General features: G+C 33.3%; 11 protein-coding genes and 1 pseudogene across 14 annotated transcripts; 6 read left to right on the forward strand and 6 right to left on the reverse strand.

Moving 5' to 3' along the window:
* Positions 1–308: 308 nt before the first annotated feature.
* On the reverse strand, positions 309–17,140 carry LOC144838440 (uncharacterized). Of its 2 annotated transcripts, XM_078693798.1 has the most exons (10): positions 17,007–17,140; positions 11,947–12,051; positions 5,481–5,534; positions 5,182–5,358; positions 3,275–5,040; positions 3,003–3,076; positions 2,614–2,869; positions 2,247–2,411; positions 1,855–2,000; positions 309–1,538 (listed from the first exon to the last, which is right to left on the reverse strand). In XM_078693798.1, the coding sequence occupies exons 3-10, from the start codon at positions 5,515–5,517 to the stop codon at positions 1,277–1,279; spliced, it is 2,883 nt and encodes a 960-aa protein (XP_078549924.1). In that variant the 5' UTR covers positions 5,518–5,534; positions 11,947–12,051; positions 17,007–17,140; the 3' UTR covers positions 309–1,276. The 2 variants fall into 2 exon arrangements, with proteins under 2 accessions (XP_078549924.1, XP_078549925.1); XM_078693799.1 differs by lacking the exons at positions 11,947–12,051; positions 17,007–17,140 and adding an exon at positions 5,974–6,067.
* Positions 7,229–16,580, forward strand: LOC144838403 (DNA polymerase nu-like). The gene is made up of 23 exons (XM_078693741.1): positions 7,229–7,367; positions 7,457–8,495; positions 8,585–8,696; positions 8,787–8,963; positions 9,298–9,425; positions 9,598–9,707; positions 9,892–10,016; positions 10,238–10,370; positions 11,252–11,316; positions 11,500–11,583; positions 11,771–11,875; positions 11,992–12,048; positions 12,375–12,428; positions 12,605–12,670; positions 13,399–13,453; positions 13,749–13,826; positions 13,989–14,103; positions 14,376–14,458; positions 14,660–14,731; positions 14,979–15,149; positions 15,625–15,771; positions 16,117–16,178; positions 16,494–16,580. Exons 1-23 carry the CDS (start codon positions 7,229–7,231, stop codon positions 16,569–16,571), a joined length of 3,255 nt encoding a protein of 1,084 aa, XP_078549867.1. The 3' UTR covers positions 16,572–16,580.
* Positions 17,141–17,825: 685 nt separating the features above from the next.
* Positions 17,826–21,773, forward strand: LOC144837952 (uncharacterized). Its single transcript, XM_078693274.1, has 7 exons — positions 17,826–17,929; positions 18,662–18,755; positions 19,276–19,404; positions 19,666–19,968; positions 20,286–20,571; positions 20,720–21,030; positions 21,417–21,773. The coding sequence occupies exons 1-7, from the start codon at positions 17,898–17,900 to the stop codon at positions 21,699–21,701; spliced, it is 1,440 nt and encodes a 479-aa protein (XP_078549400.1). The 5' UTR covers positions 17,826–17,897; the 3' UTR covers positions 21,702–21,773.
* A 206-nt stretch (positions 21,774–21,979) lies between these two features.
* Positions 21,980–33,122, reverse strand: LOC144838442 (transcription elongation regulator 1-like). The gene is made up of 18 exons (XM_078693803.1): positions 32,941–33,122; positions 32,345–32,534; positions 31,696–31,902; positions 31,215–31,401; positions 30,616–30,873; positions 29,996–30,220; positions 29,682–29,815; positions 29,424–29,515; positions 28,856–29,010; positions 28,535–28,740; positions 27,915–28,123; positions 27,486–27,636; positions 25,478–25,645; positions 24,678–24,848; positions 24,338–24,517; positions 23,813–23,896; positions 23,439–23,539; positions 21,980–23,178 (listed from the first exon to the last, which is right to left on the reverse strand). Exons 1-18 carry the CDS (start codon positions 33,075–33,077, stop codon positions 22,974–22,976), a joined length of 3,060 nt encoding a protein of 1,019 aa, XP_078549929.1. The 5' UTR covers positions 33,078–33,122; the 3' UTR covers positions 21,980–22,973.
* Positions 33,103–46,751, forward strand: LOC144838443 (exocyst complex component 4-like). Its single transcript, XM_078693804.1, has 22 exons — positions 33,103–33,255; positions 35,087–35,133; positions 35,250–35,338; positions 35,482–35,683; positions 35,921–36,009; positions 36,134–36,210; positions 36,491–36,689; positions 36,896–37,056; positions 37,427–37,497; positions 38,898–39,036; positions 39,301–39,363; positions 39,697–39,779; positions 40,054–40,192; positions 40,637–40,776; positions 40,940–41,256; positions 41,827–42,008; positions 42,142–42,249; positions 42,450–42,542; positions 42,714–42,860; positions 43,262–43,476; positions 43,842–43,953; positions 46,434–46,751. The coding sequence occupies exons 1-22, from the start codon at positions 33,202–33,204 to the stop codon at positions 46,590–46,592; spliced, it is 2,886 nt and encodes a 961-aa protein (XP_078549930.1). The 5' UTR covers positions 33,103–33,201; the 3' UTR covers positions 46,593–46,751.
* Positions 46,752–49,776: 3,025 nt separating this feature from the next.
* LOC144838404 (uncharacterized) lies at positions 49,777–65,190 on the reverse strand. The gene is made up of 9 exons (XM_078693743.1): positions 65,079–65,190; positions 63,982–64,037; positions 62,989–63,539; positions 62,657–62,704; positions 62,428–62,475; positions 57,713–57,757; positions 57,525–57,569; positions 54,223–55,929; positions 49,777–53,637 (listed from the first exon to the last, which is right to left on the reverse strand). The coding sequence occupies exons 3-9, from the start codon at positions 63,509–63,511 to the stop codon at positions 51,203–51,205; spliced, it is 4,851 nt and encodes a 1,616-aa protein (XP_078549869.1). The 5' UTR covers positions 63,512–63,539; positions 63,982–64,037; positions 65,079–65,190; the 3' UTR covers positions 49,777–51,202.
* A 2,101-nt stretch (positions 65,191–67,291) lies between these two features.
* LOC144838447 (protein SFI1 homolog) lies at positions 67,292–79,321 on the reverse strand. 3 transcript variants are annotated; one of them, XM_078693812.1, is made up of 27 exons: positions 79,247–79,321; positions 78,439–78,648; positions 77,965–78,210; positions 77,780–77,851; positions 77,584–77,694; positions 77,315–77,409; positions 76,661–76,881; positions 76,377–76,536; positions 75,879–76,040; positions 75,620–75,690; positions 75,050–75,142; positions 74,836–74,933; positions 74,641–74,707; positions 74,409–74,539; positions 74,051–74,132; positions 73,107–73,285; positions 72,429–72,600; positions 72,087–72,266; positions 71,770–71,866; positions 71,404–71,564; positions 71,219–71,293; positions 70,667–70,918; positions 69,994–70,190; positions 69,779–69,892; positions 68,631–69,302; positions 68,135–68,243; positions 67,292–67,903 (listed from the first exon to the last, which is right to left on the reverse strand). In XM_078693812.1, the coding sequence occupies exons 2-27, from the start codon at positions 78,597–78,599 to the stop codon at positions 67,799–67,801; spliced, it is 4,083 nt and encodes a 1,360-aa protein (XP_078549938.1). In that variant the 5' UTR covers positions 78,600–78,648; positions 79,247–79,321; the 3' UTR covers positions 67,292–67,798. The 3 variants fall into 3 exon arrangements, with proteins under 3 accessions (XP_078549938.1, XP_078549939.1, XP_078549940.1); XM_078693813.1 differs by lacking the exon at positions 79,247–79,321 and adding an exon at positions 79,154–79,227; XM_078693814.1 differs by lacking the exon at positions 67,292–67,903 and adding an exon at positions 67,939–68,094 and having other exon boundaries at positions 68,128–68,243.
* Positions 79,322–79,430: 109 nt separating this feature from the next.
* Positions 79,431–83,460, forward strand: LOC144836990 (sperm flagellar protein 1-like). Its single transcript, XM_078691956.1, has 7 exons — positions 79,431–79,706; positions 80,081–80,192; positions 80,271–80,424; positions 80,585–80,630; positions 80,969–81,032; positions 81,468–81,594; positions 82,034–83,460. The coding sequence occupies exons 1-7, from the start codon at positions 79,568–79,570 to the stop codon at positions 82,136–82,138; spliced, it is 747 nt and encodes a 248-aa protein (XP_078548082.1). The 5' UTR covers positions 79,431–79,567; the 3' UTR covers positions 82,139–83,460.
* Positions 83,461–85,676: 2,216 nt separating this feature from the next.
* LOC144838448 (putative G-protein coupled receptor No18) lies at positions 85,677–88,207 on the reverse strand. The gene has a single exon (XM_078693815.1). It carries the CDS (start codon positions 87,940–87,942, stop codon positions 86,752–86,754), a length of 1,191 nt encoding a protein of 396 aa, XP_078549941.1. The 5' UTR covers positions 87,943–88,207; the 3' UTR covers positions 85,677–86,751.
* Positions 88,208–91,560: 3,353 nt separating this feature from the next.
* LOC144838405 (DNA oxidative demethylase ALKBH2 pseudogene) lies at positions 91,561–91,971 on the forward strand (annotated as a pseudogene).
* A 14,743-nt stretch (positions 91,972–106,714) lies between these two features.
* LOC144838406 (putative G-protein coupled receptor No18) lies at positions 106,715–107,980 on the forward strand. The gene has a single exon (XM_078693744.1). It carries the CDS (start codon positions 106,715–106,717, stop codon positions 107,978–107,980), a length of 1,266 nt encoding a protein of 421 aa, XP_078549870.1.
* Positions 107,981–109,490: 1,510 nt separating this feature from the next.
* Positions 109,491–120,447, reverse strand: LOC144838449 (uncharacterized). The gene is made up of 2 exons (XM_078693816.1): positions 118,791–120,447; positions 109,491–111,361 (listed from the first exon to the last, which is right to left on the reverse strand). Exons 1-2 carry the CDS (start codon positions 119,526–119,528, stop codon positions 111,350–111,352), a joined length of 750 nt encoding a protein of 249 aa, XP_078549942.1. The 5' UTR covers positions 119,529–120,447; the 3' UTR covers positions 109,491–111,349.
* Positions 120,448–126,868: the final 6,421 nt, after the last annotated feature.

Genomic DNA, 126,868 nt, shown 5'->3' on the forward strand with positions numbered 1-126,868 from the left:
TATAAGGTAAAAGATGAAAATATATCTAAATTCCATCTTCCACCAAACAACATTTTTTGTTAACTGCATTCCAATTTGGACGTGGAGAAGAACAATTATAACTTACGCACATTAGGTTGATTGAACCCGCACACTGTGTAACAAAAATGAATGCGCAAAATAAAATTGCAGTACATCACACAATCCTTCAATCAAATGACATGAATCTACTAAGGTGTGTTATAATATCATTAAAATCAATTAAAATTTTAATCATGTATTTCTATTGTATTTTTTTTGTGTGTGAAAGAAATGGAAAACAAATATTAATTGATAACTAAGTATTTGTATTTATTTTAAAAATTTAAATACCAAGGCCTTTTAATTAGTACAGTAGGTGTATTTGAAGAAAAAGAAGAAATTAAGAAGGTTATTGCAACTTCCCAGTTATTCACAAAAGTTAGGCTAAACTAAATCAAAACAATACATTATTTAAATATAGCAAAAAGAGGGTCAAACTCATTTGTGTGTTGGGTTTACCACCAAAACCTGACCAATTTCTTAAATCTATCTATTAATAATAATAGCATATTAATTAAAACTATTTTAAAAAGTTTATTTCTTCTTCTTTTACTTTTGAAATAATTCCACAATTTGTTTTAATTTTAATACTTTATTAAAAAGTATACATTTACTATTTAATTCTATTAACATATTTGTTATCTATTGAAAAAATAAAACAGTACCTCTTATTTGTTATTGATTGGCTCTAAAAACAAAAAATACACACACTCTTGGAGTGATTTACAGAAAGTTCTTTTTGGGTCATGTGAAATGTTTAACGCAAGTATATTATTCTGGTATGGAGAGCACTAAGCACAATAGGCAGAAACTATTCTAGCTATTATAAATAAATGCTTTAGTAAAATAGTACACTTTATAAGGCAAATTAACTTTTTTAACCTTCAAAATCGGTTACTAATAATTTCACACCAATTCTAGGTGGTTTCCAGGACACCCAGTGTGAAATTTAGCAAAACGCTCTATGACAAAAATGGGTATACTTGAAATAGAATTTTAACCCATGTCTTAAAATAAAAGAGTACCTCAATATCTCATCAAATGTTTTAGGTACTGTATTACTGTATGGTCTAAATGTTGTACTTGAAATGGAAACCCGGGTCTTAAAATAAAAGAGTACCTCAATATCTCATTGAATGCTGTAGATACTGCATTACTGTATGGTCTAAATGGTGTACTTGAAATGGAAACTCGGGTCTTAAAATAAAAGAGTACCTCAATATCTCATTGAATGTTGTGTTGTAGGTACTGTATTACTGCATGGTTTAAATGGTGTACTTGAAATCGGCCTTGAATTTTTCAATCTTTCTTTTTCTGCTTTTTTCCTTTTGTCAAGGTTGTCCTGCCATTTTTCATATGAACTACTTGCTTCTTTTTCTCTCTTAATTGTATGACTGAATTCTTCTTTTTTCTTTTCCTTTTCTTGCTTTTTCTTTTCTTTCTTTTCTGTGTGTATCTTCTCATCCTTCACAGATTTCCTAAATTGATTAATTGAAAATTATAAATGAAAATAATTGCACACAGAATGAACAAATTCCAAATTTACTACACATACAGGTGCGGATCTAACATTATAGATTAGGAGGGATAAATAATAATAATAATAAAACGATCCATCAGGTTGCAGAAAAATAAAAATTTTATTTTAAAATGTCATGGCTGTTAAATTTTAGGGGCCTAAGGCCTGTTTAGCCTCAGCCTAAATCTATACCTGACATAGCTAAATAACATGAATGCAAGTAATACAATTACAGGTAGTGTTGTCCCTTTTCATACTAAATCTTTCAAAATTACCATTTTTTAAAAGCACTTGCAGCTTCCTTTTTCTTTTCATCTTTAGTTTCAACAGTTTTGTGCAACTCCTTCTTTTCATCTTTCAGTTTCTTTTGATGTTGTTCTTTCAGTACATCATCTTTTGTGCCCTTCCATGCTTGAAATGTCTAGAAGTGATGAAACAAGAACAAAATAAATATTTGGCAAAGATGTATTGTAATAAAACAACAAAAAGCAAAAGCAATAAATAAATTAATATTTCTACATACATTTTGCATAACCTGGCAATTACAAAATGAGAACAGAGCCCATTTTGTCTTGTAATGATATGAACTAAAATTACATCAATATATGGTTACTTTTCTCCTGCCTCAAAATGAATTATAACAAATACATTTAGCAGATAAAATTACCTTTTCTGCCATTTTTCTTTTTTCTGCCAACTCTTCTGTTTCTTTCTCTCTTTTTTCCTTTCTTTCAGCATCCTTTTTCTTTTTTTCTTTCCGCAGCTGTTCTTGTTTTTTCTCATTCCAAGCTCTAAATGTTGCCATGGCCTCTAACTTTCTATCCTTCTCTTCCTAACAAATAGTTCAAATTTTCAGAAATGTAATTTTGACCATCTCAAATGCACTAATAAACAAAACACCTGCCAAGGGAACTTTATACACTACTTTTATCTATCATGTTTGAATGCCTATGTAAGATCCCGTACAAATATTGTAAATAAAATTCACTATTTCAAAAACATCAGATTGTGATTCTTCATATACAATTCCTTACCTCAAGTTTCTTTTTCTTCGCCTCATTTTCTTCCTTCTTCTTTTCTTTCATTTTTTCTTGTAATTCTGCATCTTTTCGAACTCTCCATTCACCATAGATGGCGTTACGTATAGAGCTTGCATCATTAAGTGAGTCTCCTAATCCTGATCCAAAACTAGAGTTCAAACTTGAATTCAAACTAAGTGTGTTTGCTCCTTTTGGTGGTCGTTGAGCCTTTGGCTTAGCAATGTTTTCACCGGATGCTGATCGTACACGTCTAATTATAATTGGAAACAAGTTTTAGATACACTATGTATTTTGTTCCACCAATTCTAGACAGGATATTTCTATTTTTGGGGGTCTTTTGCTTTCTATAATGTGCAAATGTATATATTGTATTCAAAACCTACCTATTCCCAGATGCGGGATCAATAAACTTTTTGGGTTTGTTTCCACCATCAGAGTCAGCACTATGATATCCATTCTGAACAGAAAAAAAAACCAATTATAATATTTGTTATATTAACAAAATACATGAAAACCAAATGTAGTGGATAGAGACTCTTCCATGGTTTAAGCTTAAAATGATTGCATACTGGCTATACACCAGTCAATGCCTAACTCACCTCAACCCTGTTGAAATAAAATACTATTTCAAAACAGAAAACAATATTATTCTTACCTTTGGTCTTCTGTCTTTTGGGTAACTATCATTGTGATCTCCATCACTGTCACTTAGAAGACCTTTCTTTTTTGTCTTTTTCTTCTTTTTATTATCAGAGTCTTCCAGCGCTTCAAGTAAAGACAAGGATTGCTTCTTATTTTTCTTTTTTGATGATTTCTCTTCTTCTGATGACGTCTCTGAAGAATCAAGGATTGATTGTTTCTCCTTTTTTTTCTTAGCTTGTATATTGAATGGAGAGTTTTCATCTAAATCTGAATCAGAACTTCTTTTTTTATTTGATGAATTCTTCGATTTTTTTCTTCTTGACTTACTATTGTCATCAGAATCCGTTTCAGAATGATCCTTTCCACTAACGTTGTTTTTTCCTGGAGACTTTGATCTTGTTTTAGCCGATGTAATTCTTGGTTTTGGAGTTGGTCTTTTAGAATCTGGTGAAGATGATCTAGATTTCTGTTTTTGAGTTTTCCTATTTCGTGAACGCTTTTCTTCTTCTTCATCACTAGAATCAAATACGCTTGTTTTTTTGGTTTCTTTCTGTACAGGAGAACTGCATCTTGTTGACTTTCTTCTATCATTCCCAGATTTTCCTTTCTTATCTTTTAGGTCAGTAGTTTCCTCGTCACTGCTGGAATCAAGTAATCCTTTTGTTTTTCTTTTTGATTTGATATTGGATGGTGATTCCCTTCCCTTATTACTAGACTCCTTCTTTGATTTAGAGTTTATTTTACGTTCTTCGTCATCACTACTGGAATCCAATAAACCCTTTCTCTTGGAAGATGGAGATGATTTTTTGCTGTTTTTTCCTGAAACCTTTGATTTAGATTTGTCTTTACTATCATCATCGCTGCTTGAATCAAATAACCCTTTTATTTTGGATGATTTTTCACTTGTTGGTGATGATCTTCCACTCTCCTTTTTACCCTTCTTTGATTTCGACTTCTCACTGTCATCCTCACTGCTTGAACCTAGTATACTTTTTATTCTAGATGATTTTTTATTGGATGGTGATGATTTTCCACTACTTTTTTTATCCGTTCTCTTTTTAGATTTAGACTTATTTCCCTGGTCACTTTCATCAGAATCCAAAATTGTTTTTTTCTTTTTGGATTCAGTCTCCACAAACGAAAATGGGGAATCTGATTGTCTACTCGGAGAAACCTTACGAGAGGCTGCTTTTGGAGTTGGAGAATTTCGATTTCCTTTCACTTTATCAGACTCTTTATGTTTGACTTCTTTATGAGTTGGAGAGTTGGCCCTTGATTTTGGTTTAATCCCCAAGAGCATATCCAACTCTGACTGTTTTTCCTCATTTTTAACTGGTGAGCTACTCCGAGATTTAGGTTTTGCTCCTAGTAGTTCATCAACACTAGGACTCTTTCTTCCATTTTTTGATTTGGTATTCAACTCTTTATTTGGCGAATGCCTTCCTTTAATTGGTTGATGCTGACCTGTTGTTGACCTAGGAGAGTCATCATCTGTAGAGTCAAGGGTTTTTTTTCTTGGTTTTGGTACTGGGCTTGAAGCAGACCTTTTTTTGTCTTCTTTTTTAAGCAGGCTGAGTAGTGGATCTGGAGATGAAGACCTGTTTGATATAGGAGATTTGGATCTCAACTTTGAGCGAGGAGATGGTGTTGGGGACGAATCACTTAGTTTGCTTCTTGGTGAAGGAACAGGAGAGGGTTTCTTTGCTGATTGTGATACCGGTGGCTTCCATCCTCCTTTAGCATTAGTTTTTGCAGGTGTTGTGAATTGCGAAAGAAAATCTGTCAAAAATTAAAATGTGAAAAAATCAGTGAGTAAAGACTAATTAAAAGAGGTTTGTTTAGGTCAAAGATAATTTCATAATCAATATTTTATAATTGGAATAAAAAATCTATGATTGGCAACAAATATACAATAACTACCATCAGTGCTGTTTCCAAAATCGTCATCACTGTCATCGTCTTCATCTTCTTTGTTGGCATCCTCATCATCATCTTCTGTAAGACTAAAATCACTCAACCCTGCACCAAGGCCACGCCTTCTACGATCACGCAGTTTGGACTCAAGCTCACTTTGGAAACCAGATTTAGTTTTTTTGCCTAAACAGTACAGAAGTGTAAATACAAACAAAAAAATGTACACAACATGTCAAAAAGGGCTAACAACATACGTAGACCAAATTAGACAATTAATAGAACATCATACCACAATTGTTACTAACCTGAAGATTCATGACCTGATCTCTGAGTTGCTAACATTTTTAATCATTTAATTCCTGAAAAATAAATGCAATTTTTTTAAAAATCAGTGTTAAACAGTCAGTGGAAGCTGGTCGACATCTCGGTCCTAAACCTACCAGTTACTTTACCTAGCCTAGCTAATAAGGAGGGCCTAGCTAGGCCCTAGCTAGTGTAGTAGGCTCAGCCTACCTAGCTAGGCCTAGGCATTAGTAATACTAGCCTAGGCCTAAGCTAGTAGTATAGTGGACCCTAGGCCTGCCACAGGCCTTGCTTGCCTGCCCAGCCAGGCTACAACACAAGCACAAGCTAGCCTAGCTAGAGGGCCAGGCCTAGCCTACTTAACTTTCTACTAGCTAGGCCTACTAGTAGTAGGCCTAGGTGTGGGCCTAGAGTCCTGCTTAGCTAAATATTTAAGCATTTATTTATTCAACTCAAAATGTATATAGGCCTATTGTACTATTTAAAATAACTCACACCTAAAAACAGCAACAGCAGTTCGAATCTTGTGTTTATAATTTATTAAGCAGTCAGCTAGGCCTAGCACTGCAGTCATTCATTATTGTTTTGTGTTGCCCACAGTTATTGACGACTCATAGATTATACAACACAATACGTGATTGGTCAAAATTGTGACCATTTTAGATTATTTGTCTATATTATCCAATTGAGTTCACCTATAATGAAAAAGGCTTCTCTCTGAAATAAATTATTGATTTGGCCTAGATATGCAATACTATAATTACAATATTACTGTGTTTCTATCAAACTTATAATTATGTATTTTGAAAATGTTAATATTATTTGGTTTTTGATGCATAATGATTATAAAATATTAGTTTAAAGTCAAAAGAACAGTACACTATTTATATAGGGGTGTTACTATTTTGGTTTAATGTACATCAGTCATCATTGCCATATTGAACGAAAATAATTAGGCTCTAGAAAAAAACTAAAATGTTTAAATATGTTTTTCATTATTTTGGTATGTATTAATCTAGTTATCACTTATATTATACACACTTTTATTAAATCTTGTCAGGCCTAGGCTATCTACTTAATGGAACATGCTGTATAATTAATTTGCATATTGAAAACTTTACGGGAATCAGAATTACGTCGTGTTGCTAGAGCTGTTAACTATTATTTAATATTAAGACGTAATTTTTTTTATTAGTAAGTTAATTATTTAAATTATATGTCGTATCTGTGGTCTAAAGCTACACCCACCAAATTAGATTAATAGCATGGGCAGGTCTAGCCTAAAATATTAATCATTTATTCATTAGAAACCTTCTCTACTTAACTTGGTATGATGGCTAATTTAATTGAGTGAGGCAGGCAGGAGGAGGAAAAAGTGGGAGCTGGTAAACTGAGCATACCACAAGCTGTTAAATAGCCTAGGCCTAGCCTAGTTGGATACATCCTACCTAGCTTAGTAGGCCCGTACGAATGTTTTTAATGAGGATGTGATTGATTCAGACTGCGAAGAAGAATTATTTAATTTTCTTTTGAGGCAGGATGATATATTTCATATTTTAGTAATAGTAGGGCTAGGCCTAGACTACTTCTAAGGTAATAACTAATACTAATATTAATAAATGCCATTGGTTATAATTAGATTAGTGTACATATTTATTTTTGCGGTATAATTATATGAAAAAATGTTAAAAATTACAATAGCAATAGGCTATATACGCATATTTGAAAAATTTAATTTACAGATTTAACCATGTCACCAGTGTGGACACCAGCTAAACGACCTCCTGATTGCTCTGTGGTGTTTTGGCCGTCTCATGATGCTCTGACTGTTTTAAGAGCTCTTAGGGAAGCACGCAAGAAAAGAGAAGCTACAATCAAGCTGAAGAAAGGTATAAAATTTAGAGTACCAAATAATGATTGAATCTAAAATTATACTTGTTATATCATGATTTGATTTTCCTTCTTTTCTTTATTACAGAATCAACCACAGCAAACAACTATTATTCATCACTTTATAACAGAAAATTCAAGAATGTAAAGGGTTCTTACTCTTCAGAGCTATTGAAAAAGGATGATGCACTTGAACTAAAAATAAAAAAAGAACCTATTGATTACATAGATGCTGATCAAAATGCCGCGGGCACCCTACAACGAGGGAATAACATTCTGGCAATAAACCAAACAGCATGCGTAAATAGAAATTGTGTAACTTCAAATGTTTCTGCTTCAACAAGTAAATCTTCACTGAACTATCCTTGTATGACATTTCTCGATGACTCTGCTACATCAGAAATGGGTTTGTCGACTGTACCCATTAGTGGTGATCGTTTCACAATGGATTCATTCGTGCAATCAACCACTGCAGAAAATACTCTACGTAGAGCTGATTTTTCTAGTAATATCTCTGAGAGCATTTCTTGTAATCCAACTTCTTCAGTGCCACATACCCCAGACACTCTCTTCTATAACAAAGACTGGAATGATAGCAAATCAAGCAATAACCAAGATAGTCCACCTCTCTCATTTTCTGATGATTCAGATACAGAGTTTAACAATCCGTTCAATGTCAACAAAACAAATTGTGATGTCACTAATACAAATTGTGATGTCAAGAAAACAGATCGTAATAATAATTTAACGTCCAAAGATTTTAAAACAAATACAAATAATTGGTATTCTTTTACGTCAGCTGGACTTTCATGTACAGAAAAGCACTCAAATATTGTTCTGACCGACAGCAGGTGTAATCATGATCAAGAAGAACAACCAGTCTGCATTAGGACACAATCATCCCAACCAGAGATAAAAGAGGAGCATTTAGAAAAAAAAATTAAAGCGAAAAATTCAAAATTAAGTGGAGGCAGGAAAGAAATTTCAAGTATCTGTACAAAAGCAGTTATAACAAAAACGGCAAGGCCTATGAACATGTTCCATAGTTCTTCTACTCATACCAGTCAGAATGTTTATGGTTCAATTAGTACCAAGGAGCCTTCACTTCCAGTTACAAAATATTCCAGGTGTGATATTAGTTTTATTTTTATCACCTAAACATGTTTTACCAAACATTATTTTAATACTAATTATTACCATTTTTATTCTTATGTAGAGATATGAGAAACACAATGAACAAGAAACAAAGGGAAAGTAATTATAAAAGAGGATTTCAACCTCCAGTAAAGAGACCATTTACTCAGGATAGACAACTCAAGATTAACCAGGTACATAAACTAAGTACAGTACAATCTCAATTTAAACTTCACAGAAATACTGCAAAAAATAACATCAATTTATTATTTGTTCATTTAAAGGTATTTTCTCAAAAACCAACCACATCTAGATCAAAAGAATTGATAAATGTAGCAAGGATAAATGAAAAAGAAAGGCAGATAGTATTAAGCAGTATCAGCACAGCAGATGTCGTGGCCCTAACACTTGTCTATGCTGACAGTTCTACACAATTGAGTGGAGGAGGATTACAAACAAAGGTGATTGTGTACATTTGAACATTTATTTTATTTATTTATTCTCACCGTACAGTATTGTTATATTACAACACATAGAAATCAAATAAAACACAGAACAAAAACAAGTGTAAGTGTTTACAACAACAAAATGATATGAATAGCATAAATAGTCATAGTCCAGACTCCATAGAATAATTGCGTCATGAATGAATCTGGTTGTGGGCAACATGACGTTGTATTCAATGGAACTGATTATGCTTACAAAGTTTAGATTGTATAATCTTATCCTAAATTATTTACATGTGTAGGAATGGTTTTAGTGGTCATTGAATGCTTGGTAACTTTTTTTTTATAGAAAAGCAAATTGGCAAAATTGCAGTGTGATGATCAACCTGTTGGTATAACCCTGGTTGCCATGAAAATGCAAGAGAAAAAGTTTGTTCACATACCTCTGGACATTAGTGATATGGACAAATACATACGGTATGAGAAATATTGCATTTTGACATTTTTATGTCAACTAATTACTTATATTTTTCGAATTGACACACATTGGTACTTCATTGCTATTACTACATTATTATTTTATTAATAGTTTTGTCATAATTTGTATGCTAACTTACTAATATATCTATCTCTTTGATTTCTTTTACAGTGTAATGTTTCAAAATCTGATGTCAAATGTATCTATTACTAAAGTATGCTTTGGAGCTAAAGAATTGTTTTGTGCTTTAATTGAACACTATTCATTTAACCTGAAAGTTGGTATGTGTTGTCATTTCTATGATTTATCATAACAAATGATGATGGTTTGCCTCTCTCCAGGTGTACAAATGTTTTCATTCAAACATGACCGGGGTGACAATGTGAGGCTCTTAGATCGATGTATTATTGTTATAATAATCAAGGGATGGCTAATAATTTTTTAGTATAATATTTGTTGTTTCAGTTGCCAGCGATTGGAGAGTAGACGATCCAAAGATAGCAGCTTGGTTGCTAGATGCTGACCATTGCCCAAACACCTTCACTGAATTGACCGATATGGTAGACAAACAAACACCAAGACATTCTCAGGTATCTATGATATTTATTATTACTATTAATAAAAGTACACGTGGTGTACCGCAAACTTTATATCAATATTATTATTATTGTTATGATGATTATGATTGTGAAGTTAATACTGTTGTTGACATTGTGGCGCTATTAATTTAGCAAAAATACATTGACAGCATTGCTTATTTACAGCAGTCACTATTGTTTTTTTATATACATATTCCAATTGTGTGATGTAGGGAAGGCATATGGTTTGTGATGATCTGTTGTACATGATAGAAATGATGTCAAGTTTAAAAAAGAAACTTGATGATGCAAAGTTATTGCAGCTTTATGAGCTTGTAGAAGTAAACATATGCCCAATATTAGCAGGTAAGAATTACATACTCTTAAAGACCCCTTCCCTGCAATTTTGGACGTTTTTTGGAAAATAATACATATATATCACTTTAAAAACATTAAACCATGTCATTCCTTGTCTTAAATGTACGTTTTATGGTAAATTATGATAAAAAGTGAGAAACAATGCACTACCTAAGTAGCTCGCGGCGATCGACCTCTCGTGGACGGTCTTAGGCCTAGCCTAGCTAGGCTTAGTTTTGTAGGCCTAGCTGGTAAACATCGGTAACGTACGAACATCGTACGCTAGCTATATACCTAGCCTGACGTTGTATAGTTGCTGCATTAATTGTCTTTCTATTTTTGCCAGACTCCGTTGATACAAGTTGGGGAAAACCCGGTATTTTCACTGAAAAGTTAGGAGTCTTCCATTTGTTTTTGCCTCACGATCGATCGAAAAGTGGGCGAATTACAGGTGAAAAACAAAAATATCAATCCGCGCGCAATGCATTTTGGGATTTATAGCGGGCTGCTATAATTATTAGAATCGACTTATTTTTCACATTTTTAACCGTTTAAAGACGAAAAAAATTATCGCAATAGGACCATATAGTATTATTTTTACATTAAATATAGTTTGTGATGTTAAATTAGATCTAAAAAACGTAGGGAAGGGGGCTTTAAGCTCTGTCTACACTATCAAACTTTATGTGACAACAAAATGTGATGTGTCCATATATGGATTTAATGATGTTATATCACTACCATATTTGGCCATATCACTACCATATTTGGGCACATCCCTAACTCCTACATTATGCAAAAAAATAGAACACTTGTATGACATAATTGAGCATGGTTTTCATCACTTAATTACTTGTGTGTCATTATTTAAATTTATTTTTTACATGAAGTGATCGAGATGCTTGGTATTTTGGTTGATGCAAAAGTTTTGTTGCAATATGGACCAATTCTACAAGTAGGTGGATAACATTCTCTTTAGACCAGTTTTTTTAAATAATGATTTTATGAAATTCTGATTTGAAATCTAAATAAATGGATTGAATCAAAGTTAACCAATGACTGTGCTGTATATTTAATGTTTTAAAATACTGTAATATACACTTTCTATAGCCTATATGATTATTTTGGTTTTTCACAGAAAAGAATTCATGCAGTTGAAAAAGAAGCATTGGACCTTGTGGGTTATTCATTCAACATTAACAGTAACCCTCAGTTAAGACAGGTATTAGCAAAATACATTATGCTATTGATTTTTTATATATAATCAACCGAATAGAACCTTACTATAATATCACATGGCATGGAATCAAGAATGGCGTTTACTATATATAAAAAGCAATGGACAAAAAATGGGTAAATGGAAGAATTACTGTATTTATCTTTCTTTTAATTTATACGTTTATTTTGAGGTATTGTTTGACGAGTTAAAACTAGATGAAAAGTACAGGCAGGATAATAGCAAAGGACTAGCAAAAACTACAGTCTTGCAATCAAAATCAACGTCTGAATCAGTTGTAAGTAACTACACAAAATACTGCTAAACTATGGCATACTTTTATACCAACTACGTTTACGTTCATCTTACCTTTCTTTGTAGGGCCTAATGATTCCTGCATCTTTTATCTTCTAGCTGTTAAAATTGAAACCATATCACAAACTTCCAGGCTTGATATTGGAGCATAGACAGGTACTACAAAAAATGCAATAATTATTATTTTATTATAATAATCGCTACGATATTTAAAAAAAATTATTTATAATGTAGGCATTTGATAATTCCACATTTCTGGCTAAACATTTTATAGTTTATTTCTTTTTATATATGTATACATTTGTTTGGCTAACCCCTATATATTTCATATACAGTATGTATTTTTTTGTAGATAATTTTGTAGACAGTTTGTAAAGATAAATGTACACTGCAACAAATAGAAAAGCATGGTTTGACAATTGTTTTATGAGGTTTTGAGTGAATTTTTGCATTAAAGTTTAATATTTGTATCATTATTTTAGTTACTCAAAGTGAAATCAACTTACATTGATGGGATACTAGAAAAAGTTGATGATGTAAGTACTATTGATATCAATATAATATTTTGATTTATTATTAATTAATCTCTTTCAAAATATATTTACTTGTTACAGAATTAAAATACTACTTTACAAAATATTTGTACATGAATCGCCAAATTGATACAACAATAGTGTAATGCATTTTCTTATGATATTTTATTTCTTATCAGGGTAAACTTCATACAAGTTGGGATCAGATTGCGGCATCTAGTGGTCGTCTAACATCTACTAATCCAGTAAGTATCCTCAGAAAATGTAGTTAAGTAATTCCTTTTGGTGGTATATTTTAATGATCTATAATTAAAGCCCCCTTCCCTACGTTTTTTAGATCTAATTTAAGATCACAAACTATATTTAATGTAAAAATAATACTATATGGTCCTATTGCGATAAGTTTTTTCGTCTTTAAGCGGTTAACAATGTGAAAAATAAGTCGATTCTAATAATTATAGCGGCCCGCTATAAATCCCAAAATGCATTGCGCGCGGATTGATATTTTTGTTTTTCACCTGTAATTCGCCCACTTTTCGATCGATCGTGAGGCCAAAACAAATGGAAGACTCCTAACTTTTCAGCGAAAATACCGGGTTTTCCCCAATTTGTATCAACGGAATGTGGCAAAAATAGAAAGACAATTAATGCATCAACTATACAACGTCAGGCTAGGTATATAGCTAGCGTACGATGTTCGTACGTTACCGATGTTTACCAGCTAGGCCTACAAAACTAAGCCTAGCTAGGCTAGGCCTAAGACCGTCCATGAGAGGTCGATCGCCTCGAGCTACTTAGGTAGTGCATTGTTTCTCACTTTTTATCATAATTTACCATAAAACGTACATTTAAGACAAGGAATGACATGGTTTAATGTTTTTAAAGTGATATATATGTATTATTTTACAAAAAACGTTCAAAATTGCAGGGAAGGGGTCTTTAACTTATTTAATTTTTATTTACTGTACTCTAGAACATACAGAATATCCCTAAGCAAGTTATAATGAATGCAATACAGCAAAACACTGGTAAGTGGCAATATATATTATAAGATTCAAGATTCAAGACATTTTATTGGTTCACTTAATTAAGACAATAAAACTACAAGAACAATACATAAAATTGCACAAACGCTATAGGCCAATAATATGGTTAATAGGCTAATGTTAAAATACTGTTGACGATTAAAATTCAAAACAAAAATTACAGTATAGAGTTATCGTCGAACATTTCAATTATACATTTTATAAACATTTACAATAACTTTTAATATAGTAAGATTATAGTACAGTTGATATTTGTTGTTAATAATATTAATTACAGGTACAGATAGTGAAGTAATTGTTATCAAACCAAGAGATGGGTTTAAAGCATCAGAGGGTAAAACATTGATTGCCGCAGGTAAAAGTTTTATAAAACCAACTAAAATGAATCTTCTGTTTAATTTATATTAAAGGGACATCCACATTAAAAGGACACCCACATTAAAGGGACACTCCTATAAAGGTTACTTTTTAATAGGGTATTATTGTTACATCTAAAAAGATTCTTTTTTTCCTTCAGATTTTCAATCAATTGAATTGCGTTTACTGGCTCATTTATCCCAGGATGCTTCACTTTGTGCGGTGTTTAATAATCCTGGTGTTGACGATATATTTGTTGAGTTGACAAAACATTGGTAAGCATTTTTTAGTTTTCAATAACACCAAAGCTCTGTCTACACTATCAACCTTTATGTGACAAAAAAATATGATGTGCCCATGGACATGATTATGTCATATCACTACCATATTTGAGCATATCACTACCATGTTTGGGCACATCACACTTTTTTTTCACAAACTAGTTTGATAGTGTAGACAGATCTTTAGTAACATTTTTTTATATAATTGTAAATTTAGGTGAAAGTAGATACTGTATATTCTATATAATCACATTTTTATATCTTAGGCTTGGTGTCCAAAAGAAGGTTGTAAGTGCTACAGACCGTGATCGTACAAAGCGAATTGTCTATTCTCTCATCTATGGAGCTGGTAAGTGGTATTTTAATAATTATTCAAAGTGTATAATAAGACATGATAGCTAAATTGAATTACATTGAATTGAATAACATCATACATGCAAGAAATAAATTAGTCCATTTTAAGAGTCAGATTGGCATGGACATAATTTCTTGTACTGTATTCAAAATGTATACACATTAAAGTAATGTTATTATTTCTTGCCAACAACAGGTACTGAGAGACTTTCAGAAACATTGTCTGTATCTACCAATAAGGCTAAAGAACTCCGCTCAAGTTTTCTAGGTTAGGACTAACTACATTCTGTATTTGGGTTAAAGCTCTGTCTACACTATCAAATTAGTTTGACAAAAAAGTGTGATGTGCCTAAATATGGTACTGATATTCCCAAATATGGTAGTTTATGATAGTTTAGACAGAGCTTAAGTTACTTTTGTTGTGTTAAAAAATGTTACAATCTATATTTCATGTCACTAATATGCCTATATTTAAAAAGATTATATTATTTTTTAAAATTTAAATCTGTTGACAGCTAAGTTCTGTCGAGTAAAGCAGTTTACATCAGACTGTATTGAAAGGTGTCGAAAACAAGGCTTTGTGGAGACAATATTTCATAGACGTAGATTGCTTCCAAACATCAAATCATTCAATTTTCAAGAAAGATCATTTGCCGAAAGACAAGCCGTCAACTTTGTCATTCAAGGTGTTCAGTTATAATATCTGTTATAATACAATAATTGTATAGTAGATAATATTGAATTTTTATTAATTAATCAATTTTTATTTAATTAAATTAATTAATATTATAAATATATAAATAATTGAATGAGTAATATGTGTCCAATAATGTGCCCAAATATGGTAGTGATATGACATCATCTAGTATTGGGCACATAAAATGTCACATAAAGTTTGATCTACACTAAGTTTGACAAAAAATGTGTGGTGTGCCCAAATATGGTAGTGATATGATGTCATCGTCACATCACATTTGATAATGTAGACAGATACCTTGTCTTCACTATCAAACTTCTGTGACAAAAAAATGTGATGTGCCCATAATTATATGGACATGATTATGTCATATCGCCACCGTATTTGGGGATACAACTACCATATTTGGGCACTTTTTTTGTCAAATTAGTTTAATAAACAAACTTTTTAAATGTTGACTGCAGGTTCAGCAGCTGATCTGTGCAAAAGTGCTATGATTCAAGTTGTAAACAAACTGAACTCAAGAGCAGACTTAGACGCACACTTGCTATTACAAATACATGACGAATTACTGCTTGAGAGTTCTGATAAAGATGTTAGCAGTGTTACAGGTACTTAATGTAACCAAGGCAATCTAACAACAGGATGATGAGCTCTGGAGATTAAAGGGTTTATCTGTGGCTGTGACACGATCAGTTCCACACCCTTTAACAGACACTACATGCCGCAGAGAATATGTACTTAATACAGTACTGCTGGTATTTGTCGCAGCCAGACATAAGATCAAAGGACTGTTTCGTTTATATCTTGGTTGGCAAGGCGAGCTCAGTGTCCTGTTGTTAGATTGCCTTGCTGTGACAGTAGTTGGTGCATAGAAAAATTTATTTAGTTTATTTTGATTCATTTAAGAATGTCAATACTAAATGTGGATTCATTAACCATGTGCTTTATTTCAGAAATGTTAAAATCTGTGATGGAATCTACTCCTAGTTTGTGTGGTTCCTTCACACATCTTACAGTAAGATGAATCTCATTTGTCTCATTTTAAACAGCTTCAGAACCAAAGTCAGGCTATTAAAGCTCTGTCTACACTAAAACAAAGTGTGATGTGCCCAAATATGGTAGTGATATGCTTAAATATGGTAGTGATATGACATCATCATGTCTATATATGGGCACATCATATTTTTTTGTCACAAAGTTTGATAGTGTAGACAAGGCTTAACAGACATGCATTTTCACTACTGTAGCAGCACATGTACATCTAGGTGTTATTTGTTTATTATTAAAAAAACAGTACATTTGTATCATTATTATTCATTATTTGTTACAGGTTCCAATTCCAGTGTCTATTAATGTTGGGAAGACATGGGGTGGCATGGTACCATACACTACCAAGAAATCGTGTTAGAAAGAAGAGAAAGAAAACAAGATGATGCAGTCAGCATGTCTACACAGAGATTTGGCTAACCAACCAATAAAGCACAAATATATCAATAAAACTAAACGTATACATTATGGGTTGTCACAGTGGAAATACCAATTCTGAACAAAGGGGGTTTTCCCAAGTCACATAGGCGGATTTACCCATCTGACCATCCACCTTCCTTAAATTGTATAGACAAATATCGCCCTCACCCCACCACCCTCTCCTTTATTTCTTGGATCCGCCACTGCTTCATTCTTGGTTTATTTATTTACAGTCAATAGATAGTATGTGGAGATACAGCACTAGGAATCAGGTGCTATTTACAGTCATTTGTCTTTATCATCATTATTGTATGCATTGTGTTGTATTATTTGTTGAAATGAGTTATACATAAGGGTCACAAATCAAGAAACTTACTTTTTATTTTGTTGCTTGTTCGTTCAAAATCCAGTAGTAAGTTCAAACCAACACAATACAAGTATTAATCCAATATATAAAATACAGCATTTCTACGCTACCAGGCGTGGCCACGCCGCAAGCATACTAACATATAAAACACGAACAAAGTACACCACCTGTGTATTCAAATGACTGCTGAATATAGCTGATTCGCACTTGTGACCAGTGCAAAGACGTACATGCAATTTGACCAATCACAGCGACGGATATCATCCAAACCTCTCCTTGCGATACGTCCTTGTGGGACGATGGTTATAGAATAAACGAAAACAGTAAAAATCTAGTATTTTTGATATAAATACTATGAAATAAAGTCAACATCAACATCATTGGTTTTTAATGGAGTTTTTTTAATGGTTTTTGCACATCTGTGAACCTTTCTTGTAAAATCGGTACATATACTATTCAGTGTATAAGATACATGTTATTAAATTTTGTATTTAAAATATTGTTTCTTTTTTTTTTTATGTCTATGACACATTGTTTTCGAAACTTTCCATAATAAATACACAAGGAATTACGGAATAAAATAATCAAGACCTAAAGTTTTGTTTTGAGCGATAGTAATAGTTGAGGTCACGAAATGTGGTAGTTTATTATATATTTTTTATGTTAATAAAAATACACAGGGGCACATGCTCCGCGCTTCTTCAGCGCACAACGCGTATCGGAAACGCGTACACGTTCAACCATGGAAACAAAACGCAACTTACAGAAACCACAGCAACGAATGCAACACACAAACGCCTACAATAACCGAGCAGTGAACAGTCATTGAAAAACGCTGGATATACAAAGTATTAAAAGCATTATTTATATTTATTGGTGAACATACCTTATACGTACAAGATGAACTGTATTTGCCAAATTTGCAACTGTGGGTAAGTACCTTTACTAGGCCTAGCTAGGTCTGCCAGTTTTGTGGTTAGACGAACAAACGGATTGATACTTTTGTACCAACATTATATGTTTCGTAATATTAAGCAGTGGTTATAAACACTAACTTAAGTTCAGGTGGAAAGCAAGACCCAAGCAGAGTTAGGTATATTAGCGATAATAACGGGCGGTTATTAATTATTAATTAACAAGTGTGTTCATACAGTTTAATAACATAAATATAGCCTGTGTTATCAAATATATCTCCATTGATGAAAGGTTAGTTAGGCTATGTGACGTGTGTGATTATTAAAACAACGAAAAATAAACCGTAGGCCTAGTGCCTAAAGTTAATTTGTAGTAAAGAACAAATAAAGTTTATGAAGAGACCATGTAGGTGGTCTATCCTAAAAAATAGTAGGCATAGTTTCTTTGGCATTTTCACTCACAATTTGTTATAGGGTGGCGTTTATTATCTCATTTCCTTTTAATATTTCTATAAACTTAGACATCATCGTAACATATTATTGTTATTAATATTGTTCATTGTTATATAGCATGGACATGTATAGGTCTATGGTTATAGTAGGCCTAGGCCTACTAATACTATCCACATATACAACAAAACATAATAAAGACTTAAACATGTTTAAACCTTCTGATTTGTTTTGTTACATTAAAAACATTATTAATGCTGTCTAATGTCATAGTATCTTAATTATAAAATGTTCTTGCAGGCGTCATCGTTGTCCTCATGAAAAGAGATCAAACAAAGTTTTCAACCAACAACCAATGGTGAAAGACATGTGTAGTCTGTCCGAGTACCAAAAGGTTGGCATTTAACATTTTATTTTTCGAATACAAGTTGTGTTTGATAATCGAATTGTATGTGTAATTTCTGGAGACCATTTTTATAGTACTCCAACGATTTTAATACTGATATTTGACAATGAAACATAATCGGTGTACATGCTGAAATTTATTTATTAATGATTACGATAATGAGGTGATATGAATGATCAATGAATGGACGAAAGAATGAAAAGATGGGTGAATTATTGATTGATTAAATAAATGAATGAATACAATAATAGGTAGATGAAGTATTATTATAGATAGTTAACTTATTGTAAATGTGTGTGTACTAATGTAAATTACTGTGTTAGTTGTCTTTGAATTGTATATTATGTTGTTAATATTCTCTTCTGAACCACTTTGGATATCAATGCTTTAGCACTGAAAGTGTCATTCAGTATAAAGACAGAATAAATAATAATAATAATAATGAATAAATAAAATATATCAATGAAATAAATGCAATCAAAAAGGGTTATTGTCCTTCATTTTGTAGGCGTACTCAAGTTTGCCATGGCAACCTCCTCGAGAGAGTATGCGCAAGGCAGATAATAGAAGTACAACCGTGCCCTTTGTTGATGCAGAGCTTACGACCACGTACCAGAAGACGTATGTGCCACATCAGGTAAAAAGGCTAACCACCAATTATAGAATTCTTTGGGTTTTTTAAAAGCTTTAACATTTTAGTTCAATTGCATTTCTCTCGTTCAATACGTATGCACCACAATCCAATTAGTACGCAACGCAATTAAAAACATTTTTAAAGACCTCTTCATTTAATACATCATTTAGGCCTAGTAAATTTAATAAATTCGATCAATCAATCAATCGATAAATAAATTATTTGAACAACTAAATAAATAAGCGTTATCTTTCATTTTTATAGGCTCAATCGCGTGTTAAGAAACCACCGGTCAAATATCAACCACCGGCCACTAAACTATCCGTAGCGTCCACTTACGATATAGAATTCACGGAGAAGAAAGGCCTGCCTGCCCAATCTTATAAACCGAAGGAGAAAAAAGTTACGTTCCGGAAGCCGTTTGAACATACGTCAGTTACGCAAGCTACGTATACACCCTTTAATCATGAAGAGCTTGAGCATTGTAAAAGGGTTCCTAGCAAACCCGAAGAGAACCTTAAAACGACGGGATCTGGTGAAAAGTTCACGTCAAAAACAACTGTACAGGTAAGAATATACAATAATGTACACAAATGCATTTTGGTTGAAAAAAATAAATAGTCCAGTACAAACTTTATATAATTCGATAATTATAAAGTCCATTGTATGTCCTATATTTTGGATTTAATTGATAATAGCAGTTTACCGCAACCTAAAATGTAGCTTAATGTTTTCCACCATACATTCTATATTCACTTAGCAATAATGATGTTTTTAACTGGGCACTGTGGGAGAACAGTAGTTTACTACTGACCAGGCTCCCTAATAACGAAATAAGATAAACAATAAAGCGTTATTATATAACTAATTGTTTGTTTTGGTAGGATGATTTCAAACATCACGAAAATGCAACTCCAGCTAAATCAATGCGACCAGACGAGAAGGTAGTGGCTTCAATAGAACCCTTCACATCCAAGACCATCCACCAAGCTGAATACACTCCGAAAACTGTCGAACCAGTATTGATGGTGAAACCACAAGAGCAGTTGCAGAAGGGCAGTAAATCATTCACTTTCGATGGACAGACTACATTTCGACGAGACTTTCCCGAGCACACAAACCATAAGAGACAACAGAGCTATAAACCTAGGGCGGAATATGTTGAAAATGGTATGTCATAATAAACCAGACCCATGCGGGGAACGAGGTTCCTATTTGGAAGACATTTATAATATCTGAAAAAACAGCTCCAATTAATTTTAAAAATGATTAATTATTATTAAATTATATTTCTTTATAATTTATTATTTCGTTTTAGACACAAAATTTGACGGCAGAACAACACAGCGAATTGCGTATAAAGCTTGGGAGGTGCAGCCAAAAGCATATATTCCATGGGCAGAGAAAAACAAACGCGCTCCATATGTGAAGAGCAAGTTTATGAGCGTGTCGTCATACCAAGCTGACTACAAAGACCCAGGAATGCTGCTTAAGTTGAGTGAATGTCGTGGAGAACCTTGCAAGTACGACAACAACCTAGCAGCTGCTGGCGAACCATTTGAAGAAAACACTCAGTACAAGTCGGCTTATGTGACGTGGGAGAACGTGAAACCTGCTGCCTCTTACAAGGTATAGTAACTGCTGCTGCTTCAGTGGTAGCATTATTCTTAAGCTTTGTCTACACTATCAAACTTTATCTGACAAAAAATTTGATGTGCCCAAATATGGTAGTTATATTCTTAAATATATGGTAGTGATCATCATGTCCATATATGGGCACATCACATAAATTTTGATAGTGTAGACAGAGCTTTATGTTACACGTTTAATAATATTGCCAAGGATTTTCAAAGAAATATATGACTTTCACAATAACCAAGATATTTTATATAAACTAAATCTCGTAAGGTGTAGACAGGATCGTCACAAGTAACACCCAGGCAGGATTTGAACCCAGGATCTTGGAACTGGAAGGAGATCAGTAGCAATTTACTGTTTTCTTCACTTTTTTGCAGGTTGTTCAGGAATACAAAGCACCAACTACTCCACTGATAGGAAAATCCATCTTCCAATCCCACTTCCTTGGAAAACCAGCTCCACCAGCAAAGAGTTGTCGACCAGAATTACGCCCTCACACATCTACCGGTATGATATCCATGAAGACAACTTACAATACGACATACCAAGGAAAGCGCCCCTTAAGCTGTCCTGCGCAACGACTTGGAAATGATGCAAAATATGAACATGTGAAAGATTCTGCCACAGGCCACAAGTTCTTCACTGAAACTGCCAAAGTGTAGATTGAGAGACATACATTTATAATTAAAGTGCAATATATTATTTATAATCAACTATCGTATATTATCATTAAAGTATCCATATAATATAATTTGTACGAGTCATTATTATTATATATCCACCTTTAATACTCACCAACAGCGTCTGTTATAGGATCTAAGTCTTGCTACACGACTTAAGTAATAACACTGACATCCTGGTATTTAAGCAAGAGGCAGGATTTGAACTTAAGACACCAGAATTGGTATGTAAGCATGTTAACAAACAAACAAGCGTCAACATTAAACCACTACGTTACTATGTCAATAATTTCATAAAAGACAAATTTATTTCGCAATACAAAAAATAAGAAAGAATTTGATTAAAATTACAAATTATATTTAAAGAATATTTACCACTATCTTAATTCATGGGATCTTGTTTGACACCGAGTTAAAAACAAAGCGTAGTTACATATAATAATTAAAAAAACATTCAGAATCATTTAGGAAGGTAGCTGAATAAAAAAAAAGTGTGTACATATTGTTTCCTTTATATTAAACTGTTTGATGTGTCTAGAATACTGTAAATAATTAATTTGCATTAATTTAGTCATATGTGCAGAAAATGTAGAAAAAATGTAATTAAAAAACATCAGGACACAAAACATTGATTTTCAGATAGCATTCAACAAAAGATTACATCTATTATTTGAAACAAATTTTACAGTTCTAAAATGATATTCATCAAAATACACAAATTCTTATATTAGCATTATTTAATTAATAATAAATTACCCCCATTCACTAATTGACATAAAAAAAAAAAAAATTACTAACCCGTTAGCTCCAACCAGAGAGGTTAATTTAAAAAAAAATTATGGGGTATAACATCGGAACTGATGCAACTGACATTGAATCCGTGAAAAATGGGGGTGGCCCTTACAGATTTCATCAGAATCTATTACTTCATGACAGGTTTACGGGTAGGTTCTGATGCCGTTGGGGGAGGGGGAGAGGGGGGGGGGGACGGCGCCCTTACAGATTTCATCAGAATCTATTACTTCATGACAGGTTTATGGGTAGGTTCTGATGCCATTGGGGGAGGGGGGCCCCTTACAGATTTCATCAGAATCTATTACTTCATGACAGGTTTACGGGTAGGTTCTGATGCCGTTGGGGGAGGGGGTGGCCCTTACAGATTTCATCAGAATCTATTACTTCATGACATGTTTACGTGTAGGTTCTGATGCCGTTGGGGGAGGGGGTGGCCCTTACAGATGTCATCAGAATCTGTTACTTCATGACAGGTTTACGGGTAGGTTCTGATGCCGTTGGGGGAGGGGGTGGCCCTTTCCGATACAATTCGTTGATATAATCAATCAAGATATCCTTGCGTTCATCCTCGATACATTCTAAGCATGTGTAGCGTTTGTCCTTTGATAAAACTTTTTCAATATCATAGAGATGCTGGTCTGATTCTTCCAGCAACTTTTTAGATCTGAAAAAAAGTGATAACCAAATTCCAATGATCATACTCATGTCAGTACAAAAGTGAGTGAGATTGAGGTTTGAGTAGTGACTTGAATCTGTTGTCTAGAGCATAAGTCCCACGGTAAGTTTTCTCCTTGGAATATTCAGGAGCATTTGGTTGCTAGATCTCTTTAACAATACAGAACTCAGGTGAGAAAGAGGCCACAGTAAGCACCGCTGTTCTGGTGCATCTAAAGTATACTAAGTACTTGTATATTCTCAACTTACTTGTGAGTGATTGATTTTGTTTCCTTCATTAAAACTTTAAAATCTGCCTTAGCTGTGTTATATCTCTCCTTTAGATAATCATAGAACTCATGTTCTTTCATCTAAATACAAAACATAATATTGATTTTGTAAAGGACTTGCATACATGTGTAGTGTACAGATGGGTCTTGAATTACTATCAAACAAGTAGCATTGACTAGAAGCTCCAACAGCCCTTATTATGCCATCTGTTTAAATTATTATTTAAACATCCAGCATATTTATTCAAGGCATATTAATTGATTTATTCAACAATTAAAATCATACATGGTAGCCAGAGGCTAAAATGTGTACAATTTTTACAGAGAAAAAAAAAACCATGATGTTTGACTTACTCGATCACTAACATAAAACTTGGTATAGCGCTTATCTTCTTTGATTTTTCGTTTTACTTCTTTCCAGGATGAGGTTAATGTAACCTATAAACAAAATAAATAAAATATAAATAAAGAAAATGCATAAAAAAGTTGGTTATTTTAATTTTTGTGGCCATGACCATCTTATCAATTCTACCACCATCACCACGGCTATTGACAATTTCACCACCACTATCACTTTACCGCTATCAACTTTGACAATTTTTTCAGCACTACACTTTACCACTTCACCACTATCAATGTTGACACCGAGTCACTCTCACGGACAGACGTAATGGCGCCGTAGTTGGCTGCCGATGAGATGACGGTACTCTTAGGGGAGAAGAATGTTGTTGAAAAGGTGTAACAGTCCTCAGCACTCTGATCTTCACGAAATATCGCTATATAAATGTTGCATTATATATATTATATCACAACTGTCATTTCATGCAACCACTGTTGATTTCAACCTCAATGACCTGAATGACCTCATTGGTGACCTACCCCTGATGTTTCATCAAGCAGACGACGGAACTTGTCACGTCTTCTCTGTAGTAAACTGTTAACATGCTCGTTGAACAACTTCTCTTTCTCATCTCTTTCCAGTAATCGTGCCAACTCGTATCGGTGATCTTTCTTTAGCTGCTTTCTGGTCTCGCGCCAAGAAGCATCTGCATCCCGCACCTGAAAAATGTAACATCTCCAGTTTATGTATCTATTTATATAGTATACTATGCAAATTCTTGATTTAGTATATTTTGGTCTTTTTTTTGTTACTGTTATACGGAAAAAAGTTACAAAATAATACCAGTTTGATAGTATAGACAGAGGTTTACACACTTACCAGATCTGCCAGTAGAGCTTTAAAATGCTGTATAGCCTCATCTTTCTTGTACTGGTCCCTTTCTCGATCAAGCTCCTTCAGTTGTTCACTACGAGCCATCTGTACTTCCTTTTCACGTTGGCGGATGCTAGCCTCGGCACGTTTTTGTTTCTCATGCGCTTTGTTTGCTTGCTGTAAAAAGTGAAACATTTTTAAGACAATGTGTTCATTGATGTAATGCAATCTTGACAGCTATACTAAACTGTATGAATACTCTTGGTCAATATTATAATTTGTTAGATTAGACTCATAACTGATACAAATTGATGAAGCATGAAGCTTGTGGCAATTTTGTAATTAATTATTGAACAATTTAAAGTGACCTATAAATAAATTTACAACATTGAAAGAAGATCAATTATTAATCAGCCACAGGTGATAGTGATTAGAGGTTTTAATCTCCACAACCAACTTAATTAAAACAAATAATAGAGTGATGTATTATAATAATAATACAATAGTAATAGGATCTTATTAGGTTCAAGTAAAAATATTTGTTCCAATTAATATATTACAATGAAATTGGGAAAATAATGATTTTAAAACAATTTCATACTACTATTATTAAAAATTAGATTGGAAAAAAATAATTTTAATATGCAAATTCTTAAATTGGTTGACAGCTGTCAATGTTATCTTGTGTTAATTTGTGTGTTAATTAGTTTGTCTTCCATTTGAATGTCATTAATTAGTCACTTATGTTAATTCAAATTGTCATTCAAGTCAAACAGAAAAATAATAGACTACCGAAAATAGTTTACCTTATCCATCGTATCTTGATACTGTTTAAACCAGACCTCCCGTTGTGAACTGCTGTCAACTGCCTTGTAACGGGGGTCAGAGTTCAAATACTCTTTAATTTTGCTCCAGCGTGACTTGTTTGTGATGTCATCTTGCTCCTCAAGAAGCGCAACAAAATCAGCTTTTAGCTGGAAAGAAAATGGGGGAAAAAAAAGAGTAAATAATAGTGCAGATATGTTTTTATTTTCAATAGCTACATTAACTAGTGATCTTAAACTAGAAATAAAATGTTGAAAGGCTGTTCCATTTATGTACAGGGGTGTCTTGAAGAAATATAAAGTATGATACTTACCTAAATGTACTTCACACACCTAACTATGTTTTTATGCTTTGATTTAGTTTGATACCAAGGAGTTAATTAAATTTTTATTATAGGTTTTATATAAACCATTAAGATCCAGTGGTAGCCCTGTCATCTATTTTATATTATGTTTTTTTTAATTAGAAGGTGTTTGAAAAACCTGTTTCTACATCTACATACTAAATAACACACACACACCACATCCAAAGCCACCCAATCGTATGGAATAATTCCAACGTACTATCGCACGTCATTCCTGGTATTACTCACTACTAAGAGATCCATGAAGAAAACAAACTTATTTTCTGGATACAAAGAGGTCATTCAGAGGTCATTCAGCTCCAATAGAAAGTGTTAAGTATGAAAAATATTCACAAGCCTCGTTCTAATTTTTATGCTGAATAAAGAACTGATTTTCTTTTCAATTGAAATTGAATACTTAATTGAGTAGGACTTAAATTTGAAGAGGCATGTGAATTTGTTTTCTTACTTAAGCAGAAAGGAACTCTGTTGACAGACCCAAGCCTAAGTAACTCATACACACCTTCTAAAAAACTAGAAAAGAGCTAAACTCTCTGTCTGTGTTTAACCACAACATCACCTGCTCAAAATGATAGATATAGAACATTTTTGTACCAGAGTTGTCTGGCCAATGAGGCTGTAGAAGATTTATATCACCCACAATGCTTTGCTCCTTTCCTTTTCTCTTAATGCACCTTGCAAGGGGTTCTCAAGATTTGAGCTCTGGTCTGCTTAGAACTCCTGAGGCGCACTGTAAACACTACATTCTTAGTATTAAAAAGAACAAGGCCGGTTAGCTTATTAAACATAAATTTGTTTACACCAGATTATATCCGTGGTAAAGTCCATGAATAACAAAAAAATAAATGTGTCCTCCAGAATTATTATCACTATAAATTTGTTATATTATGTTTCTCTGGTCCAGCGCTAAATCACAGATGGAGTTGAGTGAATTTTATATAGAATTATTGAAAAAGATAAACACAATTTCATGCCTGTATACAGTGGAAACTAATATATAGATCATTATGGGGAAAATAATTGAAATTGATCAAAATTCTACAAGATGATACTGAATTAAGCACTGTATCTTTATTAACAACAAATAAGTATTGAACAGTTATGTTCTTTGGGATGTTTTTAAAGGTGGTCCAAATTTCCACTGTATATTAAAATAAATTTCAGTAAAATGATTCCTTTCTCGCCATACGTAGGTTGTCAGAAATGAAGGTATGTTGTATTGCATGCAGTATCTCTGATACTGAAAATAGCTTAGTCAAATATTCTAATGACTAAGCCGTTATACAGCCATTTCTGCTTGTTTCCCAAAATGTTTATCAAACAAAATATTTTATTAAAATTTTAGTATGAATTTCTTTCTACATCAGAAATAATTTATAATCTTTTTTTTCTCGACAATTTTTAAATGTTATCAAAATTCTTAAAAAGTAATAGGTAACATGTTCATAGCAAATGTTAGTTTTTAATTGGTTATACATTTTAGTTCAGTAGCTTACAGTGCCAGAACAAGCTAAGATAACACCAACATTGTTGGTTGTAAATTTGTCGAGTACTATTTTGAGAAACAGTCAACCTCTCTTACAGACACTTTCACTCCTCACACCCTGGTAATAAATTTGGTCTACCTTCTCCAACTTTGTCTGGCTTTGCTGTTTAACTTGTTTGCGGACTTCAATCATGTACTCGTTAAAGACGCCCTCACGTTCACGCATCTTCTCAATGTTCTTAAACCTTTGGTCCTTTCCAAATTTCTGAGCAAAATCGCTAAATGTTGACCTTAAAAATAATAATTTGATAATACCAACTTTTATATTTATATGTTGATATAAGTTTGCGGTACACTACGTATGTTTAGTTTTGTAAAGAATTGTTGAGTTTCTTGATGTTTTGATCAATATGATTTGATATCACTAATATTGATTTCACCATGTAAACTTTCTAAGAATATATATTTACCAAGACAATCAAAAGACACATTGGGAGATGTTTTTTTTGGGGGGAGGGGGGGGGGGACAATATAAGTAGAAGAAAAGTAGACATAGAAACAAACATACTTGGGGACAAGTTTAGCTTCCTCCATCAATGCCCTGTACTCATCTTTGTGTTGCTTTACTTTTTGTGCTTTCTCCTTCCTTTCTTCATCTGCTCTAGACTTGACATACTTTTCAAAAACTTGTTTTCTTTCTTTTGGGCTTAGAAGAAGGTAGCGTGGGTCGAACACTATCTTATGAAGCTCCTTTTCCCAGGTAGAAAATGCAGAAACCTGTAAAAACATAAGACAATTGAGTGAAAATGCAAGACAAATTTGTATTTGTTTTATGTTGAGTATTATGTTATCACAGTAATTCAATGAACGAGCCATACAGTTATAATTTTAATAACAAAACGATTATTTTTTAGCACAAAGGTTCCTAAGCTAAGCCAAATGGATATCCCCGAAAAAAAACAGTTAACAATTTTTCTCTCTATTCAAGTCAATAGCCTAGTATAAATAGGTTTTTGTCAAGTTTTGGTAGTTGTTTGTTTTAGGTTTATGAATTGGTTTCGTTTGGTTTTTCCACAAGCGCCTTAAAATTCCAAGCAAGTAAAAAATTTCTGGCTAGATAAATGAAATATTGATTAGTAAAGTCCACAGTGAATTATCTCAGTGCTCAAGAAGTATCAATAAATTTACCGATCGTTCCAAAAGCATATCCTTGAACTGTTTCATGCGTATGTCTAGCGGCACAATAGCACGTTCTCTTGCAGCTTTTACTTCAGCTTCAATCGAAGCCTCCTTCTCAACATTTGATTCTTTTTCTGGTTTTTCTTTCTTCTTTTTTTTTGCTTTTGGCTGTTCCTCAACATTTGTATCTTCTTCCATTTTCTTTTTCTGAGCAGCTACGTTTTTAAAAATGACAAAATATGAGTGCAATCAACCGACATATTCTGATTAAAGGTTAAACAACTTTATTATTTAAAAAGACAATTCTTTTAATAAAATTGGATAACTTACTATTTTCTGTTTCCTTTTCTTGGTCTGGGGGAGGAGCTAAGACCATTCTATCGACATCAGCACGTCCAACCAATTCATCTGGTCGATCCCAAAGAGAAAGTCTTGTACTTGGGTTGAAAAAGAATACCTTCCCATCGCCTGTCCAAACAATACACCTAAAAAAAACCAAAGATTTCAAGTAAGGTTAATATCGGTACAATGTTTATTTCATTTTGTTATTTAGTATTTTGACCTATTTGATATTAAAAAATATTAGAAAATTAGTTTAAAGTTTAGAGGCAGAAAAACGAAAGAACAGTTTTGTTACCATGGACAGGTTTAGTGGCAATTGGTTTAGCTTACCTTGGGAGTACCAAGGACAGGTTTAGTGGCGATTGGTTTAGCTTACCATGGAGTACCAGGGACAGGTTTAGTGGCGATTGGTTTAGCTTACCATGGAGTACCAGGGACAGGTTTAGTGGCGATTGGTTTAGCTTACCATGGAGTACCAGGGACAGGTTTAGTGGCGATTGGTTTAGCTTACCATGGAGTACCAGGGACAGGTTTAGTGGCGATTGGTTTAGCTTACCATGGAGTACCAGGGACAGGTTTAGTGGCGATTGGTTTAGCTTTCTCAGCTGCCTTTTCTTCTTCGGTCATCTCTTCCTCTTTATCCTCAGCCTATAATTAGAAATATTATATTTCATCACAAAATCATATCAAAATGCATTGAAATAATTATATTTGGAAGTTGCAACATTTTATTACACAAAATAAATTGAAAATCAGATTATGATATTTATGGACAGAAAAAGATTTAAAAATTAGATTATTGACAGATTTATACCTCTTTTTCCTCTTCTTTTTTATCTTCTTTATCCTTCTTTTCTGCCTCATCATTTTTATCAACTTCCATTCTCTCTTCATTTTGTTTCTCCATATTGTTTTCTTTAGCCATTACATCGTTCTCCTCTTTGTTGTCTGTTGAAATATTAAATAAATTTAGACATTACATTCTTGTCTTCTATTATATCATAGATCCATATTTAGCGAAACATGACTTCTTCAAACCAAAACCGTTTTCATAAATCTAATGTGAGCCCTACAAAATTGATCATGTTTTTAAAAGTACATTCTTAAAGCTAATGTAAGCCTAATTACCTGACTTATTTTCTTGATCTATCAATTCTTTGGGTTTTTCCCAAGTTGATTCCATAGTTCGTTTGTTGTAATAATAAACTCTGCCATCTCTAGCATGATGTTCAGACCAGTCACTCATATTTGGTAATCCGCCTGTTCCTGGTGGCCCCATTGATATCATGTTAGGAGGTACCATTGGAAGACCGGGTGGGAACATGTGTCCTGGCATCCGCATTGGCATCATACCTGCAAGAGGTTAAGTATTTTAAAATAATAATTAAAATTTAATCATTTACTATAACCATACATAAATATAGGGTAGTCAAGTCGTTAGGACACTTGACTGTCATACAGAGAGACCTGGGTTCAATTGCAGACAACTTCCAGTCTACTCAGCTGTAAATTAGTACCTGGTTGAAAATACTATATAAACCGCTGTCTTATTACTCAATCTACTAATTAAAAGCATATGCTGGCTTCTACAATATACATATGTATGTTCTTTCATTTAATAGTGTCATACTCTATATATTTTGTTCATTCTCTTCTGCACTTATAATTGTACGTTTGTAATTATCTTTTTGGTAGTATTCTTTTCAATATCAATTGCATTCTTAATTTTTAAAAATTAATTTCCTTACCGGGCATTGGCATATGTGGCATTCCTGACAGGTGAGGGGGTAAATGCATACCCATGGGAGGGGGAAGAAGACCCATTGGTCCATGCGGCATCATATGTCCTTGGCCAGGTAGTGGAAGTAGAGGCCTAATTGGTGGCATGTTTGAGGCTTGTTGGTTGCCAGCCTTATGGCTTTCCTGCTGGGGCTGTTGGCTAGGTACACTTGTGACAGGCTCCTGTTGATTGTCTGACACAGCTGACTGGTTTGAATTGGGCTTTTCTGAAATAATATAACACAACATGATTTAACAAACATAATAATAATAAATAAAAGGATATAGTGTGTGAATGAACAATACAATGGGCAAACGGTGTGTTTTAGTGCCATAGTATAATTAGAGTATGTTAGAAACGTTAAAATTATGATTTAGTTAAATATTTCTTCCTTGCTTAAGAAAGCTTTGAAGAACAAGCATAATTACAGTACATCTTTGGTTACTCTTTATTGTTTCTAATATAAATTCATAACTATAATAATAACAAAATGAATGTACAAAAATATTTACAATATGGATCACATACTATTACACTGCTGATGTATACATTATATTATTATTTTACCCTGAGTTTCCACATTTTCTGTATTTGCTGCCTCTTGATTGGATTGTTTTGCAACCACATTTCCAGATTGAGCTGCTGCAACAGCAACTGCAGCTGCGGCAGCCTGCAACTCACTTTGCTGAACAACTTTAACATTATCAGGTTTTGACCATTTTGATTCTCGTGTCTTGGCATGGTAATAGTATATCTGGTGTCATAAGAAAACAAAATTAGAATTATGAAACAAAAATATTTGTGGATATGAAATTTACAATTTTTATCTAAACATAAGACATTTTAAAGAAATTATATTTATTCCTCATTGATTCATATTTTCTTTCAAATACTTATTATTAAAATGTATTCATTGTTATTTTATTTTTCTTTTATTTCTATAACATCTCCCATTTTTAAATTTGCTTTTTATTTTCTTAATTGCTTAATCTTGAAATTTCACTGTATAAAAACATATATGTACACAAATACTGATAAAAGGTGATACCTTTCCTTCTGGTGTTTTAGTTTCAACCCAGAAATCTTGGTTAGGATCCAGTACTGTGGGATTAGGAGGGACTGTTGTAGTTGCTGTTGCTGCTGTTGTTTGAGCTTGAGCTGGCGTAGTGGTGGCAGGTATAGGGAGCGGTCCTTGGCCCATCCCAGGTGGCATTAATGGAGGTGGCATTCCACCTGGAGTTACAAATGGAGGACGCTGAAAAATAAATTAAAATTAATAATTTACCTGCTGTGTGTATTTTACAATAAACGTTTTAACAAAAGTTTCAAACAATGAAAATTATAAGTGAAATATACTATAAATAGTTAATGCTTTTTATTGTTTTTATATAATACAGTAACCAAGCAGGACCTTAGACAGTTTAGTACAGTAACCAAGCAGGACCTTAGACAGTTTGAGAAACTTAACAAGAAGGTCGCAAAAGCAGACGCGGATATCAATTTCTTAAAGAATATCAAATATGTTTATAGTAATGTAGTTTCAATTGTTATTTTGTAATTTTTAATGCAAGCAATGGAATTTCCAGAAATGGATGAGAATAAAATGTGAATCTTTGAATCAATAAATAAAATGTGGTTTTTTTTTATGTATTTTGTTTTTTTTTTGTTTATAATAAAAGGAAATTAATAAAGCTTACCCCTAAAGGAGGAGGCATGTTGAATGGCATAGGAGGCCTGTCGAATGGGGGTCTCCCAAAGGGTGGAGGCATTCTTGGCATACCACCTCCCCTTGAGTGAGGTCCATAGTTTGGTGGAGGTGATCTCATGTTAGGTGGTGGACCGGAGAACCTTGGAGGTGGCCCTCTCTGAAATGATGGGGCACTGAACCTGCAAAAATAAATCATAACATCAACTGAACTAAAATTAAAATATATTATTTAAAATGAATATAAAGCAGGCATGCAGCACACATACAGAAACGTACAGCAGAAAAAAATAAAACACACAAAAAAAATAAAAAAGAGCAACCAGAATCAAAAATAAAATGTAGGCTTGTTTAGTTCACTTAAATAGAATTCGCCACAAAAATTACACCCTCTAGGGCTATGCCCTCTCGGCATGACAATCTGTCTTATAATAATAATTTTGTATACCGCCGCCAACACATTTTTTATGCCATGCGCGCTGGCCTCGTGCTGTACAAACTGCTGATGGCTAGCCTAGCTCTCCCAACGGAACGAGGCCTAACGTATACATATATTTTCTCCCAGTAGAAAACTGCATTGTACATTACCTTTGATCAAAAGAGTCTGCACTAATTTCTCTACCTTCTGCATTATCTTCTTTTGGGTTTATAGACTGTAATTTATCGTCAAGACCCTCTGAATTTTGTCCATTGTGCGAAACTGTCTCGGCTTCTGACGACTCCATGTTGTTTTAATTCTTATATTTTATTTTGTAACTGTAGGTGGCGCTCTTTAGTACAAAATAAATAACAAAAATGAATAAAAAATAGAAAAAGGTTGGACCCAAATAAATAAAAAAGTATATTAAAATGACATCTTCAGGGAGTGATTCAAATGATGGATATAGGAAGGCGCATGAACCGGTAAGTTAATTAATCATATAAAATACTATTGTGATCAATTAAGGTGTGTATGTGTATTTTTTTTTACTAGCAAATTGCTAGGCTCAGCAATCAATGAATGATGAGGTGGTGGGAGTGGACTGGGAAGTGGATGTCAGATTAGTCAGACAGATTAGACGGTGGCCTACCCTCTACTTCCTGTACCGAAGATTGTCGTTGAAATGCAAAATAATGAAACTGTAAGCGTCACAAAGTCTGCAACGTCCGTCTATATATGTGTCTATTTGCACTTGCAAAGTTTAAAATAAATTTAATTTGTATTCAATTGAATAATTGTATGTATAGGCTAGATTAACTTTAAGAAACTTTAAAAAAAGTTAGAAACCTAACTAGTAGAGGGCCTACTAGGATACTACTAGTACTAGACCTAATCAACTAATATAGATTACAAAAGAAAGAGTAGACAAAACATTACTAAAAAGTTCAATACAATGATGAATGTTCAGAAACATTAAAACAACTGTACATGACATCTATGTTTAAAAAAAAATTAATTGAAATCTGTGTTTCCATGCCAATAGTTAAAAATAGATTTCATTTTTTTATACATCATGATCATTTCAGGGGGTATATGTTAGGAAGTTGTGACTCAGTAGAAACGGGAAACACAATTTGACACAACACTCTAGGGGATGGTACTGAGAACAGTCTTTGATATTGACCTAGTCTTTGATACTGTATATACTAGTCTAGCAGTAGTAACTGGCTGTGGTTTTCTAGTGTGTGCTTTGCTTTAAGTACCGGAGTACAGGGAGTTCATTTTGTCCTTGTGGAAATTCTTTAAATTTTAGAATAACTTTTGATTAAATACTGGAATATATATATATGATGATGTTACTAATGATATGATTAAAGTTTTGTCAATCTTTGTGGTAATTCTTTTGAAAATTTGCGAAAATCGTGAAATCGCTGGCAACTCAACAAATTAGTGGAAATGGATTGAACATAATTAACGGACTTATCAAGTGGAAGAGGATTTCTTTTACAATTTTATCTGCTTGGTTTTCTGGTTTTGTTGTTGTACTGTGCTATACAATTTTATCTTTTTTGATTCGCATTTGAAATACTTGTCTAAAATGTATTCGAATAAGACACGCTTGTACAGGCAGACGTCAGCGATGTCTGGCGCGTCAAGCGTTCAAACCGCCATTAGTATGTACAGTGGGATACGGGTGGGAAGACGAAGGAGTTCTGCGTTGTCTGATATGTTGTTTCAATATGACAAGGCATCATTCTTAGGTCTCAGGTCTCTGGTAAGTTTAACGAACAATCCATGATTTTATTTATGATGGGTGAACACGATCGGTGACAGTTTTATTTAAGATTGAACACTGTTATTAAAGAAGAATGTGTTTAATATGTTGTCCAGAACAATTATAGTGCATTAGCTAATTGAATTCAGTGTTCATAAAGGAGTAGTGACCTTTGTAGACCTTTCAAGAGAATTCAACGACCCTGTTCTTCCGGTTTCTATCTGCATGATTTTGTGTGTGCCCTCACCTCCTGTTTTGGTGATTTTTTTAGGTTTTCTTTATTTTTTAGTGCAGTGTTTGTGTTTTATATCAAATCAAATTTTTATTTTAATTTTTCATTTCTTAAAATCTCAAAAAACAACAATCAACATTTTGATATAGTGTAGTTTTTATATTGTAAATATACTTCACTGGCTTCTATATTCTTTGTATACTATTTGCTCAATAAAATACCATTATATTGTGTTATAGAAAACTGACTATTCAGCCAGCTATGATATTTTACTGTGTTCAGTATCAAATTTTACGATTTCTTTCAGTCTGGGACAAGCTTGTTGATGTCAGTTATTCGGACTCTGTCAGCAAGGTAAAACTTCTACATTTCATCATATTTTTAGTAAAACTTCATACTCTACAGTTCGTTCTATTTTTAGTCAATGTTTACTCTTATTTTCATTGTAATGGTATTTTTACTATTTTTAGTGAGGATCAACAGCAGAGAGAAGTAGAGAAAGCAAAGATTGAAAAGGCATACCGGGAGTGTGATCAAAAACTAGACACTCTAATTAATGGTAAGAAACAATATATTGTACCATTGCCTTTCATTCACTCAGACACTGGCAGTATACATTCACTCCAATTTAGGATTAACCCAGTTTTCATCGATATTTAGCTTTTTTCTTTTGAATGACAAATTTGTTTATATTCACTTCAGATAATTATGAAACCTTGACGAAAACCATCCAATCCTACAGCAGTATATCTGCTCGTATCAAAACCTCCCGTGAAAAAATGCGGCAGGTAAAAGAGGATTTGACATCGTGTAAAGAACTTCTGCATTGCAAACGAGATGAGCTAAGACGATTGTGGTTAGAAGGTGTTGAACAGAAGCGTATACTTAGCATGCTCGATAACTTGTAAGTCTCATTAGAAAGTGTCTTGGGGAGGAAGGCAGGGTTTGAGTGGGAGCTCTGATCATGGACTTATAAATTAATAGTACCATGCTATGATACAGTTGGCATGTTATACATCTATGTTCAACAAGAACTTTCATGATGAGACACACATGTTGTACTACATCAAGTTATCCTGAAAAATAATGAAGAATTAATTTGAAAATTGATTATTATGTAATTAATTTTATTTGTTTTTAGAGAAAAAGTTAAGAATGCACCTCAGAAGCTGGATTCTTTTATCTCAAAGAAGTATTATCTACATGCAACAGAGCTTGCCACAGAAACTGGTAAGTCAAATAAAATTACATGCTATAAATGTGTTTGATAAGTTGTAGCAGTTGTTAATGTTATAGTTCATGACAGTACCAGGTGCAAACGTCCATAATTTCTAGTATTTCTATCTTTTTTTAGTTTCATCACTAGAGGGAGACCTAGCAGGTGTTGAGGCTTTACGGGACTTACGAATGGAGATGCAAGACAAGAAAGAGGTAATAATTTAGAGGGCCTCATTCAACTACATAGCTATTCAGTCTTCTGTGCATGCTAATATGTTTCTGAGCATGTACAGAATGAATTTTAGATTCGACAGATGCATAGACATGTGACGCATTGTGTTAAAAAAAAGGTTGAAAGTCTTTAGGCACATAGCCAAGGATTACCAATAGTACATTAATCACAGTCCTGTCAGATAGGTGGTGACTTTTTGTAAGTTTAATAAGTAAACAAGTGTACACTTATTTCATATGCTTATCTTAAATTTTATTTTAGGAACTGCATCATTCTTTAATAGATGAGCTTCATGTCCATTTATATGTGAAAAGCGCCACCAATTTCCGTACAACACTACAGCGAGGCGGTTCTGCTCGTCTGTCAGGTGATCTGATGTCATCACCTGCTCAACCACATAAACCCACTCTTATGAAAGTCACACATGGTGGAAGTAAACGCTTAAAAAAGTTCCAGTTGAGTAAGTTCTTAAAAAACATTAAATCCCAATTTACAAATTATATAAATAGACAGTAGACAAATTTAACTTTGCTTATTCCCACATGCTTACCTTAGTTTAATACCTTCAGTAGAGCTTCTTTCTTCAATATACATATCATAAACACGTGGAATTCATTACCTTACCATATTCTTAATAAACTACAGAGTTTAAATTTGTTTGTACAGGGAAGCGTGGTGGTTTGGAGGTACCATCTACTGAAGATGACGTGATCGATGATAAAATCACAGAGGATTTGAACTCTAAACCTGAAGACGACAGTGAACATTTTATGTCAGTGTTAGTTGAGTCTCTAGCATTACTGAAAAAAATACCAGATACTGTGGAGGTAACTATCATACCATAAAGCACAGAGTTCCCAAAAGCAATTAAACTGCATGATAGATTAGATAGATAGATAGATAAAAACTGTCTATTGGTCCCATGTGGTTTCTGTTCAAAATCTGAACATTGCATTGCCCATTTGCTTTCCATACCTATAAACTCATGTGGTATAATCGTTAAATAAATGTATGACAATTTATTGTCCACATGAACAGTGGTCAGCAGCATGTATACATTATTTCCCTATGATAGTATATTTTAAAATCTTATATTTTTTACAAAAAACAGTATCACCAAAAAAAATGTGAAAAAAAAAGGATTTTAATTTTCCAAAAAATTATTGGTATATAATTAAATGTTTGTTTTCTACCTAGCAAATAAAGTCACGGATGAACCATGAGCTCACCAAGATTGTACAGAGGGCGACGTCTGAAGTTGCCGAAAAGTAAGTAACTATTAATATTACTACAAATTGTGTTTATGTTATTAGTGAATGATTCCACCATATCATTTATTCATTATCCTAATTCATTAACATCATTAATTCAAATCATCTTTCTAATTCAAATCATTATTATCATTATCAACTGATTGCCCTTGAACAATATCATTATTAATTGTAAAACATTCATGGTTGTAATTGTATTATTTTATTTATATTCTAAATTTCCATTTTTCCTCAAAGATATTTCTTTACAAATTATACTTTTAGGAGGTGAGGCACATGTTATTATTTTATACACATTACTAAGGTGTTCCTTCTGCATGTGATTGTATATTTCTTTATGAATATATCCAAAATGTGTGGGGTTCAGGATTAGTTTGGTGTAAATGCATGAATGGGTTTAAGCAGATTATGTGTGTAATCTATCAATAGCCAATATTTACAAGAAATGTTTTAAACAGTATTTGTATTTGTCAGACTACAGTATATTCTTATTATTTATCAATTAAAATTGTTGGGTTTATTTACAGTACAGTAATTTAAATAGTAAAAGATATAGCAGTGGCATATCAGAGGGAATAGGCTCCTTAAGGGGCCCGGCCCCCAATGCTGAGTGGTTTGCATTGGGGCTGCTCATGCTCTGAGGCCCCTTTTGCTCTGGGCCTCTGAGTTTAGCCAGTGAGCGCTCATAGCTGTTACGCCACTGTCTAATAGCAGAATATTCAGTGAATAATTTTAGAAAAAATAAAACAAATATAGAAATGCAACACATTTTTGTTGTATATATGGAATATTTATTTTGAAATAAAGTGATCAATTCAATTGAAAATGTGTAAAAAGATCAAATCGAAATCTTCTCAAAATATGTTCTGTTTACACTATCAAAATAGTTTGACAAAACAAAAAAAGTGTGATGTGCCCAAATATGGTAATGATATGATATCATCATGTCCATATATGGGCATCAAATTCTTTTGTCACATAAAGTTTGATAGTGTAGACAGAGCTTTATAATAGTTACATCTTCTGATCTCTTTGTACTGTACTCCTGTTTTCACCTCAAGATATGTGATGTTATGGTTTGTATACAGTAACATTCAAACTCATTGACAGTGATTTCTTTGTATGTCTAACAAACTATCTTATCAATTGTTATTCCTACCTGTTTTATTGTAATTTATAAATTTCTGTGGTTGTTGGAGATAATCCTTTTTAGTATTAATGGTAATCTAACTCATACTAACATTTGTTTTTTTTCATATATATATTCTCATTGATGTGAAATTGTTTGCTATTTTTGTTTATTAAATAATGTTTTTTACAAAGACAAATACAAGGTGTTAATAAATTAAACGATGGAGAAATAAAGAATAAACTAAACATTTGGTTTATTTTGACAGTGCTAAGCAAAGAGGTGAGAGTATTGTGTTGATGAATCAACCCAAGCTATTACTAGAACTCTTGGAACTTCTGTTTGATCGCTTCCACTCAGTGGCAGTAGCTCACATGTCAATACTGGGATCTATTAATAGATTAAAGGTATTTCATAGCATCATTATTATTAAAATATACAACACCATGTTTGATACTTTTATAACACCGTAGCCAGCATGAGGCAGATGAACGAGCGCTTCATCTGAAATTTTCACTACCCACCCCAATTCCCCAGCACAGATCATCATATTTTATATTAATAATTATATTTAAAGTATCTTTGCCTCATCTGTTTTTAACCTCTCGCTATGGCCTTGATTTATATAAAGATAATTGCAATAAAGTGTTATCGTTTCTCTTTAATTTTAGGCTGGTTTTTCAGACAATGAGATGTACACAATGGATGACATTTGGTCACAGATTCAGTCAGTTGTGAGTCACTCAATTATTGTTTTTTTCTATTATACTCATTTATAGTCAGATGCCCTACATCTTCAAAATCAATGAATATAATTTTGATTATAATTTTGTAGCAAACCTCTTTTCATGTTATTTTTTCTTGTGTTTGCAAAACTGGTGTTTTCTGAGCCTTTTGTAGCTATCTTTTCATTAAATTATTATTTTTTTTTTAAATTTAACTTTTCTCAATTTAAATGTATTAATAACAAAATGATTTGAATTATGTTCATATGTTATATTTTAAATATTTGACCTGTTATTGGTGTTTAAAAGTAAAGAATTGTGTTATTATTTTTATATAAACAGCTTCAGTTACATTTGAGTAGTTACTTAGACATGAAGAATGCTACAGTGGAAACTCAAGCTGATACTTTCTCAGAAAATACAAGGTAAGTTGATTCATGTCAGAATTGAATATCAGTGGCCGTATTCACCAATCAGACTTAAGTGAGATATTTCCCTTAAACATTAAGTATTTCACTTAACTCAATAAATATTAGTACTGTATTTCTCTTAAATTTTATTCACTTAGATATGAGATTTTTTTAATTTAAAGGTAAGGGATTCCCTTAGCCTAAGTGTGAATGGTGAATACGGTCACATGCTCCTAAATGTTATTGTTTCACACCTAAAATAATCGTTGATACTTTGATATACTTTCAGTAGTGACATTGGTGCATTTTTTGCCAAGAGAAAGATGCTGAGACCAAAACGACAAGTGTTATTTCTGTTTGAATCGTCATCACATGCCATAAGTATGAACAATTACATGCGGGAACAAAAGAGAGAATTTTATGGAGCAGTAAGTTGTACCACTTTGAACCTTGAGTTTGGAAAATAAAAAATAAAGCAGGTTTGAAGCCTGTTAAGGTTAACTACAATTTTACCATTGGGTTCCAAAAGGTAGACTTGCCACAAGTTATTAGAACTAGATTACAGCTTAATAAGTAATATATAGTTATGACACGCCATGTGTGCCAAATGTTTTTATTTCAGAATTTTAGGTCAAATCACTGTCTAGAGCCTAGACTGTGAAGAAGGGTAAAATTCACTCCTTTAAGCTGTGTCTACACTATCAAACTTTATGTGACAAAAAATGTGGTGTGCCCATATATGGACATGATGATGTCATATCACTACCATATTTGGGCACATCACACTTTTTGATAGTGTAAACAGAGCTTTATACAACATTTTTGAAATGTAATAATATTTTTTAAACAAGAAAAACCTAAATTTCTTTCAGGATGGTAATTTAAAAGTGGAAGAGGAGTGTGAACAAATGCAAATGGTTTGTAAGCCTAGCGTTAAAAATGTCATTCAAGTTTACAGACCACTTAGTCAGTTCATACATGACATTGAGGGCGCTATGAACCTTGACAGCGGGTAAGTACATTACCCATAAACCCTATTACCAATATTAGAAAGATGATATATTTATAGAGGAATATTAACCATAGGCAACTTGCATGAAATGCGAGTACTAAAATTAACAGTTGGTCAATTCCAAGTGAGAATTTTTTTTAACTGTTTGTTTCTTTCATTGCAGAGGGCAGTGTAGCTTACGTATATTTGTCAGTGATTACATACATCACATTTTCCTGAACCATATTCAGCAAGAAATTGACAAGGACATTCAAACGGCTACTAAAGGAGGAGATTCGGACAAAGCATTAACTGATTTCTCTGCACAGAAGGCAGCAGGAGCTCCACAACCTCTACTGCAGACTACAGTAGCCATGGAGAAGGCAGTGTCAGAGCTCAAAGACATGATGACATATTTACCAGATTATGCAGATCAGTTCCTGAATATGATCTGTAAGATTCTTAAGGAATATAAAGACACTTGCCATGCTATGTATAGAGGTAAGTAAAGTGTGGTTCGTTTGTAGAAATCCAAAAAGGACAGAAAGATCAGTTTTTTTATTGACAGTAAGAGGCACACTTCTTTTTTAGGGCACCACTAGTTGTAAAATTGATTGAATTTAATTGAAATATATATTTATACTGGGTAACCTCTTCAGTCAAAGACTGGTCTCCCAGAGGGCTCAGTTGGTGATCAGTGGCTGTGATGTACTAATACACCGGGGTAACCCCCTACTCGTCTCGAAAGATGTACTAGGTTCTTTAAAGTGCACACGAGCTAGTTGTGTTCACTGGACCTACGGTTTATAGTCCTTATCCGAGAAGACTCGTTCTACCACCAGAACCATGGAGTGAGTGAGCCTCGAACCCCTGCCGATGTTATGGCTACGTAATTACGGTTCCACTGTCTTAACCGCTCGGCCACTCACTCACTCAAAAAAGCTTTTTTGCTTGTTTTGCGTTTGTCGCTGTTTCATTTCTTCTCAGTTTTACAATGCTACAAGTTTACTTATTGTGGCGTGCTTGAAAGGGAAATAAATATCAATGCATAATATGATGGTTTTCTTTTAGGAATTGTCCAACCAGAAACAGAAGAGAAAAGAATGGTTAGTGCCACATGGGTGAAAGACGAAGACATAAGCCGATGTTTACGATCACTACCAAACTGGACAAACTTACAAGAACATCGGAGAAAAGATGTCAGAGAAAGTGATGTGGAGACAATTGAAGATGTTAGGGAAAGAAATGAAAAGGTTTGGAAATTTCTTGAGCACAAACAAAATAACTGATCAATATTTGGAGCTGCAATTTAATTTCTGTATAAATGCTAAAAATCTAGCTCCAACTAATATAATATCTAAATATTTTTCTTACAATGTTTTGCAGGAGTCTGATTTACTTGTCACAAACTTGGGAGATAAATTACTACAACATCATGAAGTCTTATTAGATGTCAGTGACCTCAGGCTTCTGGCTAACCTACATGAAAGTCTAGTAAGTATATTAACTACAAAGTTAATTATAAGTTAGTGTATGTATGGACTGATCTCGGTATTTTTTAACATAATAATCTTATAGTATTTATTTTATAAAAGAACCCCAATGGAAGAAGCCAAATAAATTAAAATAAAATGTAATCTGTTTATTACATATACTGTATATTTTTGTTAGTACATTTGTTTTGTTTTTTTTAGGAATGGTTTTCAGAGAGGATAAGATCATTTGCAGGTCGACTGCTGCCCTCAAGTGGCGATAATACATTGGCAATCTCTGGAGTGTCCTCCTTGGTAAGGTTTTATTGTTGATTTAAATTACTGAAATATTGTAAGAAAAATTACAGTTGAGTTCAGACTCTTCAAAATTAAATTGAAAGTAAAATTGTTGTTAAATAATTGTCTTGTGTCTTTGTTGGAAATGATTTAGTAATTATGTATGTTGCAACTTGTATTAATTTTTAGGAGATACCAGAGGTTGATGGTATTACGTTACAAAACCTAATAAGCCAAGCTAAGGAGTTTCAAGACATGGCTCAGATGTGTTTGTTGGTGTTACATCTTGAAGTTAGACTACACTGTTTCTACTTCTTGATTCCTGTTGTTAAGCAGGTAAAACATGAAGTCATTTTAAAGCTATATTACAATATATATATATTAGGGATATTATATTCCACAATGGAAATAAGTTTGCCGTCTCAGCACTTTATTGTGTTTTTATCCTATGATTTTATGTCAGAATAAAGAAATAAAATAAAATTAAAATACAATACAATCTTTTTTTATTCCGGAAAAAACTCTTTTAATACATGAAAGTACTTGTCTCCAAATAAAAAATTGGAGGAAAAAAATGAATGAAAGAAAAACCTATGCAATAAAAAAAACCTATACAATAGAATTTAAAAAAAAAATTAAGTGTTTCATCATTTTTATGGTAAGGATAGAATGTGAAATATTAATGTTGAAATTAAGCAATGAGACATAACCACATTTTTTGCATTTCTTGTCAACAGTCTAGTTATCACACAAGTGTGGACAGTGTTGACCCAGACCAGAATGTAGTAACACTTAACAAGGATCTAACAAGCATAGAAGAGGCCCTGATGGTGGCGCTGCAACCTCACAAGTTCAAGTATATCTTTGAAGGGCTGGGTCACCTGATTTCATTCATTCTCATCAATGGAACTCAGTACATTAAGAGAATTAATGACAATGGCATTAAGAAGATGTGAGTATATTAGAAATGTCATTTAGAAAGATTGATTGAGGGCTAAAAAAAGTCTGGTCTACCATAGTTTCTAGTGGATGGATAAAATACAAAAGTTACTAATGTTCTTTATAGACATACAAAAACAATATAAGTATTGTAACAGATTTAATATCATTAAAGAAGATGTAAGGATGTTTAGAAACATAATTATTTTCATACATATAGTTATTTTCATACATATAGTTATTTTCATACATATAATTATTTTCAACACTATTGAGGACTACAGAAGAAGAGTGAAGAACCCCAGCAAAATGCCACTAGATACATAAAATATTGAGTACAGATTTCTACTATTAAAAGCTATTTTCAATACTTTTCAGGATTCGCAATATCTTTGTACTACAACTAAGCCTAACCAACATCACCATGTCTAGAGAAGCAGACTTGGAACGAGCCAAACAGTACTATGAATTGATGTACAAATCTAGTGATGTAAGTGTCATGCCTTATACCTATTTGACATGCATATGTTCAAAAATGTGCCTAAAAGTGTAAATGTTAAAACTTTATTGGATTTGATTTCATTTTCGATACTATACAGGAAGAACAAACAAACACACAATCACCATAATTTCTGAGGATCCTTAATGATCAGCTTAATGATCCTTAATGATCAGCTTAATGATCCTTAATGATCAGCTTAATGATCCTTAATGATCCTTAATGATCAGCTTAATGATCCTTAATGATCCTTAATGATCAGCTTAATGATCCTTAATGATCAGCTTAATGATCCTTAATGATCAGCTTAATGATCAGCTTAATGATCCTTAATGATCAGCTTAATGATCCTTAATGATCAGCTTAATGATCCTTAATGATCAGCTTAATGATCCTTAATGATCAGCTTAATGATCCTTAATGATCAGCTTAATGATCCTTAATGATCAGCTTAATGATCCTTAATGATCAGCTTAATGATCCTTAATGATCAGCTTAATGATCCTTAATGATCAGCTTAATGATCCTTAATGATCAGCTTAATGATCCTTAATGATCAGCTTAATGATCCTTAATGATCAGCTTAATGATCCTTAATGATCAGCTTAATGATCCTTAATGATCAGCTTAATGATCCTTAATGATCAGCTTAATGATCCTTAATGATCAGCTTACTGATCCTTAATGATCAGCTTAATGATCCTTAATGATCAGCTTAATGATCCTTAATGATCAGCTTAATGATCCTTAATGATCAGCTTAATGATCCTTAATGATCAGCTTAATGATCCTTAATGATCAGCTTAATGATCCTTAATGATCAGCTTAATGATCCTTAATGATCAGCTTAATGATCCTTAATGATCAGCTTAATGATCCTTAATGATCAGCTTAATGATCCTTAATGATCAGCTTAATGATCCTTAATGATCAGCTTAATGATCCTTAATGATCAGCTTAATGATCCTTAATGATCAGCTTAATGATCCTTAATGATCAGCTTAATGATCCTTAATGATCAGCTTAATGATCCTTAATGATCAGCTTAATGATCCTTAATGATCAGCTTAATGATCCTTAATGATCAGCTTAATGATCCTTAATGATCAGCTTAATGATCCTTAATGATCAGCTTAATGATCAGCTTAATGATCCTTAATGATCCTTAATGATCCTTAATGATCAGCTTAATGATCCTTAATGATCAGCTTAATGATCCTTAATGATCAGCTTAATGATCCTTAATGATCAGCTTAATGATCCTTAATGATCAGCTTAATGATCCTTAATGATCCTTAATGATCAGCTTAATGATCCTTAATGATCAGCTTAATGATCCTTAATGATCCTTAATGATCAGCTTAATGATCCTTAATGATCAGCTTAATGATCCTTAATGATCAGCTTAATGATCCTTAATGATCAGCTTAATGATCCTTAATGATCAGCTTAATGATCCTTAATGATCAGCTTAATGATCCTTAATGATCAGCTTAATGATCCTTAATGATCAGCTTAATGATCCTTAATGATCAGCTTAATGATCCTTAATGATCAGCTTAATGATCCTTAATGATCAGCTTAATGATCCTTAATGATCAGCTTAATGATCCTTAATGATCAGCTTAATGATCCTTAATGATCAGCTTAATGATCCTTAATGATCAGCTTAATGATCCTTAATGATCAGCTTAATGATCCTTAATGATCAGCTTAATGATCCTTAATGATCAGCTTAATGATCCTTAATGATCAGCTTAATGATCCTTAATGATCAGCTTAAGGATCCTTAATGATCAGCTTAATGATCCTTAATGATCAGCTTAATGATCCTTAATGATCAGCTTAATGATCCTTAATGATCAGCTTAATGATCCTTAATGATCAGCTTAATGATCCTTAATGATCAGCTTAATGATCCTTAATGATCAGCTTAATGATCCTTAATGATCAGCTTAATGATCCTTAATGATCAGCTTAATGATCCTTAATGATCAGCTTAAGGATCCTTAATGATCAGCTTAATGATCCTTAATGATCAGCTTAATGATCCTTAATGATCAGCTTAATGATCCTTAATGATCAGCTTAATGATCCTTAATGATCAGCTTAATGATCCTTAATGATCAGCTTAATGATCCTTAATGATCAGCTTAATGATCCTTAATGATCAGCTTAATGATCCTTAATGATCAGCTTAATGATCCTTAATGATCAGCTTAATGATCCTTAATGATCAGCTTAATGATCCTTAATGATCAGCTTAATGATCCTTAATGATCAGCTTAATGATCCTTAATGATCAGCTTAATGATCCTTAATGATCAGCTTAATGATCCTTAATGATCAGCTTAATGATCCTTAATGATCCTTAATGATCAGCTTCGGCTGGATGGACCACCCCCATTATAATAAAAATAAATAAAATGGTAGCAGGGATAGCCCTCTAATTTTTAAATTTTATTTTTCAGGATATTCTAAATGGGATAGTAGAACAAGGTGCAGTGTACACAGAGTTGGAATATCGCAATGCTGTTAATCTATTAAATCGCAGTAACCCAGGAACAGACTCAAACCTACTCAACAGACGATTACAACGTCTTCAAGAAATACTACTTGAAGCCGTCTAAGCAGCCTAATAAACAGTCAAGAACAAGAACCTAGTGCTAAATATATTACATTATATTTGATATATTATTCTTAAAGGATATGGTATACTGTTGTATTTGCTATGTATTGGAAATAAGCTCTATTTGTATATTATAATATTAAAACAAACATAAAAGTTACCTTGAATTGATTTAATATCTAAGCAGTGTACCAGTTGTTGGTTAATTAAAATGTGTGGTCTAATATCTGGATTTTAAGACTTTACTAAGTTCCTACTTAGTATAGCTTGGCAGTGTACAGGTCTAAGTCAATTTAATTTGTCTGTAATTACCAGGATGTCATGACACTGTTTATGCACTATAGCTTAAAAACGTATAATTTTTAATATTTCGTGCAATGGACGGTCAAAAGAGAAAATCTGGATTTGTTAATGTTGATACTGTAAAAGAAAAAGCAGATATAATAGAAAGCAAGAAGACCGATTACTGTTTACCGTATAAACGACTTCAAAACAAAGACTTGGAAAATTACAACGCCAGATTTGAAAATATACAGTCAATAAACAATTGGAAACAGATGCAACAGAGTGCAAGGACATTTTCCAGAATGCAAGAAGACGGGAGGAGGCCCATCCCACCTCATTTAATCTAATTGAGATACATTGGCATAAGACAGAGGCCTGAGGCCCCTGGTTTAGGAAACCTAAGTGGCCCTCCAACGCTGGAGGACTTGGGGTGTTTTTTCTACATAATATGTTAATGCCTGTTTTTTCCTCTGGGCATTGCTCAGGGGTCCCCATAAACTCCGGGGCCCCTGGGTTTAGCCAGTGAGCACTCATAGCCGTTACGCCACTGTGTAGATAATGATACTTAATCTGAAATGCATGGTATAATTAAAGTTATGTTGGTACTATTATGTTTGTTTGTTAGTTTACACAGATTAATTCAAATAATACTACAAGCACTGTACAAACAATATTACCTTTACGTTCATAATAATAATCCTTGTAATGTAAATCCAAATTCTGTAGCATGACCACAATTGGTAAGATAAGTTCAAGTAAAACTAAGTATTCATGGACATATTACATCACTGCACATAGGTATCACAGGTATCCTATGCATACAGATTCACAAAATGGTGAAACAACAAAACAATGATCCTTACTCCTTGGCTGCTTGACTTCTACTGAGCTGCAGCAGCACAGCCAAGCTGTGTGGCTGCATCTGCTGTTATATGCAAATTAGTTCACCAATTAAAGAATGTGTTCTATGTATATCAACAAATAAAATCATGAATGCACTGTACTGTATAAGTTACTGTATGTGTGCTCAAATAAATTGTGAAGTGGTTAAATCAAACAAGGACTTATTTAGCATGGAATACTGTACTGTCAATTCAATTGAAACTTTACATGCCACATTTCAGATTTCAAAACTTCAAAGAAGTGAGAAATATGTTGTATGTTAAGAAAGGGTTGTTATTGATATAACACTGTTATTGTAAATAAATATTATGTATATATTATAATAGTACAGTAATAGTAAAAACATATAATAAATATAAACATGTAGAAATAATCAATGATGATTCAGTATTTGTTTTTCAAATTTTAAAATATTATCTCAGATCACAATTCAAATATTTTAATCTAATCATATTGAATCCTAGGTTGCTTTGAAATGAAAAAAAATGATATAAACATCAACACATGTTTCAGTAGAACTCAAACTCACTGGATGGATGACTAAAATGGATGGATGGATGGATAAGTAATGGATGAATTGATTAGGATACAGTTGTTTTTTATTGAAATGTTTCCTAATTACTAATTAATATTATTATTAATTTTGAGAGGCCAAGATGAACAGATTTCAGATACCTGATTGTGTTTGTATAAACAATGTATGTTTTATGTGTAACAATGACAACAAACAAAAAACAAAATCATCTACTAGTTGTGTTGTAATTTATTTGTTTATACACTATATACATACATTTGATTTGAATTCGAGGAAAATCGACATTATAAAAAATACATACAAAGTGATAAACATAAATTACTGACATTACAGATACATTTATTAAAGATTTTTCAAGATAACCCAAAATTTAATTAGTACTGCTAATTTGTTGAGTATAACATTCTGTAGAGTTTTTCTTTACAGTGTATATTTTGCCTAGAATCATCGATCTTTGGCCGCAGCAAAGTAACGTAAGCTTTAACTTTGGAAGTATTGTTATACATAGAGTAGGAGGCCAATTCTTAGGCCAAAATGTCACTCCCTGTAGAACATCTATAAATGGTAGTGCTATACGCATTACATAATTTCTATTTTTAGGGATTGAATTCATCCTCAGGAGTGAGAATGTAGAGTCCAGGAAACTCAGAATATAAGTGAAATTGGGTGGGACTGGATTTTACTCAACTTGCTTTATCAACTCTTGTGCCCTTGTGGCTAACTTCATTAAGTAATTCTCCTCTCAGATGGTGTTAATGATGTAAGGTACTTCAGGTGACAACCCAGAGTAATTCTCCTCTCAGATGGTGGTAATGATATAAGGTACTCCAGGTGACAACCCAGAGTAATTCTCCTCTCAGATGGTGTTAATAATGTAAGGTACTTCAGGTGACAACTCAGAGTAATTCTACTCTCAGATGGTGTTAATGATATAAGGTACTCCAGGTGACAACCAAGAGTAATTCTCCTCTCAGATGGTGTTAATAATGTAAGGTACTTCAGGTGACAACCCAGAGTGATTCTCCTCTTAGATGGTGTTAATGATGTAAGGTACTCCAGGTGACAACCCAGAGTGATTCTTCTCTCAGATGGTGTTAATAATGTAAGGTACTCCAGGTGACAACCCAGATTGATTCTCCTCTCAGATGGTGTTAATGATGTAAGGTACTTCAGGTGACAACCCAGAGTAATTCTCCTCTCAGATGGTGTTAATAATGTAAGGTACTTCAGGTGACAACCCAGAGTAATTCTCCTCTCAGATGGTGTTAATGATGTAAGGTACTCCAGGTGACAACCCAGAGTAATTCTCTTCTCAGATGGTGTTAATGATTTATGCACTTCTGCTATAGCATTCCCATACCAATTATGCAGACAACACTGATTCAATCATGTTGCTTTTTGTTATTAGGTTTACTACATTCAAACATAACACTATACATATTTTACTTTTTTTTACTCTTTAATCACAAATTATAATATTGACATACAGATAATAATATTGTATTTACATATCAATAATAATAATAATTGCATTTATGTACACCATTGTTATTATTAACACAAACATTAATACCTTACTAAATTGCATACATACATAAATATTGGTAGTGTTTAATCCATATAAAATTATCATAACATTATCCAAATCATTTCAGCAGGTAAAACATAACTAAAAATGAAATGAACTCATTAGTACTTGTTTTCAATAATAGAATGAACTAAAAAATGAGAATAAAATGCTTTGTTTACATGCTATGGTGTTACTGTATATCAATATATATATATAAGATATAAATAAGTCACAGAAATTATAATGAAATATTAATGCAAATTAGTAGCTAAAGTACACATGAATTCTGATGATTTGAACAATATACATAATTTATATTTTTAACCAATTAGTCTTCATTAAAATAACATTAATTAAGATAACATTAAATAAGATGATATCTGGTAGAACGCCTATGGGACATCTATGTTAAAGGAACACTTTCTGGTTAAATGAAAGAGGAGCCAACCCAAGGGGCACCCCTATTAAGCCTGGTTTCCATAAAATCGCTACACCGTTTCCATTGAAATCGCTACACGTGCAGATGTCGCCGATGCGCATCGGTGAGGTCTCCCCGATTCATCGTAGACAAATTGGCAAAGTTCAACCATGTTCAACTTTGCCGGCGATGAATCGTATACGCGTGTACCAAAGAATATTTAGTGCTCGCGTACTAGATCCCTGATAAATTCTTCGATACGCTCTGTCGGCGACAGCAGTCGGCGACACGGTGTAGTGATTTTATGGGAACCAGGCTTTAAAGGGATTTTTTGTTGGGATTCTACTACTATATTTATGCTTACAGTAATTTTCTAGATGTAAAATATGCAAGTTGAGCTAGAAACTACAATGATTTGGATATCAAGTTGTACAACAAACGATTATTTATATGCAAACCAAAATGTGCATAGTGCAATATTTGTATTTACCATTTACTGATACATTTTAATGATTTGCCCTTGGGATACATAATTCCTAATTTTCTATTCTTACATATCACTCTCTAAGTTACATACAATTTATCACACAAAGCGATTTGAAAATATGTATATGTCAGTAAATATAGATATCACGTTATCACTGCTCTTCTATTTAGACTTTTTATCATATTCATCACCTTACCTGATAAATTGCAATTTTGCATATTAAGTTGAAGCAAACCAAGCATACCACTACCATCATACACATAAAAGATGCTAGTAAAGCACCATCAATTTGACTGGGATTATTATCATTTATATCCAGGTTATATAATCTCAAGGTAGCTGTTCTCCTAGAACACTCTGTGATCATATTATGGTTCAGGGACGATTCGGCCCTGAGACGATTCGGCCCGGGACTATTCGGCCCACTTTTGGTGGGACGATTCGGCCCACTTTTGGGCCGAAACATCCCACTTTGTGGGCTGAAACGTCATATTATTCATTATCTCACCTGATAAATTGCAATTATGCATTTTAAGTTGAGTCACACCAAGCATACCTAAACTATTTTCCTTCATACAGATTAAAGATGCCAGTACAGCACCATCAATTTGACTGAGATTATTATCACTTATATCCAGGTTATCTAATCTCAAGGTAACTTTTCTACTAGAACACTCTGTGATCATATTATTCATTATCTCACCTGATAAATTGCAATTATGTATATTAAGTTCAGTCAACACAAGCCCACTTAAACTATCTTTATTCATACAGATTAAAGATGCCAGTACAGCACCATCAATTTGACTGAGATTATTATCACTTATATTCAGGTTATATAACCTCAAGGTAACGTTTCTACTAGAACACTCTGTGATCATATTATTCATTATCTCACCTGATAAATTGCAATTATGCATATTAAGTTCATGCAAACCAAGCATACCTGAACGATGTTTATTCATACAGATTAAAGATGTCAGTACAGCACCATCAATTTGACTGAGATTATTATCACTTATATCCAGTTTATATAATTGCAAGGTAGCTCTTCTACTAGAACACTCTGTGATCATATTATTCATTATCTCGCCTGATAAATTGCAATTATGCATATTAAGTTCAGTCAACACAAGCCCACCTAAACTATCTTTATTCATACAGATTAAAGATGCCAGTAAAGCACCATCAATTTGACTGAGATTATTATCACTTATATCTAGTAAAGCTAATCTCAAGGTAACTCTTCTACTAGAACACTCTGTGACCATATTATTCATTATCTCACCTGATAAATTGCAATTATGCATATTAAGTGTATGCAAACCAAGCCTACTTGAACTATCTTTATTCATACAGATTAAAGATGCCAGTAAAGCACCATCAATTTGACTGAGATTATTATCACTTATATTCAGGTTATATAACCTCAAGGTAACGTTTCTACTAGAACACTCTGTGACCATATTATTCATTATCTCACCTGATAAATTGCAATTATGCATATTAAGTTCATACAAACCAAGCCTACTTGAACTATCTTTATTCATACAGATTAAAGATGCCAGTAAAGCACCATCAATTTGACTGAGATTATTATCACTTATATTCAGGTTATTTAACCTCAAGGTAACGTTTCTACTAGAACACTCTGTGACCATATTATTCATTATCTCACCTGATAAATTGCAATTATGCATATTAAGTTTAGTCAACACAAGCCCACCTAAACTATCTTTATTCATACAGATTAAAGATGCCAGTAAAGCACCATCAATTTGACTGAGGTTATTATCACTTATATCCAGGTTATTTAACGTCAAGGTAGCTTTTCTACTAGAACACTCTGTGATCATATTATTCATTATCTCACCTGATAAATTGCAACTATGCATATTGAATTGATCCAAATAAAACATACCTGTGCTATCTTTTACCATACAGATTAAAGATGCCAGTAAAGCACCATCAATTTGACTGAAATTATTATCACTTAATTCCAGGTTAATTAACCTCAAAGTAACTTTTCTACTAGAACACTCTGTGATCATATTATTCATTATCTCACCTGATAAATTGCAATTATGCATATTGAATTGATCCAAATAAAACAAAACTCTGCTATCTTTTATCATACAGAATAAAGATGCCAGTAAAGCACCATCAATTTGACTGAGGTTATTATCACTTAAATTCAGGTTATTCAACCTCAAGGTAGCTTTTCTACTAGAACACTCTGTGATCATATTATTCATTATCTCACCTGATAAATTGCAATTATGCATATTGAGTTTATCCACATCAAACATACCTGTGCTACCTTTTATCATACAGATTAAAGATGCCAGTACAGCACCATCAATTTGACTAAGATTATTATCACTTAAATCCAGGTTATTTAAGCTCAAGGTAGCTTTTCTACTAGAACACTCTGTGATCATATTATTCATTATCTCACCTGATAAATTGCAATTATGCATATTAAGTCGAGTGCAATCAATCCTATTTGAACTATCTTTATTCAAACAGATTAAAGATGCCAGTAAAGCACCATCAATTTGACTGAGGTTATTATCACTTATATCCAGATCATTTAACCTCAAGGTAACGTTTCTACTAGAACACTCTGTGATCATATTATTCATCACCTCACCTGATAAATTGCAATTATGCATATTAAGTTCATCCAAACCAAGCATACCTGAACTACCTTTATTCATACAGAAAAAAGATGCCAGTAAAGCACCATCAATTTGACTGAGATTATTATCACTTATATCCAGGTTATATAACCTCAAGGTAACGTTTCTACTAGAACACTCTGTGACCATATTATTCATCACCTCACCTGATAAATTGCAATTATGCATGTTAAGTTTATACAAACCAAGCCTACCTGAACTATCATTATTCATGCAGATTAAAGATGCCAGTAAAGCACCATCAATTTGACTGAGATTATTATCACTTATATTCAGGTTATATAACCTCAAGGTAACGTTTCTACTAGAACACTCTGTGACCATATTATTCATTATCTCACCTGATAAATTGCAATTATGCATATCAAGTTCATACAAACTAAGCCTACCTGAACTATCTTTATTCATACAGATTAAAGATGCCAGTAAAGCACCATCAATTTGACTGAGATTATTATCACTTATATTAAGTGTGTTTAATCTTAACATAATTGGTTGCTTATTTGTAGCATGTATTACTTCACCTGAAAGAACTGATTTACTACAACATTGTAGGCCTAATACTACATCATTCAATACAGTACCTGTAATAGTGTTAGGACGTTGTGCATCAAAATATATTAATTGTGGTGAATTTGTTAAAATGTGAACTAAATAATATACAGCAATTGCTCTATGATGAATAGAAAATATCTTTATGTCATATTTCATATTGTGTTTTTCACATTCACCTATTACATAATCCACACAATCTCCATTAATCCAGTTCAAAATCACTGCTTGATTTGACACAGCTATCAAACTGTGAGCCAGTGCTTTACCTTTTGCTTCAGATGACATGTCACTATACAAGTTGTCAGCAATGTCATCTGAAGGTATGTCATGAACTTTTCTCATAAGGTATAATACATTTTCTGTATGTACATTTGTATTTCGTTCATGATGAGTGAGAAACAATCTTAATGAGTTACATATATCTTTAATTTGTATGTTTAACTTTGTTGTTGTTATATGTCCCATAAGGTTAGTTTCTACATCCTCCAAATGCTTAATATTAACTACTTGTTTCAAAAGCAAAATCAAAGAACGATATGTTGGAAAACTGTTTGTGATCCAATGTTTCAAAAACTTTGCAGCATTGACACCAAGAAATCCAATTGCAAATTCACGTGCCATAATTAAATGTTCACTTTCTCTTATATTCTCCCATTCTTCATCACCTAATGATGAAAGTAGCATATTCTTATTCTCCAAACCATCTATTTCACATAGTTTGCATAGGTAAAACCCAACCAATGATTCTACAATTAACTTGTGAGGAGCTGTAAAAATCTTGGCCAGACTAGATTTGTTTAAATGTGGTGTATCTTTATATAGAAATCCAAGATTTAGAGCAAGTGTACTGCCTACATTATCTCTGAGAGCTATAGTATGTAAATCGTTTTCATTAAATGAAAGTTGATTATTCTTTAATCCCTGATACATACACTTTCCTAACAAAAGCATTGAAGTTAGATATTGCTCTGGTATTTCTTCAAATTTTAAGATTTTAGAAGCATTATCTTGTCTGTTAAACTGATTCAAAATGCAAAGGAAAAAAGCTTTAAATAGATCTGCTTTGTCAGTTGAGAGATGTTGCTCTTCTTCCCACATGAAACAAATTGAGAGAAGCAACATTGGATTTTTGCACATTCGATATGCCAGATGTGAATGTATCTTTTTAACAAGAGCATCTCCCAATTTAGACTTCTGAACATGTTCAAAATATTTTCTAATATATTTTGTTACATTTTTCTCATCAAATCCTTTTACTTTCACATGCAAATTACTTGTCTTAATGTATTCATCTATATTTACTGAACGAGAAGTAACTATCACTGAACTATTCTCTAGTCTTTCCCGTTTGAAAAGACGTAGTGGGCTTTTGTTTTGAAATCTTAATTCATCTAAACCATCTAAAAACAATACTATTTCATCATCATGATGCATTATAAATTTCTTCAGCAATTTTGGATCTTCTGCTAAATCTGTTTCCGAACTAAAATCGTCAAGTTCAATTTCCTTTAGAATAAGATCTAAAATATTGTCACCTTTCTCTAACTCTCTAATATTGATAAGAAATAGTATTTTACCTTTAAAAATTTCAAATTTATCTTTAGTAGCCCAGTTATATGCAAAATACCTTAGTAAGGTAGTTTTACCAATACCTCCTTCACCACTGATGAGAACTCTGCATTTAGGTGTAATTCCTTCTCCAAGACCTTTCAATTCTATAGGTTGATTGCCTTCCTGTGTGTTTGATTTTAGTAGTTCCAGTTCGGTGAACATGTCAGCAATATCTACTTCAAATGCAGAATTCATGATTTGTGGTGTAAACTGATGGAATGTGCGGTATACTTTTTGTTGATTGCTTATCAGATAGTGTCTTATTTTCTCATCTAAAATATTAAAATATTACATGTGAGTTAGGTTATCTAAATATTTATTCATTTAGTCTTTCCCTTGTAATATGTTCTATAAGCCTGTGGGCTTATATACGAGTACGATCTATCTATATTTGTGGAGCACATAAAGCACAATGGGAAAAAGTACACAGGGGCGGATCCAGCATTATAGATTAGGCGGCGTCACCCCCCACCCCCAAATATTTCATCGGGTTGCAGAAAAATAAAAATAGTGATTATTTTATTTTAAAAGGACATGGTTATTAAATTTTAGTGGGCTAAATCCTGTTTATCTCCCGCATAAATCTGCGCCTGTACTGTATTGTATTGCATTGTGTTGTATTTGTACTGGAACATAATAGAAATTAAAAATAGCAAAAATAAATAATATAACTATTTGTTATAATTTTCTTATTTATAGGCCTATATCATTATAAGTTTTAATCTATATTATAAGTGAAAGAGTTTGTACGTTTGTTTGTTCGTTATACAAATGTTTGTTACTGCACACATTTATACATATGGGGTATCAAAATGACCACAATTGTACCGGGAAGGTTCTAAACTATATTTGAACAGTATCCGCCATCTTAGATCCAAGTTCGGGGCCAAAATGCCCCACCTTTGATGTCTGTTCGTTATACAAATTTCTGTTTCTGCACGTAATCATATATATGGGGTACCGAAATGTCCACAATTGTACTGAAAAGGTTTTAAAACTACATTTCAAAAAGTCTGGGGGTTTGGTGGGAGTGCGGGTTGAGGGATTGTGGGAGTTGAGGGGATGGTGGGGGGTTTGCTTGAGGGGTATTAGGCTATCAAATTGACTAAATTGTAGTAGGAAATTTTGTATTATTCCTGGGAGGGTTTGGGAGTTTGGGGTTTGGGGTAGGGTTGTAGGCCTATCAACATGACCGAACCTGTATGGATGTTTTAAACTACATTTGAAAACTGCCATTGAGGGATTATGGGTTGGGAGTGATGGCTCAATATAATTTGTACTGGAAACGTCTTAAACACATCACCCAGTATGGGGTGTATTGGGAGGGAGAGGGGTGAAATACTGGCGTTTGGGAGTAATGAACACGATTGGAATTGTACATTAGATATTTCAATTATCAGCCAATATGACACCTATTCATTTACACGTTTACAAAGTAATTAAACCAGCGACGAATTAAACCATAGGCCTATCATAGCTATATATCGCCCTCTCATTATGAAGCTAAAGTTGTTGAATTGACATTTGTCCAAGAAAGAATTTGTTTTTAAAAAGTACCCAAGTTTGGTGTGTGATTGAAGAGATGTGGAGGTTGGTGAGTATAGGGAGATACTGGCGTTCAGGGGTTATGAGGTATCAAACTGATTTTGAAACCCACCCTGGGGCAGGTCTAATTGCTAGTATACTATAATATAGTATTACCATATTTTAAAATACAGTACAGCCTATCATTTATGGGTAATTATTCAATTTAACTATAAGTTCAAAATCAAAACCTACAACCATTGATACATCATATTATGATTGTTCAGAAAATATAAATGCTGCTGAATTGACAATTGACAACTCTATAATGAGTAAACTATACCTGGACTTTTTGGTTGCGTTTCTTGTTTTGATGTTTCAGGTTGATCTGTAAAAAAACAAAATAGCCTGTGTTTAGAACTGTACCATAAAAAAGAGTAAATCTTTCAAGATTTTTTCATTCTCCCGAAAATTCACTTTCAACTGGGCATACATAAAATTTTACACATCACCTAAATGAATAAAACGTACCCTCTGTACTTGATCTTTTCGTCTGTTTTGATGTCCCAGGTTCATCTGTAAAATAAAAAAAATATATGTTTACAATTTTACACTGTCCACTTCAAATATAATAATAAATTCATTCACCTATTTGATCAAAATAAATTTCAATAACAATATAAAAAAAAAGTACAAGAACAAGATTACAAGCAATTTACAAGAAATAGGGATTAAAAAGGTATAAAACTTTAATAAAAGTTAACTATATAAATATTTAGAATACAATACATAATTATTAACCAAAATACTATATCTAAACTGTAATGATATTGTAAGCCTGAACACAACCGTAATGTGTACAGCGCCCCCACACCGCACAATTCGTGCACATGGTTTTGACAGCCATCTTGATTCTGGAGTTTCTGCATTAAAAGTTATAAAAGTTTACACAGTTGTCTATTGCGTTATTAAAGTCATTATTCCCATAAGTCATAGCATTACATGGTGGCAGCCAAATGGATTCGATCACCAAGCCAAGCATCAATTACCAGGCTAGCAACATGTCTGCAGAAATCGCAAATTTTAAGCAATATTGCGAGCTGCTGTTCAAGGGTCCTCTCGCCAAGGTATGCAAGGACGATCCGTCACGGGTGACTTACATTTTGATTTGGCTAGGTCAAGAAGGACTGAGAATTTTTAATTCATGGGGAATGGACCAGGATGATCAGACGCCTAAGTCAATACTCGAAAGGTTGGAGAAACATTTCACACCCAAGACAAATTTCAGATTGTCGAGATTCGAGTTTGGTAGGCTCAAACAAGCATCAGGTGAAAAGGTGGACGATTACGTCGCCAGGCTACGTTTGCAAGCACAGAAGTGCAAATTTACGCACGCAGTCGCAAGCAACGACGGGCAAAACGTAAGTAATAATCTCTCAGAATTCGATGAACGAATCATTGAGCAATTAATCACTGGGACAAATTCCACAGAGGTCCAAAAGAAGCTTATAGCTTCCAGCGATTTAACGCTAGACAAAGCGATAGACACAGCCAGAACACATGAGGCAACAAAGGCCAGCATGTCAGTGTTAAACCCTGACAAACAGGTGCACGTCATGAAGCGGCATAATAAGAGGGCGCCACCTAGACCCAATCCAAAACCCCAACACACAGGCAAGCCATGCCGATACTGTGGCCAAAAGCACCAGAAGGGCAAATGCCCAGCGTATAACGCAATATGCAACTTTTGCCAGAGGAAAGGCCACTGGGAAAAAGTTTGTGAGAAAAAAAAGCACAACAAAAGCGTAGAATTACAGGCCACATCCGTAGAAGGAGATAGCGTACTAGAATTTGATAGCATTCATATTAATTCGCTTAGCACCGATGAAGCGTTTGCTACGCTCAACATTTCTCTTATCGATGGTACGCCAGCCACCCTAAAAGTCAAGCTAGATACGGGCGCACAGGGTAACGTTCTTCCTGTCAGAACATTTCGTAATATGTATCCAAGGCGTCGGATGCACACCATGTTAAAGCAATCAAACGCGAAGCTCACTGCATACAACAGTAGCGAAATCCGGCATCATGGTATTCTGACTATTGATTGTACTCACAACAACGTACAACACAAAGCCGACTTCTACGTTGCTGAATGTGATGGTCCGGTTATATTGGGACTACCATCACTGCGAGGGCTTGATCTAGTATCAATTAAATGCGACACTGTTAGCAACTCATTCATAGAGTCCGTAGACCAACTGAAAGCAATCTACCCGAAGCAGTTTGATAGAATAGGCAACTTTAAGGGTGAATACAAGATCGTTCTCGATCCTAATACCAGACCAGTAATCCATTCGTCTAGAAAATGCCCAATCCAAATTCACGACGAAATAAAGCTAGAGCTCGACAGAATGCTCAAGGAAGGTGTAATACGCAAAGTCACTGAGCCGACTGAGTGGGTCAACAGTATCACCTACACACGCAAAGCTAACGGTCACCTTCGTATTTGCCTCGACCCCAAAGACTTGAATAAAGCGATCCAACGTCCGCATCACCATACGCCAACGCTAGAAGAAACTTCGCACAAATTCGCAGGTTCCAAACATTTTTCTAAGCTTGACGCGAAAAATGGTTATTGGGCAGTCAAACTGCACCCAGACTCGCAACCGCTTACCACATTTAACTCGCCTTTTGGCAGATTTTGCTTCCAGCGACTACCATTCGGGCTGAAAATGAGCCAGGACGTGTTCCAAGCAAAAATGGACCAGATTCTTGAACGCTGCCCAGGTACTGCTGGCATAGCAGATGACATCGGTGTACACGGCGACTCAGAGGCGAGTCATGACGCCAACCTGCGCAATCTTATGAAAGTCGCTGCAGAGGAAGGCCTCACATTTAACTCAGAAAAGTGCGCGATAAAACAGAAACAAATCGGCTTCTTCGGCCAAATCTACAGCGATACTGGTGTCAGACCAGACCCCAAGAAACTTGTAGCGATTACGAACTTATCCGATCCAACCAACATATCTGAACTCCGCTCTATACTAGGCATCGTTACATACATGGGATCATTCGTCCCAAGGTTAGCCGACCTAACCCAACCACTCAGAGACCTACTTAAATCGGAAGCGATATTCGAGTGGACGCAAAGTCATAGTCAAGCGATGCAACGCATAAAGGACGCAATCACAGCTTCATACGAACTGCACTATTTTGACAAAACCAAAGATAGCGTTATTCAGGTAGATGCCTCTTCATACGGTCTAGGCGCCTGCCTACTACAAGATGGCAAGCCAGTCGCGGTCGCCTCAAAATGCCTAACGCCAACTGAGCGACGCTACGCGAATATTGAACGAGAGATGCTAGCATGCGTCTTCGGATGTGAGCGATTTCATACATATGTATTCGGAAAGCCATTCATCATTGAATCCGATCATAAGCCGCTGGAAATGATCAGTTTGAAAAATCTGAAAGCTTCACCGCCAAGGCTACAGCGCATGCTTCTACGCATCCAACGCTATAACTGCAACATAAAATACAGACCAGGGAAAGAGATCCCACTTGCAGACGGTCTCTCCAGAATGCCAAACAAAGATGACGCTGACGAGATCAAGCTAGACATAAGGGTCGATAACGTACATTTCTCCGCAGCGAAGGAGTGCACCATCCGCGAAGCGACAGACGATAATGACGAACTTGTAAAGCTGCGCGACACTATAATTGAAGGGTGGCCAACGACGCGAAAGGAAGTTTGTAAAGATATCCGCAAATATTGGTCATATCGCGATGAACTCTCTGTAGCAAATGGAATCATCCTCAAAGGCACTTGTTATCTGATCCCTGAGTCCTTAAGACAGGACATCCTCGACAAGCTACACGAAGCACATCGTGGCACCACAAAAACCCAATTGCGAGCACGCACAGCGGTATTTTGGCCGAACATGAACGACGCAATACGCACAAAAGTTGAAAACTGCGAAATTTGTCAGCAACACGCACGACGAAAACAGAAGGAACCAATAATCCAGCATGAAATACCTACTAGACCTTGGCAAAGACTAGGAGCAGACCTGTTCGCACTAAACGGCTCAAACTATATCATCATCTGCGACTACTACTCAAAATTCCCAATCGTCAAGAATCTACGCAGTGGGACCACATCTAAAACAGTCGTCAACGTGTTAAAAGAAATATTCGCTGAGCACGGTACCCCAGACGAAATCGTTAGTGACAACGGTCCGCAATTTGTCTCCGAGGAGTTTGAGCGATTTGCAGAAAATTGGTGCATCACTCTTGTCAAAACATCGCCAAGATACAGTCAATCAAATGGATTCATAGAACGTCAAGTACAAACTGTCAAAAATACGCTAAAGAAAGCTATCGAGTCCAAAGAAGATCCGCAACGCGCACTCTTGATACTCAGATCAACCCCAATCGACAGTAGACTACCATCTCCCGCAGAGATCCTCAACAAAAGGATTTACAAATCAAACATGCCAGTAAGAATCGCCGATGGCCATAGCGAAGTTGATAACGCACTCGCTGATCGTCAAGAAACGCAAAAACGCTACTATAACAAGCACGCGAAACAATCGCAAGACCCAAAAGAGGGGGAAAGCGTTAGAGTGAATAAGAATGAAGCAAATCATTGTAAATGGGAACCCGGAACAGTTCAAAACAAACGCGCTGAACCGAGATCATATGACGTCGAAATGTCCGATGGATCAATCCTACGAAGAAGTAGTCGACATATTAGGAAGCCCGCAAGATTCGCGAATAACTCTAATAATAATACATAAACATGATACAAAGACACTGATTCTTGAACTGATAGTTATAAACAAAGTTAAAAGTTACATTTGTTTTACAAATAGTCTTTATTCAGTTTTCTCATATTCATACTCATGCTGAAGATATCCAGCATCTATTCAAGCTATCTATTATGTCTAAAAGTAGATCACATTTTGATACATATGTCTTCCATCTTTCAGTAAAGGGGATGTAATGATATTGTAAGCCTGAACACAACCGTAATGTGTACAGCGCCCCCACACCGCACAATTCGTGCACATGGTTTTGACAGCCATCTTGATTCTGGAGTTTCTGCATTAAAAGTTATAAAAGTTTACACAGTTGTCTATTGCGTTATTAAAGTCATTATTCCCATAAGTCATAGCATTACATAAACTATTATTTAGTTCTCAGCTACTGTATACAACATCACCATAAATGAATAAAATGTATACCTTGTGGACTTCTTGGTCTCTTAGATTGTAGCGACGTTCCAGATTTATCTGGAAAAGAATTATAGAAAACATTGTAATATCTATTAAAACACAATATATATACAGTATTTAAATGGCTGTTAATCTCCACATTAACCCAACTTTTTTGTTTTTTTTTTTGCATTTTACACTTTTTGGTAGAAAATAATTTATTTATTATTGATTATATATTAATGATAATGATACCTACTTTGTGGATTTCTTGATCCTGTGAACTGTTTTGATGTTCCAGGTTCATCTGAAAAAAAAAACCTTTATTGTTGAAATTATTCATTTTACGATAACTTTGTCTGATTAACGTCAATCTTGCAACAAAAAAAAATGTCTCTGCTTGATTGTTAAAAAGCAACTCATGCCTGTTTTATTTCTACAGTATCTCATTTGAGATCCAGTTACTGATTCTCACAGTATTATCAGTTTTCAGTAAATTACCTGGATTTGATACATTTGGCAGAAGGATGTAAAATATGATAACATATATATTTTTTATTGATAAAGTAAAAAAAAAAAAAAAATACATACCTATACATAACAATTCATCCTGTGCACATTGTACAAGCAGACGTTTAAACTTAATCCTGCTTGATTCATTTTTTAAAAGACCGTCTCTCTCTAATCTAAACACAACGTCCCAAAGATTTTTCAAATTAAAACGCTCTAGTTTATAGTAAGCAATAACCTTTTTCAGGTCTTCTGGTCCACTTTGGTTTATGGCCTTAAATAGTTGTTTGCGAAATGAAGACAAATATTTTTGACCAGTAATGTGAACATTATTATTGTTCATATACTGAATTACAAGCTCTTTTGCTTCTTTCAAACCTGAAACTTGAGTAACTTCTAATAAAAGGTCCACTTTATTAGGTCCAATATAACCAAATTCTTGGAGTTTATTAAATAAATTATTCCCTGTGAAATCTTGACGGGTTAAATAGTTTCCAGGAATGAAATCATAAAGGAGGAATCTCAACCACAGGTAATTATCTCCCTCGTAGTGTGTACTAAGATGAAATGCTAAGTCCTCGAAGTTACTTTCAATGTCATCCATTTTACCCAGAATTATTATATGGTTTTATCTGAAAAAAAATAAAATGCAAACTTGTTTTATCATATATATGGCTGCAGTCGAGAGCTCAAGTTAGTGTTTACCGACCGACCGACATAGTGAGCTGTAGAGTCGCGACTAAAAATGTGTATTTGACACAGAATCGATGAAATAAATTAATGTAGCAAGCAAATTACTAAACCCCACATATTCAACTATTCATTTGCTTGACCACAATTTGGGTTGAAAAAACACAAAAATAACTTCTTGCCCTAAATGTTGATTAATAGAAATATTCGCCTTTCAAGTAGCTTTACACGTTTTTTTTTTTAATAATGCGACATTTATAGTGCTATTCTGTAAAGATCTGAGCAGGAAATCTTTTTCTGTTGAATTACAACCGTCGTTTATGGAATCTATATCTTATGGAATTAAAAAAAAAGAATAGAACAATAGAGATGCACATCAAATACCTTTTTTTATCCTTCATTTTAGATGGTGTTTCACTTAAACTTCTGCCTTTAGGTTTCTAAAAAATAAAAATGATTTATCTGTATTTAATTACTCCCGAGCACTGAACTATAATACAGGTTGAAGTTTTGAGTAGACCCCAGTAGGTAGTTTTGTTCACATAGAATACTTGACTGACCAGGAAAGAGTGACATTCTCACTCTTCCCTGACAAACAGTATGACCAGGAAATAAATATCTACAGTAACAGTACATTGTCTGATGACCTCACAAAGTTTAGTTTACCGACGTCTGAGAAATAGTAGCACTCTTTTAATTTTGTCAGTCATCTTATGTCCGAAAAGATTCAACCAATCAGATCACAGAGATCATGTTACAGACACTTAAAGAACATGGAGTGTGCAGATGGTTAAGATACATTTCAATTGATTATTTGAAGGAAAAAAAATGTTTACGGTATTAATAAACATGAGCTACAAAAATATGTGGACTATAACTGCATAAATTTAATATAAGATTAATATTTCTATATCCTATAGAAAGAGAAATGAAGTAATATTTTCCCTTTTACATAAAAAAAAACTAAAATGTTAATTTTGAATATATTACATACCTATTTCTAAAAAATATAATTTATTGCACAGATTTGGAGAAATGTTGAAAAGAAGAGAAACCTTCAAGACAATAATGATTTTCATTCGCACGAGAGGGAAGCTGAACGTTTCAGCACCTTACAAGGCCTATAATTTATAAAAGGTAAATGGAAAAGTAATAAATATCAAATAAAAGAAATGATTGAATTGAACAACATATTATTTCGATAAAAGTTTCATTCTGAACCAGCAAAATCATGTTTATTTCTGTTGTGGACCTGATCGTGATCTCCGACGTTTATACGAACCCGGAAGTAGGCCTAACCTTAGTCAGCCACTGTGTAGTCTAACTAGGCCTAGTGTATGAGGCCCTAACTTTACCTAGGCCTACCTGCTACCTGGAGCGCGCTACCTGTGCTATGTGAGTATGGATTGTTGCCCTAAAGAAGGTTTTATTGGACAGTATACCAGTGAGTATTTGTTAGCCTAGCTAGTTCAATAACTTACCCTTTTTCCTTTTTTTTACATCATAGAATAAGTTATTTTTCCGATTTCTGGATAATTTAGCCGATTTATGGATACTCAACCACACCCCGTCCGCGCTTAGTATCCATCTTGGTCTTCCACAATCACGTGATATGATATAATCGTCAGTCTCTTTTGTTTGATAGGTCACAAGTTCAAATTATTCTCATGAATATTTAAAAGCTCTATAATAGTATAAAATATATTTTATTTTCTCTATAGTATTTATACTTTTTTTCTTCTGGAAGAAATCATCTAAAAAAAGTCAAATCTAGTACATACCTGTGTCAAATTTATAAGGCAAGTTTCCTTTTTGGTATTTTCCAGTTACATATTTATTCTAGTATGAGTAGTATAAATATTTTATTTCTTAATCAGGGTGGTGAAGGGAGGGGGACATCAAACACCATGTAGTCTAGCTGTACCTTAGTGGTTAATGTGCTTGCCTTCCAATCCTAAGATCCAGGGTTCAATCCTTACATTATAGTGCTAAGATTGTAACATTGTATTTCTACTCCGCTCAAATGAGACTTAGTTTATAGTTTATCCATCCTATAACTGATGAGTTACTTAATTGTTTGATGTGTAAAAAAAATAAACTGAAATAAAACAACTCTCAAATGGCAACTCCCAAGATTTAGCAGCGCATTGACTTATGCAAATATAATACTCATTACAAATGTATACTTTTTGCATTAAACATTTTGTTTTATTATATTTGGCTCAAAACATTTTTATAACAACTGTAATGATAGGTTGTCATGTTTACATATTTCAATGGAACATCAAACTAAAAACAGGATGTATATGCCCATATCATCAAACTAAATCACAATAGGATACGTGTAGATGAAGCCTTTAACCTTTGAAACAGTTTAGCAAAAACATATAATTTAAGATTTTTCATGACAAAATTAGTCGATTAGTTTGTGGACATGTGCAGATTACTTGAGCATAAGTCTGCATATCCAAAACAAAGACTCTGCCTTTAAATATTTAATGTTTGTTGTTCCTGCAGGATGCATTGAGGGCTGTCACTAAAGTTGCTGTCAAGGAGGCTAGGTTAAAAGAGATTTTAAATTCCAAGAAACTGAAAACGTATTTTGATGATAATTCACGAGACTTGAAGTTGTTACGTCATGACAAGGCATTACATTCAGCTAAAGTACATGCAGAGCTCTCTTCTGTACCCGACTACCTAGCTAGGTTAGACTAAATGTTATTGTTAAAATACATGCAGAGCTCTCTTCTGTACCCGACTACCTAGGTAGGTTAGACTGAATGTTATTGTTAAAGTAAAGGCAAGTCATAGTCACAAATGAGGATATAAATGTTAAGCCATTTGGGTCATTAGATAAATATTACTCAGTTACTTGCTTATGTAGTAACAACATCTAGTGTGCAAGAAGCAAGTGATCCTAGTGTTTTTGTGAATTCCTCTCAAGATATGCACCAGTGAGCAACATACACATATTTTAGATAGTGTGGACGGACAGAGCTTTAGAGTATTGTTTTGCAGCTCACAATTTGAGTCTGTCTGGCAGCCTGTAAAACTTCCTTTAATCATGTGAAGAGCCACACAAATTGAAAATTCATTATGCATCGATGCGACTGATTTCATCGTCGGTACTAAATAAACACTACAAATATCCATGACAGCAATTTATCCTGTAAGTTACCCCAGGTGACAACCACAAGAAATTCTATATAATACTGTTATTGTAAATAAATATGTATATATTATAATAGTAATAGTAAAAACATACAATAAATATAAACATGTAGAAATAATTAATGATGATTCACAGTATTTGTTTTTCAAATTATAAAATATTACAAGACATTTCAGCTCACAAACCAAATCTTTTAAGCTAACCATGTTGAATACTTGGCTTGGTTGCTTTGCAATGAAAAATAGATATAAACATCAACATAATGTTTCAGTAGAACTCGCTGGATGGATAAATAAGTAAAATGGATGGATGGATATGTAATGGAAGAGTTGATTAGGATACAGTTGTTTTTTATTGGAAGGTCCCAAAGTTTCTTAATTACTAAAAATATTAAAATCAATTCTGTGAACCAAGGCCAAGATGTACAGACTTCAGATACCTGATTTTGTTTGTAATATAAACAGCATATGTTTTATGAGTAACAATGATGACAACAACAAAAAACAAAATTATCTACTAGTGTTGTTTATTTTTTTTACACTATATACATACATTTGATTAGATTTGAATTCAAGGAAAATCAACATTATAAAAAATACATACAAAGTGATAAACATAAATTACTGACATTACAAATACATTTATAAAAGATTTTCCAGGATAGTTTAAATTAAATAGTACTGCTAATATGTTGTGTATAACATTCTGTAGAGTTTTTTTTCACAGTGTATATCTTGCCTACAATCATTGATCTTAAGCCACAAGCAAAGCAACGTAATCATCTACTTTGGAAGTATTGTTATACATAGAGTAGGCGGCCCAAAAGTGGATGAAAGCACCCTGGGTGGCTGGCCAAAATGTCGCTCCCTGTGGAACTTCTGTAAATGGTGGCGCTATACATTACTATTTTTAGGGGTTTGAGAAGTTTCAACCCAGCAGCAACCGCAAAATTGGCAAGAACTTCTAGAGGCAATTGGCATATTTCATTCAGAAACCTTTGTCCTCAACAGAGAATACATAAACATGATTTTACTCAACTTGTTTTATTAACTCTTGTGCCCGTGTGGCTAACTTCATTGCACCTAGCTTTTCAAACTGGATTTGTATTTCAAGTTCTTTAATTTCCATCTCACTCTATGAAATAATAAATCAATACATTGACATAAAGATAAGAAATTGGTTGCTGCCTTTCACAAGAAGAAGAGGTACTATAGTGAATTCAAATATTATAAGGTAAAGTTAGTTGTTAATACGTGTTCTCTTGTAAAAGGCATCAACCTATTACAGAGAGCCAAAATGGAGATCTGATAATGGTTGACAGGTTTGTACAGTATTATCATATATAAATCATGTCATAGTCTGTACCTCGTGAAGTTCATCAATAACATCTTGTATTTCCAAATCACCATCAGCAGTAGATGAATCTTGATTTTTAAGCCATTCAGTCAGTTGTTTGTCTTGTTCTTTCAATGATCTATGAATAGTAAACAGAATGATCTAATCAGTTTAGTTTTACACTGCACACTAAATAATATAAAGTGAAGGAAGCATGTCTTACGATTATAAGCTATGCAGACCACATATATGGAGGAGGCATGTGTTAAGGATTATGTGCAACGCAGACCACAGATCTTTATTCTAATATGCACTCTTAAGCTGTCTATACTATCAAATTAGTTTGACAAAAAAGTGTGATGTGCCCCAAATATGGTAGTGATATGCTTAAGTATATAGATATGACATCATTATGTCCATATATTTTTTGTAACATAAAGTTTGATAGTGTAGACAGAGCTTTATAAAAGGTATCGATATAAATATTCATACAGTATGAGTATATACTATACAAATGACTGGTCACCTTAATTTTGATTTTAACTGTTGGAACGTTTTCAGCTTATCTCTGATGTCCTCCAATTCCTGTTGCAATGTTAATCTCTCAGAGGACTCCTGATGTTTCTTTCCTGAAATAAATGCATCTGGCGGTAAAAGAACCAATTCAGACTTTGGATGAGGTTTTCTTTCTTGATTGCCATGGGGTGAGGTCTCATCACGTACACTAGATGCCCACGATGGACTTGTTACTTCAAACGATGTTCGTAATGGTGGAGTAACTGGTTGATGATGTGGTACAGGAAGACCAGGCGGTTCATCATCTCGATCATCAGATGAATCATCTGAACTTGATAACTGCATAAGATGACTGTTGTTCTTTGCTACCACAGTTGTATGATCTTTGTGAGCAGGTGGTTTCATGAATACTGATGGTGGTATAAGTACTGGCTTACTCCCTGATGCCTTATTTGGATGAACACTACCTCTTTGAGGTAAGGACTGTTTTTTTACTGGTGCTTCCATAAATGTAGGTAATCTTTGTGGTGGTTTGTCCTTGGTGTCTCCTTTATCTCTTCTGACAAATCCGGAATCAATGAATTCACCTTCTACAACATTCAAATTATGTTCTGTTTGTGTATATCTTTCTGGACAATGTTCAGGTATAAATAGAGTTGCATTGCTTGGATCCTCCACTTTTCTAGTTATATCAATGAAGAATAAAAACAAAGCAATAATTCAGGATCATGATGTGGTGCTTGTTCTAGTTTTAAGTGAATGTGTGTGTGTGCACTATAATAATAATAGACATATGTATATAGCACAAATAAACGATGTCTCTATGCGCTCACTGAATATCATTATTATTATTGATATAAAGTTTGCGGTCTGAGGACGATAAAAGCATATTGATTGAAACGTCAAGAAACTCAACAGTTCTTTTCAGAACTAATATAAGTGGTGTACCGCAAATTTTATATCAACATTTGATTTCACCATGCAAACCTTCAAACAATATATTATTATTATTAATTACAAGTAATTTTTTTGGTCTTTTGTCTTTAGTTTTGATTTTATGTATTTGAAAATGAACAAACAAGAAAGAAAGACAATAAAGATTATAAAGATTATAAAGTAAATTTCTTAACATTTTGAATGAAATTGTACAGTATATACCTTTCACTAGGTGTAATAGGGTCCTGCCAAAGGCCCTCCTTCTGTAAAGAATCCATAAGAAATGCCGGCCTTCGAGGCTGAGGGCGCTGTCTGCCTCTTAAACCTGATAACAACCTTAAATGAGAATCAAAGGTTGATTAAAAATAATCATTTTCAACTCAAGATCTGTTTTTACAGTAATTTGTATTCAGTATCATATAAAAATTCAGCTATACCTGTCTATAGATGCTAGGCCGACTTCCTGGGATGGGCCTACCTTCACAGACATTAGAGGCTCTGTAGAAGATGGATGTGGAGCTGGTGGCTGTATCAGTTTGTTTTGCTTTAATGGCCTAGCATTTCTTCTATCATGTGTCTTCTGTCTCCATTTCATAGCACACTGGTGAACAATCTGATATGATGTAAACGCACTCTTAAAAAAATAATAAATCACCATAATATAAGAACCAGTAGATGTTGATATAAGTTTGCGTTACACCACGTATATTAGTTCTGAAAAGAACTGTTGAGTTTCTCGACGTTTTGATCAATAATAATATATCACCATAATATAAGAACTACTAGAAAGCTAACAATCACAGCACAATAAGGACACCATGTCTACATCAATTGACCAATCAGATATGCCAGTTATAAGACAATCCCACTATTTAACACCATTATGTCTACATTGTTGCAGCTTGTGAAAACGTGAAAATGTATTCTTATACGATCCTTGCATTTTGTATGCAAATATTTAAAACATTATCTAATTTTTATAGCAATTTTAACTAAATTTTTATTTATTTGTAATACAATTCATTTCAGTCTTTGACTGTCGTTTTGTAATATATTTTTATATACCGATTAAAATAAAAAAAAAAATGAAAAAAAATTTAGGAAACTTACCTGAGCTTGTTTTTGAGCAGCGAATTTCTCCCGTTCACTAGCAAGATATGACGCCACACTCAGCCATTGTGCTGCCCCATCCCTCAACAATCTCTTGCGCCTTGTAGCCATAGAAACCTCAAGACGAGCTTGCTTTCGCTTTTTATCAGCAGTGTACGCAACCCATGCAACGATTACCTTGCGCTGAAGGACAAGGCTCCACTGCCAGAGGGCTATGTTTGTCTTGGCTTGTTCTTCAAGGGAGTGATGATACTAGAAGTAATACAGATGCATAATAAAATAAAACATTTAATAGACAGACCTTTTATTCAATCTGATTCAAATGACAGGAATTCAATTAGATGCTATATAAAACAAATAATGAATGTTTTATATTGAACGGTTATATTTCAACGAAGTATTTTTAATAAAGTAAAAATGCCATTATTTGTACCATTACACTCAAACATTCATTATTTGTGTATTAATAGACAAATAGTCATCTGACAAGATGATCTCATATATTATCCTCTACAGCTCTCTTTTTTCATATTAATTTGATTATCAAATTACCTGTGTCCTCCAGTTGTTAAACCCAAATGAAAGAAGTCTTGTATTGTGAAGCCAAATACTTTGACTCTGTAATAACTGTAAGATAAAACACAAATATAAAATCATCAAAAATACTTTATATTTATAGTATTTCTATTTCATTCGTTTTTAAAATTATTTGATAGCTATATTTGGTTCTTTCTTACCCTTTTTCTTAGTTGTATTGCGTTGAATTCTTTCCATTTTACAATCATTTTTTGTTTCAGTATAACTTCATAATGACATCTAGCTTTGTTGTTTAAATAGTGTTTGTTCTGTTGTGAAGTTGTAAATGCAACCCATACGCTAAAAGCGCGTTTTAATTTTCCTACAATGAAAAAAAAAAACATTTAAATCCTATAAATGCAGCTATATATAAATGAATTTCATAATATCAAGGAATTATACCTATTTTAAGTTGAGGGTAGAATTTCTTGAATTTCAACTCAAATTCAACTAACTGTAAAATATTACAGTATTGATGATTTGAAACTGAAATGTAAAGACTAAATGATTCACAGTTTGATTTCTACCTGAATTTAGGATAAATTTGAAATGTTCTACTCTGTGGTCTTCATCATCTCGCAAGCCAACATGAAGTATGGTGTAATGGTACCAATGCCTGAAAACCTAAAATATAATTTACAGACACACTAAATAACATGCTATAAATATTTCACATGATAGATTATATTCAATTAGTTATATATGATTTGACTACATTTTAAAGCAAAACAACATCATAGAGAAAGTTTTAGAAAACAGTTTTCAGGAACTTTTTGGATAAAAACCTTGTTCTGAAAATCATTGATTTTACTTTTATTTTGGAAACGGACGTCCATATACTTACTAACGCCTTCAATTTTACTGCGTACATATTGTCTGCTATTTGTAACTTGTGACGATCCTCTACTATATCCTGAATTGTCTGCCGCCAATGCTGGAACATTTCACAAAGACGTTGTCTGTCATGTCGTGTCTTCTTCGCGTTTACTTCCTTGTAAACAGCCTTCATTCCATGATGATAGGTCTATATAGGAGTATATAAGAATTGACACTCTTAAGATCTTTTCTTTCCGAATGGTGCTACTACTATACTGTGCTAACCATGGATTTTTGTAGTTTTTGTTTAACTAAAATGTGCAGATGTTGGCTATATTGCTTTATAATAAGGCAGTTGAAACTTTCATACCTTCCAGGCTTCCAAAACTCTCCTCTGAAGACCCTGTTGATAGAAAACATCGGCTTTTGCTTTTTTATGACCTTTGACTTGCTGCCTAGCAACATACATTGCCCACGCTTTCCAAGCTTTCTTGGTTGTTTGGTGTACAGAGTGTTTATAAGCCAATACATCTTGGTTTTTACTAAAAAAATTAATATATTTTGAAAAATTATGTTTTGAAAGCTGCTGTAATTATTGAAAGAAGAGAAACAATCTATAGAATATAATTATAAAAATACAATTCATAGTAAATTATTAATTAAATAGATAAATGATTGTATTTAAAACATATGGGCATTTGGCGCAGTGTGTTGGACGTTCGGCTACTGATTGTGAGATCGAGGTTTGAATCCAACTCTCGCCGCATTGCTTGTATCCTAAGGCACGTTTGCCTCTCTCCACCCAGGTGTATAAAAAGACACAACTTCGCGCAGATTACTAGCTGCATTATGGGAGTATGTTTCCATACGTGTTTGATCCAAAAAAATGGGGTAACAATGTTCAGCGGTTTTAGAACATTAGAGGCTATATAAATCCAGGATATTATTATATGAACAGGACATTCAATAAGTCAAATCACTTGTTTTATAGGTAATGGGAGCCAGGCTTAATTGGAGGAATATTTAGGGACAATTCTAATTTATTTACCTTTTAAACTCCAATTTTGTATATGTTTTCCAAGCACTCAACATCTTCAGTACCAATTTGCTGTAATAATGTTGGCAAGCTGTTTCTATTTTCTTTTCCTCTAACAGTTTCTCGTGAGTGGCTTTCTGCCAAACTTTAAGATTTCTACGAGTGATTTGATCATCATAGTGTAGAATAGCCTAAAATATGCAAAGCAAATCAACATTCAAGATTACCAATAGTTAAATGATAAATAGTATATTTAAAAAGTTATATTCTACAGTGCCAATGTGAAAGAAAACTCTAAAAATATGGCTAAAGCTCTGTCTGCACCATCAAATCTTATGTGACAACAGTATGTGATGTGTGCATATATGGACATGATAATGCCATATCACTACCATATTTAAAGTCCCTTTGACTAATTCCAAAAAATTTTTTTTTTTAAATTTCGAAAAAAAGTGGGTCATTTAACTGAAATACAGACGTTTTTTTGTTCAAAAAATAACTTTGACTTCCAGTCAAAGTTTTTGATCAAAACATATCTCATAATGCAACGCGCTTGTTTGGCTACTCTGTATGCATAATCATAAAACTTTTTCGCGATCTGTGTGAGAACACCTTCTCACCCATGACGAGTTGTAAACAATCCTAATTAGCATCATGCATAATGCATACTCGTTGTTTAAAATCTTTGTTTACTTTCGCTCACGACGATTTTCCAGACGAAATCAAATTAATTTACCTGTTAATTACGTAAACTTTTAGTTTTTGGCTCGAATTTTCGAATAACTTTAATATTACTTTGATATGGCCAATTTAAATTTAGAATATTTTGACCTTCATTTTTTGTGTTTCAAGGGACAATACATCTTTAAGCATATCACTACCATATTTGGGCACATTCAAAATTTAAAATTAGATTTTTATTTAATTAAAAGGAAAAATGTGAACAAATTAGGTACCATTCGTTCCATCATTCTGTAATCTTGGCTGGCTCTGTAAGAAAACATCCACCGAAAAAATGCACTGCCTAGCAAACATTCTCTGTATGAAAAATAAATAAAATTGAATTAATAATTAATTATTTTACCATTATAGGTGCATTCATTACAAAAATCATTGATTGGCTTTATTCAAAACTCATACATCAAATTATAAAACAAAACTAAAATACAATAAAAAAAAAAAACAGAATTAAAAAAATAAGATGAACAAAAAAATTCACATTCACATTCATTGTATAAGCATTACTAATCATTTAACATTTTTTAACAGTTCCTCTTTACAATATCTTTAAAATTAAAAATACTAATTACTCACCGTCGAAAATTTCCTGAGGCCATCTGTCTTTGTCGCTTCTCCTGCCTCATCTTAGCATAATGTTGCATACAATGAAGACATTTAGGAAGAATTTTGTAAGCAAAGAATGCATCTGCATCTACATATTGACTCTGAAATGAAAGTGAATTTAATTGTTTAGAAGTAAGGAGCAATCATTATATGCATTACTATAACTAATACATTTATATTAATAACCATTTTCACTTTCTACCTTGCGATGTTTCCGCCAGGTGGTATATTTTTGTAAAATTCCGAAGCATCTTCTTAAAGTTTTCTTTCTGAATAGTATTTGAGTACATTCAATAAAAAAATTGTAATTTTAAATTCATTTAATGTAATAAAATAGTTAAATAATGAGTTTACTAAATAAAAATAAAATAATTATGTAATACAAATAGTAACTGACTTATAATAAGACCATGCTCGCCGTGACTGGTTGACAATTTTTAGTTCATCTTTCTCATCACATCGAAGCATCCATTGATTCCATGCCATTCTGATTAACTGTGATTGAGAAATAATTTAAAATGTTAAACTTTTAATTAAATAGCCTATGATCAAATACTTTACTTTACCATGAAACAAAATGTCTTTAAACCAAGGTCTTTTTTAACACTCACAACACTTGTTTGGTAGTTTCTAGCAATGTCTTCTTGGTCTTTCTTCTGTTTGTGTTTGTGTACAGCATGTTTGAATGATCTTAAACCAATTGTCTATAAACAAGAAACAATAGTAGTAAAAATGTCTTACATCATTTGATTTTTGCAACAAATATATATTTTATATACAAGTTCCCCTAAGAATTCAGTCGTTATCCTCTAACCCAGTTTTTTAACTCTTGCCCAGCATCTTCATCCCTTCTGTCCTCGTTCTGTCACATGTTTTTGTCTTGTGTCTTGTTGTGCTTGTGTATGTAGCTTAAATTTTTTATTATTTTTTCTTTATTCTTGTTATTCATATTTTATTTTCATTTATTTATTTATTGACTACTTTTGAAACATTTATTATATATACTTTTTGAATTATTTTTTGTTCTGGTGGAACTAGCCTTAAAGCCCTCTGGGCTTATTTATGTTTCTCCAGCATAAGTGTATTCTACTTTAAAAACAAAAACACACTGTAATATTATTTCACAATGATGTATCTTATGAAAATAAATTGAATTGAATTGAATAATTTGATGTTCTTACCAATAACCTGACTTGGTAATTTTCAGTAGCCAACTTTATTTTAAATGCTTTCTGTTGTTCTAGAAATATATCTGAATTTTAGAGAGTGAAGGCATTTTTAACAAATCCATTATAAAATGTATTATTTAATTCTAATACTGTATTATATATCATATTAAATATATGAATGAATGAAAATAAAAGCACTGATATACAGACACAACCAATTCTTCAAATAAAAATTTGACTGAGTATTTTAATAAACTAAAAAAAAGGATACATAATTTCCAGTGTATCAGTATTCTTCGTAACATTGCCCTTTGACCCATGACCTTTATCTGGTGACTCTTTTCAGCCATGATCCTCTTGGTGTACCATCTTGTATGCCAGTGGTGGAAATACTTTGTTGTTAAACGTTCAATATAAGATGTAGCAGCAATTGCTGTTAGATAAAAGTACAAAAGATACAATTGTCATAACAGCTATTTAATTTCCAATATTGTTATTCTATAAAGTACTAGAGTGTGTCATGTGAACACACTTTTAAGCTACACAATCAAACTTTATGTGACAAAAAAATGTGATGTACCCTTATATGGACATGATGATGTCATATCACTACCATATTTTGGCATATTACTTACCATATTTGAGCACATCACACTTTTTTTGTCAAACTAGTTCGATAGTGTAGAAAGAGCTTTACTATTAATACATTTATGTAGAAATTGATCATTTTAGGTGCCCTTGATAAAACATGGTTTAAAATGATTCTTACCAGTTCTTCTTTTCTTTTCTACCCTATACATTGTGTATGGAAGAAAACCTTGAAAGAAACATCTAGCCACAAGGAATTGATTGTACAAATGATCTGCTGCCACTTCCCTGTCTTTCTCTTTTTGTTTTTCACTCATTTGTAACTTCCACCTTTCAAACATCTACATCAATTGAAAGTGGTTTATCAATTTTATTTCAGAAAATAATTTTCATATGAATAATATATCTATAATTCTTGATGTTTAATTATTGTATTACATGTTTTATACTTCATATTCAACTAACCTTATGTGTTAGTGTTTCAGCCCAGAAGTGCAAAGCGTGCATCTCTCGATCCTGTAAAAATTTAGCCCTTTGAAGCCGAGCTCTCCACACTGCCCATGTCTTCTTTAAATGTTTGTGTGCAACTGCTTTTTCAAGGGCCTTGTAAACGGACGTTTTTGATCTTTTAGCTTTGTGATGTTCCAGCCAACCTGCAAGTGCTCGCTGCTGTATCTTTTGATTAGCTGTAATGCAAACAATTTTGTGAGTTATATTGTAATATAATAGAAAGTAGTTGTTCTTATTCAGTGAACACTATCAGATGTAAATGGTTCAACCATCCTAAAGCTCTGTCTACACTATCAAACTAGTTTGACAAAAAACTGTGATGTGCCCAAATATGGTAGTGATATACCCACATGTAGTATTGATATGACATCATCATGTCCATATATGCACACATCACATTTTTTAGTGTAGACAGAGATTTAGCTTTCAACTGTATCACTAATTACAATTAGCCAGAGACGTAACTGTTTACCGGCTATGAGCACAGATACACCATTCCTATAAAACAGTATTTTGGGTTTTTTTTTGCACCCAAGAAATTTGGCCTGCTCTTCATTAAACGGGTATGTAGATAAAAAGAAAATGTTGTAAAACTAAAACCAAACTTACAATGTCTACAAGCTAATGTTATTTTAGCATTTTTAACTCTCTGAAGAACAACGTACTGAACCCATGCTGACCATGTTTGACGCCATAAACGGTACCTAAAAAAACATAAAATAACAACATACACGTATTACAAGTTGCTTTCATTATATAGATAGAACTATTGATGAATTTAAATTCTTGTAAGCTGCATACTACGTTGGTACTAAGGATCAATAAACCATGTACCCATTTGTAATCCTTGGTATGGCCAGGTAAATTTATGGACGTACCTGTTGTGACACTCTGCCCTTATCGTTAGTTTCCACTCCTTTCTTTCCTTCCACCACAATTCTTTCCATTCAAAAATAACTTTTTTTAGAAGCACTTTCTTGTAATGATTCCTAAATAAAAAAAATGTAACATTTATTACAAAGGTTGATAAACTTTGAGACACAAATTTGTTTTAACAACAGAACTCTACCTTACCTTGCGATGGATGGCCTGATTTTCCCAAAACAATTTTTCAACCAAATCCATAAAAACTTTCTGGCAAGATGTCTGAAATGATTAAATACAAAGATTTTAAGAAAAAAATAAAATAGTGATTGTATATAACATGCCTAGTGTATGCTCGATCAAATGTGAAAAAAGCAAACAACAAAGTTTCAAACCTAATTCTAATTTCCTTTAGCCGCCCACTCATATTCCAAGTGTAGCCTGGCCTAGCACGTTGAAATTGATGTGGCTTTACAACTGCTTTGGTCCTCAACTTAGATTTTTCAGGGATTTTTCTGGCCTTTTTTCCAAGAACTTCATTTTGACTTTCTGGATTGTTTAATCTTTCATTCGGCAACTTGATCCTCGTTTGATTATTTCTTTTGATTTTAACTTCATTCTTGTTTTCTTGTTGACCGTACCTGTAAAATGAAAAATAAGTTTATTTACTTCTCATTATGTCAGTATTTCCAGAGTAGTGGATGCTTTTTGATAATCATAAATTTTTTAAATATTGGTAGCAGGAATTTCAGGCCACTACCAGTGATCGGGTAGCAGGTTGTGGGTTTGAATCCAACTCAAGAATGACTGCATTATCATTATTCTCATTTTCGTTAAAATTTAGGCAAAAAATATTTCTAAAATAATACCTGCTATGCAACTTTGGCTTGGTATTAATGCTAGCATCAAGAATGTTATCATCACTTGACATTTGCAGGTTCTGTTTGGCTCGTTCTAGCAGCCTCATTCGTTCAGCCCTTAGCTCAAACAGTGCCTTTTCTTTTGCTTCCAGATCTTTTTTCTTATTCATATCGTTGTTGTTTACATTTCTTTGTTATGAAAGACACTGCTTTGACTATCTGGAAAAAATGTAAACAATATTTATTAGTTTTCTACATAGAAATGGAGCATGTAAATTAGTATTTTCTAATTGCATGGTTGCTGTATTTGGGGCTACATTGCATAGGAAATTCATTGTCAACCATGATCAACAGCCACGGAACAAGTACCGTAATATAAATTATATGCACGTCTGTTTGGTTCATTCACTTTTCTATCACAAATAAATATTGAATTAAAGTAAAATGTTATTGACGTAGCCTACTAGCTAGTGTACCGAGATCAGGTCAATTACTGCAACCAGCATGGCATCACTACCACTGGTGCACCAGTAAGGCCAACTAGCTAGGCCTATACTTTATGTGAAGTGAAATATTGGTCCCCCGGCTGGGGCCTTGCCAGCCAGGACAACTTTTGGATGTCAATCAATGCTCTAGGCCTAGGCCTAGTAGTAGGCCTAGAGTAACTCTCTATCTAGCCTAGCCAGCACTGCGGGCCTAGAAGCCCTGCTAGGGCTAGGCTTACCCAAGTTTATGCAAGTAAGTCACTTTTAGTAAAGCGTTAAATAATTTAATTAACAATGCATGCAAGGTATTGTTACGCAAAAATATTCCTTACTTTAAGTTATAAGACAACTTTTTGGGGCATTTTAGTTTGTTTTTCCCGCAGGATTCATTATGAATAGCGCCACCATCAACTATTGTTTAGCCGTTACGGTCCATCCATTTTTAGGCAATCACAGTTTTCATTTATGTAGAAATGCCAGTAAGCGTCTGGAGTATTAGTTGTTTACTAACTACGCGATGGTCGTGAATGACAACATCAATTCGGAAAAAAAGTTCTTGAAAGCATGATTGTATTTACTGCAATTTAAGCTGTCTTTTTGTGTTCACATATTGTTTATATAGTTTTTAAATAATCTAATAAAGTATTGTGCTCATGAAGAAAGAAGAAACTGAAATAAAAATGTCTGAACAAAGCTTAGATGAAGAGAAACTTCAAGAATTGTATTCTTGGATTGACAGCATTCCTCTCTCACGTCCGAAACGCCTTATCACCCGCGACTTTAGTGATGGGGGTACGTCTATCTATTACCACTTGATTTACAAGCCTAGGCCTAGCCCAAAATCTAACAAGATCAAATATTTGAAATCATTTTTTTTTAAACTTACAAATTAGTATTTTACTGCCGTAGGCCTATTCCTATTAATTATTATAGAATAATATTTATTGTTACGTAATAATATTATTAATAATTAAACAAACCATAACATGTAGGCCTATGTGTGGGTTTGGTTGTGTGTTCGATATTAGGGGCATACTGTAGGTATGACAATGAAAAAAGTGGATAGGCATAGCCTAGACCTACAGTAGTAGGTCTAGCCTTTATTAGGCCTATTAATTATTTCAATAGCCAATTTAACAAATTTGTTTTTCATCTTGTTTTTACAGTTCTAACAGCAGAAGTCGTATCACATTTTCATCCTAAGTTAGTGGAGCTTCATAACTACACACCTGCTAATTCAACGCAACAAAAGCTATCCAATTGGGGAACACTAAGCAGGTAAATGACCACATGATCTCATTCTCAGTGAATCTATCTTTTAAAATGAAATAAAATATTAATTTTTTTATTTTACAGAAAAGTATTTACAAAGCTGAACCTGAATGTTCCAGACAATATCATCAGAGGAGTTATTAATTGTAAAGCAGGTGTTGTTGAAGTATTTTTATGGCAACTCAAGATCAAGATAGAAAACTATCACAAGCAAAAAAGAATACCTCTTGGTAACAAAGTAAGATAATCAAAAAAATTTGCAAATTCAACTTAATACTGTAAAATGATCACCTACATAAAACTATAAGACTTCAATTAAATTTCAGGAAATTGAAATCAATCTCTGATTTTATAATAATTGCAACAGTTTTGGAAATGTATTAATTATTATTTTTCAGATGACGCCTGAAACATATAAAGTATTATCAGACAGGTCAGATAAAGGTAAAACACTGAATTGCATATAATATACTTTAATAATGTAACAAAGTCTGGCGTGTCAACACAGCAGTTCTTATGCGTTTCTTTGAAAACATTTACTATTTACTATGGGAATGTTTAAAGTTGGTTTTAAGTTTCTGAAATTGACTTTGAGTCAATGTATCTGGTGTGAAACTGCATCAATCTTTATGTACTCAAGTTTAGAGTGGTGTTTATTTAACATTGAATTACGCATATAAACTATTGTAAGTGAAGAAACATGTCAAGACATTAATGTCACATTAATGTTATTAATCATTTTGATATTTCATTTAATGTCAACATTTTGGTTTATTATTCAGCTTATCATAGAGGAGGGAAGCATCATGGATCAGTTCCAAAAGCTGGAGGATTACCAAATCAAACGTAAGTTAAAACAACCAGACATAAATATTTGCATTTGGTTGGGTTTGAAGTTGGTTTGATAATAATTATTTTTTATTCAAATTTATTCACTTCCCTTAGGAGAAAACATAGTAAAACAGTAAATCGTACAATTTAAATAAAAAGACAAAAAAAAACATAAAAAATTATTAGCCTCAAATTGACAATTTCATATCGAGGACACTCAAGATGAGGCCAGATGGATTTCCTTGTTTAAAAAACAATTCAAGTTCAGAAAGTTACCTAAAAAATTATATAATAAATAAACCAAAATTCTTGTACTTACAAACTGTCAGAATATGAGTAATCTTTTTAAATCTTTACAAAATAATAATTTTTGATACAAGATGACGAGACTTTATTATCGCAGCGGCATGAGATGTAGTGATTTATTTTAAAATGTCATTATTTTGACAGCAATGCTGCTAGAAGTCGGTCTTTACAGAATGTAAGTTCAGAACACGGTCAACCATTATCAACAGAAGTCAGGTATATTATAGAAGAAAAAGAACAGGCACTTTTAGCCTCTCAGGAAACTGTACAAGTAAGTCATACAGCTAACAAAAAATGTTATCATTTCATTTCCCAGTTATTCCTCTATTTTCACATAAAATGTTACATGTTTCAGATAAATAAATTAAGCTCTCAGAAAGTCACAAAAGGCATGCTATTTAATATTGATTGGAGACACAAATAACTTGAGATTTAAATAAAGTTTTTGTGACGTTGCCAATATTATAGCGATTGTCATGAAAGTCAGCCATCGTCTGTTGTACATACAGTAGATACTTGGGGAAAATAATCAATGAAAATTATGGATAAACAAACAAATACAAACAAACAAAGCAAATAATATAGTGTTTTGGAAACATTTCCCAAGTTATAAAATACATTTTACTTTATGTGTTGAGTAAATACAGATTGCAGATTATTTTATATTTGATAGTAATATCCAAATCTACTTGAATGTTTATCACTTCTAGATACTTCAGGCTAAGATTCGACGCTTAGAACATTTATTACAACTTAAAGACATCAGAATCGAGGAACTTGGGAAAAAATTACGCCAATCAGAAGGACGATATTGATAAGTCACGGTCTGTTGCACAATACTTGGCAATCATTGGTGCTGAGAAAGTATCATCATTACCAAATTTAAGACAAAACTTAAATTTGAAATGGCAGGTTAATGTGAACTTTGACCCCACATTCCAGTAGATTCACGAGCATTTAAACGGAAGTGAATGTGACGACGACAGGTTTTCCTTCCATCTGTCATAACAAATTTATTTCATCATCATCGATGGCATTTTATTTACTTGTTTTGTTATTTGTAATATTTGTAAATATTTATGACCCAAAGAATAGAATTCCTATACATTGAGAATGCTGAAGCCATTACTATAAAGTGTACTAGTGTATATTAAATGTGTGCTGTTTACCCGTTTCAGCCAAAGACCAATTTCATTGATAATAAAAATACCCATTTATATAACATTTTAAAATGGCAACATAGAGGAATTTAAACATGAATTAAAAAGAAATGTTAATCGTTAAGTTCAAACTAAATAGGCGAATCCAAATGGTGTGGCTGCCTAAAGCTTGTGATTGGTCAAACCACACTTGCATTGTGTCCATGTTCAAAGCATGGTTCCCACTAGCAACGCAACGCGAGCGAGTTGACCAATAGTTCAAATAACTCATCGCTTGTGATTGGTCAAACACCACTTGCACTGTGCTTATGTTCAAAGCATGGTTCCCACTAGCGACGCAACGCGAGCGAGTTGACCAATAGTTCAAATAACTCATCGCTTGTGATTGGTCAAACACCACTTGCACTGTGCTTATGTTCAAAGCATGGTTCCCACTAGCGACGCAACGCGAGCGAGTTGACCAATAGTTCAAATAACTCATCGCTTGTGATTGGTCAAACACCACTTGCACTGTGCTTATGTTCAAAGCATGGTTCCCACTAGCGACGCAACGCGAGCGAGTTGACCAATAGTTCAAATAACTCATCGCTTGTGATTGGTCAAACACCACTTGCACTGTGCTTATGTTCAAAGCATGGTTCCCACTAGCGACGCAACGCGAGCGAGTTGACCAATAGTTCAAATAACTCATCGCTTGTGATTGGTCAAACACCACTTGCACTGTGCTTATGTTCAAAGCATGGTTCCCACTAGCGACGCAACGCGAGCGAGTTGACCAATAGTTCAAATAACTCATCGCTTGTGATTGGTCAAACATCACTTGCACTGTGCTTATGTTGTTGTTGCGCTAACCAAGCTTAAATAATAATAATTTAAAGCGCAATTTACAGTTGTACAAAGTCTACTGTCTAATTTATTAAATACGTATGTATGTTTGTAAATCACAGAATGTATTATAAAGTGTAAAATAAATGTTCCAATCCTATCACGTTTTTGTAAATAATATTCATGACGAGAGCTTACAAACACTAAAGAATGTTAGATTAGTCTGCTGGAATCGGACAGAAAATTAAAATGAATCTATGGAAAAATAGTGTCGAATCACTCGCCACATTCAAACAACTTCTCAAATACCAATTTTAACTTGCACTTTCAACATTAATTAATTTTTGTGTGCTTTTTACATTTTCTGTTGATTGTTCTGCGTTTATAAGCGCCCTGCATTTTGCGCTATATAAATTGAACATTATTATTATTATTGAAAACTGTCCAGTCTTTTGACTAGGGTAACCTATTTATAATATTTTCTGGCACATATACCAGTTATACTGATACTCATCATAGGCCTAAATAAACAAACAACCGGTGAAGTCATTGTGGAAGTAGGCTATGCCAAAAGATCACCACACACCAAGGTATTGTATACGAGAGAATTGTAATAATTAAATTGTAGGCCTACCTCCAGTATTGTTGTGTACTAAAGAGCCAGCTATACTGACCCATAACCTATCGGTTTTGTGTGGTTACATACAATACAATATTATATGAACTATACTCTAATTGTATTAGTGTATACAGTTATACAATTTATTGATAAAGTATAGATACATTATTTGTATGTACAAAGCTCAGTTGGTGAGGATATACATAGCCGTTTCTGTAGTGGCGTTTTTTAAAGAGAAATATAAATGTATGCATATATTAATATTTAGAAACAACGTAATAGTGTTACATTTGTTTGTACACATACTCACTGTTGCTAAATTTACACAATGTTTTCGCATTTAATAGTCTTTCCAATATTCATTAGGGTTAGAGCACATTATTTCCTCTCAACCCCCTTCTTTATATTCCCAATGGTTCACTTGACCCATCTTTTTCTCGAGTTTACATTTTCAGCAATTGAAGAAAATAGTTATTTGATTGTAAATAACTTGATTTATTAAGTTATTTTTGGTACTTGTGCTCCAGCAGGGTAACCGATAGTCTAAATAAAATGAACTTTGTATATTTAGAGAAAAAGAAATAGGTTGACAATCATTTGTACTTAATATATTTTCATTCAGTTAACCAATCTTTCTCATAGATACTATAAAGGTTGTGACATGACATTTCTAACTTAAATAGGGGACAACTTCTAACAAAAAACATGCTTAGTCCGTTGGTAAAACAGGATAATAATGGGACATTGTTGCTTGTTTTTCTCCTTTTTAGTTCCGACAGGTTCATTTTGAGGTTTTCACAAAATACAAATTCCACCATTTCAACCATTATAGCCTATACATTCCAATGTATTTGTCTATATATCACAATTCGGTTTACTGGACAGTTAAAAATGAAAACAAACGGATTAAGCTCTGTCTACACTATCAAACTTTATGTGACAACAAATGTGATGTGCCCATATATGAACACAATTACATAATATCACTACCATATTAGGGCACATCACACTTTTTTGTCAAACTAGTTTGATAGTGGAGACAGAGCTTTAGATAACTTGATAGTGTGACAATTTTATAGTATATTATAGTACGGAAGATAAGTGTGTGGTTATTTATGTGTGTGTGAATAGGAGACTGGATTCAGCAAGTCCGACAATGTAACCAATACTAATGATAGTCTGACATATTAAGCCTATTATTTTGCCCATTGTTCTTTCTACATTATAACCTACCCCCAACTATTCTATTTTGAAATTCAGTTTTTGCCATCTTGAAGTTATGAGCATTGGTTGTTTGGCGAAGGTTGTGTAGTCGCCAGTAAGTACTTCTGACATTCGATAGACTGAGTGTATTGTGCACTTGGAATCTACCTCCCACTATGCCCTGCTTAAACATTGAATGGGACAGATTAATAAATAATTACGAAGCCATTGTTGTTAGTATCTCTTAAAAATGTTAAAACAGCGTGATCTATATATTATTTGAAGATAAGCAGTTGATATCAACCATTTTATTAATGTGAGCGAAAACATCGACTCATACTTACATTGCAAATCAGGTCGAACTTACCGCAAAGGGGTGGACTATTGCATGGATCATAAAACGAATTTAAGACATATACCCCTCCCCTCACATTAGATGCAATCAAAATGTACAAAACATCGATTTATTTATACACAATCAATCATTTATTCATGTTTCTTCAAACTGAATTATAATTAATGTAAATAAACGTTAACTTATGTATCTAGGCCCACACTAAGACACACTTATGTATCTAGGCCCACACTAAGACACACCTAGGCCTATGTATCTAGGCCCACACTAAGACACACTTATGTATCTAGGCCCACACTAAGACACACTTATGTATCTAGGCCCACACTAAGACACACTTATGTATCTAGGCCCACACTAAGACACACTTATGTATCTAGGCCCACACTAAGACACACTTATGTATCTAGGCCCACACTAAGACACACTTATGTATATAGGCCCACACTAAGACACACTTATGTATATAGGCCCACACTAAGACACACTTATGTATATAGGCCCACACTAAGACACACTTCTATGAAGAATATTTTTATTCTTCATAGAAAGTGTGCTTTAAAGGGCAAACTATTTTTCAAATCCTTGCTGTGACTCGATGTCAGGATTTGTCTTAATAAGCCTCCTATAATTAAGTACGAACTAATTTTGTGCTAAATATACATCGTTTCTTATTGTGTTATTTAAAGCAAACATGACACGTAAACATTTAACTTTTTAACCCTAATATTCACGTTCGTGATAAGTTTTTATATTTTTAGCGTAAACAACAATATGCCTATATAACTCATCGACACCACTGCTTTGTAACTAGACCCATATAAATAAATGTATTATGAAATTAATACGGTATGGTAGTATACTAAGTTACTACTTACATATGCGAACATTCTATTCTTTCTTCCTTCTTTTTCTAAACTAACTTTTACAATAATCGTTTTATGTACATAGGCCTTGTTTTTAGTTTCGGACTGTCGCGGACACGCATTTTCACACGCACGTTAAATTATTAGATTTATTTGGCAGCCTGCAATATACATATTACATTACTGTCAAACATTTAATGTTCTCATAAAATATAGAAATTTATTTCAAATAAATTAATTGCCCTATACATGATTCGTACCCGGGATTAATCTCTGTATTCAGCCTCTAACCAAGGGTTGTACCCGAGTCTAGCAGGCCCACCAAGATTTGTACCGGGAGACTAAGCTAGTCACTCACTCAGCTTTAGGAACTTTTTAAACATCAGAGATAAGAATATTGTTAAACCTTGTTCTCATTTGAGTCATTTGGAATTGATCCATTGCTGCCAAATCGGTATTTTCTAAAAAGCAGGCGTTTGAATGCTTTTCTAAAAGGTCTGTTCAAGAAAGCATAGATAACTGGATTAACGACACTATTTGCATATCCCAGCCAAAGAACCAGAGACAGCAATGTCGAAGAGAATTCGCACTTCAAACAAAATACCTCTAGTACGTAAGTTGTTGCAAATGGTACCCAACATAAAATAAACACGCCGATGACCACGACAACGGTTTTTAAGGCTTTCCAATCTCGAGATTTCAATAAAATTAAACCTTTATCCGATGAAATTACAGAAAGAGCTCTTCTGACTGTTCTTTTGGGTAAACTGTCTTTAGTATCATTTGTTTGTGTATTGTCAACTTCTGGATCTATTTGGTGAAACACGTCTGTTATGATGGAGACATGTCGGTGTGGTTGGAGTTCAATGACGTCTGTCTGAGCACTGTTCCTTCCAGGTTTCCGAACATTCTCTTGTATACTAATACGTCTTGCCTGACGTCTAGCCACAGAAAATATACGACAGTAAAGAAACACTGAAATTGAGATTGGAATGAAAAAAGACGCAGCACTCGAATACAATCTAAACGGTTTACTATTTGAGTAGGTACACTGTTCTTCGGATACAGTCACGGTTTTTGGGAGAAGAACCCACAACAACTGCGTCATTGCAAGAGCGGACGAAAAGATCCAAACAAACATGATCATCAGTCGATAACGTCTAAATGACATTGACGACGTGTATCTTAGTGGAGTTAAGATCGCCCAGTAACGATCAAGACTGACGGCACATAGGCTTAGAGTTGATGCCGTGCAGCACATTATGTCTAAAGAAGACCAGATATAGCACATGACAGTTCCCAACACCCACCTTCCAAACGCGATTAACGTTATTGCAAACGGTATAATCACAACGCATACTAGAAGATCTGCACATGCCAGACTAACGATGAACCAATTTGTTGCCGTTCTAAGTTTACACGTTTTACAAACGGCAACAATGACGAGAACATTTCCAAGTAATCCGGTAATTGCCAATAAACACAGACATAATGTCAAGACAATTGTATATATAGGCCTCATTCCATTTCCATCTTCCACAGTAGTTTGAGATTCATTATTCCAAACACTTACGGTACTCATATAATCCATGGTGGTCTTGATTCAATCACAAATGTACAAACAACCACAAGGTAGGCCTATGTAAGTTAGTTAGGCATATACATATTTTATATATGCAAAGTTGATGATAAATAGACTATTAATGTGATACGTCAATTACATTTGTCAAAAAAAGAATGTTTGTCGATATTGTCCAATCAAGATCCTTCCATTTTGAGATGAACGAACATGTCTTCAAATCTCCTTTCAACGTTTCTTCATAATTATATTTCCGTCGAATTGAAATAATTAATAAAATATTAGCTTCCTAGTATAATCTACCACCAAAAATCAAAAATATATATTTAGCAGACTAGGCACACAGTCATCTCATGATTCGTGTTTACTCCACAAAACATGTAAGAATTCAGCAACCAATTGGAACCAATGTTTCTTAGCACCATAGCAACCAACTTCGACGGGGATAGATCGGAATTAAAACTGTTTTTAAAATGCCTTAACTAAAGGCGCTAGTCATAAATTACAAGACTATTTTATGTCAAAAGGCATGTATTACTTTGTTTAAGGTCGGAGCATCAGAGAGAAGTTGAGCAGTGATAAACGAGTGTTCAGAGAGATGTATTTGACTTAACACCGCATGTTATGTGCTCACAGGTGGTAGTATAACTTTTACCTTCTCATAATAATCTTATAATTACACATATTCTTCGAAGAAACTCGTTAATATGCTACAGCAATTCAATATTATTGGGCATTATTTCAAACTTTGAAAGACCACTATATCGGGATGTCGATGACACAGATTTTGATTAGAATTTTATAAATACACCAATGACAAAACGACAAAAATACTTTTTAATAAACCTCAAAGTTTAAATGTCAGATATTAATATTGGTCATATCATATTACTTGACAAGTTACGGATATTTTTGGGAGATTTATTGTCCTTTGTGAATTTGGAAAAAGGGAAGTGATTTTATAATAATGTGAAATGGAAAATATATCAAAATAGACGTACCACAAACCTATAAAAATACTTTGTATCAAAAAATGTCTGCTTTTGGAAAATGTTACGTACATAGGACTATTCTGAAGAAAAGATTGTGTTTAACGGTGTTCTTACAATGATATCCAGTATAGATTTATTTATTTAAATTAAAACAACATTTGTCATGTTCTAAACAATATTTATGTTATTTTTCATGTTTCCTTCTTCATGTTTCTCTAATATAAAATGTAATATTAATTTACAGAGTTACAATGTATACCATTCCTCGCGTCAAATCAATTTTAATTTATACTACAAAGAGACATAAGGTCACTGGCGGTATATATAATACCTACTAATGTTTTCTTAATGTGATCAATCATGTCTTCAGCAAATGTTTTAGTAACATTATCCTCCCAAATATCACAGGTTATTTTAATAATTTTATGACTTTGTTTAAATATTTCGTCGAGTAAAACTTAAAGCGTCATTATACTGATTTGGATACAGGTACGTGACAGAATGTAAATAGTTGAACATTAATGTTATTGTTGCAATACTACGTCAGATCTCATCTGCTATAAATAACATACTCTCGAGATCACATAGTCTATGTCGTCGACTGCAGCATGGGACAAGATGTGTTGCTTTATGACTTTAGTGACGACTTTAACCCGTAACCACATCTTTCAATGTATTTTTATTTTATATCATTTATTTTATGGGTTTTCTTTGGATTCAAATATAAATGAAAGGAATGTCATATTTTAAATCTATAATAGTGGTTCATATAACCTTTTAAAACTGACAACATTACGGTACATTATCATTTAAGTCAATTTTATTCACAGTAGTTCCACCATTTGTGAAAATGTGCAACATCGGTGCCAATATTGATTTTTACGTCACTTTAAATTCAATTTACTAAATAAATCCACAAGATGAAACATAATAAATTAAGAATTAGTAGAAAGAAAGGTACTTCAGCCCAGCCCAAAATGAATTTTCCTGATTACGTAATATCCGCCAGGTGTTTTTATAACAATGGTTAACAATGGGTATAGTTTAAGACAATAGAGAATATCATTTCACACAATGGTTAACAATGGGAATAGTATAAGACAATAGGTTAAGGAAGTTAAAGATTGTTGTAAGATTTGAATTAGTCATGTACTTGGCGGTAATTTTAAAAAGGGTGTACAATAACAGATGCACCTGGTTTAATTAAATCAACGTAACAAAATAAGTTATTTGATCCGGGTATTATAACAATGACTAAAACAAAAAGATGAGAATGAATGAAGTTAAATATTGGTGATTTCATATGAATGAAGTTAAATAATAAGTATGTCTTGATTGAACTTTACCGACAGGTAATTAATCATCTTCCGGATTTGTTAACAAAGGGGAAGAAATTGAAAAGCAGTGACTCGGGGGGTGTTTGACATATTAAAGTTTAATGTGTGCCGTTATGATGTTTAGTTTTATTTTCATTTAAATTGGTTACGTTTACGAAAAGATTTCTTTGTTTCCTTTTAAAATAAAACAAAAGGTGGGTAAAGAGGGACGCTACTGACATCATGTATAAATTATTTTAGTGTGTATAAATATATGGGTAAATTGTGTATAATGTTGTAGTCAAAATAGACATTTCAGTAGAGCTCTACCAGAATGAATGCCTATAAACCAACAGTTGGTTTCACTCATTCCAAAAGAAAATCCACAGAATGCAACGTACCTTCTGAAAAGGTAAAGGATGACTACACAAAGGAACCAACAGAGGCACGTAAAAGTAATGAAATAGATTTCACTCGGAAGCTAATCAAATCAGATAAGCAGCAGATGATTTCCCCATATTTTAAGTTTCCAGTGCACAAAATATCGAGAGAAAATTTAGATTGTGATTACATTCAACTTCTTGATAAAAGCTCAGCTGATACTTTGTATAAACAATGTGAGGAAGAGATTGAATATTTTACAGGTGATCTTGCAAAGGTGAAAGTGTTTGGTAGATGGTTTAATATACCTAGAAAACAGGTTAGTTTCTCTTTATTTTTTCTTCATGGTTTCATGACGTTAATGTAGGCTACATACTATTACGTTTAAAAAGATGCATTTTTACATTTTAATTACCGGCCTACCGCACTGTTTTCGTTTTATGCAACAGAATAACAGTTAACCAAGCCTACAGCACTGTTTTCGTTTTATGCAGCAGAATATTAACAGTTAACCAGAATCCAACTGATTATAATTGTATATACATAAGAGAAACATTTTTAATAGTATCTTTCAACTCTGACAGGTTTCTTATGGTGATACGGGTTTAACATACACATATTCAGGCAATATAGTGCCAGCCTTGCCATGGCCACCGTTCCTGAAAGATCTTCGAGATTATTTGAAAGAAGTCACAGGGTTCTACTTCAATTTTGTTTTGGTTAACAGGTACATATTTATTATATATCTATATATGTTTATATTTGTTATAATTAAATAATGCAAAGCTTCCTTATGGCTACATTGTTTATACATTTTGTACATTTGATTTATTCTCAATTTTACTCTCAAGATTGTATAATTGAACAATATCAGTAATCAGTCTTTTCGTCATCTATTAGAATCTCTCACTTTTTTTATCTGCACAAAACTGTGTTTAATTATGTTGTATGGTTTATTGTTTTTATACTAAAAAGTTAAGTGCAAAAAGGATATTTATTTTCTAGCTTAAATTACAGTACAATTTTTTTATTTTAATTTATGTTTCTTTACTAGATATGCAGACGGTAATGATTCTATTGGTGAACATAAAGACGATGAGAAAGATATCAATAAATTTAGTTCAATTGCGTCCATTTCATTAGGTCAAACACGATTGTTTAGATTTCGCCATGGTGCTACACGTGGAATGAGACACAAAAGAAGTATTGAACCAGTAAATGTTGATCTTAAACACGGTAGCTTACTATTGATGAATTATCCAACTAACGAGTATTGGTACCATTCGCTGCCTAAAAAACCATCCATCAAACTACCAAGAATAAATCTGACATTTAGAGATATTAAAAGATGAGAAAAGGTCAGGATTACTTTAGAACGCAAATCTTATTAGCAACAATTCATGAACAATTGTTCTAAATGTAATAGTTACATGTATTTGTGTTTTATCAAAATGTAATGGTTACCTAGCATACATTATTATTGGCGGCTGTCAAAAAACTATTTTTAACAATTCATTTCTTGTATCTTCCTTTTTTATTTATTGTAAAAAATTTTGAAATAATTAGTAGCATGGTACAAGGAATCGGCCCTGGAAAAAATAACAACAACTAATTTAATTCTTCTTTTTCTGTTGAATTATTATTATTATGTTTGTGATGTGTATTGCAATAGATTTGTTTAATGAAATAAGTTAATTATGTTTTGACTTAATTTATGTCAGTGTAAATTTGTAAAAGTAGTTTTCCTATTTTAATTCATGGTAAATTTATTTCTTGACTTAATTTAATTTGTTTTCTGTTCTGTTGAAGTATTATTATTATGTTTTGTAAAGTGTAGTGCAATAGAATGTGTATTGAAATAAATTTTGTTTTTTAACAGCAACAATAAAAATGAAATTTGATCTTTGCGTGTTATTTAACTCCTGTATGATGTTTTTCTAATTTATTTATACCAAAAAAAAAAAAAAAAACAAGTTTTTGAATTTGTTAAATGTAATTGCAAAAACACAAATGAATGTGATTAAAAAATATTCTGTTTACTTTTTTTTTTTTTGTATTTGAAACAGTAGTATTTTTAACAGTAGTTATATTTTATATATAATAAGTGATATTACAAAAAAATAAACATACAAAATGTATAAAGCATAGACTTATTAAATTTAAATACAATTTCTTTATTTCAAAATGAATTTCATTTTCTACGTGTTTTCAATTTTAAATCTTTTAAGAAAGACACAATACGTACTGCTAAAAAAAAAAAAAAACGCACACAAAAGAAGACAAATTTGAGACGCACGGTATGTAACGACACTTTCAATAAGAAGGCATATTATAAATGTATTTTTACCAAATTTATAAAGTAAATGGTTATTATTGAGAAATATACATTTTAGATAAATGATAACACATCTAAAATTAATTAGAGAGATCAATACAATATTGTGTTCATGATAATTTGTTTTGATGACTAGAGGAAACATCTGAAGAAATTCAACGAAAAACAAGCGTTAACACCATACCAGTCACTAAGAATGCTACTACTCTGAAAAAAACATCTCCCTTCCTACACAGAAACAAATTCTGAACGAAAAAAAAAAAAAAAAAAAAAAAAAAAAAAAAAAATTAGTAAACGAAACACGCGCATTATAAATAAAATGAATAATTTAAGAATATTAGTTAAACTACGCACGAACAAAAAACGAAACATACTAACCGATTCATCGTCATTACAAAGTTCAAATAACGAAAACTTTTCCTTGAAAAATCCACAGGAGACACGTTTTACATTTTCTAACTGCAGTTCAGTGTCACATTGTGTCGCAACACATGTACATACAACGAGTCCTGTCACAAGTCTGCCGACATTTATTTTTCTATCGCTCATCATTTGTTCTAATACATAATACAGCGCTTCCGAAGAAATATCTTTACACAATTCTAACACATTAAAATTGTTTTCCAACTCTTTACAAGCACGAATAGTACTCTGGAGGATGGGTGAATCCAAAACAACTAACCCCGTCAATTTATATTCAATGTATGCTAAAACCACTTCCTCTAAATCAACCATAACGCTCGACAAACAATTGATAATGGATGTAATGGTCAAGAAAGTTACAACTTAAAACATTTATTTTTGTTTTTTAAAAAGAAGTTGTAACATAGAAACTAATTTTGTCAGGAAATGTATTTTTATCATTTATGTGGTTTATTTGTGTTTAGAAAGTTACAACATTAACATTTAATTTGGTCAAAAATGTGAATATACGGAGCCGATATTCAGTGTCACATTGTGTCGCAACACATGTACATACAACGAGTCCTGTCACAAGTCTGCCGACATTTATTTTTCTGTCGCTCATCATTTGTTCTAATACATAATACAGCGCTTCCGAAGAAATATCTTTACACAATTCTAACACATTAAAATTGTTTTCCAACTCTTTACAAGCACGAATAGTACTCTGGAGGATGGGGTGAATCCAAAACAACTAACCCCGTCAATTTATATTCAATGTATGCTAAAACCACTTCCTCTAAATCAACCATAACGCTCGACAAACAATTGATAATGGATGTAATGGTCAAGAAAGTTACAACTTAAAACATTTATTTTTGTTTTTTAAAAAGAAGTTGTAACATAGAAACTAATTTTGTCAGGAAATGTATTTTTATCATTTATGTGGTTTATTTGTGTTTAGAAAGTTACAACATTAACATTTAATTTGGTCAAAAATGTGAATATACGGAGCCGATTGTAATTTTTAATCCTTAGTATAGTGAGAGATTTTATAAACAAAAAAAGAGCGAACGGAAATTAATGATTGCAGATTAGACATATAGAAATGGATTGAAATTGGAAATCCACATGATCAAAGAAAAGAAACCCATTGTTTCGACAGAAGCTAATGACATTTACAAAGGATGACACAGTTTGAATAGAGTAATTACCGTATAACATAATTAAATTTTACACCACCAATACTACCGGGGTGTTTAGGATCGTAATATACTTTTCTTAAGTACTCATCCATACTCATTACCCTCAATCACCCAAATGAAAACTTAATAAATAAATCAAATACTTAAATAACACGCAAAGATCAAATTTCATTTTCGTTGTTGCTTTTAAAAGAAAAAACACAACCTTTATTTTAACACACATTCTATTTCAATATATTTTACAACCATAATAATAATAAACTTTACCGAAAAGAAATAAGAATTATAAAAATTTATAACATTAATTAAAAAAAAAAAAAGTGTTAAGATAATATTTAAATTTGTACAAATTACAATTGGTTAAGAATCTTATTAAAAAGTTCTGAATCATTTGTAATCAACTTTATGGCTTTATCGAACGCATCAACATTGATACAACGTAAATGAAAGTAGTTTAGCGCCCATTCAAAATGGGTAGCGCTATTGTCCACAAGTTTCAATGCCAGAATTGGTCGAAAAAATGTTAGCAGTTGTTCATATCTTGAGCCGTGAAAGTTATAACGTTCAACCATGTCATTCAGAATGAATATAAATTCTTCTATGAAAACCTTCTCAATTGTTCTCATTATTTCATTGTACTCAAGTTCGGTAGTTTCTTTCTTAATCTCCACCTCCAGCACAGGGTTCAGGTACTCTTCTGTAAACACCTCATCTTCTACCTCATCTTCTACATCGGCTTTTCTTGCCAGAAATAGGTGGTAGTCACCTACCGATGACGTGTCGTCATATACAATTCTCTCCTCTTCAGAAATTATTCTCGATCTATAATGTTCGTCTTCTTCAGTATTAGATATATTATTTAAATCAACGTTCATTGGAGGTGGGGGTTGAATCGCCAGTAAACACGTCATATCCCCGGCCATCTCTTCCCTCATCTCTTCCTCCTCCTCTGCTGTAAAATAGGCACCAGTCATAGCTAGTATGTCTTCGTCTTCAAATTCTGAATCACTGCTTATATATATAACTTCTTCTTCGACATCAGAGTCCATAGTAAGATCAATGATTTCAATCACAGAACCCATAAGTAACTAGTTGTTGGTTTTTTTGGTCTGTCTTGTCGAGCTCTGTAGCGTTGTAGAATGATGTAAATATTACAAAATAATCGAGAGTTATATACAGTGAAAAGCGCTGTGTTCCTTTTGTTTCATTAAGTAGCTTCCCCAATGTCATTGAATTTAAATCATCATTCCGTTTTTCCAAAAGATTGCATTGTAATTACGGGAACTGTTTTAACCAATCGTAATTGTCATTCTGGTAACTTTTTTTGGTCCGTGATTCTAGAAACTTAAAAATGAGTACTAATAGATAAGTTCAGCGTTCAAGTGATCATCTTACTTAAAAATATATAAATAAAAATAATTATAACTTAAACTAATAACTAACTACTGAACTAATTTACTTGAATTTAAAATCCTAAGAATAAGTAACAAAAAAAAAAAAAAAAAAAAAAAAAAAAAAAATTTACATCTAACGACAGAATTCATTTTTTAAAAACATGCACAGGTGTTTTCAGTTGTAAATTTGTTTAATTATGAACAGAGAAAAATAAATTTATTTATATCACCGCGACAATAAAATAAAATAAATACAGAAGTGGTTATCGCGGTGATATAAATAAATTTATTTTTCTCTGTTCATAATTAAACAAATTTACAACTGAAAACACCTGTGCATGTTTTTAAAAAATGAATTCTGTCGTTAGATGTTAATTTTTTTTTTTTTTTTTTTTTTACTTATTCTTAGGATTTTAAATTCAAGTAAATTAGTTCAGTAGTTAGTTATTAGTTTAAGTTATAATTATTTTTATTTATATATTTTTAAGTAAGATGATCACTTGAACGCTGAACTTATCTATTAGTACTCATTTTTAAGTTTCTAGAATCACGGACCAAAAAAAGTTACCAGAATGACAATTACGATTGGTTAAAACAGTTCCCGTAATTACAATGCAATCTTTTGGAAAAACGGAATGATGATTTAAATTCAATGACATTGGGGAAGCTACTTAATGAAACAAAAGGAACACAGCGCTTTTCACTGTATATAACTCTCGATTATTTTGTAATATTTACATCATTCTACAACGCTACAGAGCTCGACAAGACAGACCAAAAAAACCAACAACTAGTTACTTATGGGTTCTGTGATTGAAATCATTGATCTTACTATGGACTCTGATGTCGAAGAAGAAGTTATATATATAAGCAGTGATTCAGAATTTGAAGACGAAGACATACTAGCTATGACTGGTGCCTATTTTACAGCAGAGGAGGAGGAAGAGATGAGGGAAGAGATGGCCGGGGATATGACGTGTTTACTGGCGATTCAACCCCCACCTCCAATGAACGTTGATTTAAATAATATATCTAATACTGAAGAAGACGAACATTATAGATCGAGAATAATTTCTGAAGAGGAGAGAATTGTATATGACGACACGTCATCGGTAGGTGACTACCACCTATTTCTGGCAAGAAAAGCCGATGTAGAAGATGAGGTAGAAGATGAGGTGTTTACAGAAGAGTACCTGAACCCTGTGCTGGAGGTGGAGATTAAGAAAGAAACTACCGAACTTGAGTACAATGAAATAATGAGAACAATTGAGAAGGTTTTCATAGAAGAATTTATATTCATTCTGAATGACATGGTTGAACGTTATAACTTTCACGGCTCAAGATATGAACAACTGCTAACATTTTTTCGACCAATTCTGGCATTGAAACTTGTGGACAATAGCGCTACCCATTTTGAATGGGCGCTAAACTACTTTCATTTACGTTGTATCAATGTTGATGCGTTCGATAAAGCCATAAAGTTGATTACAAATGATTCAGAACTTTTTAATAAGATTCTTAACCAATTGTAATTTGTACAAATTTAAATATTATCTTAACACTTTTTTTTTTTTTAATTAATGTTATAAATTTTTATAATTCTTATTTCTTTTCGGTAAAGTTTATTATTATTATGGTTGTAAAATATATTGAAATAGAATGTGTGTTAAAATAAAGGTTGTGTTTTTTCTTTTAAAAGCAACAACGAAAATGAAATTTGATCTTTGCGTGTTATTTAAGTATTTGATTTATTTATTAAGTTTTCATTTGGGTGATTGAGGGTAATGAGTATGGATGAGTACTTAAGAAAAGTATATTACGATCCTAAACACCCCGGTAGTATTGGTGGTGTAAAATTTAATTATGTTATACGGTAATTACTCTATTCAAACTGTGTCATCCTTTGTAAATGTCATTAGCTTCTGTCGAAACAATGGGTTTCTTTTCTTTGATCATGTGGATTTCCAATTTCAATCCATTTCTATATGTCTAATCTGCAATCATTAATTTCCGTTCGCTCTTTTTTTGTTTATAAAATCTCTCACTATACTAAGGATTAAAAATTACAATCGGCTCCGTATATTCACATTTTTGACCAAATTAAATGTTAATGTTGTAACTTTCTAAACACAAATAAACCACATAAATGATAAAAATACATTTCCTGACAAAATTAGTTTCTATGTTACAACTTCTTTTTAAAAAACAAAAATAAATGTTTTAAGTTGTAACTTTCTTGACCATTACATCCATTATCAATTGTTTGTCGAGCGTTATGGTTGATTTAGAGGAAGTGGTTTTAGCATACATTGAATATAAATTGACGGGGTTAGTTGTTTTGGATTCACCCCATCCTCCAGAGTACTATTCGTGCTTGTAAAGAGTTGGAAAACAATTTTAATGTGTTAGAATTGTGTAAAGATATTTCTTCGGAAGCGCTGTATTATGTATTAGAACAAATGATGAGCGACAGAAAAATAAATGTCGGCAGACTTGTGACAGGACTCGTTGTATGTACATGTGTTGCGACACAATGTGACACTGAATATCGGCTCCGTATATTCACATTTTTGACCAAATTAAATGTTAATGTTGTAACTTTCTAAACACAAATAAACCACATAAATGATAAAAATACATTTCCTGACAAAATTAGTTTCTATGTTACAACTTCTTTTTAAAAAACAAAAATAAATGTTTTAAGTTGTAACTTTCTTGACCATTACATCCATTATCAATTGTTTGTCGAGCGTTATGGTTGATTTAGAGGAAGTGGTTTTAGCATACATTGAATATAAATTGACGGGGTTAGTTGTTTTGGATTCACCCATCCTCCAGAGTACTATTCGTGCTTGTAAAGAGTTGGAAAACAATTTTAATGTGTTAGAATTGTGTAAAGATATTTCTTCGGAAGCGCTGTATTATGTATTAGAACAAATGATGAGCGATAGAAAAATAAATGTCGGCAGACTTGTGACAGGACTCGTTGTATGTACATGTGTTGCGACACAATGTGACACTGAACTGCAGTTAGAAAATGTAAAACGTGTCTCCTGTGGATTTTTCAAGGAAAAGTTTTCGTTATTTGAACTTTGTAATGACGATGAATCGGTTAGTATGTTTCGTTTTTTGTTCGTGCGTAGTTTAACTAATATTCTTAAATTATTCATTTTATTTATAATGCGCGTGTTTCGTTTACTAATTTTTTTTTTTTTTTTTTTTTTTTTTTTTTTTTTCGTTCAGAATTTGTTTCTGTGTAGGAAGGGAGATGTTTTTTTCAGAGTAGTAGCATTCTTAGTGACTGGTATGGTGTTAACGCTTGTTTTTCGTTGAATTTCTTCAGATGTTTCCTCTAGTCATCAAAACAAATTATCATGAACACAATATTGTATTGATCTCTCTAATTAATTTTAGATGTGTTATCATTTATCTAAAATGTATATTTCTCAATAATAACCATTTACTTTATAAATTTGGTAAAAATACATTTATAATATGCCTTCTTATTGAAAGTGTCGTTACATACCGTGCGTCTCAAATTTGTCTTCTTTTGTGTGCGTTTTTTTTTTTTTTTAGCAGTACGTATTGTGTCTTTCTTAAAAGATTTAAAATTGAAAACACGTAGAAAATGAAATTCATTTTGAAATAAAGAAATTGTATTTAAATTTAATAAGTCTATGCTTTATACATTTTGTATGTTTATTTTTTTGTAATATCACTTATTATATATAAAATATAACTACTGTTAAAAATACTACTGTTTCAAATACAAAAAAAAAAAAAGTAAACAGAATATTTTTTAATCACATTCATTTGTGTTTTTGCAATTACATTTAACAAATTCAAAAACTTGTTTTTTTTTTTTTTTTTGGTATAAATAAATTAGAAAAACATCATACAGGAGTTAAATAACACGCAAAGATCAAATTTCATTTTTATTGTTGCTGTTAAAAAACAAAATTTATTTCAATACACATTCTATTGCACTACACTTTACAAAACATAATAATAATACTTCAACAGAACAGAAAACAAATTAAATTAAGTCAAGAAATAAATTTACCATGAATTAAAATAGGAAAACTACTTTTACAAATTTACACTGACATAAATTAAGTCAAAACATAATTAACTTATTTCATTAAACAAATCTATTGCAATACACATCACAAACATAATAATAATAATTCAACAGAAAAAGAAGAATTAAATTAGTTGTTGTTATTTTTTCCAGGGCCGATTCCTTGTACCATGCTACTAATTATTTCAAAATTTTTTACAATAAATAAAAAAGGAAGATACAAGAAATGAATTGTTAAAAATAGTTTTTTGACAGCCGCCAATAATAATGTATGCTAGGTAACCATTACATTTTGATAAAACACAAATACATGTAACTATTACATTTAGAACAATTGTTCATGAATTGTTGCTAATAAGATTTGCGTTCTAAAGTAATCCTGACCTTTTCTCATCTTTTAATATCTCTAAATGTCAGATTTATTCTTGGTAGTTTGATGGATGGTTTTTTAGGCAGCGAATGGTACCAATACTCGTTAGTTGGATAATTCATCAATAGTAAGCTACCGTGTTTAAGATCAACATTTACTGGTTCAATACTTCTTTTGTGTCTCATTCCACGTGTAGCACCATGGCGAAATCTAAACAATCGTGTTTGACCTAATGAAATGGACGCAATTGAACTAAATTTATTGATATCTTTCTCATCGTCTTTATGTTCACCAATAGAATCATTACCGTCTGCATATCTAGTAAAGAAACATAAATTAAAATAAAAAAATTGTACTGTAATTTAAGCTAGAAAATAAATATCCTTTTTGCACTTAACTTTTTAGTATAAAAACAATAAACCATACAACATAATTAAACACAGTTTTGTGCAGATAAAAAAAGTGAGAGATTCTAATAGATGACGAAAAGACTGATTACTGATATTGTTCAATTATACAATCTTGAGAGTAAAATTGAGAATAAATCAAATGTACAAAATGTATAAACAATGTAGCCATAAGGAAGCTTTGCATTATTTAATTATAACAAATATAAACATATATAGATATATAATAAATATGTACCTGTTAACCAAAACAAAATTGAAGTAGAACCCTGTGACTTCTTTCAAATAATCTCGAAGATCTTTCAGGAACGGTGGCCATGGCAAGGCTGGCACTATATTGCCTGAATATGTGTATGTTAAACCCGTATCACCATAAGAAACCTGTCAGAGTTGAAAGATACTATTAAAAATGTTTCTCTTATGTATATACAATTATAATCAGTTGGATTCTGGTTAACTGTTAATATTCTGCTGCATAAAACGAAAACAGTGCTGTAGGCTTGGTTAACTGTTATTCTGTTGCATAAAACGAAAACAGTGCGGTAGGCCGGTAATTAAAATGTAAAAATGCATCTTTTTAAACGTAATAGTATGTAGCCTACATTAACGTCATGAAACCATGAAGAAAAAATAAAGAGAAACTAACCTGTTTTCTAGGTATATTAAACCATCTACCAAACACTTTCACCTTTGCAAGATCACCTGTAAAATATTCAATCTCTTCCTCACATTGTTTATACAAAGTATCAGCTGAGCTTTTATCAAGAAGTTGAATGTAATCACAATCTAAATTTTCTCTCGATATTTTGTGCACTGGAAACTTAAAATATGGGGAAATCATCTGCTGCTTATCTGATTTGATTAGCTTCCGAGTGAAATCTATTTCATTACTTTTACGTGCCTCTGTTGGTTCCTTTGTGTAGTCATCCTTTACCTTTTCAGAAGGTACGTTGCATTCTGTGGATTTTCTTTTGGAATGAGTGAAACCAACTGTTGGTTTATAGGCATTCATTCTGGTAGAGCTCTACTGAAATGTCTATTTTGACTACAACATTATACACAATTTACCCATATATTTATACACACTAAAATAATTTATACATGATGTCAGTAGCGTCCCTCTTTACCCACCTTTTGTTTTATTTTAAAAGGAAACAAAGAAATCTTTTCGTAAACGTAACCAATTTAAATGAAAATAAAACTAAACATCATAACGGCACACATTAAACTTTAATATGTCAAACACCCCCCGAGTCACTGCTTTTCAATTTCTTCCCCTTTGTTAACAAATCCGGAAGATGATTAATTACCTGTCGGTAAAGTTCAATCAAGACATACTTATTATTTAACTTCATTCATATGAAATCACCAATATTTAACTTCATTCATTCTCATCTTTTTGTTTTAGTCATTGTTATAATACCCGGATCAAATAACTTATTTTGTTACGTTGATTTAATTAAACCAGGTGCATCTGTTATTGTACACCCTTTTTAAAATTACCGCCAAGTACATGACTAATTCAAATCTTACAACAATCTTTAACTTCCTTAACCTATTGTCTTATACTATTCCCATTGTTAACCATTGTGTGAAATGATATTCTCTATTGTCTTAAACTATACCCATTGTTAACCATTGTTATAAAAACACCTGGCGGATATTACGTAATCAGGAAAATTCATTTTGGGCTGGGCTGAAGTACCTTTCTTTCTACTAGAATTAACACATTCATAGAGTTAATAAGTCCCAGTCAGCCTGATATGTTGCTATTGATATATCTTAAGAAAACCCCGACGTTAATTTCTGAAACTGTCAGCCCATGGTCAACAAAAGCTTAGTTTCCTAGTAACAAATTAAAGCGCGCATTGGATCTTTATTGTGTGTTACTGTACTGTATATGTTGTCCGTAGAAAACAACGAACCATTAGAAAGAAATAATTAGAGCTGAAATGAATAAATATTTTTCCAACCAATTATAAAATATATTTTGTTTCTTACTTTCTGTATTATTGCACGCGGATGCGGACCTGGACCGTCAATGGATCGATGAGAAATTATTATTATTGAAAGGAGAAATATAGGCTCTTTCTTCACCAATTAAAACAATTAATTGCCAGAGTCTACTCGACAAAATCGTTTTTATTTCGTCTCTCACTTTCATGCACGTAGCTAACTGGTTTTTCCAACAAAGGGCCAACGGGACGTTGATTTTAATATCACTTTTTAGTTCCGCAATTAGGTAATCGGATTGGTTCCCAAACCTTAACTGGTTACTGACCATGATTTATGAATGTCTTTCTAATAAATCCTAACATTACTATTATTTATACTGTTGCTGTGATCAGTATGTTGTATTATTATTAATAACATTGTGTAACTCAAGGCCAATAATAACGACAAAATAGACATTATGATTGGTCAGTACTTGTCCAGTTGGCTAGCCATAATATCATTATCCGTTTTTGATTACGGCCTTGGTTGTGACAACCGTTAAATTAGATGCCACGAAAATCCTCACATCTCAGTAGTCATCCTGAATGCATCATTAAGATAAGTCCGATTTACTAACGATAGGCCTAGCGGTAGTAGCATCATTAATGTGAGCAATGTACGGCGTCGGTGATCCGGCGGCGGTACAAGTCTCCTGAATTGGAGAGGTTTATTATAAATGTCACTGGCCTAGGCATTAAGATGTTCAAAATTGTCAACTTGATACTAAGGTAGGCCCTCCATTTCAATTTTAATTATTATCACATTTATTATATTTATCAGACATGTTAGGACGGGCCTACAATGATATATCAACAATAATGATCATCGTTATCAGTGTGGTCACGTGTGAGGCCGGGCAATTCGAAAGAGAAGAGCTTATTTACGTTCGTGAATCTAATAACAATAAAAATTATTGAACAATTTTTGTATCAACAGATACTAGGCCTAAATAATGGCATGAAGATTACAAGAACAATTTAAGCCATGACTATAATCATCATAGGTAATACTGCAACTATTCTGAAATTTATATTTTTTGTTTCCCGGCTGATAATACTACTAGGACGCGTAACTAGTAACGCACTGTGAGTTGACCAATGACAATTAAGCGACGGCTGTATTTTCTCCTAGCATTGCTCATAAAGTATTTATATGGACAATTTTGGCGTATTTTGGCAACTTAAGCGCATCATACAAGTGTATACAGTGGAAGGTTGTCATTTATTATTGTTTACTTTTTATATTGAAATCATCTTCCAAATAAGAACTTCAACTAGAATGGTTTCTAATTATTAGACGGATTTTTCATAAAAAGGTCATGATATACTGTATTGTTACTACCCTACAACTTATGAAAATGAAAACGGACTCAGGTGTCGGGTTCCTAATAAGTAATTTAATTGGCATTATAGACAGACGTTAGGTTCATCATCTTTCACATGTTAACAACACATATCGATACAGTACTATACTGACGCCTATCGTTATCAAATAATATTTCTCCTAGCTGTTGAATAATAATCAAGACATTCGAGAATCATTATGCTCCAATTTACCGTGCATTCCTTGCCTTCAAAATCTGCCGTGTAAATAATTTTTTAAGAATAGCAGAGCAAGTCTATTAATTGTGACTCCTGCAATTTGCAAGGCAATTAAGCCTATTCTATCTATCGATAAACTAAATCTCGCAGCTGCGTGCATTCTGTGTTCAATGTCATTGGTCATGTCGTTGACAGAAACACTAACTCCTTAAGCAAATGAAAAGTTAATTAATCAATACAATTTATAACTTGGTGTTTTATCTTATCTCATTAGTTCTACATTGTAAAATGTAGATCATGTACAGGCCCTATTGTACTATTTACGACATGAGGTTGGCTCTTGGGTTTCCCACCGTAAATCCTGGAAAGCTTGTTGAAACATCACACATTCTATTCTTATTTTATATCATGGAAATATCACTAACATCAAATTAATAAGTTACTTACAATTCTTAAATCACACAAGAATAAACACAGTAAGAAAATATGTTTGTCTAATATGGCCTATTTTTTTACCCAATTTTCAAATTTTATGAAAAATCAAAACAGTGTTAAGCTCTGTCTACACTATCAAACTAGTTTGACAAAAAAAGTGTGATGTGCCCAAATATGGTAGTGATATGCTTAAATATGGTAGCGATATGATTTCATCATTACCATATATGGGCACATCATATTTTTTGTAACATAAAGTTTGATAGTGTAGACAGAGCTTAAGTATATCCAACGACTGCGACTCGGTCGGTTGATGTATGCTAAGATGGTAATAACAGCTTCTTCATTTTTTGCGTACAATATTTTAAATGTTAATATTAATAAAACGTGTACAAGCACAAACAAAGCAACAACACACACGTCTAATGAATAAATAGACACTACTTATACCTTATCACTTTGCTATGATATTCGTTATAAGTATCACTTAACTAATAAGCATCCACGTGCTTAGAAATAAAGCCAAGTTAAACAAGGCTAAAATAAAGTGATTCTTTTTGGACTAAACGCCTGTATGTTATTAGTTAATGCAAAGCTGATTGATCGTAAATAAATTAATAAAGCCAACTTTTTAATTTTTAACCATGATGATGATTTCAATTATAAACTTAGAACGATACTGGTTGATATTACATTACATTTCATCCTGGTTAATACAATAACTTCATCCATCTAATGTAGAATAGATGATGGAAGAGAAAAATCATAAATGCATTTCGTGACCATATTGCCTGTCCTCCCCAACCTGCACAAAATGCCATACACCACCTTACGCTGTAGTTCGTAGAATGAGCAAATATTATTATTATCGTTATAATATTGTATCAACAGACAGTACCGTATTTAAATTTACCATTGTTACATAACAATGTTAATTGTTGCTGGTCCGTGGTTTAGCATCGTTACATTCTGCTGTCAGGGGTTTACCACCATAAATTAACAATGTCATCTGCATTGACTTACCCTCGTTATAACTCCTCATTACTTGCAACACTTAATTAACAAGACACTCATTCCTAATAAGCTATACAACACGGATTTTATGATTACAGGTAACGAGTTTAAAGATTACGTAAATAATGATAAAAAGTATTTAGGGATTACACTGCCAATGTCAAGTATTCACTTGCTGTAGAACGTGACACAGGTTACTGTAATTGGACCTGTGACATAACACAACATTCACTCAACACTACAATTAATTGGAAACTATATTATTTCTTTAAATAGGTATATGATTGGGATCGTCATCAGGTGCCAGTAAAATTTACATTACGAAATATTGCCTGATTTGGATCATCAGAGGCCACAGAACTAATTAGCACTTCGTTGAGAAGTTTCTCTGATTTTATCTAGTACTAGGCCTATTATTTATAAAATCTCGAAACAACCAAGCAACAACGCATTTCTTTCAAAGGCATTCCAGAATGAAGAGTGTTTTTCTATAAGATAACACAACGCATATAGCTGTTATACTTTGAATTTGTTGGAAAGGCAGTTATTTATTTAGATTATTGCTATTAGCTGAACAATATTAATTCTAAAGATATTTCAGTATATTGGTAACGTAATACATTGATAACGCAGTATATTGGTAACGCAGTACTGGTAACGCAGTATTGGTAACGCAGTATATTGGTAACGCAGTATTATTGATAACGCAGTATATTGGTAACGCAGTATATTAGCAACGCAGTATTATTGATAACGCAGTAGGCCTATATTGGTAACGCAGTATTGGTAACGCAGTATATTGGCAATGCAATACATTGATAACGCAGTATTGGTAGCGCAGTATTATTGATAACGCAGTATATTGATATCGCAGTATTGGTAACGCAGTATTTTGATAACGCAGTATTATTACAGGATGACGGAATACTACAATGTTACAGCAGAGCCGGACGAAAGATGGACGTGGGACAGTTACAAGATCGGACTGATCTCTCTTACGTTATCTATTATTATCATTACAACAATCATCGGCAACATTCTTGTTATTGTGTCAATTGTTACGCAACGAGCATTACAAACTGTTCAAAACTATTTTATCGTTTCACTTGCCGCCGCCGATTTGACGGTTGCTGTTTTTGTTCTTCCGATAAGTGTGTATTATTACTTGATAGGATATTGGCCGATGAGTTTTACCGTATGTGATCTGTGGCGTACGTTAGATGTATGTTTATGTACAGCGTCTATTCTAAACCTTTGTGCAATAGCTCTAGATCGATATTGGGCGATTACTGATTCTATCAATTACGCCGCAAAACGAACGCGTTGCCGCGTACTGACCGCAATAGCGGTAGTTTGGGTAGTGAGTATCCTAGTGTCTGTGCCGCCGTTATTTTGGTTAGACGACCACGAACGCTATTCTTACGATAACATAGAAGACGCGCAGTGCAACCTTTCAGATGAAAAAATATACATAATTTTGTCGTCGTTGAGTTCTTTCTTTTTACCGTTTTTACTAATGAGCATAGTTTATTTACGAATCTACTGGGCCGCGCGAATAAGTTTGAGATTGAAGACAAATACAATTAAGAAGAATTCTATTCGTAAAAAGGAGGAGTGTGAAACACACTTTGTTGAACAAGGTGAAATGGAATTAACAGATCTTCAAAGTTATAGTCCAATCAACAAAGCGTCAGTTAAACGAGCACACTTTCAATCTTCAAAAAACACAAGTTTTTCGAAATCTCGTGAGCGTCGATCGTTAGAGCCTTTATACGTAGCGGTGGATGAAAACGAAAAAACATCAAGTCAGATTCAACAAGGAGTCGTTCGAGTAGGAGAGGTTTGGAGTTTGATAGACCAACATAAACAACAACAGCAAAAGATTAACTTGAAGAAAGAACGAAAAGCGGCTCGAACACTTGGCATCATCGTAGGATGCTTCAGTATTTGTTGGTTTCCTTTTTTTCTTATGTACGTCATCCTTCCTTTTTGTTCATCTTGTTCAGTTAGCCCACAGTTAGTTCAATTCATCACTTGGGTGGGTTACATCAACAGTATGCTCAACCCAATTATCTATACCATTTTTAATCGCGATTTTAGACAAGCATTTGCAAAAATTCTATTTGGTCGCTGTAAACGGTGCAGGCAATCTACACAACAAGGCCGACTGGCTCGATTTTGAATTACAGATTATTTCGTCCATTTTCGAAATGCTATATTTTGCTGTTAGAAAGTCATATTGTAATGACAGCAAGTTTAAGCAACTTTTAAGACATTATTTCACAATTTAGTCACAATTTTTACTAATTCAGTCATTGCATGTACCACGACCACCAACCAAAATGACAAAATTGGTTAAATAAACCGTGCTTATACGACCGCCTATAATTCACTGCGGACTCTCGCACCCCACCCGCATTATAGTTCCGTTTTCTATAAATAGGCGTATTCATATTTATATTTTCAGTGTACGAATCGTAATAATTATTATTAACGTTCTATTGATATTCAGTTCACTCAGGTCGCAAGGTCGTGTCAGACTGTTTTGTGACACTAGTATATAGTGGAAGGTAGTCTACTTATGATATTTGTGTTCAAAATGCATATTAATGTCACTCTTATTTTTGATAATGTATTGTTTTCTTAAGTACGGTGAAACAATAAAATTAAAATTTTGAAATCCTTGCTTTTCTTTTACTATTCATTGTTTCATCATTCGTTCGTTCGTTCATTCGTTCATTTTCGTTCGTTCATTCGTTCGTTCGTTCGTTCATTCATCGTTCGTTCGTTCATCGTTCGTTAGTTCATTCATCGTTCGTTCGTTCATTCGTTCATTCATCCATCGTTCGTTCGTTCGTTCGTTCATAATTAATTCGGTTTATTATGTTGATCATAATACTGCAACACATGGCATAACAAAGTGATTTTAGTTATATTACATAAAAGATGTCTAGTACGATGATAATTATATACAATAGTTCTAATTAGGCGAGTAAACATATTTCCGCTGTCCTAATGAAGAATCCTAAAATATTCGGCCCGTGATCTATTGTTTATTAATTACATTAATTACGTCTGTCCTTGTGTGTTTTGTGTCACAGACTTTAACTACTGAATACATTTATGAAAGAGGCGAATTATTTAGAAAATCAATTCCGGTTGACAATGTTTTGAATTTAAAATGTATGGATATGATAACAGTAAAAATCAACGCAGGAATGAACAAGATTAAGCTTGGTTCCCACTAGGACGCAACGCAAGAACAATGTAATTTGGCCTTTCACAAGCGATGGATTATTCGAACTGCGTTTGTCATTGGTCAACTAGGTGCGTTACGTCTACGCCATTGCGCTGTGTCCTAATGTACGCAACCAACGCAACGACGTGCGCAGCGCAAGTGAGACAGTTCGGATGACCCATCGCGTCGTGATTGGTCAAAATTACTTGGGAACTACATTACTTGCGTTTAGTGTGTGCGCGCCATTCAATCCCGTACGTCTAGTTAGAATCAAGCGTTATTTCGCAAACCTGACGTCCAAATAATATTAACATTAATTAGATATACGTTTTGGTTAGTCGATTCAACTCAATTCAACTTTATTTAACCACGGAGGCCCAGATTAACACATGGTCGATGTCAAATAGTAAGGTGTGCTGCATGAATAACAAAACATAGACATGTTATATTTCAGATGTTCTTTTATTCTAGCATCAATGCACTAATAATTCAAGCAGTGCAATTACATCGAGTTGAACTGAATTACGTTACGTAAAATTGCAGAAGCAGAAGAATTTAAAACTTGAATAAATTACGTTGTAAAAATCTTAATATTGCAGAATTTGTTAAGTAGTTATTAGTGCAGGGCTCATGGGTCGATAAACACCCGATCATTACAGTAAAGACAAAACCCTGTACGAGTCCAATTATATAAAATGCCAATCAATGATGTCTACAAGATTTACAAAATACGTGTAAAAGTTCAATGACATCAGTTGTTTAGAGGGCGGTATATCAATAATTAACTTTGAGTCATTATACAATCATTAAATTAATAATATAATTCAACTACTGACCATGAACATACTAATAGTAGCAAGAATTTGCAACGAATCAAAGGCAACGTGCTGAAGTTAGAATGAACAAGAGTAGGATCTGGCCTAATCTTACTACTAGTAGTAGGAATACAGTAGCCTACAGACGTTTTGAACGTTCTTTCTTGAACAACGTTCTAACTAAATGAGTTGTGAACAACGAACATCAGTACAACTCCTGAAGTAATCAGAAATGTGTACTCAAAGCAATAATGTATAAAAATACATAAATTGTATCTCTAAGAAACAATCAGCATATTATGATGTAATGTCAGATGTTATGCAATATCTTTTTCAACAGATCAAATCTGATAATGAAATAATACCAGTGCAATTACCTTAACGACGACGTAAGGGGCGCACCTTCAATTTACTAGCGTACTCAGTCTACTACTCAGTAGTACTAAGCCTACACATATAATTAGATAATCTATTATGAAATTTAGACATTTACACAACAATTTTAACTAAATCTATTATTTGCACAAAGTATAAACTTAAGTGTTGATTACGATGATTTCATTAAGGTACATATTGCATTACAAATAACTACAGATCAGTGTAGAAACATTTAATTTGAGTGGACAAAAATCGTAGGCTCATAATCTTTTTTAAAAAATACGATAATGTACTTAAGAATATAGGGCGAGATATATATGTGGTTTGCGAATAATTAAGGGATTTTAAACTCGAGGACAACGTGGTAGGCAAAGATAGGGAGAGTTCTTTTGAAATATGTAAATTTTCTGCATATCATGAGCAGTAGGACGGAAGTTACCATTGTAGAAGATATAGGACGGAAATAAAACTAAATAATCATCATTTTCCAAAGAATTCTAAAAACTTTGATGACAATTAATAGTAAGGACGAGTAAAAGAAGGGCCACTTTCTTCAGACGTTCCACGACGACCAAAATTTAGTGGGACGGATATTGAAAACATAACATAGTTTTAAGTAGCATAATGTAACGCCATAAAACCACCATGCACATAAACAATTGACGCGCGCGTACACAAATTGACCATTATTATCAGCATTTAGACACGCGCGTCAAATGCGGTTCTGGTGTGTTGTATGACATCACACGTACGGTACGCAACGGGATTGGCTAATAACCAATGATGGGTTCTTTAAAAAATACGAATTACAAATATACTATTAAATCAAATATTAATTTGAAAAGTTATGGAGGGAAGATAAATACTGTACTATAATATGATGTAATTTTGATGATATAAATAAATAAAATATAACTAAAGGCTTTGATAATAAATTAACTAAGTGTGCAGACATTAAATATACTGTACATATTCAATACTGTAATAAAACGATATAATTTACAACAAATGTTACAATTAGCACTAAAAGTATAGGGACGGAATTTGAGAGACCAAGTCGACGACCCTCCACTTCATGTACTTCATGACACCAATAGTGCATACCGCCCTCTATAAACCATCACAGATCCGTCTGCAAAAGAAAAATAATAATCAATACGATTATACAAAAAGAAATGTGAACTAATGGAGATAAGAAAACCAAGTATATAAGTAGGCCTATATATGATAAAAACATTAATTCAAAACGATACGATTTCACGAATATTACTAAATATGGAACGAATTGTGTTGTCTCAGACAAAATGTAATGCTTTAAATTCCTTAAAAATTGGTTAAGTCTGTATTTTACACAAAAAAATACGAACTAGACTTGAATTTATGACAAATTAATTTACTTAAAAAAGTTTAGGTGTAAGAGTGATCGATAGAGGGCGAAATCAGCAGAAACGTACCTTTGCTAAATCTTTACTGAAATTATAATTTAACTGCGAACAAAGAGGAGGCAATCACGGTACTTAATTCATGCATTGTGACTTGATGCAGCTGTGAGCTGGCCGTGTGCTTCATTTGTATTCAGAGCAACTTTGGTTAATAATTGTATTTAATTGAATGGCCAGGCTGATTAATTAGCAATAGTAAAGCAATTCAAGAAACTCGTGCATTTATCGAGTAAAATTTTAAGATTAGGCCTACAGTTTAATTAATTATCGATAAAATTGATCGCATATTGTCGAGTGATTTTATGAACAAAAATCTTAGTATCAAAATTTACCGAATTATCACTTAGTGAATATATTGGCAAATCAAACATTAAGATGGCCGAAGCTGATTCCCGAAAAAGAACTTCATGCCGTCAAGCTTGAATGATTCCAAACAGAGCATGACGTAAACGTGTGTGATCACAAAGCGTGACGAAATTACTTGGAACATCTGGATATTTTTCTGTAACCAATGGCAACTAATGGTACACCTTTGTAAGGCAATAGATTCAAATTGTATGCGACGAATTTTGATGTGTGTAATATCAATGATTATCTATAACACGCGACAAATACGTTATTATAAGACGACTCTTTATACTTCGCATGCTAAGGACATTTTCTTCTTTATTTTCGCCGACAGACAATAGCTGTAACAATCATGGCGCCAAAACAGGTGTGCGCATCATATTGTATCAAATATAATTACAAGATAGAAGTTCATTAGTATGAATGATGACTGAAATTCGAAAGACTTTGATATGAAATCTTTAAAAATATATCTTGAAAGAAGATCGGAAAACGTAAATGGGACCGCGTTACAGCCATAGAAAGTTGATTAATTGATAATCATTGTATTAATTACTATTTTAATTAGTTTCATGGTACGGCATCGCTAATCAGTAACCAAAACGTGGAAACATTTTCATCTGGTTTCGATAATACAGTACTGGTTTATTCAGGAACTCTATCTCAGTAACAAAACGGTCCTTTAAGTTTATCAGACCAACAATAACATAATATTAAAATTTACACATTAAAATTCTAATTTAAATATTAAAATTCGATCACTTTCAACGCGCGTACGCCTAGACATACATCATTATACATTTATAATAAAAGAGTACATTCTTGCCATCATTCTTATTTACTGTATAATCGTACGTATGATTAAAATATGATTAGATCACGTGATTGAGGGAGCACCAATGTCGGCTTGGGTACCCAGATGTACGTAGAGCCGCTTGGTGTGAAATATTAACAAGTGATAAATACTTAAATTTCCATAAGTGTGAAATATGAGTAAATGTAGGCAGTAAAAATAAATTAAACTACACACTACAGATGTTGATTGTTTGAGACACCATCTGGTGCGCATATACCCTCCAGGGGGGCTATCACGTCTGCCCAACTCAAAAACAACACGCAGCAGCAATATAACTACAATATGTTTACGATCCCCTCAGCACCAATTTCAACTGCATATTTTATTACTTTAATTGTGTGCGGCTAGAAAACCCATGTAATGTACCTTGTTATACACAAGTCCGTCGTTTTACAGAAACGTATTTAAAATTATTTACACAACAATAATAAGAGAAACATTATCAAGAAGTGGTCACAAGCTAAATTAGAATGTTCGCAGTCAAATTGGACTAACAACCAAACCGACGGAATTAAGAACCATATAACACAAAAACAGTAGTGTGACCTACTCATGTCAGGTAAAGCCCCGAAGGATCACAGGCTAATAATATCATATCTTGCTCTTACCGAACACTATCACAGCCTAGAGCACAGGACAGCAGGTGGGAGGATGATCAAGTCCACTTCAGTCATAACTTTTGTATTAAAAAGTGAATGTTCAGTCGAAGTGACACGCAAATATTAACTATGGAATTACAGGCGTTTCTATTGGATACAGCGTCATACATTATCTAGTTCGTACACCTCACTCATTGTTACCAGTAAGGTTTATTAGAGTAGATTTACAATACTTTCACTCGTCCCTAATTGGAGGAAATGTTACAAGAACAGAACTGTAAAAATAATGACAAAATGTCAATCAATGTCAGAATGTTCGCCTTGATCTTTCTATCGTTCCCCCTTGCACTAACTACCATGGTATGACGGGGGTGGGTTGTGCGGTACCCCTTCACGCAACTGTTTGCAGACCTTCTCCGTACCCATCAATCAAGAAAACCCAATTCACCGTGAATCATCACCACAGAACTTCGCGCAGATTATATTTTTTCCGTGTCGCTCACATCAGATTGAGGTAACAGATGAAATATTGAAAAACATGAACTACCGTACTGTAGGCTACACTTCGGTTCATACAACCATAGTTAGAATTCAGAGACACGTTATGACGGTATTTTTAACCACACTATTAGTTTTTGGGCCAACGATATTAACATGACGAAATATATTATACGTTAACTTTGCGCAAACGTAAAACAAATTGATGGCGCGTTCGTATCGTAGCGCCGACTTGTTTTGTAAGAATGTGTGTGACGTAGCGACTCATAATAAAAATCAAACAGAAAATAAAAACACATCAAAGGGTTAAAGATTGATATCGAGGCAGCACGTACACTGATGCTAACAACATAGGCGTACTTAAGTCTAGATATGCAGATGTATACTAATTACATTATCGCAAAAATACGCACATTCGCACCTCGAAAGATACACGGTACACTGTAGTATGTATTGCTGTAATTACACGCCCGTTTCAAGCCCAATATTTATTTGCGCCAAATCCCCGCGGCCGGTTACGTTTTACTACTTAAAAACACCGAAGACACGATCTTTTGCCCTGAACGGAAATAAGAATTATGCAAATTAAAAGCGTGCAAGATTCTATGTGTGCAATATAATGGTCGTGTAATTAACCCACCGCGTTTATTGCTGTTTAATATCAATGTAGTAGTTATTAACAGCACTTGATATAGGTTTTTCGATGTTTGACAGTTCTGGAATTAACCGAGCCAGCAGACGTGCGAAGTACTTCCGAATGACTCAAGCCCTGTTGTATATCCACAATTATGGACGGGGCGCGAAGCTGTCAAACACGCCCAGAGGAGTTTTCGAAAGCTATCGAAACGAATGCAAGGCAGGGAGGGGGAAGTGGTGTTGATAGGTTTCGTGATTGTCAGGGGAAGGCTTAGGTGACAGTGCGTACGTGCTTAAGACACTTCTACCACAAGGATTGGGTTGTTCGCAGATCAAAGGCAACTATTACATCGACGCGAAAATCAAGGGCTAGTAGGCCTATACTCTTTCGGTTTGAATGTGACATCAAGCGTTGAGTATTTTGTACGTGTATGTTCACTACGCTTGACGCGTTTATGACGTTGCGCGTTAAACGCATTACGTTTGGATAAATGCAACGTAATAGTAACCGGAGTCCATTGTGAATTATGAATGACGGAAAAATGCCACTCTTCTAAGGAGATTGTTATGAAATAACTTTTTTTTATTTTTTTATTAATTTAATTAGAAAAAGGGTATTTTAGATCTTAAAACTAACGTATTTATATAATTATTTGGATACGGGAATATTAAGGGTTTTTTTCGGAGTAGAGGAAGTTTGGCCTTCTTTTCTTTAACTTTTCGTTTTAACCTTTGGCCTACGGTTATCGCACTTAAAGGACTTATATTTCTTGGAATACACAATACATACACCCTAAGCGCACGTTTTCGTCGTGCAGTGATGGTATATGATGGGAAATTCTAAAATACCTATGCCCTCAAGTCAAACTGCCAAGTGACAACATTTTCAGAGGCATCAGATAATTACAAAATACCCTTTACATGCTGGTTCTGCCTATAGCATCAGACGGGTGTATGTGTCGGTTTGATCATTGTGATAGTGGCAACACGAAATTAACGCGCGCGTATGCATGACAATGAAACGCGCGCGTATACATGTTGATGATTATTAATTTTACACGCGCGTGTCATAAAGGTATCCCATTGAGAAATCGCTAAATTAAACAAATTAATATTATTAAAGACTGTCTATGAAAATAGGCAAATGATAGCTTCACTTCCCTGATTTGCTAGGCCTATATTTCGATACTTCAAGCATGGACCAAATAAGTTCATGCTTCAAGACAACAAGATATTTATGATGTATTTGGTTTATCATTAGTAATATTAGTTTTGGGTATTTACAAATTAAATATCAAGGAACAAATTAAAATGTTATGATTAAAAGTTACGATTAAAAAAATAAAAGCCAACAATATATTTTCCGTAGTAATATTAATTATATGCCTACCCATCATGTAAGAAGCAGCCAACGATTGAACATCCGTGATACAGACAGTACAGATGCATTTCAATTTAGTTATTATTACCACACTCTGCAGATCACTGTACACCATATGACATTCCGTTATTTATTATGTTAGTCTGAAGGCTTAAATTCATTCAAATATAGATGTATTATAATTTATGTTAAGTTATGAATATAGTAGAAATGATATTGTTGAAATCAAGTTATGACGGTACATTATTAAATTTATTGATATTATATTGCCTTCGATTCAATTTTATTGACTCTTTATGCTGTTTTATGTACCCAACCCAGTCACTATTATTTGTTAATTTAACACAGCACACAGGTATAGTATATTATATATTTGTTTTAGGCCTAAGTGCGGTATGTTTTAAACATATTGAAGTAATTTTAAAGATCAAAGTTCTATAATGTTAAAGAAGAGCAAATTTCGTACAATCATTAAGTCATTCAGTTCAATTAAAAACCTTATTGTTCGTTATATTAAACATTATTTGAATTGCATTATTTATTAAATTAGTTCAAAGTTTAAATATTTATATAGTAGCGACAAATGTTAAGTTAGGTTTGAACAAGACACACAGCTGAAGATTACGATTATAATTTTCATCAATAAGACAGTATCATCTTCTAAGAAATTCGAGTATTTGTATGTTTTAAAATAATTTAACCATCGATTTATTTACTATATCTAATATTAGATAGGTTAATGAATATGCAAATGAGGGAATTGTTTGAATACACAGGTGGTAGTAATGTAAATATACACTCAAGAAGATTAGTACTTCTGCTGACAAAAGATTAAATATTGCCGGTCTTTCTTCGTAATTATACAATGGCACAATAATAAAATATTAAATAAGTATATAAAGGCATGGAAATATACATTTAATATTACTCAAGTTTATTAAACATTTGCGTGATTCAATTTTGTTCTTTTAAAACCATGATTACTTTTTTCGATTCATGATTTTTATTTATTTATTTTTTTTTTTATTAAAACGTACGAGAGAATAACACGATTGGTGTATATATCAAAACAAATTGGTAAAAGGGTCTTTACATAAACTTTGTTCGTTTGTCCCCCACAAAATATATGAAAAACCAATTGCACTTTGAATAGGTCATCAATTAAAAAAAATGTTTTGTTAGGAATACGCCTCTTTGCACAGCTGGTAAATACAATGCTAATAAAACAATTGTTTTGTTTACACTAATACAGATAAAAGTAAAATCACACAATTTTGTATTCAATTTCTTTGTATTCAATGTTTTAACTGTAATTCCTGAATCATCTAAATCTATTATATTGTCTTTTTTGGGGAAACACTCTTCACTTTAATTCGGTGATGAAGGCAAATCTCTTTTTTTCGACTATTTTTCTACACTTTTTAAAAATATACATTTGAAAAAACAAATCAAACAGTGAAAAAGGTAGAACAAACCTAACGTGACCTTTCTATCTTTGTTTGGACAAATAAATAGCTTTATAGGCCTAATACTCCAAAAAGCGGAATTCTATTGTTAACGTCGGTTGTGTTGGTCTAAAAAATAACAATAGAACGTGGTTTCCGGTAAGTGTGGTCGATTTTGAAAAAAAGTAATTAATAAATCCATGTATCAAAATTATAATTCAAAGTTCACATTGAGTGTTATTGCATTAGTCGAGCACTATATTTATAGAAGTGTTCGGGCGATACATCGTAAATATTGGAGTTCACTATAATATCTCTATGATTGAATATACTCGTTTAAGACTACGCTAAGTAACACCAACATAATTATCCAAATGTTATTTATAAGAAGGTTTGAAATATTACGAATATATTTTTCATTCTTAATTTAATAATCTATTGAGAAATGGACATTATTGAGGCAACTAAGTACGATTACTACCTCTGACCAAAAATAACACATGAGGCCTACATCACGCATCATGCTATTAGGCCTATATACAAGGATAATATTATGAATCGGATTTCTGAATTTTCTTAGGCTTACTTAGATAAACAATACGTTTATTTTCTAATAGCATCAAATGTTGTAATTATCGATAGACACTCATTAAATTTCCGATATTAATATTCATGATTTACTGCAGTCAAGATCGATCCGATCGACAGATATAGACTTGAGTAGTTAGATCGAACTTTACACAAACTAGGCCTACACGTCGAAGGTTTTGAAATACTCTTTTTGCAAAGCAATAATAAAGTACACACAAATCCATTGGAATGGGTTGCGTACTAGCAAAATACTGGTTAAACCTTAGAATATATTATTAGGCAATTGTGTTCATTACTACGAATTGAACTTTTGTAAACAATTAAAATAGGCCTTAGTTAAAAAATTGTGGGTTTTTTTTTATCACTGGTAGCTTTTTTTTTTTTTTCAAGTTTTGAAATTTCAAGAAGGTGTTTTGAAATTTCAAGAAGGTGTTTTTTAATGGTGTGTTCCATCGTCAAGTCCGTATCATTTCAACCAATATTTTTATATATCAAATATCATAATTCGTTTCAATAAAAATTGTGATTTTTCAATACATACAATTACAGTAAACCATTAATATAATATTTTGGCAAATAGAACGATAAGTTTACTAAACTAAACATGTGACAACTGGACCAAATAGAACGATAAGTTTACTAAACTAAACATGTGACAACTGGACCATTGCGTATGTTTCCTTCTATTCACGCACACTTTTTTATGTTCTTTTTCAGTACAACACGAAGAAACACAACAATCACTATAATTGTGACATAACTTACCTTTCTTCGTTTAGATCTCCCTTCTGCCTGCAATGTTTTTGTACAAAGTTCAACACACTCCTCAAAACTTATGTCATCGTTAGAGTCCGTAGTAGTAGCACAATCCACATCTGCTAGACGAGAAAGTGCTAAAATATAGCAACATGCTATTTTTAATATGGCCAATTTCGACAGTTTTTGGTTATGAGAATACGACGGTACGGCTCTGCGCAGTCCTTCAAACGCCGCACTGATCGTATGCACACGGTTTCGTTCGCGTGCGTTGGCGACGATTCGTCTCGAACGACTTAAATTTTTATAAGAACGAGTGTGTTTTTTCCTGGGTGTCTTTACGGGTGTATCTTCACCAGCACTAAACGAGTAATCAATAGGAGAATGTTGTTGTAGTTCAGTTGGGCTTGGACTCGGGCTGGGAAAAGGGTTCCCCTGTATTGGTGTATGCGTCTCGATCGAAGAAGCCATCGAAGTATTTAAACTAAGTTCATTGTCAGAGTCTTCGTCGGCGGAGCATGGTCCTTGTGACACGATATGGTCTGCTGTATCTTCTATGACTGGCTTGTCGCAATCCGAGGTGTTAATTCGTTTAGGCTCTCTCTGCTTCCGTTTGTTTCTCCTGCTTGATCCAGATTTCATCGGCCTAGGCAAATTCATCTCGTCCGGTGAATTTTCCCATCCCGTTTCAACCCACTCATCGCGTGCCACATGATCACGGGTTGACTCTGTCTCTGTTCCGTTCATGGGTGGTACAAGGGGTATTTATATCGAACGAGAAATCAAAATAGCGCTTTGTTCTACAGAGTCAAGGAGAGAATTCGTATTATTCTGTTGAGTGTAAAGTGTTTGTGGTTAAGTTGCTACGCTTGAGCGATATTGTCTTTGAATGCGCCCAGATGTTCAATAGTCAAGCTCGATTGAATTGCATGCATAGACGATGAATACAAACGGCATGCGAAGATCTGTTTCTCTCTAGTTGATTAAACGATTGTTATCGAAGGCTTAGCAGCGCACACAAATTACAATTTCAAATTAAAATCGGTATATGCATGATAACTGTTGCCTTGTCGATCGTGTTTCACAGCTACGCTTCTCCCAGCCGCTTTTATTTATTCAGCCCGCTCAAATTAACCTCACACCTGGCTCGTACAAAACGCCAACCAGCTCACCACCCGGCTACTTAACGCTCTTCCTAATATTAACAAGACGTTCAAATTTCATATCCCAGGCGATATTATTCTGTTTTCACAATCCACGAATATGAATTACAATAAATTCCAGATCATGAGGTTTTTTAACTGTAAACTTATATAATATATAATATTAAAATCGATAACGTGTAGTATAACTGTAATATTAACATCGATAACGTAATAAAAAAATGGTAGGCCTATTATCACCTCACATCACCGTTACAATCGCGAACATGTTTCGATTATGCGTTAATGTTTACGCCAGCTCTGTTAGTGATCTGAACAGCGTAATTTCGTTTTACATCCGGATATACCGACGCTACTTCTTACCACCTGTGTGCCTGCTAATCAGATAGAATTATTCACAAAGGACGTGTATATTGCGAATATTGAGTCGCCTATGTAAACACCAGCGCCAGGTTGTGATGTATTCATCTATTGAATACGCTGCTTAATCGATGAGCGTTGAGATTTTTAATAAACTTCTCCCGCCGCATCTAGCGTTACCACTCTCAAACAATATTTCATCATAATTGATGGTAACGCAAACTCATTTAGGATGACGGGAAAATCGTTGATGAGCATTGTGAACGGCCACTGAACTATCGCGTTATTTAGCATTTTAAATCAGGCGCTCGAAATCAGACTAAACGACCATCATGGAGGAAGTAAAATGAACTTCCTTTATAATATAACAATGTATTTAGTTGTGATTGCCGAGTAATCTGATGGGCGCTTTTCTTGAAGCGAGTTCGAATGGGTCCCAAGAAAACATATCACTATAATGGCGAATATGTTTGTAAATCATCGAAGATAATATTAATCATTTCAAATATTATTCTATCCTATATTAAAAACTATTTAAAGGTAAATTTTACGTTTATACAAAAAAAAAAAATAAATAAAGTAAAAATGACTGTACTGTATATGCCGTATTGGAGTTCTAGTTGAGTTTCTAATTCAACGATAACGAATACAATGCGCTATTCAAATCGATTCATATCATGATTTTATTATCACTTTTTTTAAATATAAAAACATCTTAATAGGCAAAAGTCTGTTCGATTGGAAATTGCCAAGGGAACAGGTTCATCATGGGGAAATAGTTATTATTCGATTCGCTTTTAATGAACACATTAAACATATTCGCAATGAATTTAGATAGTAATTCGCCGGAAAACACGGTTTCTCACAAGAACGCAACGACATGGCGCAACGCAAAGTGAGTTGACCCCGAAGCGACAGTTGGTAAAATATTTGCGGCGCGCGCTAAGTTCTTGCGTCGTCGCAAGAAGGATGGGGGGAAGATGGAAACACGAATACGCATGCGTATAAGCAGGCGCTTTCGATTCGCGCGAACAAATTCGCCTAGTGGAAAATAGGCTTTACAATAGATGTGCACCGCAAATCAATTCAATTCAATTCAATTCAACTTTATTTCAGACAAACTGTCCATATGAAACATATAAATACAATAAAAAAATGATGAAAGTATACTACAGTATTATTCATGTCATCAACATAAATTAAATTCAACCGTGTTAGCACCATTGAAATACAGAGAATATATCAATATTGATAACACATTCATTGAAAAATATTGAATAATATTTTGCGTCGGTTTTTGTTGCAGCAATGATCCTATTACATAATATCCTTTAACAGCTGTCCATTGTTTATTATCATTCTCGCTACTGAATATTTTCATTATTAAAACAGTTGAAGTGGAAACATCTATGAGTAACGCACCAAGCGCTTTACAGATGTTCATGTCTTCTTTCTCTCTCCTGTAAAGAGTCGACGCATTAATCAACGTCACTCCATTTTGTATTATTACAAGTAGAGAGACGGTTAAGCGTGCTTTTCTCATTAAGCGACGTTATCAAATTGATAAGTTCCAAGTTATAATAATTACGATATTATTATCTGCATAAACGATGTACACAGGTCTTATTCACAGGCTTAATTACTCGTTTCCGTGTTTTTAAACATTATCACTGAAAGAATATCGACGCTTTGTATATTAACAGGTTTTATAAAATTTAATCTGAACTTAATTGATGAAACTCTCCCTTTAAAAAAAAAATGCTTTCATGATTCTGCAATATTGCGCGTCAGAATGTGCCGGTATAAATACAATAAAAGGTAGGCCTATAATACGCACGAATTTACGTAAAGATTCACGCGAAGGGCGTTGACGTAAACATAAGCGTTTAGAGACACACAGGAGGAATTACAGTAAGGCCGATGCGCGCGCGTATAGTAGAGGATGTGTAGATTATGATGAGCGGAAAGAATACGTGTGATTTGTGTGTGTCACAATGAAGCGCTTTACGTACGTGTGTCGCGTTAAAGATGCATATGACACGCCGCGTGAGTATGATTTGAGATTTAATGTGCTATTCAAAAGGCAATATTCCGCGAGAACAACGCTACCGAAGTATGAGCTTCAATCCGAGGCCGATTTTCATGCATAAGTTGTACGAATAATTAGCCTATAGGCTAATTATGTTGGTTCATAATATGGATGATGGATGGAGGAAGACAGAGACGAAAAGACACCTGTCGAGTTTGCTACAAGCAAGCTTTTAAAGCCTACAGCCGTTTTTGATTAGTGTGTCTATTCAGTTATTGAAGCCATTGTTAGCAATATTAAAAAATAACAAACACTACATAATAATATTCCTATCGAGACGAGAGTTTTTTTCCGTATCCCATTATGATCAACTAATTCGAATCTAGGTTCTGATAATCCAACAACCGTAATCACTGAAGCTATTTGTTTTCAATGGCGTCGCAAAATATACCTCATCACATTTTAAACGATATCAATATGAAAAACCTAAATTTAAATTCAAAATAGGGATTTTGATTGAGATTGTTATCAGACAAAAATCGTGCACGGTGATAATTGAGTTATACCCGAGTGACACGTTGGTGGCAATCATATAAACATTGTAATATTGAAATCTAACATGTGTAGCATATGACATTTTGTGACATGTATTTACGTCTAAGTGACAAATGAGTGATACAGGCGACATTATGAGTGACATTATTAATCCGTTGGCTCGTCACCAAAATGATTCCATCAATCAATGTTTTATGACTTGTTTCTATGAGTATGATGAATACCTCATATCTATTTGGTCTTTTCATACCTTAAAACAAAATTATAGCTTGGTGATGTTTTTTGTTTGTTTATTTTATAATATCGGTTTGGTACAATAGTCCAATCAAACAGGTGGCGTTCCATACTACACTTCCTACAATCATAAATATTATTCCGTATTTATTTTATCAAGCAGGTGGCGTTCCATAGTAAACATACTACATTATTATCCAGTAGAAAAAAAACTAAACAATTTTTTTTTAAAGAATTTGGCCTAAATGTACATATAAATACTTACAGTGAGTCGTATTTAAGATTTATTTATTTTTAATCCGACTATAAATATATATTATTCACAGATGTATAAAGAAACTAATGTATTGAACTTTTTCATTTCAAAACTGACCACGTAATTTACATGGCGTGTGCGTCAACTCTAACGCGTCAACTTTAAACGCGACAACTCTAAACACGTCAACTCTCAACACGTCAACTCTCAACTACCCATCGATCATTTTCTCAACGATAATGTCTATAATAAAATCGTATAGTTGTTGCGATCGATTATGTACGATAATAAAATGTGAATCCTTGTTCTTCATATTTGCATAACACTGTTATAAACAAAATCAATGGTACGCATTTGCTTTTGACAAAGTGTTTTTTTCATAAATGTATAATTCATTCATCATTCATTGACCGAATTACACACACAAAGCCCGAAATACACTGTAATCAAACCAACATGAAATAAACAGATTGATAAATAAAGCGCGCATCTGGAAATATTGGTAATGCGCAGACGGCACACCGACCGCTGCCGGGAAACAGATTGTATTTTGTGCGCTTGGATTAAAATCAAGAATAAAACTGTGTTTGCCATGTGAACACAAATAATCAACTAAGCGGGCATTAGACACGCTGCTGAATTCTGGTAGCGAATGAGCATTATGCTGCTATAGTGATTATATCAGAAGGCAGATGAATTGAGGACGAGTGCATATTAATTATGCTAAACAAATTATGTATTTAGATCAACATTTCCTTAGGAGGAAAACTAAATTGTTACGAAGATTATCGAGATGGAAAGATTCTATAACACTTTTATACTAGCCTAGATAAATCATTGTATGCAGACTAATCATAACGAACATCCACTATTATATTAATTTAAATATTTAAGTTATCCTCAAATGGTTGATTTACTTCAAGTGGAGGGATTGGTCAACTCACTTGCGTCGGCGTTCAAGTGGGAACCATGCTTTAGGTCTATTATACAGCAAGTTGATTTTGTATTATATAGGCGACATTCATAAATATTCAGTCTTAGAATCGAAAGTAACTTTACACATTTAGTTGGCATGAAAACTTTTTTCACGACGACGAGGGTAGCTGATAACACTGCCAGACGTCTGGTCATGAGTGTAACAGAGGCTAAATTTAAATACAAAGTTAACAGCTGATAGGCTGCGCTATACCGATGACAGCGAAAATACCGCGAAACTGCCCAAACATATTAAATGAACACTATTCCAGAAGCTACGAGTTGAAGGTTGTACACGCGACACGTGTTCGCTTAAACGTGTTATAAACGCGTCCCAGCCACAAATACATCTCGACGTACGATTGGTCCTAAATGTCGATAGGACCGTAAAAAAAGAAAATGCCATGTATACCCATCTCAACACCCAGCGTAACCGTGCATGGTGTGCGTGTCCATTGCCGAAAGCGCGCGCGTCGCATACCGTCGCATGTCAAAGCTCCTCGGACCACTTTCAACCCTCTGATTTAGTTCGTACTAAACAGTATAAATTAATCCAAAGTTTACAGTCGTAGGCTACCTTTTCATGAACTTGCTAAATTAATCTTAAATCTCCCAAGATTCACGATTATAAACGGCACGTAGCCCCCAATTAATGCTTCACCTCTAAACTCTCTATAGGTAATTATTGTCGCTGAAACGTGTTTTTAATCAAATAAAACCATTGATAAAACAAAACATAACTAGCGCCAAGAAACAAACATAATTTGCTGGCTAAAAAAAGAAGCCAGTGTTTACTATTTGCTGATTAACCTTTTGTATACATCATCTCTTCCGAAGAACCTCACCGGAAGTTTGACTTAAGCCTGTAAAAGAATTGGCTCTTTTCCGTAGGCCGACGAAAATGCTTGTTTGACCCAGAAGTCAAGCACTACCAGGTGTGTTGGGTGTATGTAGTAGACCCTTTTACAATTAATGACTCGTAAAACTCAAAACGTGACGTTTTAAAATAATCATGTCATCACTAAAGGTATGGGTGGTTGAAATCAAAAAGTAGGTTTATGTTTAATTGTGGCTACTGAAGTTCGAAATAAATCAACGCAGATTATTTTTGAACTACGAAACTACGTCAGTTTCTTATTTTCAAAACTCAACCAGCATGACCCCAGTTCTTATTGTTCTTTAAAGTTTTATAAAACCTGTAATTTGCTCTCTACATTTGTTGATGAGTACTTTATTATTTAAATAAAGTCTCGGACAGTACAATCAAAACGTCAAAACCTCAGGCCTCCAATAGTCTATTCTTTAGTAAGCGTCTCGGATTACGTTCAGGCTAAAATACTTTCAACCAATCACATTGCGTATAGCATTTTACTTTCTTAATAATGTATATTGACCACGCTGAGTACGGAGGATGTTGATTTTGGACATCATATTATTCATTTTCATCGCTGTTCATTTTAAAATAAACATTATTGTGTCACATAATGTTCACAATTCATTTTAGCAGCACGTCAGCGTAAGAAAATGGGATAACGAATTTAAATCTGATAAACAACAAATTATCTAAAACTGTTACAAAGTTTGTCCAAGTCGTGAATGATTCGAAATGAAACAACGCAGCTATTAACTCTCTTCCCTTTTGACGCTGGATATTTCTCTCATCGCCTGCTATATATTATGGCGGAAATTATGATTCGGTTTTAGCCTAACAGACCTCAAATCAGGATAGCCTCGACGGTATATAGGGTGTCCACTAAAACGTATATTTAATAGAGTATGGCGAGGTTCTTAAGGAAATTGACACATCTAAAGCTTCTGGTAAATTTCAATGAAGATGCGATTGACCACAGGTGGCACTTTTGCCGGGTCTCTGTGCCTAACACCCATATTATCTGCTTCGTAATGAAATTAAGACGGTTAGTTTTGGCCGTCGGCTGCGGGCCAAAACAATTATCATCGTCATCCCCAAGCGGATAGCCAAACACTTACGCGTCGTTTGGCGAGAAACAAACATTAAACATGGATATGTTGGTGTTATCTCGGCGCACATACAAATAATTGAGTGTTTATTTCACACAGAGTTTTCACAGATAACCCAAGTGTTGAGATACTTAATTTTAATACTTAAGTGTACGACGCGCAGAGAACGGTCATCTGGTGTGGGTTATATCATTGATAACTATCTAAAAATATATAAGCAATTTATCAACTTGGAAAATGCAACACTTTTTTTTTAAACGACACGTTTAATGATTACTCAATTACGACATTTATGCCACTTTTGTTTTTTTTTAAACCAAAAAACTGTTTTATCATAGACCTATTTTTTTAAATTTTGGACCAATTTAAAACTCATTCTTTTCTAAGTTATTCCATTTTTAAAAAATACAAGGAATCTGAAATGATGAATAGAATAAGTATAAAGTACAAATGGAACAAAGGAATCGCATAATATATGATAATATTCGACATTAACAATTGAGAAGGAAGGACGAGGAGTTTGAATTCACAGGTG

This window comes from Antedon bifida, chromosome 3 (assembly GCF_963402885.1).
Source record: "Antedon bifida chromosome 3, ecAntBifi1.1, whole genome shotgun sequence".
Taxonomy (NCBI): Eukaryota; Metazoa; Echinodermata; class Crinoidea; order Comatulida; family Antedonidae; genus Antedon; species Antedon bifida.

Coding starts and splice junctions, on each gene's coding strand:
- LOC144838440 (XM_078693798.1), bottom strand. CDS start 5,517: ATGTTAGCAACTCAGAGATCAGGTCATGAATCTTCAG. Junction 5,041..5,181: donor TTTTGGAAACAGCACTGATG/GTAGTTATTGTA, acceptor AATTTTTGACAG/ATTTTCTTTCGCAATTCACA. Junction 3,077..3,274: donor CAAAAGACAGAAGACCAAAG/GTAAGAATAATA, acceptor TTTTCTGTTCAG/AATGGATATCATAGTGCTGA.
- LOC144838403 (XM_078693741.1), top strand. CDS start 7,229: ATGTCACCAGTGTGGACACCAGCTAAACGACCTCCTGATTGCTCTGTG. Junction 12,429..12,604: donor TACTAGAAAAAGTTGATGAT/GTAAGTACTATT, acceptor ATTTCTTATCAG/GGTAAACTTCATACAAGTTG. Junction 14,104..14,375: donor GTTGAGTTGACAAAACATTG/GTAAGCATTTTT, acceptor TTTATATCTTAG/GCTTGGTGTCCAAAAGAAGG.
- LOC144837952 (XM_078693274.1), top strand. CDS start 17,898: ATGAACTGTATTTGCCAAATTTGCAACTGTGG. Junction 18,756..19,275: donor GTCTGTCCGAGTACCAAAAG/GTTGGCATTTAA, acceptor TTCATTTTGTAG/GCGTACTCAAGTTTGCCATG. Junction 21,031..21,416: donor AACCTGCTGCCTCTTACAAG/GTATAGTAACTG, acceptor ACTTTTTTGCAG/GTTGTTCAGGAATACAAAGC.
- LOC144838442 (XM_078693803.1), bottom strand. CDS start 33,077: ATGGAGTCGTCAGAAGCCGAGACAGTTTCGCACAATGGACAAAATTCA. Junction 29,816..29,995: donor AGATCAAGAAAATAAGTCAG/GTAATTAGGCTT, acceptor ATATTTCAACAG/ACAACAAAGAGGAGAACGAT. Junction 23,540..23,812: donor AGTTTTATGTTAGTGATCGA/GTAAGTCAAACA, acceptor TTTTGTATTTAG/ATGAAAGAACATGAGTTCTA.
- LOC144838443 (XM_078693804.1), top strand. CDS start 33,202: ATGACATCTTCAGGGAGTGATTCAAATGATGGATATAGGAAGGCGCAT. Junction 41,257..41,826: donor TTGCCATGCTATGTATAGAG/GTAAGTAAAGTG, acceptor GTTTTCTTTTAG/GAATTGTCCAACCAGAAACA. Junction 43,477..43,841: donor GACAATGGCATTAAGAAGAT/GTGAGTATATTA, acceptor AATACTTTTCAG/GATTCGCAATATCTTTGTAC.
- LOC144838404 (XM_078693743.1), bottom strand. CDS start 63,511: ATGGATGACATTGAAAGTAACTTCGAGGACTTAGCATTTCATCTTAGT. Junction 57,758..62,427: donor GAGACCAAGAAGTCCACAAG/GTATACATTTTA, acceptor TTTATTTTACAG/ATGAACCTGGGACATCAAAA. Junction 55,930..57,524: donor AACGCAACCAAAAAGTCCAG/GTATAGTTTACT, acceptor TTAATATTTTAG/ATGAGAAAATAAGACACTAT.
- LOC144838447 (XM_078693812.1), bottom strand. CDS start 78,599: ATGAATAAGAAAAAAGATCTGGAAGCAAAAGAAAAGGCACTGTTTGAG. Junction 76,882..77,314: donor AACATTAGCTTGTAGACATT/GTAAGTTTGGTT, acceptor TTTGCATTACAG/CTAATCAAAAGATACAGCAG. Junction 71,565..71,769: donor CAAATTTATCCTAAATTCAG/GTAGAAATCAAA, acceptor TTTTCATTGTAG/GAAAATTAAAACGCGCTTTT.
- LOC144836990 (XM_078691956.1), top strand. CDS start 79,568: ATGAAGAAAGAAGAAACTGAAATAAAAATGTCTGAACAAAGCTTAGAT. Junction 80,193..80,270: donor AATTGGGGAACACTAAGCAG/GTAAATGACCAC, acceptor TTTATTTTACAG/AAAAGTATTTACAAAGCTGA. Junction 81,595..82,033: donor CCTCTCAGGAAACTGTACAA/GTAAGTCATACA, acceptor TATCACTTCTAG/ATACTTCAGGCTAAGATTCG.
- LOC144838448 (XM_078693815.1), bottom strand. CDS start 87,942: ATGGATTATATGAGTACCGTAAGTGTTTGGAATAATGAATCTCAAACT.
- LOC144838406 (XM_078693744.1), top strand. CDS start 106,715: ATGACGGAATACTACAATGTTACAGCAGAGCCGGACGAAAGATGGACG.
- LOC144838449 (XM_078693816.1), bottom strand. CDS start 119,528: ATGAACGGAACAGAGACAGAGTCAACCCGTGATCATGTGGCACGCGAT.